Source organism: Schistosoma mansoni, chromosome 1, assembly GCF_000237925.1.
Source record: "Schistosoma mansoni strain Puerto Rico chromosome 1, complete genome".
NCBI lineage: Eukaryota > Metazoa > Platyhelminthes > Trematoda > Strigeidida > Schistosomatidae > Schistosoma > Schistosoma mansoni.
In genome coordinates, this window is record NC_031495.1 from 60,686,645 (window position 1) to 60,830,823 (window position 144,179).

Here is a 144,179-nt window from a genome sequence, read left to right on the forward strand (position 1 = left end):
ATAGAAAACAGTCATCGATATTCAGACTTTCTAAAGACATAGTCAACCCTATCTGTTGTCCGATCTACCTTAGTGTACGAATGTTGAATGAGGCCAGTTTAAATGGTATACGTGGTTTCAGAAAGACTGTTTCAGTATTCGTAGTCGATGGTGGCATTCAACTTCCAACCAGTTAATGACTTGTGATTATCTTAGATAGAACAGGGTTTCCACCATAGATGAGCTGCTGTATAAGTTAAAAAATAAAAAACGCGATATGAGAATAAAGAGGAATACATATGTATAGTATAAAAGAAATAAAAACGAGTGTTATCAAATGATTGTGAGTGGGATTTGTCTGAATGTAAGTTGAAGCAAGCATAATTTTTCCAACAGTAATCATCATTTGGTTTGTGTAACGTCTTTAATGCTTCCCGGGTGCCCAAACCAAAGTGGCCTTTCTGCAAATGAATATGACGGTAGTTCACTGATCCAAATCTCCACATTTCCGAACCGTGATGAAAAAAAGAGTTTTACAAAAATATCTCTACCCCATATGGTTCCAACTGTGGTGCATATGTATCTGGTGCCCCTTTGTACCAATATGTATGTGTTTAAATAAATAAATAAATAAACAGTTCCAACTCACTGTCGACTTTCATGAAACCATTCTTGTTTTAACTACATATAATTTTCGAAATTTGAAGACTGCAAATTATTTTTGAATTCGTTACATCAAGGCATTTACATTGCAGGATCGACACAAGGTAACGTTTTGATATTCCCTCTCCTTGAGGCTGAGGAGTCCCATACTAGGACGAAACGGTCGTCAAGTGCTTCCAGGTTTTCAGTGGTGGTCTAGCATTCATCGATTCATGATCTCAATCAAAATTCGAATTCGTCCGTTAATCATAAGTGACTGGTCGTTTTGTTTAATATTAATTGATAAGGCTTCCTCTACTTTGAATCCAATGTCAACCAAAGTTAAACAGCTTATTAAGACGATCAAACGAGTTACTATCCTCAGACATCCTTGTTTTTAAATGTTCATCCTCATCGAGAAATTCATCTTAAATCTAGCTGGCAGGCTGACATGCGTAATACACGTCTACACCATCTCAGACGATAAATATCCACAATCTTATCAAACGATCTGTTATTTTTGCTCAGTGCCTTAAGTCTAATTTCAACATTGCTCAATCGGTGGTTTGAAGACACTTGTGACCAAATAATAGTAAGCTGAAAAATATCCTTTATTTTTAATGGTCATGTTTCACATCCAGAAAGTAAAACAGGGCAAACTACTGGACAATATACGCGATCATTGTTTGGTGGTCAGACATTTGCCTACTCCACAAGTGACGGAAGTTAGTGTAAGCCAACCGAGCTTTCTGAATCTGTTCTAAGATTCCACCAGACACCAACCCACCGGGGTTCACGAAACTTCCAAGATAAATGAAGTAATAATTATAAATAATGAGCCTTATAATAACTTAATATGATCATATTTTATTAAATCTTTTCTGTAAGCGTAAAGTTAATTATGTACACCCGTTTTTAAAATCAATATCATTATCCTAAGCTATCAGTAGCTAAAGGGAGTTCATGAAATATTTAAATCCATGCAATCGTACTGCAGTTTGGTTTTTTTGTTAATTTATAGTGGAGAAAATTTTTATCCCCTTCATTTAACACTATCAGAACAGTGTTTTTTCATTTGAAATTTTGTCTGGAATTTGAGACTGTTTCACTACGTTCTTAGTTCGGTTGACTCACTTCTGCATGTTATCAAATATACCGAGTTGTTATAACAGTTGTAAATATGAAATTTTTCAGTTTTCGACGCACTTGTTTCATATTGATTGAGGTGTGTTATTTCTCAGCTGTTGTATATTGGAATCACTGATTCAGTTTCATTTAATGGGTTATTTACCTGAACTGACTATGAAAATTCATCTATATAGCTCTTGAACACTATCAGAAACTGCTCATTGACTATCATTAGCACTGCTAAACCCAGTGCTACAACGTTCGGTAAAAAATCTCAAACTTTGTCAAGTTCTAATTTTCTGAAATAATTTCCTACCGGCTTGGTTTTTTAATATAATTCTAATGAATAAACTCCTACTACTATTAATAATCCCTCAAAATTCTTACATTTTCAAGCCATAATGCTTTTAGCCTTTGCTTTCTCTACGTGTAAGTCAATAGCACATTGTCTACCAACCTACGTGACCCTTGATCATTCTCTCCCATCCTTAGAATTTGTTGTCCCGCAGAGATTAACCGATTCGAAATCTTTAATCTATGTAATCTTCAAGCCTTAATATTTACAGGGTGGTTTAGTTTGGCTTTGTCTACAGAGTGAATAGTTTGATCCATTTAGTAACAGCTAGGTTAACAAATACGATTATATGTGAAGGGGATAACCATTAACACCCCCCTAACTGAACTATTTTCCTATTGGCTCTTGTAGATCTCATCCATCTCTCTTTCACTCGTATAAATTTAGGCCATTCCTAACTAGACTAAATCTCTCGAAGTATTAAGTGATGTTTATTCCATTTTAGTTTTCTGGTTTTGTCTGTCACTCATACAAACTGATCCATAAAAGTTTTACACGGTTTTCAGATGATGTTACCTGTCTAGGCGTAATCACTTCTATGATGTAAAGAAACTTATGAGTTGTTAATATTCCAGGTTGAATGTGACCTGAATATTCTTATCATACGTCAGCTAAATTTATTAAATACTTGCGTTTTAACGTACCCAGTAATATGTATGAATTAAAAATTCAGTTCAACCACTAACATTTCGTTTATTTCCAAATCATTGTATGTGGATCACTTTTATAATCTATATTATGTATATTTCCTGTAGAATGCGATTCTTTATAATGTCTGTATTTTCACTAGAGTTGATATTTAATGCTCAATCTTATAAAAATCCACTGTTCATTAAGCATCTGAAATGAACATTTCCCTTAGTAAACTGTAGTTGGTACTAAATCTGAAAACCGGTGTTTTTATAATTGGATTTTTTACACTTGTGTCTCGGTGATCGTATTTCCACCGCTTCGATTGTTGGATTGTCTTTTTAAACACGACGTACAGTTCTAGACAGTTTATACATGCATTTTTCTATGAATCCAACTGTTCTTGGCCCCGTTTTGTCATCTGACCTCAAAAATGGAACTATGTACTAGAGTCGAAATTGTAACACCTTTCTGCTTTGGTTTGGGCACCCAGGCGGTATCACAGCCATCACACAAATCAATGATAACTGCTACTGGTCTCATTGTTATTGTGTGGCGCATATGTATTTGGTGCTCCATCGTACCAATGTTTATGTGTTCAAATAAATAAATATAACACCTGACTTTTAGTAACATTCTCCCATACTATATTAATATAAAAAATATTTACGTCTTCGGATCCCAATATCACTTGGCTCAATTGATTAATTTCTTCACATATCCTGTCATCGCTTTTAAAAAACACTAGTTATGGAATATGTTTGGCCATCTGCTTTATATATTGTAAACGATATCAATTTCGTCTGGAAACTATCTTAGTGATTAAAGCTTCTGAGTTTCAATCATCAGATAGTAGGCCCATACCTATCACCCTACTTCGGTTCGGAAGGCTGGTTAATTACACTAACCCTCATACACGAAATTGTTGTTCAAAGCTTTGTATATAAACACTGTACTCGGTAATTAGTTTCCTTAAAAATAAATTAACCAAGCATTAAAATTTCTCTTTATGCCTTCTAAATTAAACGTTTAAGTGTTGGAACTATTACATCAAGTATTTATTTTTCCAAACAAATACTCGTTCCCTTTGCTTTGTATGTTTATATTTGTCTGTATACCCTGCAAGTTATATTAAAAATTTTAATTATTTAAAAACCTTTCTCTTAAATGGGAAATAACGCTTTACAAATCTTTATACCAAATCATCTTGAATGCAGTTTGAACCAAATAATTACATCATCTTTTAGTTTACATATCTATTCAGTTTTTTAATGTTTGCTATTTTAGATACTGCTATGGTGGAATGCGTAAGAAGACAGAAATCCAACCACCCTACCTACCTGATCTCACCAATGAAGCTCTTGGTATTAACTCTCAAAATATATCTGGAAGATCTGTTGGTTCACCTGGAAGTAGTTCTGGTGGAAGCTTCGAAGCTGGATCTCAAAGACATATGTCATCAAACAGTCCACTAATTCGTCTTTTAAAATCCAATGGATCTGATGCCGATACTAGCAGTTGGGCTGATGATCCATCTGTGCGGGCTGTTCTAGGAATTCGTGGTTCCGTCGTTGCAGACGTGGCTCATATTCTCCTGGAATATGGTCACCAAGTTTTTGGCATACATTTCAAGTCGCTCTTTCAGCTTGCCCAATATCTTGTTGCTAACCGTTATGTTAATTCCAGGTCCAAACATGCTTTTGCTTTGATCGCTCATGCTGCTAATCCTCCGAGCTCCTTTTCACCACCACCCTCTACAGCCCTTGCTGAAATGCTTCAAAAAGGTTCGTTAATCTATTTATTAACTCAAATGTTTAAGTTCTCATCAAGCAGGGGACCCATGAATTTATCATATATTTGTTGTAACATATTTACATCTATCAGAAAATCTACACAAAGTCCCTCTCGTCCTTCAGTCGCATGAAATCTGTCTGGCTTATTCAATCCACTAAGATACTGCAAATGGAGTGGCATCGTTTAGCTAGCATGGCTTATAGTATTGGCTGAAAACAGTGGACTCTGATTCTAGTTTCTACTGTGTTCTGCTCGGCTATTCGTTTTTCTATTTTTACCTTTATAGCTTCAACTTATGGTCCACATTCATGATACATCTCAACAATTATTTTGTAATCGTGCAACTTTATTTTAAACATAAAGGTCACATTTATTCGTTTTATTATTTTCACAACACTGCGTTCACACCTGTCTGATTTACATAGATAATCAAATAGCTGAATGTATTTAGTCTTTTTTGTTCGGTTTTGTGACATATCCACTCGGTTTGATAACCTGATACGTCTAAATATTCTAATTTATATGCAAGAACCATTCTCTTTGCATAAGTAAATAGTTCACATAATGATGATATATCAACTGGTTAATTGGCAATTCAATTTGTGAAACACGACGAATATATGTTTGTACGCAACTTTTAAAGTTAGAGTATCGTAAAATCACTTGTCAGATAAACTAAGTATTATTCGACATAGCGCTTTCTTCCTCTATTGTCGCTTGATTCACTATTGTGATTTTTCCCATTCAGTTCACCTGTTTCACCACTCAATCGTTTTGTATTGAGCTGAATTTTTCAGTGTTTTGTTGTAATACGTTGTAAACTGAAGTTATAATACACCTGTTACTCAATGTTCATTACCATTAAGTTTCAGCATATAGAGCTCACCAGTCTATAGCATTACCCATTATCTTCCAATTTGAACATCTAGATAGTTTCATCTTTACACTAAAAAGATCAGTTTCCCTATACACGACTAATCAGTTCCTAATGCAATTTTTATGATGTTCGGTCATTTATTTTTGTTCATTAGAGATTTTATCAAGTTAAAACAATAGTTGGACAATTTTCAAAACTATGTTTACATTTTGTTAAATGGTTCAATTTTCTTTATAATTCAGGCTCTGTTAAATCAGCATTCGGTAAAATACAAAACAAACGTCAGAATTCGTCTACAAGTGATTTATCATCCTGTAAATCGGAATGTACTAAAAATGAAAGTAGGTTATCTAGTTTTAATATTTTAACTACTGAGATTTTAAATACGACTATCAAACCTAAATACCTTTTCTAAATGATTGAATTTTTAGGTCAATTGTTAAGTGGGTTGTATTTAATTCTTATTTTCTGCTACGTCGCATATTAAGTACTAATTTAATGTTTTAATTAAATGATGGGTATTCTCATGCATTTCTGATGTTCTGTCGTAGATATGACCGACCGATATGATTTCATAATTTTTAATAATTTAAGAGATTTCCTGAAAGGTTATTTTACATTTGATCTCTTTTAAAATAGATATACTTGTTTACCCATAACCTCATTGTCACAACTTAGATCGGTGATCAACAAAATGATATGTTTTGATCGTCCATTAAACACCTTGATTTACGTTTGTTTATTATTCTTGTTTATATTGAAACGATCCTTTAGATTCTAGCATTCTAATCAATTGATCTTAGTGTATCACAAACATTAAAAGAATGATTATGTCAATCTACGTACCATGAGTTTTTTTTTTGGGAATTTATTGAGCTATTCAATCAATTACCTTTTTAATTTTAGTTATAATTGTACTGCTTAAAGAGCTAAAATTACAAAGTAAAAATATCCACATTGCTTCTCTGTAATTTATTTACAAATTTCTATAATTTTTGTACTTCAACACATGACAATTATTAATCATTTTACATTTATAGGTTTTCATGCACCTTCAACAAACAATGTTGACTCCCCAGTCACTAATGTTCCTCGGTCGACTATACCAGATAATAGACATTTAAATCTTCCTATTCCTAACCTGAATCATAATTTAAATAATCATGGATCATCATCTGTTCCACCTTTCATTGCTTCTGGCGATAACCCTGCTATGCAGATGCCTCATTGCAGTACTCCTCAACGTGGTAACTGTTACAAGCCATATGAACTACAGACTTCTTTACCACAAACTAGTGGGGTTGGTGCATATACAGCTGCTGCTCTAGCATCTCCGTCTGCATTACAGTCTTCCAATCAGCAATTGTCTAATAACCCGTTCAATTTTACTCAGGTATTCTACCTTTATAGGTTATATAGTTCATATAGATTATTAAAGTTTCTTTCCTCCCTTAGTGAGTGAATCTACCTAGGCGGGTCGGGGAACCCTGATTCCATACCAAATGGTGCACATGGGCACCAGTAACTTGAGGGAACAAATGGCATATGAACCAATCGTTGGTCACCGGCTACCATGGGTCTGCATCTCACGATGCTCCACTGCCTTGTGGGTCAGACCTTTAGGTCAAAGGCTCCGCGTGTGGCTCCCTAAGAAAACCACCTGCTTCGGTCTGGGCAACCGGGAAGTATCATAGCTCTCACACAAAATGAAATGACAATGTTTGTGTGACATATATATATGGTGCCCCCCTTAGTTTATTGATATATATTCTCAGTTTAGACACATCATATATATATCAATTACTAACTGCTCTTTTTTTAGAACTTTCGAAATAACGCTATCAATCATCCATATTCCCATAGTGGTGCACCTGGGTTAACGCATCCATCTACGGCAATGGCTTTAGCTGCTGCAGCTGCTGTTGCAGCGCATCAAAAACAGCAGTCTGGTGTGTCGAGCTTTCCTTCATGTGTTTTGGGGTCTAATTTCTCTTCAGCACTTGGTCCAATTCCCGGTCCTGTATCACCATCCATTGATTCACGACACATTACCGCAAACACTAACACATCTACCCCTCCTATTGCTCACAGCGAAAAACATACCAGGTATGATTATCATTCCGCATATGTGTTCTAGAATTGTAAAATTAATATCATATGAAGCTCCTTTTGCTGTTACATATGTGTTTTTAATAATCTGTGTATATCATTGTGCTAAAAATAGTAGTATTTTATTCCATACGTGTTGCTGCTATATTTGTTTTATAGCATTTTGGAATCATCCACACCAACGTCTCAACGTGATTCAGCGTATACAAACTTGGGTGGTTATCATTCTCCGATAACAAATAGCTCAATGTATCCAGCCCATCAAATTACATCTCCATATCCTAGATCCCAACAACCGCCTGCCCCACTCCCCCCCGGTGTAGGTGCACGCAGCCCTTATGCCCAAGTGTCGCATCTATCTGCAACGAATACAGACTGTAATCAAGTAGGGTTTAAGCGAGCTGTCCTACCACATCCTGGAGAAGCCCCAGGTGCATACGAGCCATCGGTATGTTTTACAATCATAAATATGTATGGCTTAAGGTGATTACTTATCTTATTACTTTGAGCCTTGTATTCTTATTGAACTTTATTTCCAAGTAGCATTACAACCAGTTGATTTATATCTGGCGTTTAGCACACGGGAGTCGTACTAAAGTTAGAGGTAAAGATCATACTGTTGCTATAAATTTTGTGAATAAACAAAATTCCCGAAATCATTGATGATGCTAACTCTACCTGTGTATCTGCTTTGAGCAGTTGTTTATCGTAATTTCTCAAAGTACTTCTGGAGAATTTTGGCCGTGAGAATAATATGCCCCTGTTTGTTGAAACTTTGTTACCGACCTTCCTTATTGACATAGTCCAGTTTTATGTGGTTATCATTATTTTTATATAAATGCCTACAGTTTTGACTTTTAGCTCTAAATTCTTTTGAAATATTTTCTATCGTAATCCACGATGCGTAATATTGTCAAATATTAATGCTGATCATTCGGTCTATTTTGATTCGAATGTTTCGATTTCTACTATATTAATCGCCCGCAATACTCCTTGTACAGTTTATTTATTTCTGTACTGAGGAAGTATGCTCTCCAGAGCATAAATGATTATGTATCACGTTCTTTAAATACCGTTATATGAAGTGAACTCTAGCTGTCACTATGTTCTCTGCTTCCTAGTACTGTTATTTGAGTTTGTTATTAAACTTTTGTCTTCTAATTTACTTGTAGCCACGATTTCACCTAGGCGGTCAAAGTCCCAATAAACGTGCTCGTTATTTATCTACAGCCTCTGGATCGAGTTCTAATTCGTTATCAACAGATGGTCCACCACTCAGTGGTGGTAGTTTTCCAGATGGTAATGAACGGTATTCTGAACAAGTAGCACCAGTCATTACTCACAACACCTCTTTAGCCGTCCCTTCACCTGCAAGCACTGGAAGCAGTTCATCTAATCCCCCTCAAATTCCTACCAACCCTACGGGATATTCTGGATCATGTGGTACTTCACGGCAGTACAGCGTAAACACTCTTGATCAGTCACCATCTATGCCTTCTCCTTATTATCCTGGTCGCTATGAAGGACTTGAAATGCATAGCCCTGCACCACCATCACATGGACTTCTGAGATCTCATCATGTACAAAACAATACCGGCTCGTCGAATTCGTCTTGGAATGTGAGTTTTTTTTTTAATAAAAATCGTTTGAAGGTCCTTATCTCAGTCATTTTTGCTCAACGTCTGATGGTTATTAAAATAAAAAGTTTTACTTTATCCAGTTCATTATCTACACACTAGATAAAATGCAAGTGTCAGGTTTTCTCACACTTTTATCTCTTATGTTTTCAACCAAAGTGTTTTTACTCTGATGGAAGTAAAAATCAGTACAAAAATGAGAAAGATAGAAGACACATCAAATAATAGTAACTGTTAGAAATGAAATTTATTCAAATGAAGTTTTTTGTAGCATGTTGTTAGTTTAACAACCTTCCTACAGACTATTTTAACTTGAAATAGTCAAATATTTACTTTAACATAAGTAAAACATACAGTAAAGGATTTTATCTGATATTCGTCATAGTTTGTTGCTTTTTTCCGAATAGACTAAACACATCAAATATTGATGAAAAGTCTAAAAACGAAGATTGCTGTTTTATGAAACATTTCTATAAAAATGATCCAATTTTGAGAAAAGAATCATTAAATACCTACATCCTTTTTATTCCTTTTTCATACTGTTTAAATAAATTTAAAATGTGTAACCAATTGTTTTATTCTTCAGATTCCTGGTCCATTACCATCTAAGACTAATCTGTTTGACCAGCAGCCATCTGATTATATAGTGAATTCTAGAAGTCAAAGTTATAACCCCAATCTTTCTGTTTCAACCTCTGAACGTACAAATGTCGCTACAGTGTTTCGTCCCCCAATTACTCCGTTCACTCTGGAGCTGGAAAGTGAAGACGATGGAGATAACTTGCCTAGGTTAGGCACTTCTCCAGGACCACAAATACCTCCTAGTTCACCTACAGAGTTTTTGCCGTTTTACTCTGAAGCTGCTAATAAATCTGCTCAAGCTCAACTACGACAGAAACATTTTACTGAACTTACTCCAAGAATTCATAATACACCAGACAGTGACGATCGTGGAACCAATTCTGATAATAGTTCTCCGTGTATGACGCTTGTAAATCGAGAGCGATCAGATATTCGAAATAATTGTCATATTAAATCTAATGATTTTGCAACTACTTCAATGACCAATCCTGTTTCACATTCTGACGAGGTTTTGTCCCCATGTTCATCAGATTCAAACGACCGTACTTTAACTATTCTTGACAATTTAGGGGAGGTAAACACGCCACCAATGCCAGATGGTTTGGCTAATGCACCTTCTCCAAGCGAAGTAATAAAAACTAGTTCTATGGTGCGGAAGCGTAAGTTTTCATGAATTTGTTAGTTATAATGATATTTCGTTGTTTAATTTTTCAATGTTGGTTCAGTTCAACAATCAAGTACAAATCAACTGATTTCTTATTCATATCATTTTGCTAATAAATAACATTCAAGTGTTTTACATGGAACCATACATAGCATTTAGTTTACTCTTATTAATTGGTTTATCTGATTCCCCTTGACTTGTTGTTTTATGTTATTCCAAGTCGGTGAATTTCGCACACATGACGTTATTAGAAACAAAGCGGATTTCACTGCATTTTCAATAGTTTGTCATGTCATTTCATTTTTCTTGTAACTTGTCTTCACGTTGTACTGCTGTCATCACCAAGAATAATAACCAAATGAGCTTTCGACAAGAAAAATAATACAGATTATTGATCGTACATAATAAAATAAGTCCTTAGTTTATTCTCGTTTCTTGCATTGGTAATCAGTTGTATGAAATAAAAATGCTTCGTTATTGCTTACATACTTGTTAACGTGTATGCATGATAATAACGAACTATACTTGTGTACATAAGTAATATATATCTAGTTACTTATCCTCATATAGTTAGTATGATTGTCATGTCCAGAATTGTCACTTTTGAGACAATATCGTGATAGTTTTAAGAGACTTAGGTTCTGTAATGTGTTATATTTAACCCTGCAATTCCATGTTCAGTTTGTAAGCTGTTCAAATCTCAATAAGCTGGCCTAACATTCTAAGACTAAGTAAATTCTTGATGATGATTTTACTGTTGCAAGCAACTGATAAAAAAGTCAACCAAAGCTGCAGTATCCGTTCAACAGGAAATATCAGTCCTAAGTTATGATAAAAATGGTTAATTTATAAATTATTTATGTTTGTAATTACTGATTCATGTTTCAATCTCATCCGTATCGTGTAGGTGAAGAATTACAGCATGAATTGAGCACTCCTGGTCCAGCTGATGGAAGCAGATCCCCTTCCTGTCCCAGTAACGTAAGTTCTCTTAGTTTTGTTTGACTACATAGTTTTGTAATCTCCATATTTTACATGTTCTGTGCTATAATTATATTACTAAATAGATAAGGCTGTATCATTTCTGAATGGTTTAGCTCTTCCTCTTTCATTTTTTTAGTTGTTTTGTATAAGAACTAGAAGTGCTTGCTTTTCTTGTTAACATGCCAAAAATAAATCACATTTTTCGTTCATACGTATCATTTCCCATCTTACTAATCTTTCACACTCTTCTGTTCGTATGAATCCGTTTTTTGAGAGCGTCAACCAACATCTCATGTAATTGACAGGATGTGTTGGGTTTATCTGACTCTAACCACGGCATAGAACACTTCAAAATTCAACGGTGTTTTGGAAAGTTCCTAAAATTTTGCAATAACTAAATAATTAATAATAATAAGTGTCAGTCAGTATGTGACCCTATATCTAGACTTCGTGACAATTAGCCATCATTAGCACAACATACCTACGATCTCGTGGAATCCATATCCAAGTCACTTTCAGATATTATCATCGGCCGATAAAGATTACAATTGACTTTCCACGGTTAAAATATTTACATTGACAACCGACTAGTATCCAGTGCCATCCTGGTTGAGACCTTATGGTTAACCGAACTCCATCCATCAAATATCACTACAGAAACTGATCTAAGTATCTTGACATCACGTGCAGTATGTTTCGATATCGACTGTTTGAATGCAATCGACAGATTGGTAATAAAACCGACTCTATTCACTATGTGTTTAATGTAATACGAGATCCTGAGCTTACGGAAAGCTTTGGTAAAGTTGTATCCATTCAATCTTACTGATAAGTGGTGTAGGTACTCAACCTTCAGTTCATGCCGTTAAGTGTTGTCTCGTCCTAATTTTGTCTTTAGAAAACGCTATTGTGACGGTTGACATGCATAATCAACACAGAACCTGGCGCAGATTCATCCTGGCTCAAGTTACCATACCAGATTAACACGACGACGAGACAAGAATAACAAAACAAATCGAAATAATGTAGCAACAGTGATACAAAAGAAGACTGAATCTTGGAAATATGGTTTGAAAAGGCAGAGTGGAAAGGTATATGTCGAGAAATATTGAGACTCAAGGTTTACAGGGTTATACAGCGTGAATGAATTTTTGCTACTGTGACTGATTCCAAGACATCACCCGGTCTCCAACCACTGGTAACGATTATAGTGCGGACTACAACTAAGTAGTTTGCACTTACAGTTGATAACTTCATGGACTGATGCCACATTTTAGTTTGGTCGTTCCTAGCTTTCTTACTTCTGCTATAAAAAGCGCCTCTCGTCTAGGCGGGTGTGGACAGTCATAGGTAACAAGTTTTGGCCACATCAGTCGTTCTTAATATAACCTACTCCAACTTCAACATTACCTCCTTATTCATCGCATGAAAAATAAACAGTCTTTCAGAAACCTTCATAGAGCACATTTTAAATCGACAAAGTAAAAGTAAGCGTACTCCTGAAGGTTTTTGTAGCTGTTGTATTGGTACTTTCTAGGAAAAACGTTTGACAACTAAACAGTAGACCAGACTTTTGGTTTCTCTTTGTAAGCTAAGCTTTTTGTTTATATAAAACTCGCCAGTATTTTCTATCTTTTTTAGTCAGGCTCAGTTCAGTGTTCAAGTTCAGCAGATGTGAGTATCACAGCGTTTTGAATTTCGTGTGTTCGTTTCACTACGAATATATCGTCCGCATTTACTTATTTTCAATTCAGTGTGTTGTTATTGAGAAAGTATTCCATGGATGAACACGCTTAGTTCATTTTTTAAATCGTTCGTCTCGTGATAATTCTGGACAATAAACAAATACACAAAATGACAAACTCTCTAGATTCTTTTTGACTTAGCAAACGCTATTCTACCTCCAAAAGGTTTTGATAGGCATTACTTTATTTTTCGAACGTTAGAATCGGTACAGCTTTTCACATTTCACCTTATTTTTTTAAATACGCTTTTGATATGTACATTTTTATATAACGGTTGTTTTTCTGTATCTGTTTGTGTTTGGTGCATTCCTCTTTTATAAACTATTTTTTCACTTGGTTTATGAAAACAACCAAAGAGTCTTTTACATTTATATCCTATCAGTTATATAATTTAATCAGATTCTCAGCTTCCGCTGTTGTATACTTTGGATAGTTTTCCTACAATCCATAAGATAAATTACAGTGAAGTTGTAGTTATAAATTTTCCCATTTTTACTGTTTCTGCATATACCAAAGTTTTGTAGTTTCATATTTGACCAACTGAAAAGCCTGTAAAGTTTTTTCTCTGTTTTGGCTCAAATACCAGTCATCTTGAGTGTGTGAAATTAAATGCATTTTATTCAATCAAATTGGCTTATATTTAGGTTCCTTTGAATGGTAATTATAAATTAAAAAAATAAACTACATTTCTAATAACAAGTTAGCTTATTGTTTCATGATGTATCTGTATTGGAGAACAGACAGTCATTGGAGACCTTGAATTATCTCGCTGATATTGCTGCACAAATGGTCCTCAAGATATTTTATTAATAGTTGCTGTAACGTATAGTTTATCGAAGATTCGTACGACAACATGCCATGTATGTAGGTTACTATTGTACATAGAAATTGACCGACGGTATTTGACTGTCCCTGAGTTCAGTTCGAGGTTCATGTTCCTTAATGACACCAATACGTCACAATCATATGTCTTGTGTCACGTGTTGATTTTTTGGACAGATAACTGTACGTCTCCAAACATTGGAGCTATCCATTTGAGAAGTTCCTATACTACTCCAAATGGCTTATGAAATGCCCAAATTCTAAGTGTTGAGGGTCATCTCTTGGCTTAATGAACATAATACCGCGACTTGATGGATATAAGTCCGGAGGGTTGGAGTGATTATCCCTATTTTAGGTGTCACGATCCCCACCATAAGTGTTTTTGAGTCCTCGGCCGTTGCTGCTACTTTGACGTGGTGGTCAGGCTCGCCTATCGTGATGAACTAATCGAGCTATACTGGATGGAAAAATCGTTCCTCAAGGTCCTTCCATGCCAGACAGGTCGGTTGAAGAGCGGTAATACTAAAAGCAGAAAACCCGAGGTCCGAAGGCGAAGCCGTACTGCTGACTGTATAGAGGTGTGACAGCAGTAAGGTGTTTCCTTTAGACAACCAGCATAGCAGTGATGCTGCCTTCCCACAAGGAGGGGTGGGGTTAGAAAAGGTCGACCCTAAAAATGCACACCTCGCCTCATCCCACGGATATCCGTCTCCGGTGGTAAGGTCCCAACAAGTACGGAGCTAACACAAAAAGGTCGTGTGTGACCGACCTCAAGCAGTTGTCCGTTGGGCACTGCGGTCACGCTCTCAGGTCATTAAGACCACTTCTAGCCCAATTTCCTATTTAGGTACCTCTTGAACAACCCTTCCATGGTGTGGGCGACCGGGAAGTGATAACAGCACTTAAGATCACCGTATTTATAATCAATGTCCTTCAATTCATCCTACCTCGACTTTCAACACTAAACTTCCTATTTCGGTTTCCTCCTCAAGTGTCACCATGGCCAACAGTTCTAGTACGGGAAACGCTGTCCCAGGTCTACTAAAACCTCGCTCCAAACTACACATTGGAGCTATCAACGTTCGTACCCTAATTCAAATCGGTCAACAGGCCTCCTTGCCTAAAACCCTAGATTCTCGTACGATTGATGTATGCTGTGTCTCCGAAACACTCATACAGGATCCCAGTGTGGTCATTCACTTGACCTCACCTTACCAAAATGGACAGCCAACGAAATACACCCTCCGTGTATCTGGCGACCCCATGACTAATTCTGGTGGACTTTCATGTGTAGGCATAGCACTTAGTACGAGAGCGAAACAAGCACTACTACTATGCATCCCCGTTAACAGTCGTATGTGTGCTGTCCGGATAAATGGCTTCGTAAGAACTCGAAAGGACAGGGACACACGTTGGTTTTTCGTCATTTCTGCCTACGCTCCCACTGACTGCATCCCGGGTGAAGTGAAAGATGACTTTTACAGAAAGCTTTCTGAACTTTTTCAGATAGCTAAGCGCTCAGACATAGTAGTCGTAGCGGGTGACTTTAATGCCCAACTAGGCAGCTTAAATCAAACAGAAAGACATTTAGGTTGCTATTTTAGTATTCCGGCTCAACAAACCGATAATGATGATCACCTGTTGTCGCTCGTACTGGAATACATGTTTAAACTCTGATCACCCCTTAATACGAGCACGCAATTGTCTGCGCGTCACTGGACACAGGAAAACTACACTAAGAAGACCCATTAGGATTGAACTGGAGGACGAGAAATCCAAATGTAAACTTCAGGAACAACTGAGTTCACATCTAGGCAGTTCTGTAGACGAGACTAACCCAGATGCTGCTTTGAAAGACATACGAACAGCTGTGGAAACAGCAGTCACATCTATTAGTAATTTTAACCATAGGCTTCCAAAAAACCAATGGATTTCTTCCAAGTCTATTTCACTGATGGGTTCGTGTAAATTCATCCCATCAGGCTCTGAACACGACGAAGAGCGTAAACGAATCAGATCTAGGTTAACTAAAAGTCTAAGGAACGATCGTGAGCAGTGGTGGGCAACGGAAGCAAAAGAGAGGGAAAAGGCAGCGGCTGTAGGCAACACCAGGCAACTCTTCAGACTAATAAAAATTAATAATGCAAGTGTAAGTGAAACGATCTCGGAAAAAGACGGAACCCTTATCAGCTCTCAGCCCAGATGTTTAGAACGATGGGCGGAACATTTTAAGGAGCTCTACAGTTACCCACCATTCCCAGACAGTCTGAATGGAACATTGAAGTAGGTCCCCCGACCCTAGCTGAAGTTCAAAAGGCTATAACTAATCTGAAACGAGGAAGAGAAGCCGGTCCAGATGGATTGACTCCAGAAGTCTTTAAATATGGTGGTCCAACTTTAACGACTAGGTTGACTAATATTTTGGCTAAAATCTGGGAGACGGACGTAATCCTATCCGATTGGTCACAATCTCTGATTGTCCCAATATATAAGAAGGGGCCAAAATCATCCTGTGATAACCATAGAGGGATTAGTCTGACTAACATAGTATCTAAAATACTAGCCTCAATAATTATCGGGCGCCTAACTAAGACTCGTGAACTGCAAACACGAGAAAATCAGGCTGGCTTCAGACCTGGTCGTGGCTGTATCGACCACATATTCACCATTCGTCAAGTTTTAGAACACAGACATGATTATCAGCGTCTGAGAATGATAGTTTTTCTTGATTTAAAAGCAGCATTTGACTCTGTAGATCGAGAGGTTCTGTGGCAGTGTCTGTCATTGAAAGGTGTACCTGAGAAGTACATAAACCTTGTGAAGTCTCTTTGCTCCAAAAACAATACCAGTCGAGTGAGAGCTTATGGCGAACTGTCATCTGATTTTACAACCTCAAGTTGTGTCTGGCATGGTTGTTCACTATTTCTATTTCTGTCTAATTTCATCATACACCTACAGTTGGAAATAACACTCATCGACTGAATTTTCAGGAATTGGTCTCATACCAGGAGGTCCACTAAGCGACTTAGAATACTCAGATGACATAGTCCTGTTTGGTGAAAACGTTGATAAAATGCAGAATCTTCTGTTAGAATTGAGTAATAATGCCAGGATTCTTGGGATGCATTTCTCCCCATCTAAATGTAAATTTTTACTCCAGGACTGGCCTGCGTCAACACTGAACTAAGGATAGGGAGTGAAGCAGTCAAACGCGTCGACAGCTTCACTTATCTTGGGAGTCTGATTAGCCATAATGGGTTGATGTCTGACGAAATCTCAGCACGGATTCGGAAAGCTCGTTTGGCTTTTGCCAACTTAAGTCACCACCCATGGCGAAGGCGATATATCCGTCTATCAATTAAGGGACGAGTATAGTGCGCAGCAGTTCGCTCTGTTCTACGTTACGGCTGCGAAACGTGGCCATCAAGAGTAGAAGATACTCGTAAGTTACTAGTATTTCATCACAGATGCCTTGGAAATATTGCTCGCATCTGCTGGGATCACCGGGTAAGTAATAGTGAGGTTAGACACAGAGTATCAGGAAATGATGGCAAATCAGTTGGTGAGGTTGTGGATCTTCATCGACTGAGGTGGTTAGGCCACGTGTTACGTATACCTTAACACTGATTACCAAGACGCGCTATGCTGACTAGTGTAGGGGATGGTTGGAAGAGAGTTAGGGGCGGCCAAACCAAAAGTGGCATCAGTGCTTGAAGTCACTAATTTCTAGTCTGAGCCATGTTGGCAGATGCAGACTACTTGGTTGGGGTCCGTGTGACTATCGTAACCAGTGGTTAGAGACTCTGTGTGACATGGCTCAGAATCGATCACAATGGCGTAGGTGTATACACTCTGTATCTTCCCTTAAACCTTAAGATTAAAATTGCTTCATAACGTTCTTCCTTCCTATACTATATCCTTATATACAACCTATCTTTTATATACTACCACCACTAAATCAACTATTTCTATGAATTCGGTGATCATCTTGTTGTGCTAACGAGGTATGTCAACTTGAACTGATGCTTATGTGTGCTTGGTCCTACATTGTAGCTGACTGACTGACTGACGTAATGATGGTCTTTATATTCTGTTACATCTGCTTTTCTGTCAAGAGAGATTTTAATCACTTGTGGTTTCAAAGACAGTAAACGGTGTAACTGATGGGCCGTACATATTCAGATATATGCAGGTGTTCACATTTCATTTGAAGCAAAAAATCAAAACTCGTCTATGTAATCAGTCGGTGCCTAGCCTATATCGAGCTATGAACCGATGACAACTACTTTCAAAATCTTCTGGTATGGTTTGTCGGTCACCACACCTATTTGTGTCTTTGACAGACTGATATTGGACCAAAATTGTGCAGAAATAGTTAGGATTCGTGATGCTTTTTCGAAAACTTGACAATTTCTGCTGATCAATAAGATAGGTTGTGGTTCAGAGTGCACTTAGTCGATATTGGTTTAGAGTTGTTGATTACATAACTGGAAAAAAATAACCCGCAAGCAAGTGTTGACGGCTTTCGTGTTCGGAAATTTACAAAGTTCTCGTGAATGCTGTCTACTGACAATTTTGATTTCAAGTTGACTGATGTAACATTTCAGAACCCTACTTTTTATCATCCCTACTACATCTGAGTCTCAATCATAAATATCTGCTGTCCTGTTAATAAAAAGATTAGTTGTTTTTCAGTTTCAGTTTGGAAAGGACAGGGGGCTTGATGGCCTGTGTTAGTCCTGGCAATGATGGTCTCTCAGCTGATCCAACTTTCTTTTGAAGGAGTCGACGGATGGAGCCTCAACCACGTGCTGAGGTAATGAATTCCACTCGTTGATTATTCGGTGGGAAAGTCGGTAGTCAGCTGACAAGTAATTCGTTCTGGGCTTGTGAACTTTTTTGGAGTGTCCTCGTAGATTTTCTGTTTTGGAAGGCAAGAAAAATGAGGGCATATCAAGTGCAAATTTGTCATTAAGCAATTTGAAAACTGTAATCAAGTCGCCTCTGATTCTTCTATATGACAGCGGGAATAGGTTTAGCTTGGTCAGTCTAGTACCATACGGGAGCTTCGCTATTCCGGGAATCAGCCTAGTTGCTGTTCTCTGAACCCTTTCCAGGAGTTCACTGTCTTTTTTTAGGCAGGGGCTAGCTGCTTGTATGCAGTACTCAAGTTTAGGGCGTACGAACACTGTATACAAAGTCAGAAACGTTTTAGCGTCAAGATGACTAAAAGCCCTGCGTATGGACCATAAATTTCTTAAACCTTTGGCGGCTATTGCACGGCAGTGTGCAGTAGTCTTTAAGTCTTGACTAACGATGACGCCTAAGTCATTGTGTGCCTGAACAATAGGTAACTCAGTGTTATTCATCGTGTATTTATCTGTACCCTGGTGGCCAATATGCATCACAATACACTTGGAAGTGTTTATCGGCAATTTCCAGGTTTGGGACCATTCAGATAATCTCTCCAGGTCATTTTGCTGTTCTAAACTATCACCCTTACTTCGTATCGCTCTCCATATCTTGACATCGTCAGCATATAGCAAGACCGATGATGATAGTAGACAAGGAAGGTCATTTACATACAAGAGGAATAACACTGTCTCCAAAACTGTACCCTGTGGGGCTCCACTAAGCACAGTTTCCCAGCTAGACAACTTGGAGTTCACCCTTACTCTTTGTTGACGCCCAAATAGGAAGTCTTTTATCCACATCAATAGATTGCCTTCAATCCCGACATTCCTTAGCTTATATAGCAGTCAGTTGTGTGGAACTTTGTCGAAAGCCTTGCTGAAATCGATATAGGCTACGCTTATAGGTAACTTTTTGTCCTTAAGAGCGCACCAGCTTTCACGAGCGACTAATAAGTTTGTGAGACAAGAGTAACCTGTTCTAAAACCATGCTGCTTTTCCGAAAGGATCCGGTTTTCATCGAGATACTTTAACAGCTCTTTCCGAATAATCTTTTCTAAGATTTTGACAACCACACTAGTTAGGCTAATTGGTCGGTAATTCTCAGGCTTATGTTTTGTACCTGTTTTGAAGACAGGACTTACTATGGCGTTATTCCAGTCTTTTGGTAGACGACCCTGGGTTACGGATAGATTAAAACATACACTTAAAGGGTTTGCAACAAAGTTCCCAAATTCCTTTAGTAACCTAGGATGCAGTTCATCGGGTCCAGCGGATTTGCCCATGTCAAGCCTATTTAGCAGACCAAAGACATCGAGTTCTTTAATGGTCACGCTGTCCAGTGTTTGTGTGGGGGGATTTTCACAGACTGGTGAGAAGGGTGTTTCTGTGGTGTATACATTGCTAAAGTATTTAGAGAATACTTGAGCTTTGCCAAAGTCGTCCTCCACTAGTGATGAGGTAGTACTGTCTCCCCATAGTGAAGGAACATTTCTTCTTTTTGTCCTTTGGTTTATATACGAATACAAGCGTTTAGGGCATTCTATGGATCACTTGACGACTTTCTCTTCATACAGCTTTCTGGCCTTACGGAGGGTCGAGGCACAGGTATTTCGAGCCTTTTGATACTGAGATTTTGCCTCATCAGCCCCCAGTAACCTAGATCTATCCCACATTTTCCCTCTTTTACGGAGAAGGATGCGAACCTCCCTACTGAACCACGGTGAGGAGTTTTTCGGCCCCTTAGGTGTAGTCCAAGGGATGTGGGGGGCGGTAAGTTTTAAGTATAAATTCCGGGATACGTCTCAAGCCGTTTCGATCGATGACTCTGGGTCTATTTTCCAATCTACTGATGATGCTGATTTCATGATGTCTGGTATGTTGGCTTTCCAGACATTAGGTCTGGATTGGGCTGAAGCGTGCTCATGATCGACAGTTATATGGAAGTCAAAGCTTAAAACTGCATGATCACTTTTGCCCAAGGGTGGCATGTAATCCAGGTTTGCAACGTCATCCTCATAGTGAGTCAATATAAGATCTAATAAGGATGATGCAGAACCTGGGTCGTACCTAGTTGTTTCCTTCACGTGTTGCACTAGGGCACATGTGATTACCGCATCAACTAGTTCCTGTTCGAAGGAATTTGCTGATGATTCAGTCCGCAGATTTCCCCAGTCCACCATGGGTGCATTAAAGTCCCCTAGGATTAGACATGAATTACTTCGTGACAAAGTGTTGAGACTGCTTAGCAGGACCTCGTTTACCTCACAGCTTGGACTGCGATAGATCAAACTAAGCAGTAACTCTTGTCCCTTGCATTTTAGGCGGCAGCTAACTAATTCATACCTCCCACTCTCATGGGATACACTGTCGATAATGGTGAATGGAATAGCATTCCTAATGAATAGAGCTACTCCCCCTCCTTTACGCGTTTGTATTCTATCGGCCCTTACTAAAGTAAAACCCTCGAAATCAAGCTCCCTACTATCTATAGATGGCGTCAGCCATGTTTCTGTGACTGCGATTATGTCTGGCCTAGTTGAGTCAATCTGTACACCTAGTTCCCATAGCTTATTGAGCAAGCTCCGGGCATTGGTATAACAGATCCTAAACCCATTTAAGTGGCCTCGTGCTTCACCCAGAGTGGCTTCGGCATCATCCTCTGTCGAAGTCTCACAACCCGAAAATTTACAATTTTCAGGTCTTTTTCGCCAGCGTCTAATATGAGCTGTAGTTCTTTTCCGGCTTCCCGTCTTTTTACACGGTCCGCCAACGGTAAGTCCTTACGGAGAAAAACTCCTGAACCCTTTAATTTGTGTCCATTTTCTAAGATTAAGTCGTATTCGTTTGGGGATTTGAAAACTATATTGAGTAGTCTAGACTGATTTGGCTTCAGATGCGCCAGGTTTCCCAGTTTATACAACTTTAGCAAGGTGACTCTGGAGATGTTTTGGGGCATGACTCGGTTGAGTAGTTGTTTTATCAACACAATGTCGTGCTCAAAACGAACTTTTGGTTCCGAGCTTTCACTCTCCTTGACTCTATGGAGAATGACTGATCTGTCGCTGTGATAAGGCGTCGGCTTTTCGACCTTTTCGGTGGGGGTAGGATTTCTTTTAACGTCATTTTGTCGTTTTTTCCTACGACCTATACCCAATCGTCGACGTACTTTGGAGTAGTAACCACAGTTGCGTCAGGCGTACTATGGGATCCCGGAGGGTTGAGGACGACTTGGGAGGTTGGGTCATCTTTCGCGCTGGAAGCTGACCGAGCCTTGTGGTTTCGGCTTCCGAAAGTTCCCTTCTGGGTCTCATTTTGGATACGGGAGACAAAAGAGACTTTTTTCTCGAGTTTCTGGTTGAGACAGACCTCTTTGGAGGCTGTCCTTCCTCCTTCGGACGATGTGAGTCAGCATCTTTTGGACTCACTTGTGCCTGTCTTACATCAATCTGCGTGTCGACAGATCGAGTTCTGACCGACGTGTCCCGACCGCGCTTGCCAAGACACTTCTTCGCAGCATTGGTCATTGAGATGGTCTCGGTCAACAGGCTATTTGGGTCCAGATAGCACTGTCGTAATTACATTGAGCCATATTGGTTGAACCCGTATCTTCCCTCAACAAACGAATTTCTGCGTGCTCCTGAAGTGTCGATAGACTGTTCTGGTGCCTTTTACGGTAGGTATATTAGCTTTAGGTATTCTAGTAAGCAAAAGCAACACTATAATAGGAGGAAGATAAACAGTAGATACTTAGTGGTGAACATTGTTGCGTCTGCTACCGAAACGGTTGATGCTATCGTCCCATCATGCTTCTATAAACTGGACCAAGAGAGGAGACGTGAGTTGTGAGTTTCATTTGAAGATTGGACTACGCTTAAAAAATGTGGGTATTGGTGGCGTCATTTACGGACTTCGACTTGTAGGGAGCTTTTAGACTTTAAAAAATATAGCAAAACATAGGTCAATATCCAATCAAGATGAACACGTGATCCTTCACTTTCTAGATGTTTGTACACAGCTTCAATTCGACACCGATTAGATAAAACTTTCTGTTCCTTTAGAGACTTGTAGGTATTATTACGAGGCCGCAAATATTTTTTGATGTAAACCTAATAAACATTGAGTCTAGGGTAGCACAGTAATTTCTGTTCTAAAAGTACGTGAAATAGGGAGACTTACATTAGTCATTGAGGATTTCCAGAAAATCAGTGAAGTTGAACTCAGGACACCTATTTAAGACCTGACGTTTCAGAAGTGAGATTACCTCAACGTAAGATTTTATAGATTTGGAAATCATATTACAGCAGGTCCAAAATGTTGAATTAGATCTATTTTTATATTAGCACATGTTACTGCACGGATACCGATCAAGATTCAAATCCCAGTGCGAACTTCGTCATTTACCAAAATGTTTTGGTGCACGTTGACCGTTCTATCAGATCAAAAGTTTTCAAAATCCCTAGGGCTAACTATAAGCCTGACTACATTAGTCTTTATTAGCCATTCTCGTACGGCAGAAAACCATTATCAACACCGGCAACATAAAGTTTATTCAAGCTACAGAAATCAGTCATCCTCCATAATAGCTGAAACTGATTATTGTTCAAATACACAAATATAAGTAGCAACATGATGATTTAGAATGGATGTACCAAAACGTGCTCGATAGATAGTACGGTCTTGCAGATACACCTTGACATTAAACCCCAGGTATTCCGAAAGCGGTTGTTTTCATTTTAAGGAGAGAGTATATCTACCTCTGTTTGTCACAGGGTCTGTTAACAGATGACGGTTACCAAGACCTCTCTGGTTAACTTAACAGCATATTTAGGCTGAGGACACTGACAAGCAATGTAGATCACGACCAAGTCGAAGACAAGACATATAGAATTCATTCCGAACGAATGTTTATGGTTGAAGACTTAAAAAGCTGTGAGCTGAAAGCTACGAGAATGTAGTAACATATATTTCCAAGTCATAGAAATAATTAGCACGAAGCTTGTGAAGAGTATTATCAATTTCGGATCAAACTGACTTTGGGATATAAGTCAAAATTTAAAAACCTCTAGAGGTCTTAAGCGATTTTTCACGGGCCTCCTATAAATAATATTTGCTGTAGCTATATAGCAATGAGTAGCCTATGTTTTGTGCTAATACATATAGATCTTGACAGCACACAACACAGAATGTTTCATTTACTTACTAGCTCTCCTGTACTTACAGGAACATTCTGAAACACGAAAGTAAATGACAACTTTAAACCTGATATTAATGAATCATCTCAAAACTGCTTCCTGATATATTTTGTTTTAACGAACAACATGGTTTTCTGTGTTTAACTCTGTAGAAATATGGTCTAGTTATGTATGAGTAGATCAATACTTGTTACTATTATGATAGACCTAATCCTAAAATTGTGAATTTGTCATTACGTGACTGCCTAATCTACAAGATCTTACGTTACAGTGGCAATATTATCCGTACTGACTTCTCTTATCGTAACAACCAGCAATATGATGTTTAGCACTTTTGAAGAACACATTTCGGCTGGGGATAAAATGATATATTTAAGTGTGAATGGGGAGTTGCTGAAAGGGTGACAATGCCTGGAAGGATGAGTCATGACATACCCATCAACTAATCCCACCTTCACTATTCCTGACCTTCTAGAACTGTTGCAAAGTAAATATGAATATTCTCAGTTAACTCATGTTCAACTTCAAGAATTGTGAGACCAGAACTAATACCATGAGGACTCGACCATAAAAAACCTGACTGAAAAAACATTCTAAAGTTATTACTCCTATGTACAAGAAAATTCCTTACTTGAATTTCAAGTACATGAGTATAATTGGACCTAAAGTTACTGCCGGTTCCAAGCCCGGGTAAAGGAAGAGGGTTGTGTACGGGGTTAGCGACCCCATCCCGTAGAAAAATATCTTTATAAAAAACGCTAACCAGAAAAATAATTCAAACCATTTAAACTCTGCCCTACGAGTTCAAGGAAGAATTATGACCCCTCATGATGAAAACCGGGATTCTTCGGAAGTCACGAGGACAACCAGAGTAACACTCTTTATAGGTACATAGAACGTCCGAACAGTGTGGGAGACCTGAAGGAGCGGTCAAATAGCAATGGAAATGAGGCGATACAATTGGCAGTACTTGGAATCAGTGAAACCCATTGGACCCAAGCTGGACAGCAAAGGCTAGATACGGGAGAGATGCTACTGTACTCCGGTCATGTAGAGGAAAATATTCCACACATTCAGGGAGTTGCTCTGATGTTGTCCGAAGAGGCACGAAATGCACTTATAGGATGGGAATCTCACAGATCCAAGATCATCGAAGCAACCTTCGAAATAAAGAAGGAGGGAATCATCCTGAATGTTATCCACCAATGATAGCAACAACGACAATAAGGATCAGTTCCAGGTGAGGCTGTGATCAACCATAGCGAAGTTTCCAAGAAAGGATTTAACCATCCTTATGGGAGACCTAAACGCCAAAGTCGAAATGGACAACACAGGATATGAAAATATAATGGGACAACATGAACTGGTATAGAGAAATGAAAATGGGGAGAAATTCGCAAACCTATGTTCATTCAACAAATTGGTTATAGGTGGCACAATATTCCCACACAAACACATACACAAAGCTACATGGATCTCACCGGACCACACAACAGAGAACCAGATAGATCATATTTGTATCAACGAAAAATTCAGAAGGACAATGGAAGATGTGAGAATAAGGAGAGGAACTGATGTAGTTTCGGATCACCATCTGGTTGTAGCCGAGATGAAACTGAAGCTAAAGAAGCACAGGACAACTGGGGAAATAGCAGTGCAAAGATTCAATTCAGCTTTCCTTCCAGATACTAACAAACTCAACCAATTCAAGGTAACCCTCAACAACAGGTTTCAAGCCTTTCAGGATCTACAGAAAGAAGAAACTACTTTGGAGGACAACTGGAAAGGGATCAAAGAAGTACTAACTTCAACGTGTCAGGAGGTTCTGGGCTGCAAGAAGCATCATCGTAAGGAATGGATCTCTACGAAAACCCTGGACAAAATTGAAGAAAGGAAGAACAAAATGACAGCAACTAACAACAGTCGAACACGAGCGGAAAAAGTCAAGACACAAGCTGAATACACTGAAGCAAACAAAGAAGTGAAGAAGAGCATTAAATCCGACAAGCAGAAATACATGGGAGAACTAGCAACGACGGCAAAAAAAGCCGCAAGAGAAGGGAATATGAGACAACTATATGATGCAACGAAGAAACTAGCAGGGAGATATAGTAAACCAGAGAGACCCGTCAAGAACAAAGAAGGAAAGACAATCACTGAGATTCAGAAACAGAGGGACAGATGGGTAGAATACTTCGAGGAACTTCTGAATAGACCAGCCGCATTGAATCCACTGAAAACCGAGGCAGCACACACTGACCTTCCCATAGATGTCACTCCACCAACGATCGAAGAAATCAAGATGGCCATCAGACAAATCAAAAGTGGGAAGGCGGCAGGACCTGACAATATACCAGATGAAGCGCTGAAGTCAGACATTGAAGTAACTGCAAACATGCTTCACGTCCTATTGAGGAAGATTTGGAAGAAGTTCCAATGGATTGGGAAGAAGGATACCTCATCAAGATACCAAAGACAGGAGGTCTGAGCAAATGTGAGAATTACAGAGGCATCACACCGTAGTCTGCACCAGGAAACGTTTTCAACAGAGTGTTGTTGAACCGGATGAATGACACAGTAGGCGCTTAGTTTCAAGATCAACAGGCTGGATTCCGCTAGGATCAGTCGTACACAGACCAAATCGCGACACTACGGATGATCGTCGAACAATCAGTTGAGTGTAACTCGTCACTATACGTCAACTTAATTGACTATGAGAAGGCGTTTAACAGTATGGACAGGAGAGCACGGAAGAACCTTTTCCGACACAATGGTGTGGGTAGCTGAGGAAATCGTCAACATCATGCAGAATTCATACGACGGACTACATTGCAAAGTTGGGCATGTAGGACAGCTGATAAGTGCATTTCCAGTAAGGTTCAGAGTCAGACAAGGCTGTCTACTCTCCGAAGACAACGAATGTAGCAGTAGCCTCTATACCAGTAGGCCTCAAACATACGCAAGAGTAAAAGCAAGATCCTCAAATACAACACGGAAAGCTCAGACCCAACCACACTCGATGGAGAAGCTCTGGAAAATGTGGAATCTTTCACGTACCTGAAAATCATAATTGTTGAACAAGGGGGATTAGATGCAGATGTAAAGGCGAGTATTGGTAAAACAAGGGACGCATTCTTAAAATTGAAAAACGTATGGGACTCAAAACAACTATCAACCAATATCAAAGTGAGAATCTTCAATGCAAACGTCCAGACAAATCTACTGTACGGAGCTGAAACGTGTAGAACTACTACAACCATCATCAAGAAGGTACAAGGATTTATAAACAGTTCTTTATGCGAAATACTCAACATTCACTGGCGGGATATCATCAGCAATAACCTACTTTGGGAGAGAACAAACCAGCTTCCAGATGAAGAAGAAATTAGGAAAACACGTTGGGAGTGGATCGGACATATATTAAGGAAATCATCAAACTGCATCACGAGGCAAGCCCTAACTTGGAATATTGATGGGAAACGGAAAAAAGGAAGGCCAAAGAACACACTGCGTCGGGAATGGGAAGCAGATATGAAAAGGATGAATAACAACTGGAAAGAACTTGGAAGGATTGCCCAAGACAGTGCTGAATGGAGAATGCTGGTGGTCTATGTTGGTCTATGCTCCTCCACGAACGTTATCAGGCAGAAGTAAGTACTTGCTATTATCAGTGAGTCCAGTGAGTGTGCTCTCACAAATCTCAGTTGTCTTCTCCTCTGTGTCTTATGATCCTGATCCATTTGTAGTGGCAAATAATTCCGCAAATTAAATGATTTTCAAGTTTTTATCGCCGATATCGTCCTTACAAGTTCTACTAGGCACAATCTTAATTGAAGTAGGTTGGTTAATATTCCGCACCCTATTATGTTTGCGTATGGATTGCTGGGCATCTCTTACATCAACTAGGCAGCTTAGATGATATAAGCTTAAGTGCATCGACCACTACTGAAACGCATATTTTTATCTCTTCGTTTCAAACTTCCAAATTAGTTGATTTTGGAACTTCCGTATAAAAATAGGTTTGGATAGTTGCGTTTCCATACATTGTGTATCCGTGACAACTTCAAACAGGACCGTTAAGTTCTTTCGTTTCTGGGACACCAGAACCAATTGGATTTTTAAGCCGTTCTAATGCCTTTGTAGATTTATTCTTGTTAATGATGTGGAAATATATGTGGCTCGTAAGCGTGTTATATTGTTAGTTCTGATCACTGTATTATTCATGTTCTGCTTAAGTTACGTTATAACCTTAAAATAGGCAGACTTTTATATCGGAGTTTGAAAGTCGAATATGGAAACAACTTGTAGTGCCAGTGAAATCTCACCGAGCCCTAGTCAAATCATCCGGCAGCTGGGTCACTGAACGTCGGACAGCTCATCGGTCCTCGCCAAGGTCAAGGACGAACAAGGTAGTAGAGATGGCGAGTGAGTCAAGTCAATTGATCAAACGTTACTTGATATTTATGTTCAGACAAAAATAAATTACTGACACGCAATGAGTGGGGCAAACAGTCAACGCACATACGATTATATAAAAAGTCAGAAATATTAGGTCTATAAACATAAGAACTCTCGTCTAAATTAGAGCGAATAGTTTCACAGTATTTGAGCGCCAAGTTGATGTAAGACATTAAACAGGAATAATATATTTGTAAAATCTCAGCAAATGAATTTGAAGAACCGTGTACCTATTTATATTCGATAATTTTGATGTTTGATTATAATTCCTTGAAAAAGCATGGACCAGATTGCCAGGCGAAACGTTGGATTTACTACAAATTCATTCGATGAGATTTTACAAATATATTATTCCTATTTAATTAGGTCTATAAGCCGTAAGGTCAAAATTCGACTTGAGGAAATAGAATAAATTGGTCTGTCCAGAAACGAGAATAGCCTATATGGGCTTGAAATAGTACCAGCCTCTACAAAATTTGTTTCTTTATTATATTGGTAAATGAAGAACATCACTAGTTATTATTACTGATACGTCTGCATTATATTTTTCGATGGATTTTAGCATTACACTCCTTATCACAAGAAAAAGCTTGTTTAATAATCCATATGAAATGCTGTCTGTATTCCTGCTGGGACTCTTTAGCTAGAAATCTTTGTAGAATGACTTTCGTTCAGAAGCATGTATTGTGCAACACAAAAGAACATAGGTTCTGGTCATAATGTGCCGTATTCAATATCTAAACCAACATATCGTCAACCTATCTATAGACAAGTACAGCTGTCAACTGATGTGAAGATGAGCTTTGCATCAACGGTTTGTTACAGTACCTGAACCGAAATAAATTGAGGGTTATCAGCGTTTAGTTTTATTGTTATATCGTTACCAACTCATATAAGTTTTGCCAGTGTTGATATGACAATTCGGGAGAAAAACTTTGGCACAGACACATGACAATGTATCTCGAAATGCTCACTAACAAATGTGACAACAACGTCTTCTGCATTAATTCTTCCTGATGATAAATCTATCTAACACTTCGTTCACTTTTGACGACATTCCAGACGATAACGAAATTTAGTCACCGTGACTTAGCTCATTGCATTGTTAATCTACGTCACTGTCGCTTTATTTACCTATTTTGCTTTGTTTTCGTTTGTTTTGGTCGTTCATCAGCCAGGTCTTGGTTTCAACATGAAAATGATATTCAAAAACGGTTTCAACGACACGAAGACAAGATGCTAAGTGATCCTACATCCTCAGAAATTTCAGAGACATAAACCAAGTTGTTTAGGCCTGCCGTCTTGTTACGACGCAGTCGTAAATACTTTAATTTACTTAATAAAGTGTAGTAGCAGGACACTTTACGATACGTTCAATCCTTGGTTAGTTAATAATAAGGGTAAAAACCAGTTGGAAATAACTATAATAGCTTGATCTCCGATCCTTACGAATAGAAATTGAAGTTGCCACAGGTATTCGGAGTTTGACAACGCCTTAACCGGTAACAACTATTATGAATCGTACAAAGCAACTGAAATCAAAAATCAGAAGCCAGGATGTTCGAAGATATATTTGATAGGTTGTCAGTATATCGTGGATCAACTGTTCTAATCTGGAGGTTGTTGAGCACAGCGTTCCCACTCGTAATCTGGTGCTGATGCATGGCCGAGAGCCTTTAGCTATGCGAGTCCATTAAAACTTATGTGATCGGTATCCAATTTTGAAGACTTACATCGCTATTTATTTTGGGGATTTATTTACTGCTACAAGACTGAGGAAATCGTTTGGTATTCTTCGGTATGTTTTTAAGTCCTTTACCTTTTTAGTATGATTGTGCAAAAAACTGATAGTCCACTGTTTTTGTACACATTGGTTCGCTAAGTAAAAAGTTTTTTTATTTCCTCGATAATCATTTGTCCACTCAAATGTTTATTGTTATATTGGACGTGGCACGTCCTTCAATGACCTTGTCTGTATATGCATACATTACGAAATAAGTGGGAAGTTGTTTTGTTCGGTGATGGCTTATGCAATGAAGTCTCTTCAGAATTTCGATGCTTTTGCAAAACCACTCAAAGATTTTCGTATCAAAACACTGTCAGGGGCTTTGGGTATTTTGTCTACATTTTTGGTCTAGCCCATTCCACCGTTTTTAGTTTCAATAATAAGTAGTCTAATCATCGGAATTTTGTTCACATCAGAACTTCTTTCGTTTACGCACACACAGAATAAACAGGAGATTATTGTGGATGTCAATCGTGGAGAAAAGATGTCTATCTACATGGATATAACGCTAAACTTTATCCCGTGCAGATGTAAGTCAAGTTTGTGCGCTTTGGATGCAAACTGTAGTTTTAAGCCTAGATACAATGGACACAACAGGTGCGCAGCAGCTGAATGTTATGCACGAGGTTTATAAGACTAGTGTTTCAGTTGATGGCACTCCTGTATCGGATAGTGTTCGCCATGGTAAGCTCATACTCATCAATATTTCTCCCAGCTGTTAATGATGCTTCGGCTCTCACAACGACGAGAGACCCCAATTATTGTGGCTCCTGTTATGGAGCAGAGTCTCCTTCAAGGAAGTAGGTCATAAAACACTGGGTTCTTTGATCAGTGTATATATTATTTGTAAGTTAAAGATTCCAAAGGAACGATCAGCTCACTTTATCATTCACTATACCTGCACCAGTTATTCGCGTCAGACTAAGTAAGGTCTATTTGACTGCACATAGTATCAGCGAAAAGGAAAGTTCACCTGTCGCTTTGAAGTCTATTTTCCCTGGGAAATATTGATACGCTCATGAATCGTCGTATAAATGTCTTTTCGGTGAGGCTATACTTTATTGGTGTCCTTTGATTCACGTCAGTGTAACCTCGAGAAGATACCTACTTTATGGGGTCACAGGGGTTTCGAATTGGGATTAGAAGTTAGGGTTAAAAATTATAAGGGTTTTTATCGCTAATGGACACCAGCTATAATATCGAAATACTGTTTAACCATATAGGTAAATGGACTTAGCGCTAGAATCCGATGCTTGCTATCGTTAATATCACTGATTCTCCCGTTAATTGTGGCATTGTTGTCCTTTCTAGTTCTGAGAAGCAGTGGTGTGTTTCTAACTAAAGCAAAAGAATTATGCACACTTGTTTTTTCGAAATTTCTTAAACATTTTGCTACACTAAACTCTGAGGACATTGTAATGTCGTCTCTTCATGTTTCTTGAGTTGGTCTAGACTATTTTAAGTTTCTCATCATACAACAAGCTAGATAAAATTGTATTGTTTCGGCATTTACCGTGTATCCTTATGTTGTTCAGTTCGTCATAAATAGTCTGCACATTGTTTCCCCGGTAACAAGCATTCTCCCTAGCGCACGTTATTCAATTCCGTGTCACACGTTTTAGCTACGCAATGGATGCACTTCCGATTTGGATTACTACTAAGGTGAAACGCCTCATAGATCAGATGCTGGGACAAGTGCTGTATGATAAAGATTATTGACAACTTTCAGAATCCCTGTTTTTGTTTTACATATACTATTGGCTACAGGTGGTAAAGTTAGTGATAACAGTGATGAATACATATATATATGGAGGATCAACTAAAATAACTTTTACAACACTAAGTAAAAGTTATGCACCATGTACTTTAGGAATCTGGCAATGTGACAACAGCTTAAAAGATGTACGTAGCAAGGTACATGATAGTGAACGATAATCAATATAGTATACTTTCTGAAGGAAGTTAACAGATCGATTTGAATAGCAGTTTGAAGTCGGCAAGAAGAATTGTACAAGTGGGATGCTATGAAAAGTATGAGTGATCATAAAAATTTCATGAAAGTCCAAGTTAAATATGTATATATGTCGCTTGAAATGAGTCGGACCATTTTCAGGGATACTGAGCTTCTATTGAACGTCTTGGATTATTGGTCTGCACTCAGTAAATGACATTGTTATAATACAGCGGATTTAAAAGTGGATACTCTTCACCCTTCATCATTTTGATGCCCTCTTACTAAGCCATCTACGGATGCTTGATAAATCAATCAGATGTTTAAAATGGAAACGTTAAATAATCGTTCTTTGTGCTAGGGTATCACTTCTAGTTCTCACGATGATTTCTCAGTCCATTCAGTCAGTCATAACGTAGGATCTGCTACGTATGTACATTGGTTCAATTTGCCATACCCCATTAGAACAGAGAGATGAAATTTTCAGGCCAAATCTCACAATAGTAGAGCTAGTAAGAGTATCATTGGTAATAGGATAAATTAGCAAAAGATACGTATGAAGGAATATTTGGATCTAAGTTCCTAATGAAGTTAAAGAGTGAATAGATCTGCGCCATTGTGATCGGTTCTGATCCATGATACTCATCGTCTTCAACCACGCTGATCGTGGTTTTCACATAAACCATAACTGCTAGGTAGTCCAACCGTCAATCATTTCGTTAACCCATATGCAGGTTTCTTATAATCGAATCTGATTCAAGCTGGCATTGCATGTTTTTAGTGTACGGTGTTTGAATTTATATAATGCATGTCTCACCCGGTCACTCAATTTTGTGAAGATTCACACCCTCATCAACCGACCCCCCATCTCTTTATTTGGTACTATATTTGTTACTTTATCATTGGTCACTAAGATATCTTATGACATTCGAGCAATTTTTCGAAGATACCCGTGACCAAAAAGTTATATCCTAGGTATATCCTCCACTTTTATAGACAATTTCTCATGCCCGTATTGCAATACTAAGAGGTCTGCTGCACAGTATCAACGCCTTTTTACCGGCAGACGGTAATTTCCCTTATATCACAAGTGATCTAGGTTGGCAAACGCCAGCTGAGATTTCGCCGGACAGTAATCCAATAAGACTGATGTAACTCGCAAGATAAGTAAAGTTGTCAATGCATCCTATGAGCAGTCTAGGCGATGTAATTGGTCCTGAAACATTTTAGATTTATAAGGAGAGAAACTCCTTCCGAACCTGCTCGTCCAAGAGACTCCATTGGATCAATCCCTTCATCAAAGAGGACTGTGTCAGCATACTGTATGAGACTGTTTTCACATTCCCTGATTTTCATTCGGTCATTAATCGATGTATATACTACCATGACTATATTTTAAGATGCTGTAATACATGTGAGGAAGTTCAAATGGCGTATAACGAAATGCGATGGATATTTGTAAATATATCTGCATTTGAACAGTGCCGAAAGGAAAACTGGAACGAGATTAAACAAAAGATAGGCAATGAAGGATGCAGAATTCATGGGAATTTAACAGTCAATCGAGTTGGTGGGGCGTTTCATATTGCTCCTGGTCATAGTTACACTGAAAACCATGCACACTTTCATAGCTTTCAAAGTCTCGGTCCCGTTCAGGTGAGTTGAAGTTTAATTCGAGGTTATGGCATTCAAAAAAGTTTCATCCACACTGCCTTTCGCTTATTTTATTATCTGTTTTTGTATTCTTAACGTAAGTATTTGATTGAGTAGCTTTCTCCGTACTTGATACGATACCCATCACAATAATATATTTTGAGGAATTTATATATCTTTTCACCTGACTAGCGTATAAGTCTAGAAGCATCATTTATATAAATACTTGAACTACTATGTGGTATTTTATTGAGGATTTTGGCATGTCAGTTGTATTGGTCAGAATTCAAATCATACATAATTATATTTTCTGTGCGTGTTAGATGTAATTTGATTCAATTCTTCTACCTTGCCACACTGATGTCGAGATTTAGACTTAAATTTATAAGAGAAAGGTCAACCGCAGAATTTTTACTAGGCGAGTACAACACAAGCTGCAGATATTGTCTTTAACAACAGGTTCTTTTATGCTCTCGGATTTTTATTTGACAACTGGTCACTTTAATTAACATTTAAAGGAGGTAAATAACCAGACATTTGGTCCAAAACTTCATGTAAACGTACTGATGAATGCAAAGAAGAAATAAGATCTGCAAGTGTTCTCTCCATTTGATGTCAGTAGTCAAAAGGAGTGCATGGAGTAGTAGATTCACAACAGGTGCCTTATTTTATTGATGACGTTGATTTGTTACAAACTGTTGCTGCTTTTCATATATCCATTTGTTAATCGTTTCAGTATGCTTTTATGTATTCAATACTCAATAATGAATTTATTTGGTCGTTAAAATCTGACAATGGTTACTATCGCCTTTATTTGTTTATCTTGATTAACCTACATCCCCCAAAACAGGAAATCTTTTCTCTTAATAACACCGGTTTAAAGGATGTTCTGAAATAACGCTTAATTATGTAATTATGACAAATAAAGTATTTGTAATTTTTCAATGAGTAGAAAAATTAGATTTTCTGACGTTTCGTGACTCAGTGTAAGCCACTTCTTCAGAGAATGAATAACTGAATTTCCTGAATTGGCTATCATTTGAGCGATTTGTTCATATGAATTTTATTTAAATATTTGATGGGTGATTTTTATCTTCAATTTATTATAATCATTCTCTATAATATTTCTTTACAAGGTATTTCCATTATAATTGTAATGTACTAATTATGCCCCAATGTCTTAACCTAGTTCAATGTGTCTCATTCAATCGGGGAGCTTCGTTTCGGTGAATCATATCCTGGTCAAGTTAATCCACTAGATGGAACAAAACTGGCTGTACAAACACGTAAGTATTATCTGTATTTATTTAGAATGTCCTATCTTCGCCTTGATAACTTAAAAATAAACACTCGTTCACTTCCTTGATGACATATATAGCACTCCTAATGTTCAGAGACACCGTCGACTAAGTAGTAGAAATATTAGAGATGAAAATTCCTATGGGAGGTAAATCTTTTGATGAAGTCGCTACATTTTATTTGTCAAAATATCCGACGACATGCGTTGCATATACCTAGCAGTCACCTCCCATGTATCATATCGATTTATTCATGGTAGTGAAACCCTAAGAGTAGGGCTATTTCACGAGTGGTTACAGACTTACAAGGTTCCAAAAGTATTGGAAATCGATAGTGAGTCAGTCAGTCAGCTACAACGCAGGACCAGGCACACATATGCATCGGTCCAAGTTGACATACCTCGTTAGCACAACAAGATGATCACCGAATTCATAGAAATAGTTGATTTAGTGGTGGTAGTATATAAAAGATAGGTTGTATATAAGGATATAGTATAGGAAGGAAGACAGATATGAAGCAATTTTAATCTCAAGGTTTAAGGGAAGATACAGAGTGTATACACCTACGCCATTGTGATCGATTCTGAGCCATGTCACACAGAGTCTCTAACCACTGGTTACGATAGTCACACGGACCCCAACCAAGTAGTCTGCATCTGCCAACATGGCTCAGACTAGAAATTAGTGACTTCAAGCACTGATGCCACTTTTGGTTTGGCCGCCCCTAACTCTCTTCCAACCATCCCCTACACTAGTCAGCATAGCGCGTCTTGGTAATCAGTGTTAAGGTATACGTAACACGTGGCCCAACCACCTCAGTCGATGAAGATCCACAACCTCACCAACTGATTTGCCATCATTTCCTAATACTCTGTGTCTAACCTCACTATTACTTACCCGGTGATCCCAGCAGATGCGAGCAATATTTCTAAGGCATCTGTGGTGAAATACTAGTAACTTACGAGTATCTTCTACTCTTAATGGCCATTGGAAATCGATAATGAGTAGTCAGTTTCCTGGCCATAGTTGGTACATTGAATCAGTAGTCATACTTGTCCATTTCAATGGCTAGAATAAAGTACATCAACTGAAACACTTTCGTTGAGGTTTTTTCAGATCGCACAAGCTGGTTAAAGACTGTTGGGACTAAAAGCAACTAGTTTCAAATCTGAGGATGAAATCATACTGCCAGCCATGTTTGGGGCTTGTCCGCAGTAATCTATTCTCCATGGTTAACCGAAATCTTCAGCTATGCTCCCTTCTTACAGGTGTAAAAATGAGAGAAAAGGTCGCCCCTAAAAACACTACGCCTCTTGGACCATGGATAACCAACATCAAGCTTGAGTTCCGAAAGTAGAGGACAAAAATCTCATCTACCAATCCATTTTACTCTGAGGTCTCAACAGAAAAAACATTTTTCCACAATGTGGAGAACCAAGAAGTACTAACTATCTACACAATTTGTACTCGAATTCCTCTGTTTTATTGAATAATTATTAAATAATGAGAGCCGTAGTCATAAAGAGACTAGTCTTTAAACTGTGTACATTTGTACAAAAATCATGTGGTCATAAGTAATAAGTACTCTATTTGCGTTTTATTCGTTGGGGTGCATAATATAACGCTGAGATTCTTTTGAAGACAACTAATAACCTACCTTGAACTTCGCTTACTACATTGAGTATACTCCTGCCTCCTTAAATATATTGAATGATTTTTTCTGGTTAGCGTTTTTTTAGCGAGTTGATTTTCCTTAAATATATTACCTTGGTTTGCTCAACAATTTCCAGTGAAAAAGGATCATTCAGTCATTCTTTTCATAATCAATCTCTTGAAAAATTTCATTAACACCTAACCCATCCTAGTAGTTACACTTTAATTTTCTAACTATTAAAAAAGAAAACAAACATAACTCAGGAAAGAAAATGTTTCTTCGATGATGACTTCATTTACTAAAGCTGTACAGTTGTACCTATTATTATTAAGTAAATATGGTAGTCTGCTTAAAAATAAAAAGAGATTACATCATCAATTATGTGGAAATTTTAAGTGTTGCCCGAAAATTACACAATGATTTTAAGCGCTGAAAAATTCCCATCATATTAAAATACAATTATATGAACGAAGAATATTACCTGATGAGAAATTATTGGAAATGATTTTAAGGTTAAAAAAAAAGAATTATTAGACTGTAAATAGTTTGTCGTTCAAAAGTATGAGAGATAACTGTCCACTTGAGAGATTTTAAAGAAAAAAAAAGAAAATCCTGGGAGCGCTAATAACAACTGATTACTGAATAAAATTAAACTAGAAGAGGCGTTTTTTCCCTCTAAATTACCTTTATTTCTTTTTTAATACCATGATAGCTTATTCACTGATCAATTGATTTCAATCAGTATCACGGAACAGATAACAAGATTGTTTATAATTTGACAAATAATCATTGAACTCAGTAATTTTTGAATTGGATTTATTCATTATTACCATTACTATCACATAGTTAAAAGATTAACAAAATACATAGTAACCAATGAGAGGATTAGGAAAAACATTTCTGATAACCATTCAAATATTGTTAATAGTTACGCAAGAATAGAAAAACAACAAATGTTACAACTATCTAAGATCAGAAAAAGGAAAACAGATTTGGAAAAAGGTGGAGTAATAATTCTATTCTAACATACGTTTATGTTAATGGCCAATGTGGGGGGGGGAAGAAAGAGGTTGCAAGAATTTCAAATGAGAAAATATAATTTAAGTTCATTGATATGAATTCCGATCGCTTCGGCAATATGAAAACGATCCACACAGACTAGTTTAATTATTAACTCAACTGTTAGTAAAAAGTTTAGATAAAACGTTTATTGTATCCATGCTGGATACCGTAGTTAATAATCGTTCGATTGTACCAACCGGAAACAAAGACTTCACTTCATCCACGTGCTTTTTTATTTCTACTGCTCACATGGAGTTAGTCATATATGAGACACAAGTAAGTAAGTACATCATCCCCTTTTCGAAATTATTTATTTATTTGAACACAAATATTGGTACAAACGGGCACCAGATATATGTGCGCCGCACAAATCTCATTTGATCTGTGTGAGCACTGTGATACTGCCCAGGTGCCCAAACCGAAGCAGGTGGTTTTCTCAGGGGGCCACATTCGGAGCTTTTGACCTAAAGGTCTGATCCACAAGGCAGTGGAGCATCCTAAGGAGATGCAGTCCCATGGTAGCCGGTGACCAACAATAGATTCATACGCCATTCGTTCCTTCAGGATACTGGAGCCCATGTACACCATTGGTTTGGAATCAGGGTTTTCGAACTCCCCTAGGTGGATCCTCCACATCCACCAACCCGGTTAAAGCGCCGGACATTCGCTTTTCATCCTCTCACTTTCGTAAACAACACCCGATCACGAGAAGGCAGTGAGCAGGACTTCCCTGGCAGAGGCTGTATACGCATTGCCGTGTGAGAGCATTTCAAGAGGGAGAGCGGACTCTCCACCCTCGGCCATTAACATAAGCTATAGCAGAGTATGTTAGAATAAACTTTATATCCCACCTGTTTCCAAATCTGTTTTCCCTTTTTTGTTCCTATGTAGTCCTAACATTTGTTTTTCTACTCTTACGTAATTATTAATAATTTTTTAATTAGTTATCAAAAGTGTATTTCGTCTTAATTCCCTCGCTAGTTATTATGTAATCCTTCAACCATGTAACTACTCACTTTAGTTTATTTACAAACAATTACTATTTGTGTTGTTTCCGAATTTTCAGACTCCCAGATGGTTATTTACTACTTAAAACTGGTACCGACTATGTATATCAGCCTTCGTCGAAATGTATGTTGTAACTCATATGTGTGTTACACTTAAAATCATATTGGTGAAATTTCGTAAATCCTGTACACATTGTCCTTTTTTTGTTGGAATTTTTTTAGCTCTTCAACATGAAGTTGTTAAAACGAATCTTTCAAAAAAAATGATTCAACGAATAAAATTGTCTTTTCGACAGTGTCATTTCTTTAAGTTGTGCAATCGTATTTATCAGTAACTTTACTCATAGTATTCTGTTATAATATAGAAGAACAATTACATCGTTGAATAAATTTACCAACATTTATTCAAACCTCATGTCACATTACTGATAAATACTATTGTTTAGTTTAAAAAATGACATTGTAGAAAAGAAAATTCTCCTATTTAGAACGTCTCCATTCTTTTTAATGACTTGATAAGTTTTATTTGTTGTTTTAAAATATTATCAGAAGGGATTTTGTGGAGATTTTAGTAATTTTATAGTTGAATTCATAAGTCAATTGAAGCTAGACTGCCATGGAAAACCTGAAAGCACTGGACGGCCATTTCGTCCTATTATAGAACTCCTTAGCAGTGCGCATCCACGATCCCGCCTCGCGAGATTCGAACCCAGGACCTATCAGTCTTAGGAAGTGAAAGTTGGTACATATTCCCATAACTATCATAAATTTTAAACTGTCTCGTCCAATAGGATATTTAATTGGTTTTTGTTATATCAAAATCTTTACTCATAGAGTGTTCGCTACTATCTACACTGTTCAAACTAGCTGTTAGTAATTTCAAGGATTGGTGCTATGCCTTGGTTTGAACAATTCCAACCAAATCTTACTTTAGCTGACATTGCAAATGAGGATAATTAGTGGCATGTGTAACCCCTGAATCAGTCTCTTCAGTTAATACAGGTTTAGAACCTCATCAACTGGTCTACCACCCTTATCTAAAACTTCGATTTCATTCTCAACAATGCTTATCGGGTGGTTTTAGCGCAAAATTAATATTTCAAGAGAAACGCATGATTGAATAGATGTCATCACACAAGTCTTAACCTGTTAGTAACACGGAATGAGATCCCACTCAGTAGTTTGGAGTCACAAGTAATATATGGCCTGGTACAAAGGTACTACACTTCACATCAACACAGTGGGAGCAAACTAACAGTATACTCACTTTTTGATAGACAGTCGACTATCTCTGACAACATAGGTGATATTTGTTGACAAACGACAAAAGAACTATGACCATCACTACTAAGATTTTATCAGCGACTTAACCTCTAGACCTGACTCAATCATTCGAACTGTTTGCAGGTCCAACCATCTCACTTTATACCTTCCAATTGGATGGCGTTCCATATCAATTCTGGACCATTTTCTTAGCATTTAACTAACTTGAAATTCATCTTCAACTAATTTAAACAATCGAAATACAGAAATTAGTTGCAAATAAAAAAAGTTGGACAATGAAGGGTTAACATGAGTATCGTGAAATAATGTGGTTAGATCATGTTATCGATGTACATATGTACTAACTGGTTATCCATTCTGTGAGAAATTTACTGCCGTATATTTCATTATTATAATGTGAAACTTTCACAAAAATAAAACTATTATTAGTCTACCGATAATACGGGCGGCCTGCTTAAACATCTGGGCTACCTGTTCCTGTCATCTATATATTTCAACAAGTTATCTAATATTGTTTGTTTTAATACATCCTTATGGCTATTAAGCACACAACCTATTCCGGTGCGTTTCTGAAAACTGTACAACCTTTCGCTGTAAAGGTTACAAAAGGCCTAATCAGAGATGTCGTGTTTGCTGGGAACATGCAGCAAAAAGAACATACATTATTCATATGTCGATTGACTGAACTGCTGACATCCAACTGGCGATCACTGAATGTTTATCATCAGGAGCAACGAAAAATAAGAAACGTAAACATGTTGAAATACTTTATGCTGAGAATTCGATTTTGTACCAAATAATATAATATTGAATAAAGCTAATAATAATAATAATACATACATTAGCCTATCGTTAGCACAAGTTACCACAACGTCCAGTGTTCATTTTATATGTATATTTTTCTAAAACAATTAGTTTATGCTTGCTTCGTTAATTCTGATTTTCTCTGTGTGAATATATAGGAAAGCACCGTGATAACTAATCAATACTCTGCTACATGGCATTCCAAAGGTACGCCTCTAACTGGTGATGGTCAAGGATTACCTGGTGTATTTTTCAATTATGAAATAGCCCCTTTACTTGTTAAAATTACCGAAGAGAAAAAGTAAGCACTCTAATAAAATTACGTCGAAAATATTGTAATGTATATAAAAGATATTCACATGATAAATCTGTATCCTTTACTATGATTTAGTTCATACTTGATGAGATGAGTAAAATCAATGCTGATTGATAGATGATGTGCAATGATACAATGTGTCTGAGTGATGGCTGCATACAGAACTGAACTATTAACGTAAACTCTTTAGTTGAACGGATATGAGAAGATAATTAGCTTCTCTGTAGAATAAGTTTTTTTTATTTAATAGCATAACAATTGTTATAAACAGTCGGATAAAACTTATTTTATTAGTCACTCGTTCTCCAATCTTAACTATTAGACTTTCATATCATATACGCATTTTACTCAACCTCACATTTCTTAAGTGTAGTTCGTTATCCGCTATTATTGTTGTTGTTAATACAAATAACCACCGTCTTGCAATGACAAACTTGAATATTTCCCAACTAACTTTGTCATTACATTAGTTAACGTAAATCTCTTTATCGTATACTGGTTGGCTTTTAAACCTCACTTACTTGTGCCTGTTACCCCTCTTGGAGGAGCATAGGCCGCTTACCAGCATTCTCTATCGAACTCTGTCCCGGGAAATCCTCTCCAGTTACTACTCATTCTTTTCATGTCTGATTCCAATTCTCGGCACGGTGTGTCCTTTGGTTTTCGGCTTTTCGTTTTACCTTCAGCATTCAAAGTTAGCGCTTCCTTCTCGATGCAGTTTGGTGATTTCTTCAATGTATGTCCTATCCACATCCACTGTATTTTCCTAATTTCCTCTTCAACCCGAAGCTGGTTTGTTCTCTTCTACGGCAAACTGTTGCTGATGGTATCCGATTAACGGACATAGAGTATTTTGTGTAGACAATTGTTTATGCATACTTGTACCATTTTGATGATGATTATGGAAGTTCTGTAAGTTTCAGCTCTGTACAGCAGAACTGTCTTGACGTTCGTATTGAAGATTCTGACTTTGATGTTGACTGACAGACAGTTGTTTTGAGTTCCATATGTTCTTCAAATGTAGGAATACGTCCCTTGCTTTACCAATCATTGCCTTTAGATCTGTATCAAATCCGCCTTGTTCATCGATGATGATGCCCAATTTTAAATCTGTTTACTTTTTTTTCCAGGTCATTTATACATTTCTTGACAAATACATGTGCAATCATTGGAGGAGTATTTACAGGTGAGAATATTCTAGGCCTATTTTCGCTGTTAGCGTTCCTTTTTTACATTATGGTTTACAACAATTTCGTCAAAAATTTGCTTAGAATGTTTACCATTAGAAATAATATTGGTACATTGTTTGTTGAACGCTATACTTGGTAGATTCGGCAAATATTTTTAATAAGGTATTTTTGAAATCATTTTCAGTCTGAATTTATGTCAGTTAAAGAAGTATTGTGAACTAAAATAAAAAAAGTAATAGACAAAACTATTCAATTTTTGCTTAAGACTTGATATCAGATGGCTAGATAACATTGTATAGGTTGGAAATGATGACTGAATACATGTGATAATAAAGTTTATCAATGATGTCATAGACGTTCACTTCCTCTCTGTCTATATTTTTATATGTATTGTCAATCAGTTAGTTGTAATCAACATGGAGCTTCACCTACATATGCGTTATTCTAGGTTACCATATCGCATTAGCACGAGGCGATGGAATTAACATAAATAAAAATGTGGTAAGAATATTTGTTGTAGCGATGATGATGAGAAAAATGAAAGAATTAAAATACAGTGAGAAAATGGAATGAAAAGATTACATTTTTAGACATCGTTCTACATACATGATTTACCTGGGTTTATTTGCAGGTTTAAAACTTACTCAATAACCTAGTTTAATCACTCATTCGAGTTAAAAATGTGAAACATTGGATCTCGACTCAGTGCTCACCGTGAGACCTAAAGTCTTGAGTTTGACTCACAGTGTGGTCTTGAATGCACACTGCTAAAGCGTCCCATACTAGGATGAAACAGTTGTCGGTTATATTGCCACATTGTTATACCATGTTAGATTACAATTATTTTCTTATATACTTGATCTAATCTTTAGACAGAAGTTATAGACTGTAAATCAACAGCCACGTATATATACTTTTATTAATTATTGGAAACATTTCTCATGTAAGAATTAATCGCATTACTAAGTTAACCGAATCTTGTTAGAAGAAAGGGTAGTTTAACCTTCGACCCACGAGTGTTAGTTTACACGTTACATGTTCAATAGAATCTAAGTATACCATCAATTATCACGTGCGAAATATATTTTAAACTTCATTTGTTTATAACAAACAAAGTTTGTTACTGGTCTGCCAAATAAACAATCATGTAGTTGTAAACATTTGTAACTACTAATTACACGGCCTTTTCTTGATGACTTCGGTTTATCCAATCTTCACGATGTAATATGATTACGTAGATGACTGAACGAACTTCTGATCATTTTTTTTGTAATCATTTCATCTAATCAGTAGTTTGGTTTTTTTTCCAATTGATTTTAGTGGCAAGTTTTCTGGATGCATTCATTTATCAGTCTACATGTATACTACGTAACCGTCATCATAGAAACTAACATTATTAAATGTACAACTTTTTGTAATTTATTTGTTCTCTACTTCCTTATATTTATTCGTTTTTCGTTCTATTTTCTAACATATATTCTAATTTGCGCTTAATAAACTGGTTTGGTGTAAACACTGAGCAATCCCTCATGTCTTTCGATTCCCACTATTTGTTGCTTGTTTTTTCTTTATTTGTATACATCGGTATCAATATTAATGGATGTGAATTTTTTTTTGAAAATCCATTTACTATGAACCTGGCATTCTTTTTTGTGATAAATGGTTTCGTTGTCAAATGTACAAATAGAGTTATAGCAACCAATACATAATAAATGTTCATGTATTACTGCTTCCCTCAGGTGACATCATCATTCTGTAGCTTAATAGTAGATACCGTAAATATGATAACTGATATAAATAAATGATTAAATTGTTTTTACCTATTATAAGTAGACGGTAAACAACTGTCTCTCTTTACGCTCTAACCTCAACCAAAGTCACAATATTACTGGGGAGTCTTCCGCTTGCTTATATATATATAATTATGTTAGCTAATAAAGCGTAACCAATAAGGTCATCCGTACGTTATGTCTTACTTATATCTAGTCTATTTTAGAAAAGGGAAATCATACCATTTACTGATCTGAAGCTAAAAGCTAGCATAAATTGGAGGACAATAAAGGTGGATGATTTAGGGCCGCTTTCCTAGTATCACCGAGTAACGATTTACAGCTAATGGAAAGGGTAGGGACTCATTTTTTACTTGCCACCTACGTACTCTGAATAATTCCTAATACCATGATTGAAATGCGTCCTGGCCAAGGATTTATCTAAATATAGCAGGCAATGTAAGATTACAAAGAATTCACCTACGATAATTCATAGTTCTGAGTGTATTTTTTTGTATCGTCAATACAATGACTGAAGTAAGTATCGATAATAAAGGGATTGTGACGAGGATATTTTATATCCTAGCTTTCTGTATTAATGTATTTCCACCAAATATTTTGGACTCCATAAGAGTCGAACGGTTGATGTTGTAAAATTACTTGCCTCGATTTTTCGAAAATGAGTCTTCGTACGTTGTGGTAGACTTTCTATCGATGATAGAATCATTCACACTCAACTACTGAATAAGTACCACAAAGTGAGTAAGTTAATGATGTACGCTCCTATTAGTTCGATCGATTTTATTAGGAAAGTAAGGTGTGGAAAGATAACAGGTTCTAACTAATCGTTGAAAAATATTTTCATGGGCACTAGTGAAGAATTACTAGTTAAATTGACTTTGGTTGAAGTATAGTTCCGTGCAACTTATTTCCGAAGTTGTAGTTCATAAGATGTACTACCTGTCGAGGTTGTTATATTGCTAGGTTTACGTAAAACATCCCAACCACTTCAATCGAAAAATGTTTATTGTCATGAATGAAATCATCTGGCTAACAAGCTCTACCTGCTTAGGAACTTTATTTCTCAACGCGTTTTACCTCAAAACGCAATCTCTGTACACGGAACTTTTATGATGTAAACAAAGCAAAATGCAACTTGGATCCAAATTCTAAGTAAAAAATATATCTGCATGCAAAGTAACGTGACTAGATCTCTTAATGAGATTAAGGTCAGTGAAAAGCAGTGAGCTCATAAATCAATTTATTGAGTATCTAGATCATCGATTAAATCAGCGAATGTAAGATGCGGATCCCAACTAAGAAATATGCAGGGACAGTATATCTACTGATCTAATCTCTTTTAATTATTCTATGCACGTATCAATAATAGAGTAAATAAAACTTAGAATAATCTAATCAATCGTACGGATATCTCACAGGTGACAATATAATGTTTAGTATATAAAGTTGGTGTCCGTCCAATAACTATGGTCAGTAGCTGGAAACCTTGATTACCATGGTTTATGGTTGGTTGCATATAAACACGCTCTATATCTTCCTCTAGATTTTGAGTTCTAATATTCTTCCACAGATATTCTCCAATATATATTCCTTCTAACCATTATCGATACTATGGATGTTTCGACTCTCTTTATCTTGTTAATTCCCTCTCATTGTGCTGATTCGAAACGGTAATATGGGCTGATGCGCAACTATATCAGGTTCTAGGTTGATTGAGGTTGAATTTCAGTAGATACAGAAAAGCCGTTAAACTAGAACGTGGTTCAAATTTTTCGATGACTGGTAAATGTTGAAAGGAAGCAAGTAGGATTTCGAAGGAACTGAAAGATGTTTAGTCAGTTTTCTATGTATTGACAAGTCAGCTACCAAACCTAATCTGATCAAACAAAGCTAGGTGCTTAAAATAAGTACAGTCAAGTTCAGCGTTTCAGATAACTGTGTGGCGATCTCACTGAGATAGATTTACTGTAAGGGCCTTAATCATGTACTTTTTTGATACAATAATGATGGCAAATATGACAAGAAAAACAATCACTATAATTTTTTTTTGAACAAAACATGAGCATTAAATAACTAAAGCAAATGAACTAAAGCACTGCTGAGGAGTCCCATAATAGGACGAAACGGCCGTCCAGTGCTTCCAGGTTTTCGATGGTGGTCTAGCTTCAATTGACTCATGATTTCAACTTGAAAGATACTGAAATCTCCACAAATCCCCTTCTGACTATGGCTATTTATTAACTAATGTTTCTATATTTTAGACAGATAATTCACGAATTCGAAATTGTCGTTGATTCAGTTGAACTTTGACGACAGACAGACTTATGTGATCAAAATTAGAATACTCCCTTTTAAATGTAACAAATCTATGAAAATGAAAACCAAGTACAAAACAGTACAAAGATTTACTTAAAATAAATAGAATTATTTTCTTCAAATCTAAAAACCATTTGTGAAAAAGTACAATACTCTATGTAAACATGAACTAATCTTGTTGAAATGAAATCAGTAGACAACATAGTTAAAAAGGAAAAAAAAATAACTGCATAGTAAAATTGAATACAATCAAGTCTACTGTTTCATTAAATTTTATATTCTCTTGACTAAAACAGGAACAGGAGATGGACAATTAAAATAAGCATCACTCATAAATGAGATCTCATTTTTTTTTAAAAAAAATGATACCACGAGTCAAAACTGCATAAACTTAAAAGGTAGGTGTAGTGATCTTCCGTATTAAAAAAAATATGTTTTGCATTTTTTTTCAAAATAAAAGTATGCTAGGCAACAATAATGAGTGAACAACTGGGGAAAAAAACACTGAATGGTTTTAATGTTGCGTTTTTGCTTTTATCTTTAAATTGTTTCTCATTGTACAAAATATATTAAAAGCTGTTTAATATTTACGGCATAATTGACTTAAATGTGCTAAGGGCTTCTAAAAGGATAGAACGTCTTTGTTCTGGCCGCAATATAGGTAAACTAGTTGCAATTTGTGATAGTTTATCTAAAATATCTTTTTCTACATCATTTTCTGTCGTGTCACTCATCATTGTTGTTTCTGGTTGATTTTCTTTATTATCACCAACAGTATCGTCCTTTAATTCACTGTTCTTATTCATGATTTCTTCATTATTATTGATATCAGGTGGTAATGTCAAAGGTGTAATATTCCGTTCATCAATGGCTTCATTAGGACCAAGGAGACTAGTAGTTACTACATTTTTATCATTCGTGCTATTATTATCTGTTAAAATGGCAATCGTTTGGGAGCTTGAACTATTATCCTACATTTTGTAAAGCGAGTAAGGAAAAAAAACAAATTGGTGAAAAAGGATGTGAAAACCTTTAAAGAAAACATGTATTTAAAGTATTCAAATATGGCAAGGAAATAAATATTTTGCAACTAATAGTTATGTAATGTATCACACTAAGAAGAACAACATAATAATGAAAGTAGACATAATAAGGTATTATTGACAACAAATTTATGAGTTACAACGCATATCTTATTGGATAATAAAGGTGGATGATTTAAAGCCGCTTTCTTAATATCACTGAGTAACGATTTACAGCTAATGAAAAGAGTAGAACATACAAAAAAGTTTTCTAACTTATAATGACAAACTACATTAGCACACCAATGCGTTTAAATCATGGTCTTTTTAACATGGTAGGATTATTATACTATAGATTATTAATCTACTCGTATAATTACTCATTGTTTCTTGGCCACTTTTGAAAAGTATGTGATCATGACATTTTCAGTTAAGTTAGATAAATTAAAAAAAACGTTACATATTTACACCGTTGTTCAACTTTAATATTGTTAGAATTAAAATGAAATTAACTAGATGTACGTTCGAAATGTTTACAATTCTTTTCTTGGAACTCGAAGGAAATGACACATTCATGCAACAAAAAATCAAATACTCAAACCTATTGCGACAATTTACGATATTAAAGATTCCCATTGTGAAAATTAGAACAACATATGTAAGCGAACAATTGTTTTCAATTAGATCGTCATCAGGCTTTACTCTAATATACATGAATATTTATATGAAAATGTTAGACCAATCAAGGCTATTTGAGTCAATAATAATCACAATGAAATAGAATACGTTACCAAGCATAATAATAGTTAAAAGTACAAGTTGATAGTGGGAAGACAGGTGTACTGATAGTAGTAAGAATAGTAAATTACGATAACAAAAGTCTTATCAATAATTAAACATTGAGAATTAAGAGGTCAAATGTGGGTAAATAGACTGGAATAGTAATCACAAAACATTAAAATCGTTACGTAATAAGAAGTATGTAAGTAAATAGATAGTGAAGAATACAAACGGAAAGAGGTAGAAAATTACAAAAAAAAAATTGATAACCAAAATAAATTTTTTACAAATAATAATAATGTCATTTATTAAGTTATGTCCGGCCATGGAAGGGATAGGGGGGTTACGAATTTCTTCTGTACACATAAATTGGGATGGAATGTACGAATTCCTATGGCTTCTGCTATATGAAGTAGACGGGAGCGAACTCCGTTGGGAAACGATGGAGGTATACGATAGATCACTTGAAATGATTTCAATTTATCGACAATATGACCACTATCAATTAGATGTGCCAAGATAGAACTGCGTATTGTTTTTATTTGGCCCTTTCCAAACCATGCTGGTAGATGTTCACTCATTCGTTGGTTAAGTTGCCTAGTAGTACGCCCGATGTAGCTATCTCCACAGGAGCAGCTGAACTTATAAATGCACATGGAGGAGGCCAACTCAGGTAACTTATCCTTCGTTTGAGTAGACATGACTGGTCGACTCGAGAAAGTCAATGCAAGATAGGCTGCGTAGAAAGTTCTACTAATTACTTTTGTTAACCTATCTTTCAGAGTTTCACTAGCTACATCCCCGTTGAATGGTAATTTCATGTATAGAGGCTTCTTACGAACAGTTAAAATCTCCGATTTCTTCCTTGTATCATACATGTACTTTTTGATGAACGCCGCAGGGTAGCCGATCTCAGTCAGTGAGTTATAGATAAATTCCAGTTCCTGACTTAAAGTATCAACAGAACAGATCTTATTTGCTCTACTAGTGAGGCATCTAACCAAGTTTCTCTTATATTGGATAGGTGTAAAGCTATAGAAGTGAGTGTATTGGCAGGCAGAGGGTCTTTTTCTATACACGCTTCTACTTAACGAGCCATCACTTCGCCTGCTTAGTGTAACGTCAAGGAAATTCAGCTTCATGTCACACTCGCCATGGGCTCACCTCTAGGCCCGATTCTACACTGTTGAACTGTTCTAGTAGTTCATCCTTACTGGTGTTCTGATCCACGACTATGAATGTATCGTCGATGTAGCGGCAGTATAGATCGAGCTTCTTAATAGCCTCCTTAAGTGGGCCATTTTCTAGCTTAGCTAAGAAGAGATCAGCAAGAATCGGGCCTAGAGGTGAGCCCATGGCTGTTCCGTCTATTTGTCTATAATAGGAATTGTTGAAGACGAAATGAACATTCAGTGTACATCTTAAAAGCAGTTTTTTCAAACAACCTTCCGGCAGGCCAATGTTGATTTGTTTTTCAGTTATTTGCTCGCATGTGAACTCAATAGTCTCCATAAGTGGTACGTTAGTAAACAAGGATACTACATCTAGTGAGAACATATTTTTCATACTAACATTCATATTTTCCACTTTGGAAGTGAAGTCGAATACATCTTTTACACTCGTACTAACAATTGATTTGTGCAAGGGCTCTAAGATACGTACTAGCCAAGACATGCATCGAATCAAATCGATACATTAAAAATGAAAATCTATGACTTGGAAAGGAATCTCCTTCAAAGACAAGATTCCGTTGAAAACCTACCGTCTGAGCTTCAGTCAATGTTCATGGATTACGTTGAAAAAATTGCCAAGAATAGATTGGAGAAGACGATGACAAAACTGGTGAAAACTTTGGAAAACAAAAAACCAGATAAGGAATTTCCTTTCGACCCGAAACGGTACGTACACAATTTTTCCAATATCGAACTAGATGTAATACAGCTAGAAGCATTATCTTTGGGTCCTAAGTTCTGTGATAGTAGACATAAAATCAACCCATTAGATATTGATGTACAGTTTGAGAATCTATTTTCACAAACAAGTGACTTGATTCCCACCTCATCAGAGGACCTAGTCAGGTTTAAGACCACTTTAGTTGACAGCAGCCAACAATATAAGAATAGTAAAAGTACTACTAACCGCCTACTTACCAAGCTGCACCGAGACTGTTTAACTAAACTAAGAAAGGAGGAAACCTTGATTATAAGTAAACCTGATAAAGGAGGAGGCATAGTGCTGATGAATAAAAAGGACTACGTTGAAAAGATGGAAACAATGCTTAATGATCCCAGCAAATTTCAAAAAGTCACCAGTCATTCCGATATCAATAAAAAAGTGGAAAACCAGTTGACTAACTCTCTTAAGGATTTAAAGAATAAGGGAATAATTACAAAAGAGATTCTTGATTCTATCAAACCCTCTGGATCTTATACGCCACGACTGTATGGTTTACCCAAAGTTCATAAACCAGGTCTTCCACTGCGCCCAGTCCTAGATATGTTCAATTCCCCTTATCACAAAATTGCAAAGTGGCTAGTACGTATCTTAGAGCCCTTGCACAAATCAATTGTTAGTACGAGCGTAAAAGATGTATTCGACTTCACTTCCAAAGTGGAAAATATGAATGTTAGTATGAAAAATATGTTCTCACTAGATGTAGTATCCTTGTTTACTAACGTACCACTTATGGAGACTATTGAGTTCATATGCGAGCAAATAACTGAAAAGCAAATCAACATTGGCCTGCCGGAAGATTGTCTGAAAGAACTGCTTTTAAGATGTACACTGAATGTTCATTTCGTCTTCAACAATTCCTATTATAGACAAATAGACGGAATAGCCATGGGCTCACCTCTAGGCCCGATTCTTGCTGATCTCTTCTTAGCTAAGCTAGAAAATGGCCCACTTAAGGAGGCTATTAAGAAGCTCGATCTATACTGCCGCTACATCGACGATACATTCATAGTCGTGGATCAGAACACCAGTAAGGATGAACTACTTGAACAGTTCAACAGTGTACATCCAGCGATTAGCTTCACTGGTGAAGGCGAGTGTGAAATGAATCTGAATTTCCTTGACGTTACACTAAGCAGGCGAAGTGATGGCTCGTTAAGTAGAAGCGTGTATAGAAAAAGACCCTCTGCCTGCCAATACACTCACTTCTATAGCTTCACACCTATCCAATATAAGAGAAACTTGGTTAAATGCCTCACTAGTAGAGCAAATAAGATCTGTTCTGTTGATACTTTAAGTCAGGAACTGGAATTTATCTATAACTCACTGACTGAGATCGGCTACCCTGCTGCGTTCATCAAAAAGTACATGTATGATACAAGGAAGAAATCTGAGATTTTAACTGTTCGTAAGAAGCCTCTATACATGAAATTACCATTCAACGGGGATGTAGCTAGTGAAACTCTGAAAGATAGGTTAACAAAAGTAATTAGTAGAACTTTCTACGCAGCCTATCTTGCATTGACTTTCTCGAGTCGACCAGTGATGTCTACTCAAACGAAGGATAAGTTACCTGAGTTGGCCTCCTCCATGTGCATTTATAAGTTCAGCTGCTCCTGTGGAGATAGCTATATCGGGCGTACTACTAGGCAACTTAACCAACGAATGAGTGAACATCTACCAGCATGGTTTGGAAAGGGCAAAATAAAAGCAATACGCAGTTCTATCTTGGCACATCTAATTGATAGTGGTCATATTGTCGATAAATTGAAATCATTTCAAGTGATCTATCGTATACCTCCATCGTTTCCCAACGGAGTTCGCTCCCGTCTACTTCATATAGCAGAAGCCATAGGGATTCGTACATTCCATCCCAATTTATGTGTACAGAAGAAATTCGTAACCCCCCTATCCCTTCCATGGCCGGACATAACTTAATAATTGACATTATTATTATTTGTAGAAATTTTTATTTTGGTTATCATTTTTTTGTTTGTTTGTAATTTTCTACCTCTTTCCGTTTGTATTCTTCACTATCTATTTACTTACATACTTCTTATTACGTAATGATTTTAATGTTTTGTGATTACTATTCCAGTCTATTTACCCACGTTTGACCTCTTAATTCTTATGTTTAATTATTGATAAGACTTTTGTTATTGTAATTTACTATTCTTACTACTATCAGTACACCTGTCTTCCCACTATCAACTTGTACTTTTAACTATTATTATGCTTGGTAACGTATTCTATTTCATTGTGATTATTATTGACTCAAATAGCCTTGATTGGTCTAACATTTTCATATAAATTTACGATATGTTGCACTAAATAGTGATATAACAAATATGGAATTTGCAAGACAAGGAAAAAACTAAAAATCATTAAAAATTAAATTTTACCTTTGTACCATTATTTTTATCATTGTTTACTTCTGGACTCTCCTCTACATTGATAGGTGAGAAGTTATATTGATTTATTTGAACATTCGTTGGAGAAATCAACTGATCTTCGGTGTTATTGATCTGACTACCACCTTGACTCCCTTCTATCAATATACACTCATCATCAACATAACCATCAGTAGCAACAAATCCATCCTCTTGTGTTTGTTTAATAGAAGCAGAAGAATTATCAACAGTGTCATTTGTTTGAAGAGTACTTTCCTCTAACTGAGTATCTGCTATCAAGGTTGACTCACTGTCGATTACAAGGATATTTTCTTTTTTATTCATATGAAGTGATTCTGTTGATTCACTTGTCTTTGAATCATAGGAAATCACTTCTGTTTGATGAACAGGCTCCATGAATAACGGTCTACTTTTTGATGACTTTAAAAGTTGGTTAGAACTTTGATACTTAGATCCAGAGGAGGCCTTTTTTATCGGTAATTCCCGTCGTTGAGGAGAAGCTGATTTACGCCGATGATGTGGGCTTGATTCGAAACTATTATCTGATAGTGTGCTGGGAGTTGTTTCTTTATCAAATTCTGTAGTAATCGAGAATCTGTATTTTCATTGTGCACAGAAAAAAAGACAATTAATCTTAAGTTAAATACTTCTGAAATAGAAAATAAACAGGCAACTTAGAAAACACTGACGTTGAGGATTCATAAATGCAGCACATTATCATTGCAGAAAATATTTAGATTATGTTATATAAAAAAAATCAGTATGTGTTTAGATCAAAAATATGTAGACTCAGTAAGTCAGGCGGAAACAACATAGATCATGGAACGTTCGTCAACCAATTCAATATACCATACCATATCAGCTAAGAGAGATAAAACTATAAAGGCGAATCACAGAGTAGTGGATTAAAAAAATTATCAATATAGGTATAAAACATTCAGTATAGACGATATAATTCAACAGATAATTAAGAAACTTAAGATTCAGCGCCAGTTAATGAAATAATTAACTACCAGTTTGAGTTATGTTAGATGGTGCAGATTAACTAATTGACTTTCGTTCAATAAGAGCAATCAATAAAGTTAAATACGTTGAATGAAATACGGCTTAGATTTTTTCGCATATTGTACTCAATTTTATTTTCCTCTAGATCCTAAATGGTAACACACACAACGTTTCGAGCAGTATCGTTCAATGTGTATTCTTCATAACCATAATAAGTTGGCCTGACACAACATTAGTATCAGGCTTCAGGTTGACTTAGATTGGCTAACTGGTTAGAAAATAATTATCACTGAAGTAAACTTTGAGTGTTTGAGTTTCTTTCCATATAGACGACTTTCTTAGTAAACCACTACCAATCTTGAAATACAATATACAAATATATATTTAAAACATACACAGATTGTGATAAATCTTGTGAAGCATCTAGATCAACAGGTATCTGTTTCGATGTGACATGAACTTCAATTTTTGACATAGGTATTCCATTTATTCCAGTCTCTTCATTCTTTTTGTTGGATTCTTTCAATTTTTCGACATTAGTGTTAATAACTATTTCGTCAAGTTTATTTTCATTCAAATCATTAAATTCCTCATATTTATCACCATCATCTTCATTATTATTATTAAATAAGATTGTTTTTCTATTGGTACTGAAGTCAATTTGATTATCATGATCAGAATCTTCATCGGATTCTTGTTCCATAGAATGTGTCGATTCAATTGTATATACTACTGGTTGTTCAACAAACGATACACGCTGAGATTTTTTCTTTGACCATAAATTTCGTATAATTCCTTAATGAAACAAAAACAGATGAATCTTATCAGGAAAAAATTATACACTTTTTTCAGAAAAATTCAGGTTAAATTCAATGAAACTCAGTAGACAAGTACATATTTGAAAAATTTGTTTTAAGTCATAAGTGTCTTGGTATGAAGGCCGATGAAATTACTCGGTGGTTTAAATGAAAGTAGATAGAATTGAACCAGAATGTGCAATCAAATGTTTCGAAGAAAAGTTCCTTATCTTATTAATAACCATTATGATTAATAAAGAACCATTTAAAAATATGGAACCTGTTACAATGAAGTGACGACATGAGTTGTTTTTATTAAGAATACAATTATTCTACAGAACGAGTAGATAATACAGATGTTCTTCCCCTTCCCCAATTACCCAAGGCTATGAAACAGTATTTTCAAGGAGCCACTCGTATACAGTGTAATCACCAAGTGATTAATACTGAGGTTTAACGTATAACATTAACTAAAAATAAAGGATCGACTGATGTTTAGTGTCTGTTTTTGACTCCGTAAAGATCTATTGACAATGACATTAATGTAATATATATCTTATTTACTTCGTATATATTTTGTTGACTTAACACATGAACAACAACGGTAAATTAAAAACCAATTACGAGAGTGTTTATATATATATATCAGACATCCATTAAGGCGGAAAGATGACGGCGGATGCGAATTTCAGAAGCCAAACAGGCCAATTCAGTCTTTATAAAAGATCAATGATGTAAAAATTACCGATAATTAACTAGAGTATGGACGGCAGACACACAGAAAGCAAGCACATGTAAAAACTCACATTATATGATTAACAAAGTCACAGACAACAGATTATGTAGGAAAGAAATGAAGTCCTTGACCAACTTAGAATAGCCAGACAAAATCAGACTACCTAGGAGTGTGATAAGAGGTGCTATAAATGATGTAGTTAAAGACACAAAACCCTATGTTGAGTATTGCGCGAGTAGGTTTGGATAACACTAGATGGAAAAATAACGGAATTACTGAATACCGCTATGTTAATTTCCATTATTTTTAAAATGTCATGCAGCGTAGGAACTAGTAAGGTAGATTGTTGTTTCATCTCCTTTACAGACTACTTATAACTAAACAACCCAAGTTACTTTTAATTTCTATCCAATTCGGTTCACATTCACAGGACCTACTCTTTAAATCATAACTATTTAACACATTGATCATTAAATAATAAAAGCCCACTCCTAAGGGTTTTTACAATGCAGAAATAAGAGAAAAAAATAGCTACCAGATGGAGAATCTGCTACCGAAGGAGTGAATGTCAAACGAGATGGAGAAGCCAACAAATTTAACATTGATTTCCGTTCTGTCAGTGTAGGACTATTATCCAAGGACAGATTACCACTGTTATGATCTCCGGAAGACGACCTCTGACGTGCAGTCTGTTGTGCGGCTTTTTGTAAACCTAATACAAGCATCTTCTGAGCACGACTTGATCCTAAGTAACGAGAACGTTTTTTTAGAAAAAATTCTGGTAAGTTACAGAAAAAATCCTATATATATATATATATAAGAGAAAGGAAATTAGAAAACTTAGTTAATGAGACAACGCTTCACACATTATTTCTGAGATATTTTCTTTGGACGGTCTAATCTAATTTCTCACTGGTCTTAACTCTAATCAAGTAGATTATTGGTAAGTATTCATTAATTTAGCGAAGATCAATCTACGTACTATTATTTTTTAAACTACTCTTCGCATTAATTTAATTTGTAATGGTTTGGATTATCCTATTTTAGATAGTGATCAGTCTAATTTGACATTTGTGTAATCTGTGAGGATCGTCTCGATACAGACATTGGAAAAAAAAGAAACGCGTGTCCTGGATTTCACTGCAAGCCACATCCCATCTATTCGATATTTACACGTTTTATCATTCAGGTTAAATCTGAATACGATTAAGAATTGACAAGTTGCACTTCAATTAACTAAAAACAAATCCACCAAGAAAAGTTGGTTTTTCGAAATTAAACTGACTATCTGTTTGCAGTACACAAGCAACACAAGTATTTAGACTGATTTTCATTTATGCGGACTTAATAAGCGAAGATCATCCTAAGAGTTATATACATTAACGTTGTCGCATTCCAGTAGACTAGAAATCATCAATCATTATTTGAATATAGATACATTATTAGCCAAGTTTAACTGTTAAGTACACCATGCTACAACTTGAAGCTAACAATCACCATTTTGTACTAATAGCTAATATATACATCTGTTTATCTCTATGGCGAAATGAAGTTTGTTTGACCTTCCTTATTGTATGCTTTAGATATGCTTATAATTGTTAGCAGCGATGGATGGTGGCTAGCAGTGGAATTCAGGACTCAGGTTTCGTCCTATTTGGTACTTGTCAGATGGGTATGCCTTCATATAGTTGGTTTTTTAAGATCCCAATGATAAATTTAAATGATTTTGATTTGCTGTATGCTGATTACAAGATCTTTTGTTCTAGATGTGTTTTCTAATTTTATGTAATTGTTTACGTTAGCTGTTAATCACTTGTTGTTATAAGTTCTTTATAATTATCATGGACAATCGTTGTCCAGTTAGTGAGTTTACCAACAAACAATGCTACAGCTGAAAATTGATATTTTACCATTTACACTGAGTATGCAATTATAGAAACGTATTTTCATCACCCTAAGAATATCAATTAGAACGAATTTCAATTTAAAATTTTTAATTCATTGACTATGTCGTAACACTTCTCTGAGGTTCGTCGATAACTCGGTGTAATACCGGCAAGCATAACGTTCAGTTATTACGAGCTATGTAGAGAATTCAAGACATGTGATCATACATTATTTTAAAAAAGTAGGAAAAGGACTTAATCACTGAAAGACCAAGATTTATACTAACCTTTCTTTTATATATTACTACCACTAAATTAACTAATTCTATGAATTCGGTGTTCATTTTGTTGTGCTAAAGAGGTATGGCAACTTGGACCGATGCATATGTGTGCCTGGTGCTACGTTGTAGCTGACTGACTAACTGGATTCCACATGCCATATACAAAACGAAGATAATTAAAATAAGAAGTCTATGTAACTAAAACCGACAGTACGTTATATCTCTGTAAAACACCTGAATCATTTGTACTGAAAAAAATTATTGTTGATAATGTATATGTTTCATGACAAAATACGAACACTAACCTCTTATTAGTGGGCTAGATAATGTATGATTATTCGGACGAGAGGTTAAAATTGGTGGAATAGTTACAGCGATGGTTGGAGGTGAAACCTTCTCATTTTCATCTTTAGGAGACGGTTTAGGCAAAGTTTTTGAAGGTAAATTAAATGATTCACTCAACTGATTTGAGTTTGTTTCATCGGACAAATCTGAAAATATTCAAGGTAAAATTAATAAGATTGGAAGTCATTCACTGAGGTACTTAAAATTCAGTTTTAATAATAAAAAGAAATTGTTCAATTTGTCAGCAAATATTCATTAAATCTCACTGGATACGTAATGGAAACTACGCGACAATCAATTTTTTCCAATTCTTTGATTAAACTTCATTCTGTTTTGGAATTCATCACTTATATAGTTTCCAGTTTACTTACTCTATAGAATATTTTTGAGTTAACAGCAATTGCTATTTTGTACGATATAATGTTTCAAACGAATATACTTCCTCATACATTTTATATTCATCCATTTTGAAAGAAACTCCCTAGATTCTACCCTTTAATGTTATTAATCACTTTAACAGTATTAAGAATTGTAAACTGGACTAATGTTATTGGCATCATTGACGAGTCAGCGCGTATATCGCTCTGATGATAACCCGTTAAATTTACAGCATCTTTTCTTATAACCAGTACATAGGAATGTATGTACTTCCTTTGGTTGATAACATGGCAATTCAAACAATGTTATCTTCAAAAAATTCCAATATTCAACCATATTGAGGTACTAAAAACATTATTTGAGAAATCCAGATATATAATTCAAGCAAATGGAGAAACGTTTTTGGAAACGTGTTATCTGAGCTGGGTTGTTATTCGATTGTAAAGCTTTCATTCTCTTCCTAGACAACATCATCAGCATATACTTGAAAAATAAATGAGCTGCTAGAATTTCTCCACAAATGACTAACGATTTGTTTTTTTGACCTAAAATTTGATTATTTGCTGTCTGTAGTTGGAGAAAACATGATGTAGAGGGAAACAAATAAAGTGATGAAATTATGGTGAGTTTTGGAACTACTTATGATTTCAAAATCATGTTGAGAATTAATGATATATTAACATAAATTAGAAGTAGTCAACCATAACATTATTTTAACTTCATGAGTGAAAATTAGCTCGAAATCGTTCAAAATAAAACATTAAGTGGATTAGATGACTAACACTTGTAAGTTATTATACTATCTAACACACACTTTTAAGAAATATTTGGGTCAACACTATCCACTTATTATTTACATAGTGAATGAGGTCTCAAGACTCGATGGTAGCTGAGACTTCGGTTGTTTAAATGACCGACCAGAAAAGTATCAAGTTGGAGGAGTAATTAATCGAAAAGTAAAGTTATGCAAAAATTGAAGTTTTTACTCAACAAAACAAAAGAAAATACAGTACATAGCATTTGAGAATTTCAAATAATCATAAAAACATGTTTCACAAATTTATACACATTCACATTACCGGATGTATTCAGTTTAGGTGAGATTTCATCAACACAATCTAACTCGCATTCCGTATTAATTGTCTCAGTATCTTGAATTATTTCAAAGTCGTCCTTCAGATCCTGTAAGTTAGAAAATACAAATTAAACTTGCTAGTAATATATGAATAAAAAACTTATAAAGGAATCTGTTGTGAACTGTGACTACTTAGTATACGAAGAAAAACACGCCTACACCATAATCAGTATTATAAATCCTAATCTTAATACTAAAAGTTTGATTTTAATGTGGATTGTTTGTAATTGCTGGTTTATTACCGTATTTCTAATCGTTGAGTAGGACGTCGTGTGAGTTGTGCAGTTATGTATAACACAGATCTAGCACAGTGGTCTAATAATCACATGTCTAATGTATCGATTTAGTGCACAGATGGTATAACATTGTGGCAAAAGGAAGTTTTTTTATTTTCCATCACTACATTGGCCACAGTGGCCCTCAAACGGATCTACGTACTATTATTAACAATTTATGATTGTACAATTTTTGTTAGTCAAGAATGAATACTTGGGAAGAGTTACTAAGTCAACTGGAAACGATAAGTATTTCAAAAGAAAAACTTAACCTTAGTGATATGAACCACGGGCAAGATTTTAATGTATTTTTACTGCAGAACCTACAAAAGGTGAAAAAACGTAACACGTATAATATAATTTATGCTCATAAAAATCTTCAAGCGATTATTACAAGTTCTGTGTATACAAATGTGACACAATGCTTACAAATAATGTGTGAGTTATGTGTAGACAACGTAGACTGGTGAAGTCAAATTACTCATAACATTGCAGTATAAAGATCAAACATTGTTTTGTGGAAGAAGAACAATCATATGCTGGATGAAGAGGCAAAAGAGAAGTGACGTCAGAGTGCAGAATGTCAATTATTTCAAACGAAGCTAAATATGAAACCTTATATACAATCTTCGCGAAGCTAGTGTAGATTGTAAATGACTAGTAAACGAAGACAAACAAATCCACGCCATAATTTGTAGCATAACTCATTATCTCTACAGTAAAACTTTGAAATCAATGTGTGTGTGTCATTCCTCTTCAAAAAAACAAAAAGTCCGAAGGAGACCTTAATAAAGAAATCTTCATGACTTAACGGAATTTAGGTGAATATTTATATTTTGGTTAACCTTTCAAAGTTTAGGCAATTGGTTAAGTATGATCTGTAAGAAGTACAAGGAAAAAGATCAAATTTAATCTGGTGTAACGAACAGTAATTAGATATAACCAACTCACTCAACTATTCAAAAAAAAACAGTATCAGTAAATCCAAATCAACAACCAAGTTGATATTTGCGTACCCGAATCTGTACCACACTTTCATAAGTGAGGGGCTAGGCTAATGACAACAATCGACTGCTAAACTTGAAGTCAAAATGATTGAAAATAAGAGTTTTGATCATAACATTGTCAGCCTTGAAAGAACCATCAACTACATTGCAATGTTGTAGGTGAATAAAATTAGATATATTAGCAATGAAACTATTTATCGACAAATAAATTAACTGTAAAGAAATTCTTTAGTCAAGACAGAGTTATGTCTATTAGGAGCAACACTGAAGATCTAAAAATAGTGTGTGAATGTATGTATGGGTGAATACGAAATCCGATATAACTAAAATCAAGTACAAATCGAGCGAAAATATTCCTTTTCAATTAGTTTTTCATCATGGCTTTAGACTAATATATATGATTTGCAACAATGAAATAACACTCGATTAGTTGCGTTACGTAATAATTTTATGATGAAATATTGATTATAACCAAAATCACCAACATGAACTTACAGATTCTTTCTCAGAGGTGGGAGGATCAACCGATGGAGATAGAACAGTTCTAATTATTTTGAAAAAATCGAAAAAGGGAGAAATGTGAATTCTTACGACAAAAATCCGCATAAACATGAAATACTGATTTCACAGATAAATCATAATTCACTGAAAGCGAGTCGATATGTTTAACATTGAACAAACACAGAGTTCTGGATTACTGTTACCTAACTTCCAACCATAAAAAGTAACATATTATAGGCAATAATATTCGTTACAGAAGTACAATCAAAAGACAGATTATATGAATAATACCAGTTACGAATGTGAATACACGAGAAAATATACAGATTTATCATCAAAATGATTGAATTATAAATTATTTACGGCATTATACATATAAATTTTGAAGGGTTGTTACTTCCCTTTAAATTTTATATTATGCAATATGACTATTAGCAAGGATTAGAATCAACCCGTTATTGATAATCAAAACTGAACTTTGATCAGACTTTGTTGCCATATGCACATTAGTGTTTGAAGCGAAAGGTACTGGGTTTAATGTGTAAAATAGGAAATTTGACACTAGAATTCAGGTACAACTTCAGCTGCGAAGTCCAAAATAGGATGAAATAGGTAATCTGGACTTCATTGTAACTAGAATGTATCTATTCTATAAAACTTGTTCAAGATAATGTCCTTTTTTCTTAAACTAGTGAAGTTCCATCAAGTAACGTTTTATTACACATTATCATTCATAAACGTTTTTTTTAAACTAGAGAAAGACTAAGATAATTAACTGAAATCAATAACAAAGAGTATATAATCTATAGGTTTTCTGATTAGTTGTTTCTCAATGTTTCTTTGTTAATCCTAATAGTTTTCTGTTTTATTGACCGAAAACAAATAAGGAACAACTCTAAAAATTCAAAGTTTATAATAGAATAAAAGCAGAGAGAGAAATAAAACTATTCATTTAAAACGATAACAATAGATTATCTCTTTTAAATAATAAAATAAAGCAAACAATACCAACACGCAGGTAAACTGAAATTAAGTAGTAATATTTACGTTCAAATTCTAAACTTAGAAAAACTTTGAACAACAAAAATGAAACAATGGAGAATAAATAATTTAAATTTATGTGGTTTCGGCCCCCAAATGCCCTGGTATGGCCGAGAGTGGGGAGTCCCCGCTCTCCCTCTCGAAATGCTCTCACATGATCACGCGTATATAGCCTCTGTCAGAGAAGTCCTACTCACTGACTTCTCGTGGCACTACTGTTGTTTACGAAATTGAGAGGACGAAAAGCGAATGTCCGGCGCTTAAAACTGGTTGATGGACACGGAAAGTCGACCTAGGGGAGTTGGAAAACCACAATTCCAAACCAATAGTGCACATGGGCTCCAGTATTCTGCGGGAACAAATGACGTATGAGTCAATCGTTGGTCACCGGCTTCCATGGGACTGCATCTCCTTACGTTGTTCCATTGCCTTGTGGATCAATACTGTGAAACTATTCCGTCTAATTTAGACGAAAGTTCTTATAAATAATTAAGAAAACTAATAAAGGCTAAGTTTACTTGGTTGTCAATTAATGATAAGTAAAGTGGTACAATGGAAAATGTAAGTGTTTCAATAAAGTGAATAGACCCAAATTTTGAAAGTCAGGTAATGAAAATAAGATGGATTTGAGTTTTCAATCAAGATTTTTTCTAAAATCTAAAAAAATGGTGATTTCTTGCATTTCTTTATTTTTTTTTAAAAAAAGATTCGAATTGAATTTCATGGAAGTGAAGTATCAGTCAATATCAAGGAAACGTTCTGAACGTTTTGTAGAACTATTACCAGTAGGATAAGATTAGTTCTGATTCGTTATTAAATTTGCTATAAAAGGGCATTCCTGAAATGCTAATTTCATGTTTGATAAGTTCAATCACTTGAAGACACTCAACTTTTCCCTTGAATGTTAAATCAATACACATTTATAACTATTAGAAGCATAGTTTTAATCAGTCTTGAAAAATCTAAAAAAAGCGATTGAATTATTAGTAGTGCTATTGATCTATGAGTGTAACTCTACAGAAAGCAACAGCCAACTGTTCTGTTTGAGATTGGTCAAATATGGGCTACATATGGAGAAATAAATTCATTACTAGACATTAATTAATTAGCTATTAAAAAAATAGTGGTTCAAGAGGCTAATATGACTTAGTACATGAAACTTATTATACTGTGAACTAAACAAGAGTGTAACGTTGAACTGACGAAGATTTGGAGCTCAGGTGGACGTATTTGGTTCTTTGTTCTCGCCATTAAAAAGAAGCCTTGATGATGTTGTTCAAAACGAATGAAAGCTCCACTCTTAAACTATGGTGCACAAAGTACACAATACCTCAAAGGGTTTAGTTTTTTTTACTGCAAAAGAATATACTTACTTGGTAGGTATGCATTCGGATTCGATGCAAAGTGGACTAGTAGAAGTTTTAACACTAATATTTTCAGTCTGACTTGTTTCGTTGTTCACCTCCTCTTCTGTTGCATTCGGTTTTGCATTAGAATCAAGTGGTTCTGGTGTTTCAGAGACTTCTTGACAATCTTTGTTGACAGATGATTGAAGACTGAAGTCAAGTTGAGACTGAGATTCACTACCACCGCCCCCACCACTTATGGAAGACCATGATTGTTGACTAATATCTAATTCATTGTACATAGTAGGTATATATTCATTGCTAGTAAATAAAGTTTCCAGTAGGCAAAATATTAGACAGGTGAAAGAATGCTGACAATAACAAGAGTTACATTAAAATTTCATAGGAAGAAATTCAAGTTTTATAGTAAATTAAAATGAATCTTGGAAATAAAATTTTAAGTAATGAAACTGAATCTATGAATATAAATAAAAGCATTACATTTAATCCACTATATATATATATATACAACCGTAACATCGAATTTGCCACGGGTAAGGGGAGTTAGTCGCACAATATCGTGAATCGATTACGGTTGATCCTTAACACCGTTGATTCCAGGTGCAGTGGTTTAAAAGTTCGTCTTGGGTTCAATGTTTGGATGTGGGGTCATGGATCCCCATTGCTAACAAGTACCATACAGGGATGGAGTGGCAGTTTGGTGCTTCCAGGTTCTAACTGTTATGATCCATTCGAATATAATAATATAAGTTTGGTAAAAGTGATTTTAAGATGTATTCAATTTTACTATTAGCCAACAAATATTCGATTAGTATTAATAGGCCATATACACACAGTACAATCAAAGGCCGCTAGAATGAATAACAGCTCTGTTAATTTTGGAAAATAACATGCCATACAGTGTATCTTATTAACTTACGATGCCATACATATATAGTAAAATACCATTTAATATCTAAAGCAATTTACTTTCTACCAATAGATCACAGGTTTCAACCCTGCAACATCTTTGGCAGCAAGACAATGGAAACACTAGACCTCAGATATGATTAGCGCAACGATGAGGCTTAACATTCAAGTTCTATTTAATTGAAGAGTAAGTGACCTAAGAAACTGATTTCCTTAATCGTATATGATATTTATTCATATTGTTTTGTCAAAGAAGAAACGTACTTCTCTTGAATGGTTGTCTTGTCTTTTAATATCAGTTTCGTTTGAGGTATTACGTCAATAATTCGGTTTCATGAACAGCCAAAATTCGGCCACTTCATATCACTGCACATCATCTATCAATTGATCTCTTTTCCCATCATTTTAACAATCAAAAATCCATTCATAAAATCCTACTTCATAACAACTTGACACTAATCACTATTTTGTCCAGGTTTTGGAAAACTAGGTTACAAATAATAATAAGAGTAAGTTAAACTTACAGTTGCTCTTTGAAACGTTCCTTCTGATGAGTAGTTAAACAGCGACGTCGCTTCTTCAAACTTTCCGATTGAGGTGGGATGAAAATAAACTATAGGAGATAAATTTCGAGAAAGGTAAAAAATCAGCATAGAAGAAAGAATCGAGTTTGGGCAATATATTGTGAACAGTTTCTACACAGAAATCATTAGAAAACCATTTAAGAAATAAAATTACACAAAATTAATTAAAGCTGAGTATTTTTCGAGAGACCGAGATCAATTTCTTTAAATTAAGACTGAGTATATTTTTTCCACTAGGATGCGAATAAAAATCAACTTTTACTTGACTAAATCTAGTTAGTGATCACACCAAAACATATCCCTTGGAACAGCAAATTCAAAGTAAATAATACTAACTACCAAAGAAAAGCAATCCTTGTGGAAATTGCACAATTTTGTGAGAACCCCAATAAAATATCAACAGAAAAGAAACGAGATATTTCAATAATTACCTGACCTATCTACCTATGCAATAATAAAATAGATTTTGCGAATTGTGGGCACATTAATACTGAAATAAAAAGGATCGCGATAGCACCAGATTGACAAATTATTTTATTCAACTTACATCACAAGTATCTTCACAACAAGTTGAAATAGTTACAACCTTAGAAGAATTATTGGTATTTCGTTCCGAGTCAGAGAAATGTCGTTTCCTTGTTGGTTGTAATGACAACTGATTAGAATTGTTTAATTTGCTTTCTGTCACTGCCACTTCCTGTGGTCCACCGAATAAGCGGCGTTTAACCAATGGACGACTCGGAAGTGGGCCAGGAGATGTTGCTGTAGGAGACCAATTGTGAATATCGCTTTCATTATTTATAAGACTTGTACCAGGTGGGATTCCAAAAGCTTTAGCAATAATACCATTTGTAGGTGATGGTTTAGGAGAGGCAGGAAAAAGGTTAACACCTTTTCTACTACGACCACGCCTAGATGAGAAATTAGATGGTGCTGACTGAGTAATATTTTCTGTTTGTCCAACTAAATGAGGATAGAAATAAGATGATAATATTTGAGAATTTCAATAACGGTTTTAATTGCAGATTACCTATTTTAAACTAAAAATTGTCTGTAAAAAATAATTAGCTTTATAGTTCAGAGGCACTTTAGTCACTAGAAAATAAATAAACTTCTATTGGAGTTTACGCTTATAAGGAAATCCATAACTTTGTAATATCATATTGATGACTGGTTTATTAACGATAGGTAACAATAATTATGAATATGAATTACTTTAGTACAAACAAATGCTTAAGTTTTCCACAAAGACTAACCAAAGAACCAACCCATTGAGTACTTAAAAATTTCCTGATAAACAAAATGCTTTTCACTCTTCAAAAATATTCAACAGTTCTTGAAGTAAGTAAAGGGGTAAAAATGATCTTTAGTGATATTAAATAAGAGCTCTTGTTGTTAAGGTATTAAGAATATTCATATACTACACTCTACAATTTCTGTTTGTTAGCTAATCTGACGTGGAAATCGGAAATTAAAAAAAATCATGATGAAGTAATTGACAATACTTTTAATCGGATTTGTTGAAATCCTACGAATGAGTTCAATATTATTCTTGATGTAACACGGCGATGAACAGTAATTTTATGTTTAACAGTAGTTATAGAAAAAAATATTTTACATCATTTCGATTAATAATATAAACGTAAAAATAAACAAGCAGAAACCATTCACCACAGAACACACCTTATGTTTTAGTACCAAGATCTATTTCCGTTCAAAGAATTGTAGCTTTCAATTATGTAAAAGCAAAAGCATGAACTTACTCAGCTCGGTAGTAATAAACAAATAACACTTACATGATCGTCGAACAGGTGTAACTATTTTTTCAGTTGGACTATTACCGTTTACTAATGAAAGGCGCCTTCGACGTGATCGAATAGAAGGATTAAGTGAAAGTTTTTGCGGATTGTTTTTATTCTCTGAAACACGAGTATCAGAAAACAATTCACCGGCAACTGTATTTGATCTCCGGGACCTCTGAATGAAAAGTGCAACATAAAATCATTTTTTCTTTAGAAAATCTTCATAAATTACCAATTGTTAATGTGATGGACAAACACAACACACATAAATCATACTAAAGTAAGATGTTAAGACCTAAAATTGTTCAAAACACACATATCTTTTCATGTAATTCTAAACAAATTAGAAAAATGGTTAATTGTTATTAACATTAGTTCAATAAATTGATCGTTTCTACAAAACTTTTCAAGATTTCCAAAATTCTCCAACACTGTATTGTTTAATCTATGATACTTATTTAAAATGAATTAGTACAACCGATAAATATATTAGAGAATGATCAATTGCAGTCCTAAATATCAATGAGAAGATTCAAGCAACCAATACAAAAACGAATTAAACTTCAACCCATTACACAAGCTAGGGGCTATCAGGACTTAGTAGCTAAGTGGATAATGTGATGGCGTTTAAAGCGAACGGTACTGGGTTCGAGTCCCAGAGTGCACATCAACTCTGAGATACAGGTACATCCAGCTGACGAGTCCCAAATAGAACGAGACGCGCGTCCTGGATTCCACTGCTAGCCACCATCTATGTTTGCTTATAATGCTTGTGACGTAAGGCAATATTGAAGCAATCCGCACAGGATGCACATATGACAAGAACAGACTGATCATTTTCAGTCCTAAACACCAATGGAAAGATTCAAACAAACAATACAAAATGAATACTAGAAAATGAATGTATTTTTTTATAATAATTAATTTAATAAATTACCTCTGGTTTATATTTATCTTTGACAAGAGATAATCTTTTATCAGAACGTGAAGTGGTTACCAAAGAATCAATAGGAGAGTTCTCTTCTGTTTTCAACTTCAGATTATTAGAAATTGTTGGTGATTGGGAAGAAGAGGAGGCCAATTTTTTTGACAAACGAGACAGGCGTTTAGTTGGTTCCGATTTAGGCGTTTTGCGAGGAATAGATTTACGCCTGGAGGTATTTTTTTCATCAGGATCTAAGTCAGCCAATCGTTGGGTATTTGGATTTAATGTTCGCATAATAATTTTTTGAAATTCAGGTTCCAAATTAATTAAAAAGTTTCGAAAATTTAATAATTTTGATGAATTACTTTTAGTTTGTTTTACGCAATACTGATCGACTAAATAATTCCAAAAACCGATGAACCAATTCATGAAAGTAACAGACAATTGAAGTGCTGTAAAGGAAAAGAAAATATAAAGCACTCAATCATAAGTCCATAAAAACATCCCAGCTTCTATTGCAGAAAGAAGTTAATGAATTATAAATGAAGAGAATAATTTAAGTTATAACTAATACTATTGAAGTCTACACTAAATAATTGTTCTTAGTCCACATATAATATGCAGAAGCAAAAACTGAAAGTCTGAAGTTTATATAATAGATAATTTTGTGTATAAGCTTGGGAAAAATCAGATTGGTAGAGATATAAAAGCTGACGACTACGAAATCTAGGTATAGATTATTCTGTTCACAAACTAGTTTTAAGATAAAATGTGCTGTAATTTTGCGTTATTTTTAGCCTATCTTAATAATTACATTGCAATTTGATGGGCAAAACTCAACCTGGACTAAGGATTAGACACAGTAGCTCTCAGCATTTACTAATTATTTAGTAGAAGCCGAAAGAATACCTGACATATAAAGTTTCTTCGGTGAAGAAATGATAAGTTTTTGGTTCCAAAAAGATGAACAGTCATGTCGAAAAATCCCAACACAGTTTAGTACATACATAGTAAATGTATCCACATATGTAAGTTGACTCAAGAAGCTAACAGTTTCCAAGAGAATGTTTAAGTATTAGGAAGCCTATTTTCTATGAGTGACAAAAAGAAGAATCTAGTCAATCTTGCACAAATTGAAGCATTTATTCAAAATACTTTCAACTTGCGGACGAGACAGACTGTGTTTAATCTTAGGTAATGGAAGTATATAGGTTTCTTATACCGCTTAGATAGTAGATAGAGTTTGATTTTAAATGGCATTTTCTAAAGTCTTAGTATAAAGTGAAGTGTTTCCCCAGAATAACTTTGCTTCTGGTAGTTCTTAAGCATATTTCCAGATGACTTTGTAAGACATACTGAATTCTATGGCACCCAAAAGTTTGTCCAGCTTTCTGGTGGAACTGTCGGATTTAGAACAAAAACATTTCAGGAACATACTTAATTTCCCCCAAAGCACTAGATTAGAACGCAACTACTGTAAAATTTTCATAATCAAAATTACATATTCGTCGATAAACATAGGGGATACTTCCACTATAATATACAATGGTTGAATTCACGATCAAAGGACTCTGAAGTAAAAACCTAATACTTACGTAAATATTATGAGCGATGTGTCATCAGTCATGTACAAAACGAGTTTGGGAAGGAAAGTAAGATGAAACAAGCACATAGCGCTTCCTTTCTTTTAATTATTACTAAGTAGTGTCGGCTGATCGTAAAGTGAACTTCTTAACTAATTACTAGTAAAACTCAAGAACAAATGGATAAAAACGAGTGAATATATATATATATATATATATATATATATATATACTTACCACATTCACAAGATTCTTGGTTCGATTTCACACTGTAACCACATAGTGTGAATGATAAGCTGAGTATAGCTTCATATTGAGCAATTGAATGAATGGAATCAGATATTTCCGAATTAGATACGGGAGTGGTAGCCGGCGTATCGAGACCTTGGTTATTGGAAATTACATGCAACATGGACAGTGGATTATTGATAGATATATTGGGAGGAACAACTTTCATCTGCTTCCAAATGCATATGAATACTTCCTCCAGCTGAGAATATTAAGAAGCCCAATTAAAATGAAAATATATGTTCACACTTATATACAGTAACACAGTGAATTATTCAAGTATAAACCTACTGATTAAAAATGATATAAAGTTTATAAGATATTTTAAAAAGTATTCATTATGTTTTGAGCGATCGACTTTTAACCAACGATTTACATACCAATAAACCTACTGAGGTTTGGACAATTCAACAATATCAGATACATCTATGCAAGAATTGACGTGTGATGGACGATAGGAATCATTGTTACTTCTATCGTCATTTTTATTTTTAAATATAAAGACTATAACGTGTGACTAGAGTATACATTTGTTATTTTTAATCGGTTTGAATAAGTAAAGATATTGTTTTGATTGAACAGCAAGAAATTAGATTTTTGGTCATATACTAGATAAAAATAAAGGTCGCTAATGCTGACTTACTGCTAATTTAGCATGTTGTCTGTGTTGAGTAATTAAAAGTGGTTCATCTAAATCTGTTCCTGCTTCAATAACAGCTTTTTCAGCTTCTACACAACAGTGAACCAAACGAGTTAAACTCGATTCCAGTTTAGAAAACATTGACAAAACAGAATCTGTCCCATGAAGATGATTCTAAATTGTTAATAATAACAAAAATAACAACAGTTAAGATTAATATGAAATACAGTAAAACATTATTTTAGTTTACCAAAAACTCTTGATTGACATGGCTAAGTCTGATAAATTCAAACTTCAGTGTTCAAATGCTTTAATTTGGATATACGTAAAGAGTATTCTCCTCAGATTCCATCTGGCTAACCTATCAACAAGCATTTTCATTTGATAGAAGAAGAAACAGTTTTCATTTAGTCCAACTCAGTTGTTTCAGTGTACGGTTTGGACAACATTAGAATGGAGGTTGGAATTTCCTACTCTTCATTTAACTTCTTTATTGTTCGGTATTTATAGAAGGGGAGAAAATTCCTAATTTACACGAGACAAGAATATCATAAACTTATTTTTCAATTGTATAGTCAAATAAACATTCAAGGAGAAACGAAGTCCGCGAATTCCTTGATCGCTGGTACGAGCCATGTCAGTAGATTCACACCACCTAGTAAAAGTCCGCATGATAGTCGGAACCAGTGGTTTCAGACTAGGTGATATGTCTGAGAATCATCCATAATGTCTCAGATGCATTTACTCTTTCTCTTTTTATCGATCCTGAATTTCAGTATCCCTCCATTTATACCTTTCCACTCTGTCTTTTCAAACCATATTTCCAAGGTTCAGTCTTCCTTTAAAACACTGTTACTACAATATTTCAATCTCATTTGTTATTCTCGTTTCATCGTTCTGTTAGTCTAGTATGGTAACTTGGACCAACGCAAATCTGTACCCAGCTCCATGTTGATGATACCCGTTTATAAGTCATATAAAAATGACGGTTAATTTGTTTTAAATTATTTCTAACTGATAAATTGTTCAGGAAAATGAAGCTGTATATATATATATATATATATATATATATATATATATAACTTACATTAAGAAGGAATACAACTGTCTCTAAAGCATCAAGTAAACCATGAGAGACCTGATTGCTATTTGCAGATCGATTTATGGAATGAACACCATTTGCAGATTCCTCATTAATAGACTGATTTGTTCGAGTACCAATGGATACAACAGGAGGAGATGTCAACCACTGAGTAGTTGATTCCTGGGCACTTAGATGACAGGGAGGTGATTCATTATTCTGCAAATAAAAATGTATATTAATTTTAAATTCTGATAAGGTACAAATATTTCTATGTGGACTACAAATAGATTACTTTCTATCGTTACAAAATAAATATAAATGTATAAACTGAAAAGATTACTCATCGAGTAGTTGCGTTATGCAATAGTCATATGTCACAGTGATTAGAATTATATAATTATTACATAACGTAACTGCTCAATGAATATTATTTCATTGTTGTAAATCATACACATGCCAAGGTGAAAAACTAATCGAAAAGAAATGTCTTTGCTCTATTCCTTCATTTTACTAAATGTCAAAATGGGAACACTCAGTAAACTAAAACATTCCTTACTGTGGTATCACAAATCAGATGATAACAATATCAAGAATACATCAACAAATAATAAGGTATTGAAGATAAAAGATCGCGAAAAATCGCATAGACGATTAGGCATGAGTTAGTTATGACAGTGTAACAATACAGAAGACAATTGTGTATAAAAATATAAGCCATATCACAGTACACATTTCCTTGAAAATATATTTAAACATTGAGTATTTTTCATTACTACTCGAAAAAAAATTACTCATTAACAAGCTAAAGTACTTTTTGAAGGGTTGGCATTATTAAGGTGCGTTAAATACTGCACATTACTAAGCAGTCGATTATTCGATGATAGACAAAAAATGTTTCAGAACACACGTGCTACTCTTTTCTGATTAATGTACGAAAATATGGGGTGAGAAAATAGGTTACTAGTATATGTATGGTAAAAAATAAGAATAAGAGAACTATATTAGCTGCAATAACAAAACCTGTGTAGTATCAGATTTGGTCACACCAGAAATAATAAATCCAAAATTTCAATCTAAGATTTGAGCAATACAATGTGACTGAAAATCGCGATCCGTTGGCAGCTACAATCACAGACCGCATAACTAAAGTTCGCGGTATTACCAAAGATATAAATTACTGTACACAGTAGAAATATAAAGAACATCGGTATTTGGTAAAAATTTTGGTCAAATCATCAATGCAGTAATTGGCGAATTCGGAAAAAGTACCAAAGCGCAAACTGGTTTCAAATCATAGACCTCAGGTCTGTTTCTCTGATATTATGACAAATATGTAACCAGAGACTTGAGTACAACAACAGTTAACTGAAACCTCACTTATAATCAACAGTCTTCTAGTAGACCATACATCTGATAATTTGTACATTACCGATGAACCTCGGATGTTAGGTGTAGCAATGTGGGTTTAAACACACTCGTTCTGTACAAATGACTGACTGAAAAACTGCAATAATATTGGGATTCAGAAGTCAGCCAGTCAGTCAACATTAAAGTAGAATTTGGTACAAATGTGCGTCAATAAATACAACAGAAGTCAGGTGTCAGCAATTATGCTTATGTTCTAAAATCTGACCAAGAGTGAGTATATATTTGACCAATACCTGTCTTCTTATTCTTCAGAAAATCAGTGACACAATCAATTATTTACTTACTTCAGTTTGTGTCGGAGGGTGAAGCCATGGTATATATAACAACAATGAATTAAGCAAGCTAACTAATCCAGTAAGTTGACCAAGTGGTTGATCATCAATTTTTGCTGAAGCAAATGTATAGTGAGTATCTGAAATAAGTTCAATAGTAAAACGTTACAGGATCATGAACTAAAGTGAGATAAATACACAAAATGAGAAAATGGAAATCACAATTTATCTTGAACGTACCTTTCTGATTTCCCTTTTCTTCATAAATTTCTGCACTTTGAGCTAGACAATGCACAAAACGGCTAATTAAATGCAAATTGACATTTTCGAAAACCTATGGAAGGAAGTTATAGAAAAATATATTAAATCTCGAAAACTCTGAAGTAATGTAATATTATTAGTTAAAAGCATAGTTTTAACAATTTACGGAACTATTAATCAGAATTATTATAATCTGAATGAAACAACAATAATCCTTACGATGTTTAATTGAAGATCGAAAGGTATGTTACTGAGAAATAAACACTTAGAACAAAAGAATTATTGTTTAAAAATCCCTATCATATAAAAAATTCATGAGCGAAAAGTATTCTTTTCAATAAATTCTCTTCTGATCCTATTATTATACATCCAAATTAATTGTCTAAAAGATGATCACGTTTAGAGTAAAATACACTGATCATAGAGCCAGTATAAGTCAATCTATCTCAATAATTTATCGGTTAATTAATATTTTGCCAAAGTCGGTCCGACTCAAGATCCTGCAAACTCCACAACCAGTAGTCATTCAGAGTAAAATAAAACCGGAACTATGCGCACAAAACAAATATGTTCAATCTATTCTCTTATCAACCTCAGGACCAATAATAAATCAACAGCAATCTTAACTACAGAGTGATCTAATTTAATTAATGCACATATAACCTCTCTTAGTCAAATATTATTGCTTATGTTATTTTTACTATCATACCCATAAATTATTAGTATTGCTATTATCAGAAGGGGGTTTTGTGATTTTAGTAATTTTATATGGTTGAAATCATGAGCCAATTGAAGCTAGACCACCATGGAAAACCTGGAAGCACTAGACGGCCGTTTCGTCCTACTGTAGGACACTTCAGCAGTGCTATTAGTTTACGATTACTATTAATCTTCCGAACACATGATTAATTATTTAATAAATCCGTTGAACTTCATATACTACTTAGTCTCTCAGTACGTATTTGATTGGATTTGTAATTGAATTAATATTTCACTCACTTGATTTTATCAATACTTAAATTGATCTTTCATCTTCCAGTTTCATTTAATTTATAAGCTTATTGAAGTTAGTAGTATATATTAGTCAGCTCAGCATTAGCAGTTTTATTTTACATAACAAACAATCTTAAATTCATGTACTATAATTTAAAACGGTATCTTTTGCCTTAAATCTGGTTACTTTTTAGATTTAGAATTATAGAACCGGAAAATAAAATTCTTCCTTCATACATTGCTGGTTTAATATTTAAATAAACTAACTAGTTCATATCTCTTTTGAGTAATATATGTTACTTAAATAGTGTAATGAGAAGACGAAATGTCAATAAATTGAACAGAGATTTTTATATGTCATCAATAATATTGTTCCTGATAAGTCTTGCTGATTGAACGCTATACTCGGATCCTAAGCTAGTCTCGTAACCCCCAAGCTATAACTAGACAGCGACTCGAACACGAGAGAAAAGGCGCAAAATATACGAGAAGCACTTTACTCCAAAGGTTCATTAATGTACAGAAAATATAGGGGTTTTATAGTATTTTATAAGTCTTTGGGTTTTCCTGAAAATTCTGGAATGCTACTAAACTGAAATTAAGCTCATAGAGTAAGTTTATGAAGTCATCTATTATTCTGTAAAATGTTGACGAACTGAGTTTAAGAATATTACAATATTTTTGCACTTACCCCGAATTACAAATCAACACTTGGTGTTGTAATAAAAATCATAGTAACCTATATGTAAAACGTACCTTGGGTGCATAACTTAAAATAAGTGTGGATAGTTTGACAGATAGCTGATTAATCCAAGCATTTGTAGGAACTGTTGTTAATAAACAACATTCCTGATGAAATGCTGAAAATAAATTAGACTGACGCACTGATATAGCCAAACTATCTTTAAATGAGAGGTACTAGATAAAATATGAAGAAAAAAATGAGATGATAATACATGTCAGAAAAAAAATTTCAGATTCAAATATTCAATTCCAAATTAAAATGTGATACAAAGAACGCATTCATCATTAATTAACAGGACCAAAGAACCAAGTCCTGTGACCAAACTACTGTCGAACACAGGCTAGATTTTTGTATTCAAAATTCCTTAACAGTGAGCACGGAAAATGTGTGGGACCAAATTATTTCTAATTAAAACATAAAAACGTAATGTAGCTAAGCGAATGATGAATATTCTTATTGAACGAATGTAACATTTTCAGTGCTGTTATAATTTCCCTTATTACGACCCAGCTATTCCTATTGCTTAGTATTCTTGGACACCGATTCACTCGACAAGTCCCCAAATCAGAACATGACTGAACAGGAGAGAGATCATATTCCGAATAACAAGGGTAGATGGAAATAAAAAGCACAATAAGGAAAACGTTAGTATATTTATAGTTTTTACATGAGAAGATTCTAGAGTGTTCTCCAAGGATCGACTAGCGCTGATTACATAAGAGGTAGCCAGTCAGCACGCACCAACGCAATCGTGCATGGAACTTGCCCCAATCCAATATATGTCCCGCTAACAACTGCTATTTCAATTTCATTGTATAGCCTTTACATCTAAATGGGCTTTCCGTCTAATCATTAACATTATTAGTTATAGAAAGGTCGTTCTAATGGATGAAACACAGATTGGGAACTCACTTCAGTTAAATCGATTTGCTAAACTAATTAGTGTTATTAGCAGTTTGAATAAAGAAATATGACAAAAAATCTTTATTCGATGAATAAGTTACGTTATTTTATCTATTTAACTAAACTTTATCTCATAGATTGAGGATAATGAGTACGATCTTTTTAGTCTTTTAGCAAACTTAATATTTTTTGTTACACAATATAGATCGGCAAACTCAAATAAATTAAATCATTATGACGACAATATTGCACAGAAGAAACAAAGTGATTTTATGAAGAGCAAGAATTGTTTGAACAACAACTACAAGTATAGACATTTAATTTTGCATAAATTTCCGCACAATTAATCCGAATAATCGTATAATATTTAAAATGAAAATGATTTCTAACAAACTGATTCAATGTCTAACAACTGTTGTAAATTAAATCTTTTCAAATACGTTTTCTATCTTAATGATATACGTCAATGAATATATAGATCAAAAGCTTCAGGCGCTTACATTGACCTATGACATGTAAAAGAAATTCTAGCTATAATTAACCACTGATATACACAGCCCATTACATCACATAACAATAATGAACGATGTTTACAGAATGTGGTTAGATAATTATCAGCTGTTTCCTGATTAGCAGTATTTATTCAATTGATATCAAGTTATTATTAAGCTTATCTCCAAATGGAATACTAATCCTGAAAAGATACTAAAACGTTATTGCACCTATTAAATCATTGTTTAAATATCAACCCAACGCAGAACATTGAAAATAAAACAGCAATATACCTGGAAAGTATCAGATGAACTATCGTGATTACCATCCATTGTGCTTGGATGAGAAGCCCCAGCCAACCAGAATGGCATTAGCAGTGCAGATTCAACAGTACTCAAATCAATATCTGTGGTTGACTGATTCTCAGACACTCGGTGTTCATCTAAGATGAACAGAGTTAATCGATCAATCAACACCGACCATACACGTAGAGCATCAGGAGAAAAACGAACTGGTGGACCTAATATTAGAAATAAATAAAAAGAGGTTTAAGGAATTATATTACTTAAAAATTTGTCAGTAGTAGGTTTGAATCAGATACACAATCCCACTGAATGAGTATAGAAAAATAACCTGCATTACGAGAATCGAAATCAAAACATAGTAGATTTGTAATGTCCCAATGGGTATAGAAAGGAATTTTTGAAGTTTTACGATTTAGTGTAAATAATTTTACATCTAACATATAACCTTATATAAGCTAATATAAGTTTGTGAATGTAATCGCTTGTATACTAAAATGAAATTCCTTTTTTATTATCAACAACTCATATAAATTCGAAAATAATTGTTATATGTGTTATATATATTCCCCTATCCTTATTATACATTGACTGTTATTGATCGACTGTTCCTTGTTGTTGGATTGTGTCGGATTTTGGAGTGGAAATATATTGACGTTATAGTCAGGCTAGTCTCGTGTTCTTGATCTGAGTTGTGTTGAAGTCCTGTAGAATAGACACTGGGTGAGAATCTAGTGTAGATATTCGACAAAGGTAAATTAACGTCCCACATACGTGTAAACAGTGAAAGGACTGTTATAACAAGAAACCCTGGAGTTATAACAAACATCCTACGTTTATAACAATAATATTATTGTATAACAACACATTGTTATATCTAACTGGTATCAAACAAAACTGCTTAAACTTCGTCAGAAACTAAGTTACTAAATCTAAGGAAATTAAAACAAAAAACACTTAATTAGTAAATGAACAGTGAAAAACAAATTACAATTTTGAAGTGAAAGTTGAGTTGAATCATCGTAAAAACTTGACTGTGAATATATATTGCTTGATATGAATTCTACAAAATCTGGTAATATTCCAATTAAAATTAAGCGGATCAAATTGAGAAAATTTTGTTCTCCAGTTAAACGTAAAATGTGCATCGTAATTGATTTATTAGACAAGTTTAAACGAGGTTCCATATCAATTAGACGAATAATTTGAGTACCCCAACGATGAAAATCATCTCTGAAATTTTAATAAAAACTTATAATTTGAACCATAAAATGTGTCAAAATAAAATAGAGACACTTTATGAGATTTGATGCTTTAGTATGCAGCATCCATGATATACATAGATTACAAATTTACAGTTTAATGTAGAGGGAATCAGATATATGATAACAGTTATAAACAAGTCGAAAATATGTAAGTACATGTGCCTAGATGAACTTAAAGTTTATCAAAATTCGAGGGTATTCACATAACCCTTTCTTTTTTTGTTTTTTTGTTTTTTTTTGGTAAAAAACTTGTTGAAATAACTCGTGCTGAGAATTCTATATTGTACCAGATCATAATATTGAATAAAGCCATTAATAATAAATAAATAAATAATAAATAAATAACCTCCATCAATTTAAAGTTTGATTAACTGGCATCATTAACTATGAGTTTTTACTACTTTATATATAATATATGACTTGGAACCAGTAGTAAAACATTACGGTTGATCACTAACATGAGCCTTACATCAGTTAACAAGACGTATAAAAATTAAGAGGTGAATTTCACACACGCTTTGACCGTTGCATATAATCTATCCTGACAAGCTTATGGTTTGATCTGTTTGGAACTCTACGATTGTTTCTCTTTCAAAACTCTACGTTCGAACGATAAACTACAAAGAACCGCTGGTCATTGATGGTAATGATTACTAAAAACGACAAGATAAAATTGCAAAAACAAATACATCAGTAAAGTAAAAATAAAACTAACTGGGAGACACAAAAAGTTTTACGCATCGAATTTTCCTTTATCCAAAAGCCACCAAGTTCCGCAGATTTTACACATAGAGAAGATATCAAATCAATCTGAAAATGTACAAAAACGGAGAGTGCATGCACAAAATGACATTTAGAAGCCCTAATACATTTATTTTGGACTTGCGATTTCGAACAAATAAAATTTAACAAATATAAATCATAAAATGAGTTTACTATGATATAGTTCAACTATTAATACACGCTCGCAATCACTAACTGACCTAAACATAAGACAAAACAAATTATGAAGCTAAGACATTTAATGGTGAAAGAAAATACATAAAGATAATGTGTACTTGTAGGTAGACAGACTGATAGAGAGGGGACATATGACCTGTGACCTTGGCTAATTGAATAGTCCAAGAGGATTTCATTAACTGGACTGTTAGAATATAAAATTTCATCAACCAATCTTTTCTCTATTGAAGAATAGTGTATACGCGTAAGAGGAAACGAAAGAAATTCAGTTCATTAATTTACCTATACACTTGTAGAGCAAAATATATCGCATTCGAGTTTAGCGTAGCTGTTTCTAATAGCTAAATAGTCTGTATATGTGGCGTAACAGGAATGAAGAAACGTCAGACGACATCCTAATCAGATATTGATTTAAAGGATAAATAATTCATTGAGTGCTTATGATCGTCATAAACAGCCACTTATTATTTCATTCACATAAACACTCAGTGAAAGGAACCTGTAAGATTCCACAATCAAGTCGAAAAAGGTAGGCATCATCTTTCAAATTGAAAAATTTTGATACTACACTTCTGTCTCAGGTTCGCGCTAGTGATTTTATGCAGAAGATTATTGAGAGCTTCACGACTAGACCATCCAGCTCAGAGAACGAAACTTCACCAAGAACACTAACTACTATTGTAGTAGACAGACTGGCCAGGAGAATCGAAAGGTTAACAAAGTTAGAAATATTTAAACAACTATATTGTTGTAAGCTATCATTGCCGAACACGAGTTGAAATAGTCGGCTTTGAGTTGCACTTTTTGCAGGAGAGTTAGTGATATTATATAGTTGTGTAAAAAAAATGCATAGAGTGAGACGTGAGACTGCAACATATTGATTAAAGGTCATGTGTCTTAATAGACTAAAAGATAACTTCATAGTGAACTAAACACGGATGCAGACTACTTGGTTGGGGTCCGCACAACTATCGTAACCAGTGGTTGGAGACTATGGGTGACATGGCTCAGAATCGATCACAATGGCATAAGTGTATACACTCATTGTCATCCTTTAAACAGTGATATTGAAATCGCTTTAGATCTTTCTTTCTACGAACAAATCCTTTCTTTCTGTATTATATCCTTATACACAACCTTTCTTTTACATAATACTACCACTGAAGTAACTACTTCTATGGATTAGGTGTTCATTTTGTCGTGCTAATGAGGTGTGGCAACTTGGACCGATGCATATATGTGCCTGGTCCTACGTTGTAGCTGACTGACTGACTAGCATTTTCACGATTTTTTCTAAAAATATCAAGAAATTAACATAAAACAATCCTGACTAACAAAATTACTTATTAGTAACTAAATAAAACTAGTGAATACATGATAACCGAATTCATAAAAATATGAAGACCATTTATAATTTTAGTTGTATGACACTAACAGGCAAAAGCTCACCTTTTCCTTATCTGGAAGTTTAAATTCTTCTAGCAACTGAATAAAGTTCTGAATAATGTTCTGCGAAACACAAACAAAACAGACATGTTAAGAACTATCAAATTAATGAGACAATTATTAGGAGTGATATTAAAGCACCTAGTCATACATGGTGACACAATGAGAACAAAAGTGATTAAATTCGTAAGAAGCAAATTGGATGGAAGCACTGGTGATTATTTGAGCAGTAAGTAATTAGTATATTGTAATAGTAAGCAAATCCAAAACGTCCAGTCATGAGACGACTACTGGTTATCACATTTAAGGAGACCCTATTTATTCCTCTGTTATGTCCCGATAACAATAGCGAATGGTAACTTTGAGATCTATTTATGAATCAACGCTATGTGTATATTTCTATTGTATAATTGTTAAATAACTAAACCATTCATATTCGCGTCCCTCTTATTATAAGCTTTATTTTGACATATAGACTATTATTATACGACTTACCCTTCTTGAGTTATCCCTAGTCTATTAATTACTGTTCCTCCTATTCACAGCCACATTTGGCTAAATCTTGTACAAATGTTATTTTCTATTTTATTGGTACAGTTTGGTACATAAACTCAGTATGTTTGAAATATAATGATTCATATCTCAAAGGCTGTTCTGGACTTAACTGGCTGGGCTAGGCAGAAAGCAGGACCGACAAGTACTCTAGACTGCGCGTACGGGTTTCGCGTGTCACTGGTCCGATCGATAAATCACTGCTCTCCGATTGACGGTCTTATCACGTTGAACATTAACAGGGCATCCACGAGGCGGTCCGCAAGCTATGACATCCTCTTTCTCAAAATACCGAAGGATAAATAAATGGACTACTGAATACAAATCAGTCTACGTTACACATTATTTTTCCGTTTGATTTTAGGTAATTAGTTTTTCAGTTCTTAACATTTATCATCGTAAAAGATTTTAAATGGTCCTCCTGACTTTTTTTGTGATCTGCTGATGTAAAGTGTGACAAAACGAATTTTTGAACGTTTACACAACAAATACAGTTAAAAGCCTGAAACCAATAAGTGTCCATGTGTACAGAGTTATATTGAATTAAGTTAATTTCCATTTAAAAACTTAATCAAGAAAGTCCTTAGTCGAAACGAGCACCTAGGATTTCCCTACTTCACATGATAACTAAGCTTACCTATCGTACATACTCAACTAAAATACCATGGATAAAACAATTGTTCGTTTGTGGTACAATGACAAATAGGTCATTTGATAAGACCGAACTAGTACACGGAACTATGGACCATACCGATGTACAACAGTAGTAAAATATTTCATATGGAAAACTAGCATTACCAGAAATGTCGCCTTTCTATGATTAGAAGCAGATTTTAGAAAATATAAATCGTAGATGTGACCCAGCTACTATTTTGTTTATCCGATTTGCGATGGTAGAGTTTGAAGATTACGAATTCAACAACCCAGACTGAAAACAAGCACTCAATGAAAAGGTTACGTTTTATCGAGCTTGGAAAGTCTTAATTCTAGATTTAGAGCCATCATTTCAAGTCAACGAGACTATCGACATTATTCCGGTATATTTAGAAATTCCTCGAGAAAAAATAATTTCCCATAATTTTGATATGCAAAACAGCCACTGAGGAAGAAGGACTGTTCAATTTAAGGAAAACTTTTAGTTAGGAAGGAATCTGAATGTCAAGCAATTAAAAGTAAACGGAGTAAGGTAAATAGTTCTGGTTACCTAAACCGTTTAGAGTTGTGAAAAATGCATTTTAAAAAATATTTTACGAACCAAGCTTTCCGATGGAGATGGGCAATATTGCATTGTGTCCAGATCAGATGTGATTAAATGGGGTGGTTGGATTAATTCACAAGTTACAGTTACAATATGTTGCCAAACGGTTAAAATAGCTGAGCTCGAATTTGAAACACGCACAGATAGGGACGGAGATTGAAATGGAGTAACCTTCATATGAAATACAAATGGTAATTGTTATTAGAACAATGACCATAAAAACAAATAGTAATGCGAAATGACACACACAGCAAACGTCTATCCTACAAGATAACTTTTCTAGAATTATTACGCTCATGATTATATTTATGGATAAATTGATCAATCCAATTTTTAGATAATGTAGATCACAGAAACCAATTAAAATGAAATTAAAAAAGTTTGCTTGATATTACGAAGGCCCACATATACATATATACTAGGCCATGGTTATTTTCAAATATTTATATCAGTTTATACCAGTTTGGGCACCTGGTCAGTATCACAGCCCTCACACAAATCAAATGAGATTTGTGTGGCGCATATATATCTGGTGCACCTTTGTACCAATATTTATGTGTTTAAATAAATAAAGAAATAAATGTTTAATTTGCTCATTCTGAGAATACTTTGCAGGGTAAAGTATATGTATGCTTGAATGAATGGTTCCTAATGTTTTCAATGGCCATCATATAATTTGAGAAAATATTCAAAATTCTGAATGCATTCCATGTTATACTGGTTGAGACTGCTTATTTTTAAATCAAAATGATCTAAATATTGAGATTCTGGAGAACGAAACTGCCTCAATCTCTAAGATAATGTGTTTATTACAAAAAAGAATGACGCTACAACTCAACATATATATATATATATATATATATATATATATCAGAATACAAAAAAATATACCTTCTTATATGTTAGCGACTCTTGAATTGATTTGGATATTTTCAGTAAATAATTTACACAACCACACCAAATTATATCAACACTTTGAGAAGGTAAACAGTGAGTATGCATTTTCAACTCATCCTGAGACAATGAGGAACGATATTTACAAACACTACGTATCCAGTATAAGAGGCCGACCAATAGTGGATAACTGTTTTGAGTCAATAGTTGATTACTGACAGATAAACGAGGAACTAAATAAATAAAAATAATAAACCATATCAAGATATCAACTGAGAATAACATAGTACATCGTAAAATCAACTTAACTATATCAAAAACCACTCAAACACCTGTTATAGAAAAATGATAAATATACTCAATCTATGATGTTTGACATCAACTGTGAAGAATTAACTTTCGTTTTGCACTCTGTGTTTGCTTGATTCTCTTCGATAAACTTAAAGATCAATGTTAACGCCATAATTACTAAACATTGAAATAAAACTTCAATTAGTAAGACTTTTCTTGCGTTAGTAATTTAATTAATACGATTGCATTAGTCTTCCTATACATATACTCTGAGTTATTCATCGATTGATCTGTTTAGGAATACTGTAGGTTTCTCATGATTAAGTGAGCCTTCGTAACTCTATTTAAATCCTCCTGTAGCCCCTCCAAGGGCTACTGCTGGTCACAAGTACGGATAAATGAGGAGGGTTGGGCATAAGGGTTAGCGACCTCATCCCATAGAAAAATAACTCACTAAAAAACGCTAACCAGAAAAAATAATTCAAACTCTGCCCTGGGAGTTGAAGAAAGAATTATGACGTCTCATGGTGAAAGCCAAGTTCCTTAGGAAGCCACGAGGGCGCTGCCCCTTCTGACAACCAGAGCGACAATTTTTATAGGTACATGGAACGTCCGGACAATGTGGGAAACCGGGAGAGTCTTCCAACTTGCTGCAGAAATGAGGAAATATAACCTGGAGGTGCTTCGGATCAGTGAAGTACATTGGACGCAGGTTGGACAACAACAACTAGCTTCAGGGAAGCTTCTGTTATACTCCGGACATGAAGAAGAAAGTGTCCCACATACACAAGGAGTTGCATTGATGCTTTCCAAACAAGCACAAAATGCACTTATAGGATGGGAATCTCATGGATCAAGGATCATCAAAACCTCCTTCAAAAAAAGAGAGAGAGGGCATTACAATGAACGTCATCCAATGCTATGCCCCTACCAACGACTACAATGAAGACGTTGAAGATCAATCCTACGATAGGCTGCAGTCGATCGTCGAGAAGTGCTCAACAAACGACCTGACAATTCTGATGGGAGATTTAAATGCCAATGTTGGAATGGACAACACCGGACATGAAGACATCATGGGATGACATGGAATGACTGGAAGAAAGGAACGAAAATGGTGAGAAATTTGCAAACCTATATGCCTTCAATAAACTGGTCATAGGTGGCACTATATTCCCACACAAACGCATACACTGAGCCAAATAGACTTCAGTGGATCACACAACACAGAACCAAATCGACCATGTCTGCATCAACAAAAAGTTCAGGAGGACGATGGAAGATGTGAGAACCAGGAGGGGAGCTGATATGGCATCAGATCATCACTTGCTGGTCGTCAAGGTGAAATTAAAACTGAAGCAGCACTGGACAACGGGGCGGACAACATCACAAAAGTTTAATACAGCTTGTCTTAGGGATACTGACAAACTCAACTAATTTAAGATAGCCCTCAACAATAGGTTCCAGTCCTTTCACGAAAAGTCTTCAACAGGGTATTGTTAAACAGAATGAGAGGCTCAGTAGACGCCAAACTTCGAGACCAACAGGTTGTATTCTGTAAGGATCGGTCGTGTACAGACCAAATCGCAACTCTACGGATCATTGTGGAACAATCAATTGAATGGAATTCATCATTCCACATTAACTTCATTGACTGAGAGAAAGCATTTGATAGTGTGGACAGGACAACACTAAGGAGGCATCTTCGACAATACGGTGTGTCTGAGAAGATAGTCAATATCATACGGAATTCCTAAAATGGATTAATCTGCAAAATCGTACATGGAGGACAGTTGACAGACTCGTTCGAGGTAAAGACCAGTGTCAGACAAGGTTGTTTACTCTCACCATTTCTCTTTCTCCTGGTGATCGACTGGATCATGAAGACGTCAACATCTGGAGGGAAGCACGGGATACAATTTATTATTTATTTATTTATTTAAACACATATATATTGGTACAAAAGGGCACCAGGTACATATGCGCCACACAAAATAATGAAAGTAGGAAGAGAAGGGATGAAAAGATAAGGCGGACTGAAATTTACAACCAGAAGACTCTTTCAGTTAGGAAAGTTAGAACCATTCTTTATGTAGAAAGTAAAAGAAGGTTGCAGCAGGATCGCCACTGGCTTCTATTCTGAGCCATATCTGATAACGTCTCTAGCCACTGTGTTGCACCATCTCTCGGACCCCAACCAAGGAGTCGTGAAGGACCAACAGAAGCTAGCCCTTTGCAGCTCTCTTTCATGCCACGACACCATGTCATACACTGACCTCCACGGGATACAATGGACAACTAGGATGCAGTTGGACGATTTAGACTTCGCAGATGATCTGGCTCTTTTATCTCACACGCAACAACAAATGAAGGAGAAGACGACCAGTGTAGCGGCAGCTTCAGCAGCAGTAGATCTCAATGTACACAAAGGGAAAAGCAAGACTCTCCGATACACTACAGCATGCACCAATCAAATCACACTTGACAGAGAAGCGTTTGAGGATGTAAAATCCATTACATATCTGGGCAGCATCATTGATGAACACGGTGGATCTGATACAAATTTGAAGGTGCGGATCGACAAAGCAAGAGCAGCATATTTACAACTGAAGAACATCTGAAACTCAAAACAATTGTCAACCAACACCAAGATCAGAATTTTCAATACAAATATCAAGACAGTTCTACTGTATGGAGCTGAAACTTGGCGAACTACGAAAGCCATCATCCAGAAGATACAGGTGTTGATTAACAGTTGTCTACGCAAGATACTTCGGATCCGTTGGTCAAACACTATCAGCAACAACCTACTGTGGGAGAGAACAAACCAGATTCCAGCAGAGGAAGAAATCAGGAAGAAGCGCTGTAAGTGGATAGGACACACATTGAGGAAAGCACCCAACCGAGTCACAAGGCAAGCCCTCACATGGAGTCCTGAAGGCCAAAGGAAAAGAGGAAGACAAAAGAACACATTAGGCCAAGAAATGGAGACAGACATGAGAAGAATGAACGAAAATTGGATAGAACTAGAAAGGAAGTGGCAGGACAGAGTGGGTTTTAGAATGCTGGTTGGCGGTCTATGCTCCATTGGGAGTAACAGGCGTAAGTACGTAAGTAGTAACTCTACTTAGCATCACCAGAGGGTTCTATGCAATTAACTGAAAACAGAGTACTACATATAAATTGAAATATGTACTGCACCAAGAACTCGACAAAACAATCAGCCCATTCGAAACAAGACAAAAACACCACCTACAAGAAGTCAAACAGAAAACTGACTACACTTATTTGGACAATATGAAAACTTATTAGCCCCATGCGTAGGATTACAGATGACAACAGACTTACCATTTAACTGATGAAATTTAACTGAAGATTCACTGAAAAAGCAGCTATATACATGTTGAACAAGTTCAAGGGCTTTTAGATTTCCTTCATATACATTTCCTTGACTAAGTTTGTATGGGTGAAGCTGAGCTAAATGAATAAAGTTAGAAAATATGTACACTTGGTAAGAGAAAGGAAATAACTGCATCAAACAAACAGAATGAATTAATAAACTGAGAGAAATAAATGCATAAATGATGTGATCATTTACAAGCTGTGGATCAACCCTATAAGATAAAATAATATGAAATTTTGCATAACAGTGTGTTAGCTCAAATCTTCATTCCTCCCAGAAAGAAAACATGCAGCAGTTATTGACTTTCTAATAAAATAGGACAAAATAGACAAACCAAGTGAGAAATAGCAATTAGAATGGTAAATATAATAGATAACCTAAAGACCAATAGTTACGTATATTTGATTATCAACAACTGGTATGCCAAGGACTAGATCATTGCATAACTAAGATGAATGTGTTTTTATGGATTGTTGAAATCGTCCAATACCTTTTTAACATTATTTATTCATTTATTTATTTGAACACAAATATTAGTACAAACAGGCACCAGATATATGTGCGCCGCACAAATCTCATTTGATTTGTGTGAGGGCTGTGATACTGCCCAGGTGCCCAAACCGAAACAGGTGGTTTTCTCAGGGGGCCACATTCGGAGCCTTTGACCTAAAGGTCTGATCCACAAGGCAATGGAACAACGTAAGGAGATGCAGTCCCATGGTTGCTGGTGACCAACGATTGATTCATACGCCATTTGTTCCATCAGGATACTGGAACCCATGCGCACCATTGGTTTGTAATCAGGGTTTTCCAACTCCCCTAGATGGATTCTTCATAACCACCAACACTGTTAAAGCTCAGGGCATTCGCTTTTCGTCCTCTCAATTTCGTAAACAACACCCCCACCACGAGAAGACAATGAGTAGGACTTCCCTAGCAGAGGCTGTATACGTGTGGCCGTGTGAGAGCATTTCGAGGAGAGCGGACCCTCCACACCCTCGGCTGTACCAGGGTATTTAGGGGCCTTTTAACATACATAAATTACATGTAACTTAGTAATCGGAAACAGGTTTATATACGTATCTTTAGGCTAAACTTCGCTTCATGTGAAGGCTATTTTTTGGCTTACCACTAAGGTACCTAATTCCGAGTAGATAGAGTAAGGATGAAATCTATAGTCTAGTGATCAAACGTTGAACATTTTGACCTCTATGATTTGTTACCAACGTGAAACATTATGATGCAATGATTACAGTAAAAAGTGAAAATATTGGGTTTCAAATTGATGGGAACACAACATTACCATTGAAGGTGAGAAAAATATTTTGTAATCTTTCCCTAGTTTAGATTATGTAGGACGGATAAATGATTGTAGAAACAGTGGAAACTATTTAAAGACGGTTTAATAAAAACACTACTTTGGATCTGAGCAGAAAACCAACATCACTGGTTTTTAGTTACTAAGACGTAAGTTTAAACGTTACTCTACTACATCTAGTTTGAGTAACCATGTAGTGTCACTAGTTTTCATACAAGTATAGCCCAAGGCCCCAATGATAATAACCTGTACTTAATCACTGAATTACATCCTGAAAGTTATTATCAAAAAGAAATCACACAGCAACAATGTCCTTTGAGAAAAATTACTATTCCATACACTAAATATAAACATCTCTGACAATTAGGGTTAACAACGACTAAACAAATAAAAAGAAGCTCAAATACAAATGAACAGTTTACTATTCAATAAAAGTTTTGATTTTGCTTAATAAAAGTAAATATCGATGGCATTTGTATCGTAAAACTTACGATCTCCTTGAGGAGTACTAATGCTCAAGTACCGTCCCAAAAGGTTTGCCAGGAAGGGAGATAAAAACTATAAAACAAAGCATTGCAGAAGATAAGATTATCTTTCCACGGAAGATTGATTACATGTATGAGTAAACAAACACTAACGGGTGATCATAGCAACTGAACAAAAAGGTGAGGTAAACGTTGATTAGATAAAAAAGAAATACTCTGACTTAATAAATAATCCAACTAACTAGTTTACTGCCGATGATTCTCGGAAAAGCCTCACTAATATCTTCAATTACTGAAGGCTTCGAATCAGTCAGTTGCGAGACTATGTACATTGAAAACTGTAACACATAAATCTCATTCATATTCAGACTTTTAGGTCTCTGTTGATAAAAGAATTGACTAAAACAATCATTATCATTCCTCCATCGATTTTGAATATTACTTTAGTTGTAGGAGAAAAAGAAAGGGATCAGCTAACAATCTAAACAATAGCTAGACATCGTTATGTATCACGGCTAGAATACGAAATGTTATAAAAAGGTGAAGAATCAAAAAAATTTCATCTTGTCTTACATAGTCCTCAATTAAATCACGTACAACACAGAATCACGAGCTATTCACAAGTAAAGTCCAACTAAAGTTAAGATGTATAACAGTATTGATACGTCACTATACTTGAGAAAATGACATAAGTTAATGACCGCATACGGATTTTAATATAAAAACTAAGTCAAACCTAATGCCAAGTAATCAGTGGAGTACGTCAACTATACGATCTCTTTCTGTAAACTAAAGCCGGATCCCACTTATCACACTTTGAAAAAAAACTTAATTATTACAAGTCTATGTACTGACCAATAAACAAGTAACAGTTATGAAATATGTCACGATTACAAGCAATAATAAGACGACTAACCATATAAATAAACTAACAATCAATTTGTAACTTACCTTCCTAAAACCATCAATAAGTAAATCTGAATTTAAGCAGCAAATGAAATGCCACCATGCAAACAGGCGAGCTTCTGAATGAGCTAATGTAGTTGGAAAAGCTCTAAGTAGATCGAAAAGTTGGAGTAATAGTCTAGGGAGATCTGTTAAAATAAACAAAATCAGAAAAAGAAATCAAATTTCAACATATCTATTTCTAACATTTAAATATACCATAAACATCAAAACAAGAAACTAATAATTCAAAATAAAACGATTTAAAAGCGTCAGACCAACTTTATCCAGTATTTTTAATATGACTAAATGTATCAACAACAAGAGTAAACACTAAGTAATTTTGTTTGCATGAATGAAAATCCATACCATTAAACTTTGAACCATAGCGAGATAAAGTTGTAACCAGTTTAATGAAGATGTCTAGGGATAAAACAGCTGGCTCTTTTGATATTTCTTCGGAATCTTTTGTTTCGTCATTTATGTTACCTGTATCTTGAGAAGGCGTACGGATTGCACACATTAGAATTTCGATTATTTTCACTAGAGACGATTCATCCATTATGAACTGAAAAGGATGGTGAAAAAGACAGTAGAAATAAACTGATTCAGGTGGATAATTTACTTGAAATTTTAAACAAAATTTTTTTTGGAAATTTTGCCTTACAGTCGTGATAGAAAACACAAAAGCTTGATATATTTTGCTCTCAAAACTAATATGAATCCGATCAGAATCATATATTGAGTACAACGTATATTTATTTTCCTTTACTGGTTTCTGAAAACTTTACATTGCAGTTAATAAACGGTTGTGCTACATAGTGTCAGTCAGTCACAACGTAAAATTTCGTACGTACGTACATCAGTTCCAGTTGCCATACCACATTAGCACACAGATGCAGTTGTCCATTCAAATCCTATAGTGGTAGAAGTAGTAAGAGTATAAGCAGTAATCCGAATGATTAGGGTTTGAAGATGTTATTGAAGGAGTATAATAAAGCGAAATAAATTTGGAAAGAGGAAAAAGATGGAGACAAGAAGGATTCAGAAGATTAGAATTAGACAGAACACAAAGAGTGGATGCACCTTCGAAATTGCAAACGATTTTGAGCCATGTCATTCAAGGTCTCTAACCATCGATTGCTATCATCCCGCAAATCCCAACCAGGTAGTATACACCTACCAGCATGGTTCAGTCCAATTGTCAGTGACTTCATGGATTTGTGCCACGTTCTGGTCTGGCCGCCCCTAGCTTTCTTCCAACCTACTCCTACACCATAAAACATTGCACGTAGGGGCAGTCGGTGGTTGGGCATACGTAACACGTGTCCCAGCCATCTCAACTGATGAAGTTTCACTACTTCATCAATCGATTTGCCATCCTTACCTAGTACCTGTTTCCTAACAACTGCATTACTTACTCGGTGGTCCCAGGATATACGAGCAATGTTTCGAAGACACCTATGGTCGAATACTAGTAGCCTACGAATATCCTCTACTCTTATCGGCCATGTTTCACTGCCATAAAGTAGGACTGAACGAACTGTTGCACAGTAAACTCGTGCTTTGGTTGCTAGACGGATATCCCACCTCCGCCATAAATGACGCAAGTTGGCGAAAGCTAGACGAGCCTTCTGTATCCGTGCTGAGATTTTGTCACATACCAGACCACAAGGGCTGATGAGAATCCCAAGATAAGCAAAGCGGTCGACACGCTCAACTACTTCACTCCCTATCACTAGTTCAGATGCTGATGCAACCCAATCCTGAAGTAACAATTTGCATTTCGAGGGGGAGAATCGCATCTCGAACATGCGTGCATTGTTGCTTATAGTGGTCAGAAGACTCTGCATTTTGTCAGTGTCTTCACCAAATGGAACTATGTCATCGGTGTATTCTAAGTCAACAAGTGAGTCTCCTGGTAAAAGTTCGACTCCTCTAAATTTGGATGAGGAAAGTGTTATTTCTAAAAGCACGTCTACGATAAAGTTAAACAAGAATGGAGAGAGTGGACAGCCCTGACGAACACTACTTGAAGTAATCAATTCTGATGACAGTTCGCCATAAGCTCTAACTCGACCAGTTGTGTTCGAGTAGAGAGCCTTCACAAGGTTTATGTAATTTCTTTGGTACTCCTTTCAGTGATAAACACTGCCATAGAACCTCACGATCAACAGAGTCAAATGCCGCCTTAAGGTCGAGAAATACTACTATTATGGGACGTCTGAATGTGTGTCTATGTTCTAGGACCTGACGTCCATGTCGAAAACCAGCCTGGTTTTCTCTAGTCTGTTCTTCACGAGCTTTGGTTAGGCGTCCAAGTATTATTGAGGCTAGTATTTTAGACACTATATCAGTCAAACTCATTCATCTGTGATTGTCACAAGAGGGCTTTTTTCTTTTCTTATAGATTGGCACAATCGGTGATTGGAGCTAGTCAGATGGAACTACGTCCAGTTCTCAGATTCTATATAAGACCTCAGGTAATCTCGCTGTTAGTACTGGACCGCCATCCTTAAAAATCTCAGGGGTAAACTTGTCAGGGCCTGCTGCTCTCTCTCGTTTTAGATTTCCTAAAGCTTTTTGAACCACGTAAAGAGTTGGCGGACTTGCATTAACTTGCCGTTAAGGTCGACTGGGGATCGAGGCAAACCAGAGTGTAGCTGAAGGCCAGTTGAACTGATCCCTAAAGTGTTCTGCCCATTGATCCAGTCTCCTGGATTGAGAATGAATAATATGTCCATCTTTATCCAAGATAGTTTTGCTGACAGTTTGGTTCCTAATACCGGTTTCTTTAATAGGTCTGAACATTTGTTTGCGGTTGCCTATTGCTACTGCCTTTTCCATCTCTCTTGCTTTCGCTACCCACCACTGTTCACGATCATTGCGTTGGCTTCTTGTTAACCTGTGCTTAAGTAGACTCCGCTCTTCGTTATGTTCAGAGCCGGATGAGATGAATTTTCGAGCATCTATCAGTGCGGTAGATGCTGCTGAGATCCAGTGTTTCTCTCTAACCTTATGGTTCACCGTACTAGCAGATATCACTGCTGTTTCCACAGCTTTTCGGATGTCATTCCAAGCTGCCTCGGGGTGGACACAACTTATATGGCTGCCTAACTGTTTTTCTAGTTGTTTCGTGTGCTGTTACGGATATGAGGGCTAATATCACTACCCGGCTGCCCACACCGTGTTAATGCACACAGAGCTCTATTACTAAGATTAATGTTAGTATGTAAGTAATACTACTGTTTACCCAAGAATATTACGGTAACTTGTGTACATCATCTATAGAGTAGATATAAAAGTCAACGCAGAAATTCAAAAGAATCCTCATGTGTTAAGGTTGCTACATCTTACATCTATCGAAGAGAAATACAAAAAATAGGGATATTAAACCATACAGAAATGTATTTCAAGAGAGAAAATCGTTGGCAACAAAATGCTCAAACACAAACTGGTTTCAGCGGCCCAAATACAATCTTTTTATCTCCTCCAGGATCCCGGGTTTCAATATTGTCATATAATTCTTATTTAGCGAAGTAATTTCTACTTCACCAAACCGTATTCTTTCATAACAATTTCTCTTGCTATCACTAATAATACGAAACCAACGACGACCATAGTATTCATATTATTAATTTCCTTCGCTGTGTTGTGTGGCAACATAAGCTGATATACATTTGTGCCAGGTCCTATGTTACTGATCACTGGTTGACTCGTGACTTCGAAAATATATTAGCACTATCGCAAGAAAATAGCAATGCCACCTACGGCCTTCAACTATTTGTCCTTACCATACCAAAGACCCCACCGAACCTTCCTACGCAAATCACCATCAGTCACCTTATTAATTACTTTGGGAACTCATTGCTATTTCGCAGCATATTACTAATTCACATAACACAAAACCTCAGGACAATGATTTCGACTACATTACATATGATTTAACAACCATAGTCGGCGCACATTCAGTAGTATCAACCGACTTACCTTCCAGGTCCTGGAACTCAAGGCTGCTCGATTGCTAGTAGTCCATCCAAAAAACTTAGGATCCAGACCACAACTAACTAGTAACGCTAGACAGCTCATTTAGTCAGACTTCCCAATGGGACCATAGAAGTGGACTGGCTTTTAGCCATAACTCCTAGGATAAAGAACAAAACTATCTTATCTTAATACAAGTAACTCAGGACTTACGGCAGGAAACATGGATACAAGTTGCTTGAGGATAACCAGAACTGGGCCAGGTTTCTGTAACAAAATATCGGCTATCATTGAGAGCATTTTCTGAAAATAAAAGCATGCCATTTAAAGTCACTGAATAACATGAGTAAGATTAGATATTGTTATACTATTGCTATATCCAGAATAACAATATAAATTTATCAACGCTATTCAGATCCTAATAAATGTAAAGGTTAAGCAGATGTGTTGTACAATTACGGATATTAACGCGTGACACAAAACACGTATTTTTTACGTACTGTACCTTTTTATAAGTTTAAATTTAGAAAAACAGGCTCAGAATTAAAAATTGCATTTGGAAGATAACATCAATTCATGACGACAAAATACTCATTTCAGTTGAAGCAACTATAAAGGTATGATCAAATATAAATTCGTATTTATTCTCTTAATAGTATCTTGAGTACCCACATAATATCTGCAGTTAGTACACAGCATGACAATCTGGCGTAGTAGTAGAAGAAAAATTAACAGTGTTAGTAATTTCGTTAATTCCCACATGTTTGATAAACATTGATAGATCTCACGATTATAGTACCAAAAGAAAGTTGTTGGGATATCAGAGCAACTTTACTGAGACTTCATTTCCTAGTCATAATCGTTAATAGGCTAAAACCGTCTAATAAATCTTAATCGAAAAACAAACATCATCAACATAGAGCTTGGCACAGATGTGCGCTGGTCCAAGTTACTATTTATTAATTTATTTGAATACAAATATTAGTACCAACGGGCACCGAATACATATGCTCCACACAAGTCACTTGATCTGTGTGAGGGCTGTGATACCCCACCACCACGAGAAGGCAGCGAGTAGGACTTCCTTGCAGAGGTTGTATACGCATGGCCGTGTGAGAGCATTTCGAGAGGGAGAGCGAACCCTCCACACCCTCGGTCGTATCAGGGCATTTGGGAGTCCAAGTTACTATACCAGATTAACACGACGAGACAAGAATAACAAAACAGCTCGAAATGATGTAGTAACAGTGATATAAAAGAAAACTGAATCTTGGAAATATGGTTTGAAAAGGCAGAGTAGAAAAGTATATATGGAGAAATATTGAGACTCAATGTTTATAGGCATATAAAGCGTGAATAGACCTGTGCTATCGTGACTGATTTCAAGACATCACCCAGTCTCCAACCACTGGTCACGATTATAATGAGGACCACAACTAGGTAATCTGAACTTACGAAATCACTCAAACTGACAGTCAATGACTTCACGGACTGATGCAACACTAGTTCGGTCGTTTCTAGCTTTCTTCCTACCTACCTTTGTAATAGAAAGCACCATTCGTCGAAGTAGGTGGTTATGCATATGTAATCCATAGCCTAGCCACCTCAGTCAATGAGGTTAACTTTGTTATGGTTTGCAGTAAACAGTAAGTCTTTGGGAGCTTAAACTAGCGCAATAGTACATCAATATCATCAGGATTAAACAAATAAAACGCATGTCAAGTTCACTATGTAAAAAAGATGATAGAACTTTTACACCGATAAATTACGAAAATCCCGTAAACGAAAAATACCTTTAGAACTAGATAACACTAAAAAGAACACAACCAGATGATCTGAGTAGGCTCACCATGGGAGATAAGTCGACAACTTCTCGCAAGCCGAAAAAGTGGGCCTTTGGTACCAAACCGCTATTCTGTAGCTTCCTTTCAACATCGATCAGTTTGCCAGACAAACTGCTTAACTTCTGCATATACTTCTCCGGAACAAGCTTTGCCAGAGCCATGCCAAAAGCCAGGATTTGGACCACAGAATGTAAAGCTGATAAAGTAGGTTGGCGCAAAAACAGAACAACTTGAAACTCCCACAGCCTGTAAATAAACGGTAATTTTGTTACTTTACGTGTGATAGGAAAACTACCCAGGATGGCCTGGTCGATTTTTGAAAACATGAACCTGGATCAGACAAACTTCCACATCGAAAAAAACTCCGCTTACTTCTTTTTACCCACACAATTACAGATAAGTTACTTAGAACTACAGATACAATAATTCAGGCTCATTAAACATGAAGTGGGATATGCCTACAAAGAAAACATCAGTTCATCATATCCTCCCCTAAACCAAACGAAAACACGAAAATATGTTTAAATAGCTACAGGGACACATTGCATAAAAGTGAGGTAGTCTAATTTTTTTAATTTGTCACATAAACATTAAAACCAAATGAAGATATGAGTGAAGACCACTAATTGAGAAAAATATCTTAAGTGATACGAATAGGTGTCCGAAAGAATATAAAGAATAGATGGTCCACTGTTATAGTGAACGATATTTCAGTTTTATCTAGGATCCTAAGTCAATAATCTCCAGCATTTTGAAGACCTCATCTAACAACACATACTGCCTAGAATGAAACAAGTTAATTGACCGATGAGATAATCCAAAATGATGATTTTTCAGTTTCCGGTCTTATAAATTATTCAGATTGCAGATTAGACACTAAGTTTCATCCTCAATCCAAATAATTGCTAATTGGGATCTTATATATGCGTGCTATAGCCACCACAATAATCTAGTGACATTTAGACGATGTGTACAAGATAATGAGACACATTTACAACTAAGATGTCACATGACTGGTAAACGACCTAACACTAGGGGTAGACATGTGTTCGACATCGATAATATCATCAGGGTAGATGTGAGGTAGTTTCCTATAAGTTGGAAAGAACATTGGATCCGTACACTTTAAGTTGAGACTCACAAAACATAGTTACGAACATTTGATACAATTAGATATCGAAAAGCGAAACGACATTCGTGGACAGTTTTATCACGTGCTCAAAGGCATAAACATATAGGTCACGTCACCAGTTAGTTCACAATCATAATCAGAATACTAAGACAAGACACTCAACCTACTTATAGAAAGCGGTGGCCGCTTGCTCCAAAACCTCAGAGCTTTTTGTGGCAACAGTATTTATCTGCAGAAAGAAATCGCATGTCATATCAGACTGAAATATAAGTTAGTATTTAGCAGTACTAGAATTTTAGAAGAACCAATGGCCTCCGAAAAATCTTCGTTTGCCAGCAATGAAAGACAGCTGATCCAAAGTTTTTCTTTCCTGCTGTTTTTCGTAACACTTAAAACCGCGGACACAAGATGGTCCTTTCGTTTAAGATTCAAAAGTTTAGTTGGTCTGCTTCGTCAGAAAATATTATGAAGTCAAACCTACAATACTCCGAACTTTACAAGCATTGAAATAAATTCAACTGCATATTCGCTTTTCTGAGTGGAGGATTCGCAAAATCTGATAAGCCCGTCAGGACCGAACACCAACTTCTCTAAATTTGCATACGAAATTCCAGGAAAATTGTTAGTTGATAGAAGACTAAAAATGATACGGCAAATATATCTCGTACTTTTGGGTTTCGTCAATAATTTTAGTTGGGTCTCCTCCAGAACGCATACATTTCACAAAACTATCAACTGCATTGGCCATTTAGCAACAAAAACACTTCACGCGCTGCTCACTTATACCTTCAATCTCGGCATATTAAAACTCATTTCAGTGGACGAACACATAATTATCTTTATGAGTCAGATTTCTCTCCTGGAAGATTGGTGAAATGGCTCATGTTAATTACTTGCAATTACTGTATTGTATTCTTCTAAATAAACTCAAATGGTTTTGGACGGAATAGAAGAAGCTTCCACTTGACGAGCTTCCGTATCCTGTAGCAGTGGATCACCGATGCTTCCAGGTGGGAACTTAGGTGTATCTGAAGACAAAAGAGGATAGACATTAGTAGATCATGATGAGATAATGTCTTTAGTCCTAAAGAACATGTCAAGTCTCCTCTTAGAGAGCTCCTGTGGAGTCTCTTGAACTAGCTCAGATGGCAGAGGATTCCAAAATTTGGCTAAACATAAAGCTTAAAAGGTATGTCTACAGAATGTTCTGCCATGTTTCGTCTCCAATTTCTGGATGTTGCCTCTAAAATTTGTGCCTAGAATGAGCTTAAGTAGATATTTAAGGAGATGCTCAGGAGTGTTTAGGAACGTCACCTCTAGGACGCATATACTTTTCTGAGTAAAGGCTCAGTGACTTGGGAAGCTCTACGTAGTGCTTGAATTTGAGTCCCTAAATTGCTTTCGTTACTAGCCATTGAATACGTTTCAAGTATTCTTATCCTTATGGAGTGAGTGGGCAACCACCGTATTTTCATACTCTTAATCGGGTCAGATAAAGTTGTCGGAGATTGGGTGGAAAGTTCTTCCATCGAACTGTAAGTGCAACCCTTACTTGAAACGCGTTTTTGTCTGAGTTAGCGCAAGACAACATATCACAGGGTACCGACACTCCTAGATCTTTCTCAACATGGGATACCTCTGGAGCAGAGTGTGTTATTTGTACATATTAATGACTCCTTAGTACTTGATTTCATGTTGATGATTAATAACAAATATAATACGTCCATTAGTGCTCATCAAGTTCTATCTGCCCCAAATTGTGCTATTTCTAGAACACAGTTATCGGAATGAGGATTTATGGAGATTATTGTAGTTTAACAGTTGAATTCACCAGACATTCTAAGCTAGACCACCATCAAAAACCTTGAAGCATTGGACGTCTGTTTCGTCCTAGTATGTATCAGATAGAACACTTCACAACTTGAAGTGTTAAAAGTAAGTCCGTTGCCACCCTCCCAACTTTGAAGTCGAATCGGACACTCCTGAAACACCAGCTTATCATCTTGGTTGCAAACTTCCATCCGCGGTTTTACATCGTCGTTGAAAAGCAATAAATCAGACTACATTTACTGAGGAGAGTCATCTATATAGACTAAGAATAGAAGAGGTCCTAATATTAAGCACTGAGGGACCCCACTACAGCACTTCATAGTCTGAGAAGAGTGAAGTTTACCCTGATCTTCAAATGTCGATTATTTAGATACGAAGTAAGCCAATCAAATAACGTTGACGTGATACCTAACCGCTTGAGACTATCGATAAGACATAAACGATTGAACTTTTCGAAAGCTTCCGAGAAGTTAAGTTATATGACATCAGCTTTCACCTACAATCAAGAATGGTTGTCCACGTGTCTACCGCGGTCAGCAAGTTGTTCATACAAGAGTGGTCTTTCATGAAACCGTATCGTTAGGGTGAGAAGGAATTTTGAGTTTTGGTGGAAATAATTTTAAACTCATGTTCACATATCTTTTGTTCAACTTTACTGATTGAAAACTAGTCCTGCATACTCTAAGTTCTCCAGTGTAGTTTCATCCCCTTCCTATTGTTTTGGAAATGCTTTACTCCATTTCCTCATTTTAACGCTTGTACAATCGGCATTAGAGGAACTTCCTGAGTGTGTAGAATATTTTCCTCTTCGTGACCATACTACATCAGCATCTCTCCCTTTACTTACTTTTGCTGTCCAGCTTGGGTTCAATGCGTTTTGCTGATTCCGAGTACTACCAAGTTGTATCTCCTCATTTCTGTTGCTGTTTGACTGGACCTCCATGTTTCTCACATTGTGCAGACGTTCTATGTAGTTGTTTTCCCAGGTTGTTAGAAGGGGCACCAGCTTCATAATTTCCGAAAAATCCCAGCTTTCATTGTGGGGCGTCATAATTCTTCCTTCAACTCCCAAGGCAGAGTTTAAATGGTTCAATTTGTCTATTCTGATTGACGTTTTTAGCAAGGTTGTTTTCTACGGGATGAGGATGCTAACTCCATATCCAATCATCCTCCTTCACTCGAGTTTTAGACCGGCAGTAGCTCTGGAAGAGCTACAGGATGAGTTTCGCTTCTGATAGGTAACTTCTAAATATGCCTTTTTTTCGTACGGCACTTTCAGCACCGTTGAAGTCCGGGAAGTCACCCTGTTTATCGACCACAAACCTCCAAGCTACTACCTTAACTCCTCCTCAAGCAGGTACTCACTTAGAGAATTCCGACAACCGGATTACATCTAGCGATATACTTCTACACATTGCTCAAACCTTTGCAACCTGCAACCAGCAACCTCATGGTAGAATGGCTTAGTCGGCCTTGCATGAATAAAAACGTGAGAGTGCGGGCACCATCCTGAGTAAACTGCCGGAAATCCATGGTGATTAGACACAGTACCTTTTACTTAAGCTTTTATGCAACCCCTAGAAATCATCTTAATCACACTCATTTTAGTTTGATGGAATATCTTTCAGGTTATAAGGGTGTTCTTGTTCTTCAACATGTGTACACTGTCTCAGACGGTGGTCTGTCAGAAACATTACTACTGAAACAGTGTCCCGCTCCTTTGTCAAACTATGGGTAACAAACTTTGACTGCCCTTTGGCAATTAAGACTGACCATGGACTTTTCTGTTGTTTCACTGGGCTCCTAATGATTACACGATTTCGAACGACAACCTATTACCCACATGCTAACGGTTTGGTGAAACTTTTCTGACTTCCGTAAACTTCACTACCGGTTGGAAGAATATCGCAATAGACTGACTATTTTTAACTGGTGTTACTCGGTATTCACAATGCAGTGAAAACTGACGTTGAAATCGTTTACAGTACGACAATCCAACTTCAACAAGAGTCCGAGGATCCTTCATCTCCTTTAATAAACATGGGCCTGAGCCACTCCATAAGGAGACTAACAAAAGCTATGCGTCCAATTAAATTCGCTTCCACTGAACCACAGTCAACTGATTTCAACGGCCAATATGTCTAGGGACTTAGCGCACGCGTTTTCGTACGTTGTGACCCATTCCGCCAACCCATCGAATCTGCATACAAAGGACCTTGTAAGGTTTCTCGTCACGAACCAAATTTCTATTCTGTCGATAAGACAACATCACCATTTATCGGCTTAAAGCTTCCTGCTTTGGAGGCAACTCCTTCTCTGTTGACTTTTTTCACCAGACAATCGGGCTACATAATTCCTACGACTATTACGAAGTATCCAATCACTAGTGACTGCGGCAAAACCTCGTTGTTATCCAATGACTGATCTGATATGAGGCACTCATGAAGAACTGTAAGTTTCCCAGAACACTTTAAGGACCATTGCATTTAGAACCCTCGCTCATCTTACTCCTTTCTACCTCGCTTCGCGTGATCTACAGATTTTTCGTTGCATTTTAAATTTTATCATGTCGAAAACGAAAAGGATTTTGACTTTATAAGTGTTTATATACACATATATTTTACAACAAAACATATCAAGGCATTTTCAATACGTTAAAGATGTCATAAGTATTCAAAGTTTGATGATGCCTTAACCAGTGACACCTTCTTTGATCGAAGTATGCCAACACAGTCACACTTGAAGTCAGAGGAGTAGACGTTCGAAGATATATATGATAGGCTATCGATATATCGAGGTGATTAACCTAAGCTGGTTAGCGGTTGTAGGAAATGTGTAGCAGGGTGTAAACACTCGTGATCTGGCGCAAATGCGTGACCGAGCGCCTTCAGCTAGGTGAGTCCGGTAAAACGAATGCGGTCAGCATCAAATGTCAAGGACTTACCGAACTATTGATTCTGCGAATTTATTTACCTCTACAACGCTTAGATATACGCATTATCAAGAGCTGAATGGCGTGGAATTTTCTAGTTACTCTAGTACATACAGATATGAAATATCGAAGTAATGAATCAGAACCTTATTTGGAGACCAATAAAGGCAAACCCACTTTAATCATCTTCAAATTCCTTAAATCCAGTACTGACCGTTTAGTTTTACCTACTAATAGCTCACAAGTCATGTATGAAGAGTTTTCGTCTCTTATAAACAATATTAAGCATCCTCGTGTCGGCAGCTTTCGCTTCATAATCATATGATGACTAGAAGTACTTAAGTTAATGTACTAATAAGAAATTTCCGAAATATTGCGATTTGAGCCAGATAGAACTAAGTGAACACAGTATACTTGTTGGTAGAACATGCTAACGAAGTGCTATTCCCCACCCCAATGGGCAGTTGACTGGAGGTCTGTATCTTACACTTGTAGGTAGAAATAATATATATATATATTATATATAATATATATATACATATATTATATTATTATATATCATATATATTATATTAGGAATTCAAAATCAGCGGACAATCAAGTACAAAAGAATTCTTAGTTCGTGCAAATACCACAACCGTCACTGTTCAAATCGGAGTCTAAATTTCTGTAATCGTTTGCACTGCCTCTTAGGTTCATCGTGTGTCTATCAGACTGGGTATTGGATGTAGACCCTGTATGCTCAAGAATGTACTCATCAATATTAGGAATTAAAACCAAAATTGGAGCAGACTCATCTAGTTCCTGGAATTGTATTTGATCAACATGTCGGTTTTGTATAAATAAATCATTGATATCTAGAATTCGAACCATTGATTTTCCAATATTCTTCACCACAATCCTTATTGCTGATCGAAGATCATTTCCACGATAATATGTAACTTCTGCAAACTGTAAACACCTCATATTCGAACCAAAAATCCTCCCTTTTAGTAGCTTTAATGAAGTTTCTTTCGTTACGGAATGTTTAGCATTTCTATATTGCAGAAGAAATGTACCTACTCCGCTCTTCAGTTCATCAAATGTTGAAGCAGCAACGGAATCAACAGTTAACAATGTCCTGACAACATTTTCATCCTGACCATTAGACGAAGGGTACCTGGGAGCAGTGAACAGTTGTCTACACACTGTACCATTCAACCAGGTAGTGATTGAGTCCGCAGAAAAATAAGAGTCATAATCAGTCACTAATACCCGCGTAAGTATATGATCTCTCATGAATTTGCAGGACAATTTGTGACCATAAGAATCACCTTTCTCATTAGGATTTGAGTAACTGGACTTAGTATTATTAGTAGTGAAATGAGGAGCTATTATTATTATTATTATTATTATTATTATTATTATTCACAAACATATTATGGGTACATAAGTGTTGTGAAGAAACCATTTCGGATTTCTTCAAAAATGCAATAATGCACAAGTCTTAATAATGTTAGCATTATATTAGCCATACTTGAAAAAGAGAGAAAAAAGGAAATATTAATAATAGAATAATAATAATAAATCAGGTTCTGTGTAATTGAGAAGAATAATGAATCGATTTTAAAGAAGGGAAGGAAGAAACTAAGGAAATACACATCGACTTTATATGTCCAATTTTGCCACACATAAAATATTCTGATAATGAAGCACACGTGAGTTCCGTAAATGAGGTTTACCTCACGATAAACATTTAACAAACTTTTGCTCACTTTTGTGTACTTCACTGAGGTTCTTTGATAAGTCATTTCCAATGTTTCCACCAGAACAGGAATTATCTTCACTTGAAGCAGTGCATCGGAATTCTTTGTATCCTGGAAATCAGTTTTATGTACTCCCTCAAAATTATTACATGTAGTTCTAGCATCATGAAAGGAGCATTTTGGGATTTGTATATGCTCTTTTTCCAAATATGGTATGTTTATTCCTGCACTTAATCGATTGCGCAACTGCACATGAAATCGATCACCCAATTTGCATTTGGTGGCTTATTTTTGCAATTTCAGAATGAATTATTTAACCTTCTGGTTATCCTGACGAATAGTCTTGTGAAATTTCTCTCTCTTATGGCACTCGAAATACGTATACCTAACACGACTTAGTAGTATTTCTTTAAGAGTTTCACAGGGAAATGAAATCGGTTTATCTGAAAACTCCAATTTTCGGGTAAATTGTAAGCATATTTTCAGCTGAATGCTAGGAAATGAGCGACAATTTTATCTTCTTTAACATCTTTCCTATTCATACATCAGAATTCGAATCTTTCCATGTACTCAAAGGCTTTGGCGTTTGAATGAATGTCCAATAGCCCAATCTCAGGTTTTATCACAACCTAAGTATATTATCTGGAAATGTTCAAATTTATATGTTAATTAGGAACCATTAGAAATGCTCAGTCTATATCAGATAGAGCTTAGTGAGCGAAACTAGACTTATTGTATTTAGGATTCGTAATAGACTCATAATAATAAAGTTCAAAGGAATTATTAATCAGCACAAACACTACACTTTGATCATGCAAAGACTCTAAGCTTGACAGCCTAGGGACGTTTTCTAGAAAATTCATCCGCATATAATTAAGTTGGACAGTAGGTTTAATTCTCACTTGGTAAATCAACACAGGTAGAGTTACACCTATCTGGCATGTATATTCGAGAACACTTTGTCGAGATTTGACAGTTACTTAACTGTTTAAGCTATTTTTGGCTCGTCTGTAACGTAGTTATCTTTATTTCATATACACCGTTTGTAATGATTAGTTTCGTTATTTTTAAGTTGTATGAAGCTGATAGGTAACCACAAATTAAAACGAATCCAAGTTATGCTGCTTCGTTCGTTGTTCTTTCTTCAGCCGTATTTTATATGTGTTCGGAAAATTAACTAAACTCTTGACTCATGTACACGATCTTTGTTTGCTGTATTGATTCAACAGTCACACACTTCCAATTTGGAATAGTCTGGTGTTGTGTCCCATTGAACGCTCTCTTTCAAGCTAGGCTGGTTGTCAGGGAGATACTTTCTTATAAACATATACAACCGACTCTTGACTTTAAAGCATCGTGTTCAGTCATAAAAGCGTCAAAGCCATTAAAGATTGCGAGATAGTATAGCATGGCAGCCTTTGCAATAATCCCAAAACTTATAGGCTCATCTCTAACAGCTCAAAAAGGACAGTGTTTGGTAAGTGAAATACATAATATATATAATGTAGGATAGATATAATATAAAGCACACATGTAGTCTACTTATGTATAAATAAAGATTACTAGTAAAGTATAATCATAAATACTTATATATATTAATCCTGTGAATTTAGAAAACATTGGGTAAAACAACATATGCACAAAAAATAGATAAATCAAAAACTGAGGTAAAATTAAGGTAACCATTTGACCGTATTATAAGCTTTATTAACCTCAAAAAGAGAAAATGTTATGGCCAATTAAAATGGCATAACAAACTTTAAAATCCGTAAGAACTTTCACAATAACATTGGGTTAAAGCTATTTGTAACCATTAAAGAAGGATAACATTAATTTACTCTTGAACAAACCAAATAATTTAAGAGCAAGATAGTAGACGAAAGTAACAGTGTTGCAGGACTCTTTATTTGAATATGTCTAATAGTGAAGCTTTAAACATAACAAAAGATAACATTGAAGTTATCTAGTGATTTAATTATAGGCCTGGAGTAGACAACAAAAAAATTATGACTCAAAGACATACAAAAGAAGTCCATTTTAAGAAAAAATAACTTTTATCTTAACAAGTAGTGGTATAAATTTAATTCGATTATGTAAAGTGTAATTCATGTGAAACAATTACCCTTATTTATACGAGTATTCGTCAAGGTTAGAACGAATAGTTTGACAATAATTGGGCGCCGAGTATAGAGAAGTCATTATATGTGAAAAATTATATTTGAAATAGTCTCAGAGATTGAAATTTAAATAATTCCAACGTTTCGTCCAGCTAACTTGTCTGGACTTCTTCAGGGAAATAATCAAAATCAAAATCATCAAAGAAATATTTAGTTTTTTAACAATCATATCAAAATCTCTACTACTTTAATTCAATCATATTTAGATGTTGAATTTTTGCAAACAGGATAATATGAGTCAGTTGAATAAGAAACAAGTGAAAAGTTCAAACGGTGTGAATTAAAGGAGACCCTTATTGTCATCAAATGTAAACGGTAAGTGTCAAAATTACAATCCAACCAAATTACATTATATTTCTGTTAATTATTAAAGTGGTTATATTCAAAACATCTGATTTAGACTAACGAATTATATTTGTTTGTCAAAAATCAAGTACATAAGGCTGACGAAAAGAAATTACTCAGCTCACACGTTCTAACTCAATTTTAGTTGCATAAATTACTATCAGACAACCGGATCCGTAATGTAACTCATCTTGAACTAATCAACGATCTATGGTTGATTAATTTTGATGAATTATTTTGAATTTTACCACTCATTACGAAGAGCATCATTGAATTGTTATAACCATGATTAGTGTTCGCTCCAAGTAAAATCAAAGTACTAAAAATGTCATTGATGACTAGTCACAAAAAATAAAGTCAATGTACATTGGTGGTACTATCGTATATTATTTCCCAAGACTGTTTTAGTCACTAGTTAACATAAGCTGTTAAACTACTACAAACCAATAGACACTAGAATTTAGAGCCAAGGATGTATCTTCATATGAGATTGTGGAATCATAACGACTAGACGCTATTAAGTGTAGTGAAATAACTATTCAGAGCTCCTTTATTTGTATATGTTTCTAGCTTTCTTGGCATATCATCAGCCTCTATAGTCAATACGAAAATATCCTATGAGAAATAGCCTTAATTGGTCCAACATTTTCGTATAAATATTCATGTATATTAGAGTAAAACCTGATGACGATCTAATTGAAAACAATTGTTCGCTTACATGTGTTGTTCTAATTTTCAGAAATATCATCACCAAGGAAAGTGACTAGTAGTAGAATCCAAGACATAGATTTCATCCGATTCGGCGTTCGTTTGTTTGATGTTCGTGCCTCCGACTGTTATCCACAAATTGAACATCAAAAAGTTATCAAATAGGCTGCTGGTTTACTATGTCTAACAATTAGCTAATAGTCATCTCCAAATGCCGAGTATCATATAAAATGAAGTATGTCCTAAATTCCTCTCGATTCTACTATCAAAATATACAGTCAACATGTGTGAACCTGTTGAGATCGAAACAGTTTAGAGAATCCATATGGAAGAATGGAATGAGTAACTCTATCCTAAATATAAAGAATTCGAAATAGCAGACCTTTATGGAAAAAATGGCAATAAATTTGAAAATGTGGTCATGACAAAATATCTCATGCTCGTTAGTCCAATTAACTGTCAAGCTTTTGCACTAAACGACTAAGTTAAAAATTATTCGGAAATGTTGTGATCCGAATCAAAGTGTTCCTTAGTTGAATAAACCATAAACCGCCCAAATGTAGTATCAACATGCAATTAATACCATAAGTTGTAACGGTAAGCTGAAGAAATATACTACTAAGTCACACAAGAAGTCACCGAACTAACTAGTCTCATGCAAGCTTAACTGTTTTCCATGTTTAAAGTATTTTCAATGGTCCAGAAAAAATTTCAGATATCAGTGGATTGTGTTCAACTATTTGAATCTTTAGGCAGAATGAGCTCTATAACCCCATTCGAACCTAAATAATTTCCATAACTTAAGTCATTTCAAAGACAAAATTAGACATGTGATTCAAACTCTTAGAAATCACAATTACAAATTTGAGATAACTATATCTACGTGAATATTACAAATACTGCTTTATTTAAGTGTCTTAGAGTTTACCTATGCTTTGTTATTTCCAGGGTCCAGAATCCCAAGAATATTCTCGAATAATGAAAACCATTTATACACTACTAATGATTGAATTCAGGAGAAAACATATAGGCCTTGGTCAAGTTGGAACTAGTAAAATTCAAATTATTGTTTGGGGACTCAGTAGATTGGGTTAAACTGTATAGACGTACATGCTAATTGCATTTTAAATTGAATTTACATTGAGGTGAAACATTTGTCTTTTTTTCTACTTTTGTTTCATTACTACAGTAAAACGAATAGATGAATAAATTCATTTAGTATTGTTTGTTTGAATATTCCCATCGATGTTTTAGGACTTCAACTGGTCAGTCTTTAATTGGCATATGTGTATACTGTGCGTATTGCCTCAATATAGCCTTAATTCACAAGCATGGTAAGCAGAGATGGATGGTGGCTAGCAGTGGAATCCAGGACGCGCGTTTCGTCCTATTTGGGACTCGTCAGCTGGATATACCTGCATCTCAGAGTTGATGTCCACTCTGGGACTCGAACTCAGTACCGTTCGCTTCAAACGCCATTGCGTTATTCACTCGGACACTGAGTCCTGATAGCCACTTGCTTGTGCGATGGGGTAAATAAATTTAAGTTCGAGTCCCAGAGTGAACATCAACTCTGAGATGCAGGTATATCCAGATGACGAAACGCACATTCTGGATTCCACTGTTAGCTACTATTCGTCTCTGCTTACCATGAATAGATGAATACTTCATAATTTTTTTTATTTATACATAGTATTTGTAATAATTATGTTTACTCAGATTTTCGGCTAATAATGAGTTGTATTCAATCAGTAACATACTACTGAGTGTTGTTACATAAAATGTTGAAAGTATACGCTGAACATTGAAAAGTTATTTTCATTTCTATTAACTTTGATTATGGTTACATAATTGGTTATGTTAATCATTTATCTTTTAATAATTTATTGTCATTTCATTAAGTCGGAAGCAATAAGTTATGTATTTGGAACAGTACTTAGTCGTACGTGATATCGACCATTTTCAAAATGACAAAAAGAAGTATTCACTATCGATCTCAATAAATTAAATCAATATATTTATGATTACACTGTTTGGTGGAATGATTTACACTCTTCAAATATCAATAGTATTTCTCTGATACGTACTGATACTTATGAAAACTTAGTTAAGCAGTGGTTTCTAGGTTTGATCATCAACCATTCTCCATAAAATAAAATACACATTGACAATTTTAAATATTTAAATGGTAAATTTTCGTTAATTCTAGGAATTAGATGTCATAATATCATTCATAATAAGAACATTTTCGCGTTTTAAAAAGAAATATTTCTAGTAACCATGATACAACTTAATTAGTGAAGTCATTAAAATATCTTTACAGTGAAGTAACTGTAATCTGATTAATGGGTCAGTTTTGTAGTTTATTTAGTAAATCTTTCAGCTAGTAACCTAGAAATATCTAGAGATTTGGATTGTTATTCGACTTGGGTTAAACTACCTATTTATATCATAAAGCTTGTCATCCGAAGTTAATCCTAAATACTGTCAACATGACATTGAAATGAGTTGAAGTTAACAAGAGTGTGGATAAAATTATCAAATATTTGGAAAAAGATTGAAAGGAATATATGAAAGTATATTGATGATAAATCATCAACGAAGCAAAGAGTAAAATTTGAGAGCGAACATTATTTGACTTTCCATCAAGTTATTGTGTATTGATAATCGTATTAAAGACGACTGTAAACTATTTGACACGTATTGATAATTACGGATAAGCAGAGAGCGTTGTACACAATCATGACATTTTAATCTATGAGCAGTACCTAAATAACTAAGATTTTTCTTTACTTTTTAAACCGTGTGAACGTTTCAGAAGGGGTTTTGTGGAGATTTCAGTATTTTTCAAAGTTCAAATCATGGGTCGTTCTGAACGTTTACCAATTTCTGAAAAATTTGACATTATTTCATGATTCTTTAAGAAGAATAGTCTATTTGAATACCTAGATTTCTAATAAAACTAAATGTTTAAGGATCTATTGTTATTATTATTATTATTAATGGCCGTATTCAATATTATATTTTTAGTACAATATATAATTCTCACCACAAAGTATTTCAACAGGTTTCATTTACAAAACAAACAAAAAAGACCGATAGCTACATACAGGTATTCATGAATCAAGTAAATAAACTACCTGGAATGAAATGTTTTCAATAAGAGAAGAATTTCTACAACTTTTTATCAGAAACATGTTTAAGAATACAGGCTATTCACTAGGTAAGCTTCTACGAACTGTTCTTCACATTGTGTACTTACTGGATAAGGTATTGACGAGTTTTTATATCTTTGCTTGAGTGCATGGATTTTGATGTATTGACGTCGCGTTCTTTCAGAAGGTATACAAGGAGAAAGATGTGGATGAAGTAGATGTTTATTTTGTGATAAGATGACACTAGCCAGGAGTTTGCAAGATTACTAATGACTTTAAAAGATTCAGCACACACTCTACTAACTGTCTTCAGTACTCTTAACAACACAGCAAAATCTCTCCTCAAAAGCCAGGGAAAGAATAATGGGGAACAGTAGAAAATAGTAGGTAATATGAAAGAATTTACAAGTCGTAAAAGTAAATGAGGAGTAATTCCAAAAGTGTGTAGCCTCTTTATCTAATAAGTCAGACGGAAAAATTTCTTCGATAACAACAAAACATGTAAAGACCAAGAGAGATCAGAGGAAAAACTTAAACCAAGATGGATGATCCTCGACACTTTTACAGGATACAGTAGTACATCAAATTACTTAGACTAAATTTGGAGTTTAATATTAGTGAGATTTTGAATTTCAGATATTTCATATTTTAGGTTTATCAGATTCATGTATCTACTTATTCCTGTTTCCAATAAAATTCAAATCCAGTACTTTTGCTTCGAACTTCGTAATCAGTTTAATGATTTAAGTTAGCTACTCATTAGACAAAGTGGAATGAGTGATACAAAACCACGACCCCTTATCATATCAAAGCATCATTCAGTAGAAAAAATCATACATAAGGTACGACAGTACAGGAACTACAGAAAACTACAAACTCCAACAGTGAAGTATCTGTCTTCAAAAACCTGTCTAGTAAGGATTTAGAGTTCACTTCTATTAGTAACTTATCATTTTGCCCACCTAAACCAAACTAACCTGAAATACCCAGCAAAGTATTTGACGAAAATACTAGCTATGTTTGATCCTGGTGACTAGTTGAATAAACTAAACGAGATTAACTTTGATGAATTGTGGAAATTCCCCAATTGGATATAAACAGATAGAATGGATAACAATGGCGAAGATAGAGGAAGATACAGTCGACGAAGAAAAAGCCTGATTATTTTGAGGTGAAATGTTACACAAAGTTGTTTTGCCCAGCTTAATATCTTCCAACATTTTATTACTTCTGGTCTTCGAGTACTGTATGATAGTGTTATTAGAGCAATTTTTCCAACCAGGATCTGAATACATATTAACGACCTGCTTACACTGGGGCGCAAATCAATGTTTAGATATCTTTTTAGAGGTAAAACTAAGTTTTTAGCCTGCACGAACCCCAAAATTTGTAAAACTGAAGTTACTGCACTTAATATGTCCGAGCTGATTAAAAACCAGTTTTAGGGCAGAACCCGTCTCGCGTCCCAATTTTGTGACTTGTAAAAGATACTTTTTATCGATGGGTCAAAAAGAAACACATTATTCTCGATATGATGACATGCATTGTTATTACCACCACAAGATGGACACAACGATGGGTTCAACTCTGAAAAAACTTTACTCTAGAAACAAGGTACGGAAAAATACGAAGACTATGATAGACTTCGCTTCAGTGTCTTTGGGGTAGAGGCAATGGTGTTTGCATTAACATAACCTATCAGGCCACCCAAAATCAAATTCGATAAATAATGGAAAACACGTGACCAATGACTAAGCTGATGACAAAGGTAAATTTATACAATAAGCCAATTATAGCAAAGCGAGGAGTGACTAATAAGTAAACAGCTAAGCATGCTAAAATATGATTGGCTATTTCTAGTTGTCTGTACTAAATGACTATCGGTCTGAACATGCACAACAACACTGAATTACTGTTTAGGTTGGCATTGTTCGAATGAGTCTGTAGCGGCAACCATTCGGTTTGGTTAGGCTGCATAGATTTGAAGGTAAGATACTGTGTGGATTAATAACTCATGCACTTCTGTTCTGAACTGATGTATTTGTTAGAATTGTGTCTCTTCATTATTCCGATAACTGGCCTCGGGGATAAATTTAAGTCACCTTGTTAGGTAATGTGGCCCAGTTAGGTAAATCAAACCAGTGAATTATACTTCTGCACAGGTAGGTGATGAAGTCACAGATGATTGAGAAAGCCATTGCAACTGTATTGTCTGTTAATAACGACAGTAACAGAAAATATACTAGTTTGTACAATGGTTGTCGTTCATGCAATTCCGTCTCTACCCAGTTGTAGGCGGTATGCTTTTATTCCACATTTCTGGAAAGATTCTGCCAGAAAGGGGTGTCAGTCACACGTGATTCTTTTAAGAAAAAGACTACTCCATTGATGCTAGCATGATTGTTAGTCTTCGTGACATAACATATCCTAGATTTTTTATCTTAAAACAAGATAAACTATCAATACTATTTTCATTTCTGTCAGACTCCTAGGAAAGAGAAAATTATATTATTTCAGTCAGGGATTTTAAGTAACACATTGTAACTAATAACCTACCTTTATGTCCGGACTTTTCAAACAACCGATTGTTGTTGTCAAGGCCTAACATCGGCGTTGCTCAGTGACTCAACTGTATGTGCAAAGTATTTCGCAAATTCTCGTGACTTATTGCTTGTAAGCTACCCTTGTCTTCTAGATTCATAGGTCATGTTTGACATACTGTTCTAACGCCTTACCCTGCACTGTTTTAGCAGTCAGTCGCAACGTAGAACCTGGTAAGTATATACATCGGTTCAAGTTTCTATACCCAGTTAGCACAGAGATGAGATTGTCGGGTCAAGTATCAGAGTAGTAGATGCAGTAACAGTATCAGTGGTGTTAGTGAAGATTAGTCATCAAGGATGCAATTCGGCACGAAAACGCAAGTTGGTGAGATAAAATTTTTTTGAAGGATTCATAAGCTTAAAATTTGAGGAAAGGCAAAGAATAGATGTACCTGTGCCACTCCAAACAATTTAAAGCCGTGCCATCCAAAATTTAACCACTAGTCACGGAAATCACGCGAACCTCAACCAGTTAGTCTATACCTATTAACACGGCTCGCTCTAATGGTCTATGACTCTAATCATGCTCTATTACGAGCACGCATTTGCTTGCGCCTCACTGGACGCAAAAAAACTACACCTAGAAGACCCATTGGAATTTAACTGAGGGACGAGAAAGTCAAAAGTAAGCTCCAGTGTTATAAGTTCTCTTATTACGACCCAGCTATTCCTGTTGCTTAGTATTCTTGGATAGCAAATCAGAACATGGTTGAACAGGAAATACATTATATTCCGAATATCAAGGGGTAGATGAAGTAAGAAGCACAATAAGGAATACATTAGTATATCTATAGTTTTTACATGAGAAGATTCTAAAGTGTTCTCCAAGGATCGACTAGCGCTGATTAGATAAGAGTTAGCCAAACAGCACGCACCAACGCAATCGTGCATGGAACTTGCCCTAATCCAATCTATGTCCCGCTAACATCCGGGAACAATTGAGTTCACATCTAGGCAGTTCTGTAAACGAGGCTCACCCAGATGTCGCTTGGAAAGACAGCTGTGAAAACGACAGTAACATCTATTAGTAATTTAAACCAAAGGGTTACGAAAAGCAATGGATTTCTTCTAAGTCTATTGCACTGATGGATTCTCGTAAACTCATCCCATCAGGCTCTAAACACGATGAAGAGCGAAAGCAAATCAGATCTAAGTTAACCAAAAGTCTACGGAACGATCGTGAGCAATGGTGGGCAACGAAAGCAAAAGAAATGGAAAAGGCAGCGGCTGTAGGCAACACCAGACAGCTCTTCAGACTAAAAAAAGTAACCGGAATTAAGAAGTCAATTATAATCGAAACAATCTCGGAAAAAGACGAGACTCTTATCTGCTCTCAGCCCAGACGTTTAGAACGATGGGTGGAACACTTTAGAGAGCAGTTTATCTGGCCTTCAGCTACTCTACAGTTACCCACCATTCTCAGACGGTCTGAATAGTCCTCCGACCCCAGCTGAAGTTCAAAAGGCTATAACTAGTCTGAAATGAGGAAGAGCAGCTGGTCCAAATGGATTGGCTCCAGAGGTCTTTAAATATGGTGTTCCAATTTTAGCGATTAGGATGATTAATATTTTAGCTAAAATCTGGGAGTTGGACGTAATCCCATCTGACTGGTCACAGCCTCTGATTGTCCCAATATATAGGAAGAGGTCAAAATCATCCTGTGATAACCATATAAGGATTAGTCCGTCTATCAATGAAGGGACGAGTATACTGCGCAGCAGTTCGCTCTGTTCTACTTTATGGCTGTGAAACATGGCCATTAAGAGTAGAAGATAATCGTAAGTTACTAGCATTTGACCACAGATGTCTTGGAAATATTGCTCGCATCTGCTGGGATCACCGGGTAAGTAATAGTGAGGTTAGACACAGGGTATTAGGGAATGATGGTAAATCGGTTGATGAGGTGATGAATCTTCATCGACTGAGATGGTTAGGACACGTGTTACGTATACCTCAACACCGATTACCACGACGCGCTATGCTGACTAGTGTAGGGGATGGTTGGAAGAAAGCTAGGGGCGGCCAAACCAAAAGTGGCATCAGTGCTTGAAGTCACTAACTTCTAGTTTGAGCCATGTTGGTAGATGCAGACTACTTGGTTGGGGTCCGCGTGACTATCGTAACCAGCGGTTAGAGACTCTGTGTGACGACTCAGAATCGATCACAATGGCGTCGGTGTATACACTATTTGTCTTCCCTTAAATTATGAGATTAAAATTGCTTCATATCTATCTTTCTTTCTGTACTATATCCTTATATACAGCCTTTCTTTTATATAATACCACCATTGAAGTAACTACTATGAATTCGGTGTGCTAACGAGGTATGGCAACTTGGACCGATGCATAAATGTACCTGGTCCTACGTTGTCGCTGACTGACTGAATATGACTTCATTGTTTAATGACAGGTTTTATTTTGGCCGCCCTTAGTTTTCTTCCAACCTATTCCTACAAAGAACATCGTTGTAGGCGGTGGTTAGGCATGAGTAACACATGTCCTAATCGCTTCGGTTAATAAAGATTTACTACCTCACCAATCAATTTTTCGTCCTAACATACTATGCATCTAACCTTGATGGTCCTGAAATATACGAACAGTGCTTCTAAGATACCTATGATCAGACATTAGCAATCTACGAATGTCCTCAAGTTTCAAATGGGATGTTCACAGCTATGATATACAACAGAATGAACTGCTGTGCAACGTACTCATCGTTTACTTGGCAAACGGATGTCTGACTTATTTTTTTTATTTATTTAAACATAAATATTGGTACAAGGAAGCACCAGATAAATATGCGCCTCACAAATCTCATTCGATTTGTGTGAGGGCTGTGATACTGCCCAGACTGAAGCAGGTGGTTTTCTTAGGGGGCCACACCCAGAGCCTTTGACCTAGAAGTCTAGTCCACAAGGCAGTGGAGCATCGTTAGGAGATGCAGTCCCATGGTAGCCGGTGACCAACAATTGGTTCATACGCCATTCGTTCCATCAGGATACTGGAGCCCATGTGAACCATTGGTTTGGAATCAGGGTTTTCCAACTCCCCTAGGTGGACTTTTCGTGTCCACCAACCTGGTTAAAGCGCCGGACATTCGCTTTTCGTCCTCTCACTTTCGTAAACAACACTCCCGCCACGAGAAGGCAGTGAGTAGGACTTCCCTGTCAGAGGCTATATATTCGCGTGGCGATGTGAGAGCATTTCGAGAGGGAGAGCAGACTCTCCCCACTCTCGGCCGTATAAGGGCATTTGGGGGCTAAATGGAAATGTCTGACTTACGCCACAAGTGATGTTAGTTGACGTAAGCCAACTGGGATTTCTGAGTACATGTCGAGGTTTCTCAAGATACCAGCCCATCAGGACTTATGAGAATCTTAATTGAATCGGTTGATGTACTCAACTGCTTCACTCCCTATCATTTATTCAGGCGCTACTGCAGGTTAGTTTTAAAGTAATATATTTTGGAGACAGATGAAAAAATGTTAGTGGCGGCCAAAGCAAAACGTGAAATCAGCCCATAAAGTTATTAACTTCTGGCCTGAGCCATGCTGGTAGACGCAAACTACTTGGTTGGAGACTAGTTGACATGGCTCAGGATCGGTCACAATAACGTAGGTGTATACACTCTTTTTCATCCCTTAAACCATAAGATTGAAATTACTTTATATCTTTCTATGAACTAATTCTTTCTTCCTGTATCATATATTTGTGTGAATTTTTTTACTACCGTTTGAGTAACTACTTCTATAAATTCGGTGTTTATCTTATTGTGCTGTTGAAGTTTGGCATCTTGTATCGATGCATATATGTGGCTGGTCCTACGTTGTAGTGAAGTAATATTTTACATTTGGAGGGAGAAAATCTCATTTTAAACATGCTATTTCTAAACCAAGACAGGGAGAAATTGTTTAAAGTGGCAACTTACAAGTCAACAATGGACAAGTAAAAGCCATAACAACTCAGTTGAAGCAAATGTTTAAAAGACTGCCATTGTAGGGTTACATAGACTGAAACCACTTCTAGGTTTAAGCCCATATTTGTTTATATATTGCAAGACTCAGAATAATAACAAGGAAACCACTGATTTCTGATAAAATATAGCAATATAAAGACCACTTAAGTAACATTTTGGCTTACTAAGGGAGCATGAGGTAGGTGTTCATCCTGAGCTAACCTGATATTTGGAACATGTCGTGAAACCAACAGTCAATTTTGTCATGATCATGTTCAAAGTTGCAAACGGTGTCTCACTCATAGTTTAGCAATTTATAATATTCAAATTCTGCCCTTCAAGCTAGAAGACGATATAAGCTCTTTCATAACTTTTAGTTTACGGTCAAAATTTTATAGGATGTGATTTCTTTTGGGTAACACTATGCGGTCTTTTATTGTTTTCTTGACTTTTCAGGAATATAGGATTGATTTATAATCCTAGCAGTCAGTTATTTTAAAGGATAAAATAATGCTTTATTGAGTTCCTTTATCTTACCAGATGAGCCATTGTCCTGTAGAATATTCAAATCCTAATTCCCAGAATACTATATCTTATATTACCTCAGATTCTGTGATTAGTGTCTCATTCGCAGATTGTCAGTCGTCTAGTCCTTCATACCACTCTCTGTCATCAAGTACAGCCCTTCCTGGTGTTGGCTCTTTCTTAGATAAATCAAATCACCTTCCCCACTATTCTCCTAATAAATATTATGATACAGAACCTACTGCAATTCCGGGACACTCTTATGTTGAAAACACTGACGTTTTCGACAACAATCTTCCTTATCCAATAAAATCGGAGGCCATTCATGAAACAGTATCTGGGACGTTTATTACTCCAGATGCACACAACGAATCATGTTTTACATCTCCTTTACAACCTCTAAAATCATTAAACCCAAGTCTTCCTGTCCAATCTAGTGAATCTTTGTTAAGTGGTTTCACTCATCCACTTTCTATGGACCATACCGTTTTAGAAGACGGTGGATTAGATTTGGATCGAGTGTTTGTCGCTATTATTAATGATCGAAATTCTGAACATGATATCTTTAATGACAATGATGTTAATTGTGATAGTGAACGCTGCAAAAAACAGTTACTTAATAATAGTATTCAGTCATCCGTTAATCAAAGTATGCTGACAGATGATTCAGAGGACAAAAGTTTATTACAGTACTATTCTGTAATAGATTCTGAGAAGACAACTCAACATCAAACCCATCCAAGTAAGTTGTTTTTGTTGATTGACTCATTATAGGAAGAAAATATATTTTTCTTGTGCACTCATCTTAGAGCTTTTATCTTCCAAATATTTCCGTATACGATCATAGATTTTGTATAATAAGGGCTGTTCAATACAAAGGAGATTCAAGTATGAATATTTAGTAGATTTTAAGTTTGTAAATAAGTGACAACGCAATTACGTACTCCTGGATTGGTGGTTCGGTACTTAAATGTTTATCTTTACCAAGTCTCGTATTGTACCATGTTGTAGGTAATCACATGTATGACTTTAAATAATGTGAAAATGTATGGATGTAAATAATTGATCAGCCGATGTAGCGCTATATTTTGTAATATTGAATATGCTTCATTACTCTGTTTCCAAATATATGACTGAGTTTTTCGAATCAATACGCCAAGTTTATCGTTTTACAAACGCAATCATCTGTTTTCATTCGTGTGATGAGAACTTGGTAGTTAGTTGGAAATATACAGAATGTAAAAATCTCCTGTTGTTTATGTCGTGTTAACTATTGAACGGCTTTTAGTTGTATTTAAAATCCAAATACTAGTTTTAGTTTAGTTTATGTAACTAGGTGAGCAAGTAGTATTTCACTCACTGTATGACACGCAATGTATACAAGTCTATGGTACTACCCAACTGCTCAAACCGAAATTGATAAAGTCGATTGCAAAGCTGCAACCCGGTGGTTAAAAGCTTTAACTACTGAATTACTGATCACCCGTCAGCCTGTTCATATTCGAGATATTTTAGTTCATTATTTTCTTCGAAAGATGGTGGATAACTTTTCAAAACGCCTCATAATGTAAGGCTTATTTTATTTCGCTAGCACTACTATAGATTTGTTGTTGAGAAGCTACTAAGGATATCTCCTGGCAGTGGGACTATGATAAATGTCTTGGCAACTTTCAGTTGTTGGAATTGAAACTTGATTTCAACCACTAATGCAGAAAATGTGGTGTAAGCCTGCTACCTCAACCAAGCGGAATGTTGATTTCACGTGTATATTGAATTTTTATCAGACATAAGAACTTGTGGTTCTAGACAATGGAGAATAAGTTAATAGATTTTAGCAAAGGTTTGTCGTATGCAGTACAGTCCACTGTAATAATCAGTCTGATTAACAAGGCAAGATTTGTTGTGACATTGACAAAATTCTACTACATGACGTATCTGATGGTTGGACGTTTTCGAATCATAACAGGTTCGCATTACTGGATCAACCTTATGGGATAAGTTTTTTCCGAAAAAATACTACGATTTTAAGTATTTTATCAATGTTTTTGAAGAGAAGGAAGTGCAACAACTAGGGTTAAAATATTCTCACAAGACGTGCAACTATAGATCTCCTACCCGAAGTTTTTTGCTGGTGATGTTCAGAAGAACGAAGGACCACTAAGGTCCACATCAAACTTGCTCACTGAAGTCTAAAGTGAATCCAGATATCTATGTATGATAGAGGTCAACTTTTAAACATCGGTATTGATTATCTAAGTGATTCTTAGCACATCTGACTACTATTGAAGTCATAGTCGGAAACGTTTGGTTTTCCATATTTAATTATCTGAGTTAACTAAACATCTTCACAGGAAAGTAATATTTGAGTTCTTGGTAGCTGGTTATCTTGTTCTTTTATTGACCCGTAGCTTATCAGTTCAAGCATTCGAGTTTTGGCAGGTAGTTGGTATCACTAATTTTCACACAGGTTTTGCCTATAACCCACTATGCGAATATTTACGAGGTTGACTAGTTAGTTCCCATTTACATCTCCTTACAGAAACATCCCCCATTTCAGAAGTTGAACAAACACACAAATCATCTGGATCATCTGAAGTTTCAACCCGAATGTGCGTAGTTTGTGGTGACAAAGCTTCAGGATTCCATTACGGTGTCTCTACATGCGAGGGTTGTAAGGTATGCTAACTACTATGTTTATTTTTCAATGCATTGAATACTCGAGTTTCATTTGATTATAAAAGCATCCAGTATTAGATTTACTTGAATAGCGCACCCGAAGATAGTCGAATTCGAACTATTCTCATAATTTCTCGAAGTGATTAATGTTGAGGATATATCATACTCATATCTTCTGCAACAAGTATTAATTAGTTTCAATTACAGCATACTTTCAAAAAATAAAACCGTTCATAGTGGTAGGCACGTAGCATAAACAAATAGTTAAATAATTAGTTTCATATGGTTGGACGAATTCTAATCACAGCCAATAAAAGTAAGAGAATCGTGTGCTGATTTGTCATTCATGAATGACGTAAAATAAATCTAGTACCCTTTATCGTGTTTCGGATCATACTGATATAAATAGATGTGAATACAAGGCTCCATAGCTGATAAACAAATTTGCCTAAATATGTATATAGTGACAGACAACTGACAAGTTATACAAAAATTCTTCTGTCTTTTGATCTCGTTGAGTATATTTTTGCCAGTGCAGTGTGATTGAAAGAGATAAGTCGTTAATAATATCCCATTTATCTACGGACTTGTCTCAAAGGGACTGTTTCATGTATTCTACACTTTTCTTCTGGGTACAGATGCTTAGATATCACATCACAAGCTTATCTTACGGATTGTCTTAAAGTTCTCCTTCACTACGTAAATATGCTTTGATGAAAACTAACTTATTTTGCTGTCAGTCCGATGTTGTATAAATAAACTAATAATCAGATGGGTGATTTCTTCTCACTAGCGTTCTTTACCAAGGTTCTTATTTACGGGATGGGTTTGTTAACCCCATAATAAATCCTTCCCTTTTACCTGGGATTGTGTTCGGTATTAATCCTGAAAGGGCTCCAGGTAGAGTTACTCAGATAACGGTGTTTATTCCGTTTTCAGTCTAATGTAAATTACGGCTTCTATTACATAATTTAAAATGAATTCTGGGTGATAATAGGGCTATATTCAATGACGTCACTCAAGGATGTAGTACTGAGAAAGTATGGCAAATCGGTTGGTAGAATTGTGGATCTTCATCAAATAAAATAATAATGCTTGTTGTAAATGTTGGATAGAAGAAAGTTAAGGGCGCCCAAACCCATGACTTGCTATCAGTTCATGAATTTATCGATTGTTAAACTGGGCCATCATGGTAGATTCATATTGTCCCGTCGGAATCCCCATTATTATCGTAACCATTGGTTGCAGACTGTTGTATCCCGAAGAGAATTATGAATGGTGACTTTTGAGAATCATTTATGGACCAATATTATGCATATATTTTTTATCGTATAATTGCTAAATAACAACTCTTCATATTCCCCTTATCATGAGCTTTATTTTGAACTATAAACTATTATTATACGATTTACCATTCATGAATTACACCCAGTCTACTAATTACTGTTCCCCCTATTCACATCCACATTTGGCTAAATCTTGTGCATATGTTATTTTCTATTTTATGGTACGATGTGGTCAGTTTGATTGGTATATAAACTCAATATGTTTAAAATATAATGATTCATACCGCAGAGGCTGTTACAAGTACTCTAGACTGCTGATATGGTTTTCGTCTATCACTGTCCCAATCGATAATTCGCTGCTCTCTGATTGGCGGTCTTATCACGTCATAGGTTAACAAGGCATCCACTCGGCCACAAGTTATAACAGGGACGTTAGATGAAATGGTTCACAATCAATAGCAATGATTCTAGATTCATATCTGAGCTTCATAATTCTTTTACATATTCTGTCCCGTGAATTCTTTTCTGGAATCCCGTTATCTCCCTAATTTTTTTAGTGTCACTGATACTACTATATTCGTTTTCATCTTCTTAATTCTATCATAGTGTGTTGATGTGATGTATCAGCTTGGACCAATGTATATATGTGTTGTATGTGTATTAGGTCGTCGTTAACTGACTGAGTAATACCTTGTACTTGCAAAAATTGTACCTGTTATGCATGATCCGACGCCAAATTTCCTTTTCATTTGGACTAACAATCAACACTGATCGAGGAAATTTGGTTACAAAAGTAACGGTTCACTTCAATTCAGATAATGATGAGGTTTCACTTATAAATTTATAAATACATTTGACACATTTAGGTTTCTATAAGCTATTATTAAAAAAATGTAGTAAAACAGTAATTCATTGGGAATCAAACGTTTACAAACGACTGATCATAGAGTAGTGACCAATGCTATGTTAATCGAGTCCTTAATTCTGATGGAATTCTATCGATCAGGTTTTTATGTAGCCACTGGTCTAAGTGACTCGATCGATGGAATTCGATTGGCACTGAGAGACTTGACAAATATAACATTGCTCCCTGCTCAGTGATTAATCAATTGTTAATGCATCCTAGTCCTACCCGACATCATTCACAGACTGAATAGCTCAATGGTAATGTCTCTGACTGTAAAGTTGGTTGACATGGAATCGAATCCTTCAGGAACCATCATTTTCTTCAAGATTACGGATAAACTTTACTGACGAATTCCAAATAGCATGAAAACTAGGTCCAGGGTTTCCTGTCAACTGCCTTCAACGGCTTGATGAATTAAAAACATCCCTAAAACCTTTCCAAACATTATTTTTGGCATTATTACAAACTGTTTGGATGGTTTAAAAATGGGATCTTTCCTAACATATTTTTCGTGTTTTAATCCACTTTTTAATCTAAGGTTATGTGAATAAATTTGTGATTGTTTTTAGTAAATATGGTACTTTTATAACCTATTTACGAAACACCATTAAAACGTTTATTCAGGGTTTCTTCCGGCGTGCTATACAACGTGACCAATCATATACTTGTGCTAAAAATGGTACATGCGAGATAAATAAAACGCTTCGTAATAAATGTCAACAATGTCGACTCCTCAAGTGTATTGCTGTGGGAATGTCGAGAGACGGTAAGCTCGTTTATTTATCGTTATTTGTTCATCTACATTATTTTATGCTTTCTTTTACCGTTTTTTCATTCAATGTATTTTTTATTGTTGTTTTCTTGCATCTGTTTCGTTCGATTCTACAAATCTGAACTACACTCGATAAAATTAACTGATCATCTTTCAGAATAGTTTAATTTGATGTAAAGTCCTCTGTAGGATGAGTTGGGTTGGTCACCCTATAAAAGGTTGCCAATTCCTCTAAGTGGCATACGAACACTTGCCAATTAGAGAATATCAACAAATCCTAAAATATTCATATATCATTTTGAGATTCAAACTTGTTATACCATGTCTTTTGTTATTGATCTAGTTGTCGAGAGACTAATTTCTTACGAATTCGTATTATTTCTGTCGTCTGACAACCGATTCACTCACTTTTTAAAATACTGTTTAGTTGGATAAACTGTGTTATACTAAATTTTATTTTTCAAATTGATAAATTTTATTAGTTTGACTCCATTTATTTATTTTTGACATTTTGGTTAATCTAGATTCACTAATAAAATGTTTCGGCGAAGGCATATTTTACAGCATGTAAGAAAATCAACCATTATGTATAAATAGGGTATACGTTATTAAGTTTTGGAATTTGGTTATAAGATTTTAAAATATTGTGCTCGACCTGTACCTTAGTACTCGTAAATTTGGTTCTGAATGAGGTGGAATTTTCGAAGATTCTCAGTTTTCAATGGATTGATACCAATATGTTAAAGTCAATCGAGAATAACCTATGATTTAAAACACTAATATTATTAGTTAAGTGTATTCTGAGTGGATAAGCATCGCAACACATTCATCTGAGAATATTTTATTGTTAAATCCTATAAGACTTACGATTGCATTTTGTCTAAGGACTTTCAAGCTCCTGACTGACTTTTCTTATCTTATTCTAATTGTATCCCAGTCTTCATTTGTATCAGTCAGACCAAAAGTGGTATCACTCTATGAAGTTATAGACCGTTGATATAAGTCATGTTTGGAGGTCCATACTTCGCGTACGGACTCCGCAAAATAGAGTCACATTGTGTTTAGGTGGAAATTTAAAACCGGTTGCAATTAAACGACCATTTTCATATTTTTATCTTCCTCTAAATTTTTAGGACTAATCTTAACCACTTCCAGATTTTATTGACTCTTTTTAAACTTTATTTTCCATTACTGTCAGTCATATTATTTCAATTCCTTTAATATTCGCTTTGTTGCAGATTTTATGAGTAACGGAATTCTCATTATCTAACTGTATATTTTCTCAATTATTTGCTTTTCCTTGTAAAGAATAAATTCTGTGTTGTTCAATAGATTAATATTATCATTTATGTATGATAGAGAAACACGTGCTTATATTGCCATTTCCATTTAGATTTGATTATTATCGTAATCACTAATCTGTCTTTCTATCCACTTTTAGATTTTCCGATTTAATTTTCCTAATCCCCATTATTGTGTAGTATCATTAATGGATGACTAATATATATATATAATTCTAGTCAGCGTTTTTTTAGCAAGGTTGTTTTCTACGGGATGACCCCGCGCCCAACCCTCCTTTACCCGGGCTTGGGACCGGCAATAGCCCTAGGAGAACCACAGGCGGTATTATATATATATATACATATAACTTGATACCATTTCAAACTTTAAAATGAGATAATTGTGAAATAAATATTTATGCAAATGTAAATCGTATTCTTGAATTTAAAGGGAAATATGATTGTATGCTTTGAACTAATAGTGATTAGTGTAAATTATATTTTCTATGAGAATGAAAAATGCTCAATTATCATAGAATATATCCATATGTATTCATCAAATGAGGTTTAATTCGTTGCCTTGTTTATTACTGAACAGAAAACTATTAAAATTTATGACTCATCTTTTGAATTATTATAAATGGTTTGATTTTTATGTGCCTATTTCTTTAAACTAGGGGTTTGTCATTCAGTATTTCTAATATAAAAAAAACTATTTTAGCATAATCTTAGTAATTATGATTGAATAGCTCTCAGTACTTCATTCGATTATCTAATTTGAGCTTCTTCAAGAAATTATCGGAATAATAAAAATACTTGATTTTGATCGTTGGAAATTTTAAAAATTGTATAAATGAAGCTTACTGTTTGCGCGTTACTTAGTTTGTTCGTTCAAGTTTAGGAGAAAATTCGCATAGATATGTTGTTTCTTTAAGAAAGTTCAGTGTTTTGAATGTACATTTTGCTGTACCTAACATCTCAGATATGTTCTCCTACAAGAAAAGTAATGAAATCTTGGTGTGTGGATTATTTTCAATATGTGATGACATGCTGTCTACTTAAATCGCACTTAATTTGTTCGTGGTTGAATTGTGAAGTACTTTAAGACTGATAGAAACCGGGATATTCACTCAATGCCGATGACTAGTATTTAGAAATAGTCAAGAACTTTGTGTTTTTTAGTAGTTATGTTAATCCTTATGGCAAAAACCTTAGGTGACTGAATATTTGAGTCAATTTTTGACATGATATTACGTTAGTTTGGCCATAAAGTATTTTGTGCATAACACTGTAGTGCTCTATACTTTTGAAGCACGATCTCTCCAAGTTAAAGATATCCAAAAATGCTCAATTTGTACGCTGTTGTCGAAGACAGATTTCCCACGGTTAATGACAATACTGTGTGTGAAATGCCAATGTTAATTAACTTGTTTCTAGACATATGTCATTTTAAAATACCTGCTTCAGCAACTTGAACATGTACTGTGTTAATCTAGCAGTTTCCATAGTGAGCATTGATTAGTGACATTGAAACTAAGTGGTAAATGTGAACAAGTAGGAAGTTTATAATATGCCGCCTTGATGACAATTTGTGTGATTTTAGCCATTACTCTTTGTTAATCTGTGAAATTTTTCTATCTACATCAGATGCTTAATAAACCAGAAGCTTCGTATTCATTAAAACTGTTCAGAAAGTCCCAGGGTGATTAAGCTGTAGCATGCCTTATACTCATGAAATCGTTAACATTATTGTAGTTTTGTCGAAAAGAAACACTCGTAGTCATGGAACAATCAACGTGACATGTAATAAATATATTAGGTACCCTCAAGCTATTTAGTAAACTTTATCTATACAAAGTATAATTAAGTCAGAATTTCGTTTTCTACATATTTAACTTTCTTAAGTATAGTTAACCGTTTTTGTCAGTTTTCATTCTTTGTTCTAGCTTAGTTCTTATCATTTTTAGTACGTAGAAACAAATATTTTCTATTGATCAACAGTATTTCCATCATTTTTACTTACAGCTGTTCGTAAAAGACGTCAAGGCAAAAAACGGGAACAGTCTTCTTGTGAATCAGTTACCTTGCCTAGTTCAGATTCCTCAAACAAATATGAAGGATCAGCATACTCATCATGTTCTGCAGATGTAGTTTTGACTCCATCTAAAGCACATCTAAATGAAACTACACCTGATCCTCATGAAATGCCAATAAAATCAATTAATTTTCAACCATCATCTTCAATACCATCTTCTACTAATATTTCTTTAACCTTATGTAATAATAATAATAATAGCAATAATAGTAACAATTTGACTAAAGAAGATCAACAAACTCTAGACAAATTTGATCGTTTTTTAAACTATTGTAAAGATCAAGCGATCAAATATCAGGCAAATAATTGGAATATTTCTAAATCTGATTACTACCACTTATCAGGATCTTTATCAAGACATTTATCTCCCATAAAGGTATTTTTAATGGGTGATTTTTTTAAAAACCTTATCTTAAATACTTTCGTAATGATAGATTACCAACGAATGATGACAAAATAAAAGTAATGAGCACGACGTTAAGTGGATAACCAATGAATCTTGGATGACTTACTTGATTATCAAACGTATTTATAATAGTTTACAAATTACTAATTGGAATAGATTTGTCTTGTTACTACCCCATATATTCATATTTCATTTCCATTGTGGTTATTCGTTCTTATAAGAAAAATAGCCCTATTCATAGTTTTAGATTTCATCACATAATTTGAACATACAGATCACAAGTGATAAATTCATTTGTAAATTAATTTAGACCTTTGTAGTTTTAGTTATCTTTACTGCGAGTACTCTACCAATATCTGTCCTACCACCAGTTTCTATAACTATATGGGTATAATGTGTCTGAAGCATTCAATATCAGACTATGGACAAACATGTAAACACGATAGAATAAATATTCAGATATGTATTTTTCTCAGTTGGTGTACTAAATATCATAATGGTGAAGATAAATTAAGACAAAAGGTAAAAAGACAAACAGTCGAACTTCTAAAGTTAACGATATTTAAAATTGGAACAATGATATATTGTTAAGAAAACAACTATGAAAGGAATAGAATAATACAAAACCTATGTGAAGAAGAATATAATAAATGAATCCATCCAAGTCACTACGACCAAATTCAAGCCATATTTTCTAAAATTTCCAAACAATAGAATATGATTATCTCATAAATCCTAACCATGAACAATAGTAGCAGTAATATAAATAAATAGTTAAGGTCTGTGCTTCAGTTTGGGCACCTGGGCAGTATCACAGCCCTCACACAAATCAAATGAGATGTGTGCGACGCATATATATTTGGTGCCCCCGTGTACCAATATTTATGTGTTTAAATAAATAAATAACCTGCGAAAAACGGATGTTACATGATTTATTTATTATTGAGTATGTTTAATCATGATTTATCTGCTTGAACTTCTGTTTAATTTCTGTTCGTGCATCTCATTCACAAGGAATTTAACAATTTTTCTAATTTGTATATCTATTATTCGTATCAATACAATGAGATAAATTCATAATAATGTTGAATATTATTGATACATATTAATTAGATAGTATCTTTCCTTGCCACAACATCTGCGCTATGTGTGATTGGACATAATTCATAGTTCCAACATTTCGCATTCTTATGTAGTATGTATCATTTATATCTATGATTATTGTGTGAACAGCTTTTTTTTGTTTCTATGTAAAATAATTTTATTATTATAAGCATTTTAATACCCTTATTCTTGTTTTGTTTTTTTAAAGCATACTCCCCATGAATTGGGTGAATCATTAAAACTTCTTACAGTAGATGAAATATTTTGTCCTGCTCAACTTAAATTTACACATGAATTCGCCTGTCATTTAGAACAGTTCATACGACTTTCTCAGCATGATCAAGCTATCCTATTAAGAGATTGTTTGCCTGAACTTGCTGTAAGCATGTTTTTTATTTATGTTATTTTCATGGATAACTCTTTTCTAATTCATAATTTCAATTCTTTTCATCTTTACTCAATTAAAATACTTTAAATATAGTTAGTAAATTTACATTCATTGACTGATCATAACAAATAATTGTTGAATAAAGTATTTCTGCCCCCAAATGCCCTGGTACGGTCGAGAGTGAGGAGAGTCCGCTCTCCCTCTCTAAATGCTCTCACATGGTCACGTGTATACAGCCACTGCCAGGGAAGTCCTACTCACTGCCTTGTCGTGGCGGGGGTGTTGTTTACAAAATTGAAAGGACGAAAAGCGAATGTTTGGAGCTTTAACCGTGTTGGTGGACACTGTGAGTCCACCCAGGGGAGTTGGAAAACCCTGATTCCAAACCAATGGTGCACATGGGCTCCAGTATCTTGATGGAACAAATGGCGTATGAATCCATTGTTGTTCATCGGCTACCATTGGACTGCATCTCCTCACGATGCTCCACTGCCTTGTGGATCAGACCTTTAGGTCAAAGGCTCGGAGTGTGGCCCCCTGAGAAAACCACCTGCTTCAGTTCGGGCACCTGGGCAATATCCCAGCCCTCACACAAATCTCATTTGATTTGTGTGGCGCATATGTATCTAGTGCGCCTTTGTACCAATATTTATGTGTTTAAATAAAATAAAATAAACTAACAAAGTAACATGAATATGCTTAAGAAGCACTTAAATTATTCATAATGGTAAGTATTTATTCCTTTGAGGTATTGCTATCCCAGTAATGTTGGTTAAAAAGCGGTAAAATAAAAACAAAATCCTAATCTTGGGGTCAATAAGGTAATTAATTCCTTTCATAGCTTCAATTTTCTTAATTTACGAAATAAATAATTTAAATCTAGTGTTTGGAATTCCTTTCTAGTTGTTTGCGATGATCTGGAATTTATGAGAGCCTTTTAAAGTCTAAATTTTTCAAAATCCGATATTTTTTCCTAGTAGATTTCTCAGTTAACTTAATGTGTGCCGTCTGACTGATCAAAATGGAGAGAGCGACTTCGAGGTCATTCCGGGAAGGATTTAGGATTACCTTTCCATCATGAACTGACATCAGCTATGATACAAATTTTGTAATATTCATACTTTAGTTCTTAGTCTAAGCATATTAGCTCATTAATTTGTTTGTGTTGTTTCCTGTTAGGCTAGAATTGTTAGGATCACCAATGCATTGGATAGTTTACCAACATTCAGGTTTATTTTACTTTTATCTTGATTTTGGTATTTTTCACTTGTTAGATATTAATGTTGTGTCGCGAAAATCGGAACAAGACTCATATGAACTCTTCATCTACATCAATAAATTATCAGTTGAATTGTTTATTTAGTCCATGGTTTCCGAATGCAGTAGTTACAGATTCCTCTTTGGATTGTCTACATATGACTTGTGATAGTATAACTGCTCAAAGTATTTTTCAATTTGCTTCAAGACTTCAACGATTGCATTTGACAAACATGGAATTTGGACCACTTATTGGTGTGATACTTTTTACTCCAGGTAATCGGCTGCTATATTAAGTATATTATATATATAATATTTCATGTCAAGGACACATCTGTTTACAAATAGTTGAAGATTATAAATATTAATGAGTATATATATATATATAGGGGTACGATTAAAGAAGCTGTTTTTACATGATTTGCAAAAGGGGATTTTCACATGTTTAATGGCCAGTGTTTTATTCTTGATCTATATTTTAACTTAAAATTGTAGTTTTATAACAATAGTGTGTCGATACAATCCATGAAACAGAACGTATTTTCGTCCTTTCATGTTGTCTATGTTCAAGTCAGTCAGCTACAATGTAGATCCAGATGTTTGTGTGCATCTCTTCAAGTTACCATACCCCATTAGCAAAGCGAGATGTTGTTGGAGCAAATCCCAGAGTAGTAGAGGTAGTAATAGCATCAGTGCTAATTGTGAAGATTAGGCATCAAAGATACGATTCGGGAAGAAAATATAAATTACTGGAAGTATAAAAATTTCTAGAGGATTCAGAAGCTTAGGATCTGAGCGAAGATCAAGAATTACGTAAATGAATGTTTTTTTTACTGTCGTAAAAAGGTGCATATGTTTATGGCTCTAAATTGTTCTTCAGGAAATGTCTTCTTACTAAAATTTAGTATTATGGGACACTTATGTTTATAGTTTCCATATACAATAATGTATTGTGAAATAGATGGATGTTCCGTCACTGAATGTGTATCCCAATTAAAAAGGATTTACGTAATAATCTAAAGTGTAATAAAAAATAAGGTGGAAATACTTCATAGATAAAAAAAGTATGATGCTTTATGGTTCACTTGGCTAACGAATGTAAAAGTGCTAGAAATGCAAATAAGTAACATTAGCAAATAATTTTTTACTGTACAATCGAAATGTTTAGCGTAATATTAAAATAAGAGACTAGATAGACACATGTTGCTGTTAAACAGTGAGTTCAAACTCAAAGCTACACACTTGTTGTTGGTAAATTAGTTACATTGAAACTGAATGACTGCATTCAGTGTATACATGTAGGATTTATTGTGGTGTCCTCACTCTTGTTTTCAACTAATATTGTTACAAATGTAGTTATAGAAAACCCTTATTTAAATTTAAACCATCGATAGAGTTGCCAGTATAATAAATTTATAACCCAAAGACAAGATTTGTGTAAAAGCACCGTACCATTATGGAATATAAATAAACACTGATAATTTACGAACATCAAGTTGTAATGTGTTCGGGTCTCTGTTCCAACCACTAAGTGTGTCCTTAAAACAAATAAATAGAAATTAAGACTCAAGCTTTAAATCAGAAAATAATACTTGGATATATATGGCTTCAATATTAACAACTAACAGCAATATATAAAAGTCTATTTTTCGAAAGTAAAGAGACTGTTTAGACAAAGTGAGAAATTACTCAAACATTTAGTTACGAGTAAAAATATTTGGCAACCCATAAACCGATTACAAACCTGTGTATTTTTTTTTAGCCATACCCAAAGTGAATTGGCTAGTGATACTATGTGGTTGCCCAAACTGAACTGAATAGAGCAGGGTTTAAATCTACCACTTAGTAGCTAAAAGTTGAACACCTTGATCGCTAAGTCAGCCATTCCCCACAATAACTATCTAAATAGTATATAAGAGAATATATTGAACATAATATGTTTGCAATTGGAAATAGTTTAATTAAATGAAAATAGTATTTTTTTTACTTAATGTTTGGTAAGTCTTTTTTATTTACAAATGTTACTATGGGATCTAATCATTACCAAATTCTTTTTTTTATTTTTTTCCAACACATCTATATATATATTTAGAACGTTCTGATCTATTAGATATTGACTTTGTTAATCGTACACAAAATTTATGGGCTGAATTATTACGTCGTTATTGTGAAAGTAATGGATCACAAACACGTTGTGCTCATTTAATTATGGTTTTATCTACATTACGTGAACTTGCTTCTAAAATAACGCATAATTTAAATGCATGGTATAAATTATCTAATACTCCAATGTCAAATTGTCTTAAAGAATTTCTTTATTCTTCCAGTTTTAATTCAATGGATGATTGTTTTTAATGACTGTGTAATTTCTCTTATAATTTTTCTTGTTGAATAATAGTGAGAGACTCCTCTTGCCCTTTTTTTTTTTAAAAAAAAACAAAAAACAAAATGGGATTGCATACTACATATCTTTTTGTACTTGTGTTTAATTTTGCTCTGTTATTATTTTATAAATATATTTGTAATTATCTAGATGATCAAATATACGCACACACACACGTACAAGTCACCTGGTTACTAAATGGTTATAAATTTTATAAATATTTTTTTTGTAAAAAAAAACAAGACTTTATCTTAATGTTCATACGCACAATGATAATCTCATTACTTTAACAACTTACAGGTTATCAATACTATTTTAGTGTTTCATTTGATTAAATTAGGGAATGGTCATGGGAGAAGGATGAGAAGTGATTATGTGTAAAGTCAAAGGATTTCTATTTGGTTGTCTTTTTACTGCTTATCATGACGAATTTTTTTTTCATTTTCCTTCTGTCTCATAATTTTTACCAATTTTGTTGATGCAATTTACAAGGATCTCTTATTTTCTAAAGCAAATATTCACGCACAATTATTATTATTATTACTATCTATATGAATAATAATATTATTAATAACCCAGTGATTTCGACTTACCATGACTATTAGTACGACTTAAAACTATTATGCGCCTCATTATTTTGTTTACAATTATATTCTGATGTGGAAAGTTGATAAATATAAACTTATTTTCATCTTTTCCTCTGCCTTTCTGTCTCTTTGTAATGTACATTATGTTTACGAGTTGATATTCCTGTAAACAAATACGCTCACGCATATCTCTTGTTTTTATAAATTGTAATACTGTGTACTTTTGTGTGTTTCTTGTCTTTGATTTTTTATCTATTAGTAGTGATATAATTCTTGTGTTCCGTCTTCCGATTTATTACATGATAAAAAATCATCTGAAAGAAGTGTAATTTCAGGACATTTTGTCAATACATATTGTTGTTTATTCGTAAGTCTTATGGAACTATTGCTGTAGTATGCTCGGAAAACACCTCGATCAGCCTAACTGAAATCGTCCTTCAGTCAATCCCTTGATAGGGTGCGAATGGATTTTCAACTTGATAATCATCCAACTAACGATAACCGCATGTGTTGATTTAACCCATTAGTCATTTTTCCAAGTCAAAAGTTCTCTCTAGATTACCGTTACCTTTAGGTAACGTTGGCTTATTTACCACTTTAATTCACTCATGGCACAATTAGTTATTTTAGAAGTTTTGGGAAACAATCTCCAGCCATTTGATTTTCTGTGTTTATTGCACAATATTGAATCGCTCCCTTAATATATTACTTACGCCTGTTACCCCTCGTGGAGGAGCGTAGGCCGCCCACCAACATTTCCCATTGAACTCTGCCCTGGACACTCCTTTACAGTTGCTATTCATCCATTTGATGTCTGCTTCCAATTCCTTGCGCGGTGTGTTCTTTGAACTAAATATATTAGGTAATAATAAGTGATCAACACTTATTCTTTAAATAGTTGGTACGCCCTAGAACTGAATTACTCAAGGGATACTAGTTAAATGATGTTAGTGATTATTTCGGTGAACAGCAAAGACGTGATCAATATACTAGCAGTCTGTATGAAATCCAGCTTGCTGATTCCTAGTCAATCACAGCCCATAGAGTTTGACGAGGCCAGCAGTATGGAAGCAAAATTCAGATTTATATCTTGATACTTTTTACATAGGGCTTTTCTAAAGATGAGATTAACGGCTGCGTCATCTCAAGATTATGGGATACTTTCCCAAACAGCCCAGTCACGTTTTTTCCCATCCTTGAGAAAGGCCAGATGTGGGTTACTTAGACCTAGTAAAGTATGACACTACTGAACTCTGTTTCGTTTGACGGATCGGTAGTCAGTGCTCTAGGAAGTCTTATTGACGTCATGGTAACAGACCAGTTGGATTTTCCCCCAAAATACTCAGTTCAGAGTTCATGATACCTTTTGGTACACTGAGTCTTTTCGAATAAGGTGTTTCCTTGCAACGGAAGGTCCAAGTAACTCTTTGTATCGATCCTTCTAGAACGATAGGTCTGTAAGTCACTAAAACGTAAAATCAGCCTAAATCACACGAGATCATAACTAGGATCTACATAGATGCTCCAGAAGGGTGGTATTTTCACTTTATTGGTGATCATTTTAGGTAGCTACTAGTCAGATGTTGGCATGAACAAAATTAGAGAAGCGATCTCCCTTTATCCAATTAATACATTCAGGCTCCCGAATACCACCAAAGTGACAGTTGCATATGCATCGTTGAGGACAATTTAAATTGACGTCAGAGCACGTCCTTTTTGGATTTGGGTTTCAACCGTTCGAAAATTAGTAGCAGATTACTAAAATATATCACTTTACACTCCAATTTCTCGCTTCCTAACTAACATCGACTCCGCCTGTTGCCCCTCCGGCGGCTACTGCTAGCCCCAAGTCCGGATGAGGGTTGGGCATGTGGTTAGCGACCCCATCTAGTAGAAAACTAACCAGAAGAAATAATTTAAACTCTGCCCTGAGAGTTAGAAGGTCTTCATTTAAAGAGTTATGACGCCTCATGATGAAAGCCGAGTTCCTTCGGAAGCAACAACCATTTATCTAGGTACATGGGATGCTCGTACAATGTGGGAAACCGGGAGAGTCTTCCAACTTGCTGCAGAAATGAGGAAATATAACCTGGAGGTGCTTCGGATCAGTGAAGTACATTGGACGCAGGTTGGACAACAACAACTAGCTTCAGGGAAGCTTCTGTTATACTCCGGACATGAAGAAGAAAGTGTCCCACATACACAAGGAGTTGCATTGATGCTTTCCAAACAAGCACAAAATGCACTTATAGGATGGGAATCTCATGGATCAAGGATCATCAAAACCTCCTTCAAAAAAAGAGAGAGAGGGCATTACAATGAACGTCATCCAATGCTATACCCCTACCAACGACTACAATGAAGACGTTGAAGATCAATCCTACGATAGGCTGCAGTCGATCGTCGAGAAGTGCTCAACAAACGACCTGACCATTGTGATAGGAGATTTAAATGCCAATGTTGGAATGGACAACACCGGACATGAAGACATCATGGGATGACATGGAATGACTGGAAGAAAGGAACGAAAATGGTGAGAAATTTGCAAACCTATATGCCTTCAATAAACTGGTCATAGGTGGCACTATATTCCCACACAAACGCATACACTGAGCCAAATGGACTTCAGTGGATCACACAACACAGAACCAAATCGACCATGTCTGCATCAACAAAAAGTTCAGGAGGACGATGGAGGATGTGAGAACCAGGAGGGGAGCTGATATGGCATCAGATCATCACTTGCTGGTCGTCAAGGTGAAATTAAAACTGAAGCAGCACTGGACAACGGGGCGGACAACATCACAAAAGTTTAATACAGCTTGTCTTAGGGATACTGACAAACTCAACTAATTTAAGATAGCCCTCAACAATAGGTTCCAGGCCTTTCATAATCTACTCAACGGAGAGGGAACTATTATGTAAAGCAACTGGATGGGGATAAAAGAGGCAATCACTTCAACATGTCATGAGGTTCTGGGCGACAAGAAAAACCACCACAAGGAATGGATCACTGTTGATAAACTGGATAAGATTCAAGAAGGCAGTAATCAAGATCATCCGAACAAGAACAGAGAAAGCCAAGGCACAAGCTGAATACACAGAAGTAAACATGCAAGTGAAGAGGAGCATCAGAACCGACAAACTTAAATATGTGGAAGATTTGGCAATGACAGTGGAAAGGGCTGCAAGAGAAGGAAACATGAGACAACTGTATGGTACAACAAAGAAACTCGCTGAAAATTACCGTAAACTAGAAAGACCAGTTAAAAGCGAGGAAGACAAGGTAATCACCAACATTGAAGAACAACGAAACAGGTGGGTAGAACACTTCAAAGAAATCTTGAATCGACCAGCTTCACTGAACTCACTCAACACTGAATTAGCACCCACGGACCTCCCAATCGATGTTGGCCCACCAACAATTGAAGATATCAGTATGGCCACCAGACAAATCCAGAGCGGAAAAGTAACAGGACCAGACAACATTCTGGCAGAGGCACTGAAAGCAGATGTAGGAGCAACTGCAAAGATACTCCATATTCTTTTCAGTAAGATTTGGGATGAAGAACAAGTACGAACAGACTGGAAAGAAGGACTTCTGATCAAAATACCAAAGAAAGGCGATCTCAACAAGTGTGATAATTACAGGGGCATCACTTTTCTGTCGATACCAAGAAAAGTCTTCAACAGGGTATTGTTAAACAGAATGAGAGGCTCAGTAGACGCCAAACTTCGAGACCAACAGGTTGTATTCTGTAAGGATCGGTCGTGTACAGACCAAATCGCAACTCTACGTATCATTGTGGAACAATCAATTGAATGGAATTCATCATTCCACATTAACTTCATTGACTGAGAGAAAGCATTTGATAGTGTGGACAGGACAACACTAAGGAGGCATCTTCGACAATACGGTGTGTCTGAGAAGATAGTCAATATCATACGGAATTCCTAAAATGGATTAATCTGCAAAATCGTACATGGAGGACAGTTGACAGACTCGTTCGAGGTAAAGACCGGTGTCAGACAAGGTTGTTTACTCTCACCATTTCTCTTTCTCCTGGTGATCGACTGGATCATGAAGACGTCAACATCTGGAGGGAAGCACGGGATACAATGGACAACTAGGATGCAGTTGGACGATTTAGACTTCGCAGATGATCTGGCTCTTTTATCTCACACGCAACAACAAATGAAGGAGAAGACGACCAGTGTAGCGGCAGCTTCAGCAGCAGTAGGTCTCAATATAAACAAAGGGAAAAACAAGACTCTCCGATACACTACAACATGCACCAATCAAATCACACTTGACAGAGAAGCGTTTGAGGATGTAAAATCCATTACATATCTGGGCAGCATCATTGATGAACACGTGGATCTGATGCAGATATGAATGCACGGATCGGAAAAGCAAGAGCAGCATATTTACAATTGAAGAACATCTGAAACTCAAAACAATTGTCAACCAACACCAAGATCAGAATTTTCAATACAAATGTCAAGACAGTTCTATTGTATGGGGCGGAGACGTGGAGAACTACGAAAGCCATCATCCAGAAGATACAGGTGTTGAATAGCAGTTGTCTACGCAAGATACTTCGGATCCGTTGGTCAGATACTATCAGCAACATTCTACTGTGGGAGAGAACAAATCAGATTCCAGCAGAGGAAGAAATCAGGAAGAAGCACTGGAAGTAGATAGGACACACTTTGAGGAAAGCACCTAACTGAGTCACAATGCAAGCCCTCACATGGAATCCAGAAGGCCAAAGGAAAAGAGGAAGACAAAAGAACACATTAGGCCGAGAAATGGATACAGATATGGGAAGAATGAACAAGTGTTGGATAGAACTAGAAAGGAAGTGGCAGGACAGAGTGGGTTTTAGAATGCTGGTTGGTGGTCTATGCTCCATTGGGAGTAACAGGCGTAAGTACGTAATATGATTCGAAAATATGTGTGGAAGTATATTGGAACTCAAAATCTAAGAGAAGATATAGAGCGTATTTATATGCAACGAATCATAAATCATGGTATTCAACGTCTCTAGCTACTGACCATAGTTATTAGATGGACACCAACTTGAGATACTAAACATTATGTTGTCACCTATCAGATATCCGTACTATTGATTCGATTATTCTAAGTCTTATTTACTCTATTATTGATACGTGCATAGAATAATTAGATTAGATCAGTAACAGGCGTAATTAAGTAAGTAACTTAACTTCACATCAATGATTGTTAACGAAGACCCCATCGAAAATAAATATCAGTGAAGAGGCTGCCAACCGGTGAGTTTCGAGAGTATTTAGGGCGTTAACTATTCAGTATTATAATGATGTCAGCATTGGAAGCTGTCGGTACTTCTTCGGAAAATTTTCCAGAAGTCATTTAAAACTGGAACTACTTCAACCAATCAATACCTCTGGAAATATTCAAGAAGAATCTAGGAAATTATTCCTTCCTTGTTCTAAATGTATAATATACCGAATTTGTTCCCAATTTTAACATGTTTATCATGATTTAAAATTCAAGGTTACATAATTGTCTTCCGAGTTAGTTGTTTTAATTGCTCGTGCTAAAATTTACTGTATATTATCTATTTTTATGAAGTTACTATAAAATCGTTCATAGCGGACAGAGGGTGCTCAATGATGTATGGAAAATGTAAGGAGTTATCAAAAGAAATATGAGATGACTTAGGTAATTATAAGATTTTTGATCTCCCAAAGAATTTGTAACATAAAGAGCTATCTAATTGTAGGTTTTTGATTTTGATGATGAAGATTAGTCCTGGTTGCCAGCAAAGTTTCACTGTCACACTAACAACTCTAAGTTAACTAGTTAATAGAATTCAGTTTATGTAGTTTTAATAGGAAAGTACGAAATGAATCTAGTCAGTGTCGAAGAATAATAAACTGTCGCTATTAGAGCACCGATTCTTTGATGATGTATCCCAAACTTAACCGACAGAATATTGGTTGAATAATTCGTGTTTTAAAAACAAAGATTATTTAAGGGAAGAAATTTTTTCGACGATATCATTTATGAGAGCTGTACAATTACATTGATACTGATTCGACATACATAGTGGTTCGTTAGAGTATAGACTGAGATTACGTCACAGATGGTTTAGAAATATTAAAAAGTTACGTAATGATCTAAAAGATGATAAAAATGTTAAGAGTTAATTATACACTTGAGTAATTGAGTGATGTAACAACAGATAATTGATTAATAATTATTGAAATTACGAATAAGAGTGAAGATCATGGCAATAACAATAGACTGAATATAATACCAAGTGGTCGGAGGTAGAAAGTTGGAAACTCTACACATAGGTTTCTTACTAGTTTTTACTGATCAGTAAGGGGTATATGGAATATTGAGGCAACTGATGTTCTTCGGTGAGCTCAAGAACAGTTTCACAGTCTGGGATGTTATCTCCCACTCGATATCGAATCACTTACACTGGTGTTCACATTCCAATTTGATAGATAGGGTTCAGTATACATCAGGAACCATACGCATTTAACACTGTCCACTAATCACTTTGAACATGATGCATTTATTTAGATTTGTATCAGTGAACTGAAAGATTTTAACGTCATGAAGAAACTAAATTACAAGTTAATGTAGTTCATAATCATATAGTACATTTATGTTCATCCGGTAGCCGATACATACTCATCAGGAATTTAATCAGGTTACAAAATAAAATATCTCGGTTAGCGACAGTCGACCTCCAATAGTATAATTCATAAGAAATAAGTATGATATATCTATATGTGAACAATTGAGAAGACATCGATACTTCGACGTATATGATAGTGCTATTTTCAACCTAATACTTTCTTAAGTAACTATAATTCAATTAATAAAGTGCTTGTTTCATCCAAAGGATTGTAGTCATGATTTGTTGGATTTTCATGTTACATTATCGCCAAATGCCGTTTTTACGTTGTTTCATTTAAAGACTTTAAAGTCACCATATATGTAGAAGTAGTTTCCGCATGTGTACTTGGTGATCCAAACTTTCAATTATGTTTGGTTATACACGAGAGATAGAGGATTAACAATATCTGGTGAGGATATTGTAGAAAAACAACTAACAAATCAACCTTGCTGTAAATCAGAATTTTAATAAAACAGAACTTCAGTATTGTATCTTTTCTTATTGTAACTGATATACGTCGAATCATAGTTATAGGAATTTTGATTGATTGCTCCGTGATTTTAAAGCAATAATGATGTTTTGTGAAACAGGAGTAACTACTGATTTAAGTGCTAGTAGTATAACACCAGTTTCCGTTTACAGTTCATCTCTAGCTGATACACACAGTCAAAAAACCAAAAGTCTGTCACCAAAACTTGTTCTATCTAATTCTTCTAATTGATCATCTTTTGGCTCGATTTTTAAAAGGTTTCTGACAATTCGATCTTGAACTAATTCCTAACGTGAATAGTATTATTTTCGATTAAATCTTCATCAGGCTTAACTCTAATATGATCAGATTGGGGGTTTGTGAATATTGTTATGATTTTTTAGTAGTTGAATTCATAAGTCAATTAAAGCTACACCATCATGGAAGGCCTGAAAGCACTGGACGGTCGTTTCGTCCCAGCATAGGACTCCCCAACAGTGCTCATTCAAGGTATACAACATACTTACGTGCATATGTGAAAATATTAGATCAATCGAAGTAGTTTATGAGTCGGTGATAACAGTGGAATAGGTTACATAACTAAAGATAATAAGTAGAAAGTACATATTGATAATGTTATGACAAGTGTACTGGATGCGATAAGGATGATAAAGGCTTGAATCAATGTTTCATAATAAAAAGTAGGTGAAGGACTCGAAGAAAATAAATATTGAAACAATATTCATTACAAGGTATTAAAGTTACGTAATAAGAAGTGTCCAGACGATTGGGTAGTGAGGTGCATATTTGAAAAAACGAAGTGGAGGAAAATAGATGAACAAATGGTATAGAAAACAATAATACATAAAGTCGTATCAATTGCATCACCATATTTATTCAACGTTCGTAGGTCCTCAGGGAATTATTACTTGAAGCTCATATGTATACGATTGTACAGCTCATTAATAAATTAATTGAAAAGAGGTTCCTTCACTGAACTTCGTATTTCTAGTGTTCAAATTGGAATTATTTGTCTATTGCAAAAAATTCAGGGAACCTATGACAATGAAATAACTCAGAGGATTTTAAAATTCTACCATCAAACTTGAGCTAGTGAAAATTGAAATTAGTTTTTTTTAGAAAGCTGTAATGGAATTAATGAGTACTATGGGGCAATTATAATTATCCTAATGTTAAAGCACTTAAACGTCGCATACTTAATTGTATCTATGTTATCAAATCCCGACTGGTTGAACAAGAAGGTAGCATATCTCTGGGAAATCATCAAATATATAATTATCGTTAGATGGACGTAAACAATTTGAATTATTTGTCACAAGAAAACAATCACACAAGCTAGATTCAAGTATTTAAGAACAATGAGTTTCAGAAAAATATATACTCAGTCACACTTTCTCACATTAATCAATCCAAATGAAGGCTTTATCACCGGGGCTCAAATTCTATAATAACACCTCAAAAATCAACAGACTTCACACTCAAATACAATTACAAGGTCTGGGAAATCAAATCAATATCTCATTACAAGATCATGATCAGAATTTCAGCATTTTAGATCCTTTGTACTTGATTGCTGTCATAAATACATCAACACAATATGTGGTGGAGATATTGGTAATTTTATAGTTGAATTCATGATTCAATTAAAGCTGGACCACTATGGAATACCTGGAAGCACTAGGCGGCCGTTTCGTCTTAGTATGGGGCTCCTCAGCGATGAGCATCCACGATTACGCCCGTGACCAGAGAAGTTCAACCAGGTCTGTTGTGAGATATTAACTCACTGAAAACAATGGTAGACGGTTGCTCAATTTCATGGATTGGTTGAAGTTAGACATTAACACGGTTGGATGCCGACTCAGTGGTCTAGTGGTTAAGCGCTCGCGCGCGAGACTAGTAGGTCCTGGATTCGAATCTCGTGAGGCGGGATCGTGGATGCGCACTACCGAGGAGTCCCACAATATGACGAAACGGCCGTCCAGTGCTTCCAGGTTTTCCATGGTGGTCTAGCTTTAATTGACTAATGAATTCAACTATAAAATTGCAAAACTTCTTAACAATAAATTACCAAATAAATATAATATTGAATAGCTGACTCTTCTGAAAAGAAATAAGGACTGAGTCCTAAATAAAGCTGACAAAGGATATGTTGTGATGGACCTTGATCTCCAGAATTACTTGAACAAGTTGCTATTGATTCTAAAGGAGTGTATTATATTTTTCAAACCTATTAGAGAAGCAAATAAAACATTACAATAATAAGTAGAATCATTTGTTGACGTTAATTCAGCCAAGGAAGAGATAATATTGTTATAAATTTCTGATACACGAGTGCCTTGCACATATTTTCTTGCGCTAAAGCAAATAAATTCACACTCCAAGACAAAACATAAACAATGATATGCTTGAATTCGCTTTGTGTTGTTTTATAGCAGCTCACGTACAACTGAGTTTGTTCACACTTAATTTGGTTAGGCCCTTTTGTTAGCTTATTTAACGGACAAAGTATTCGTACAACAACAACGTATTAATACTATTGTACCTGTATTATTGTTGCACTTGTATGAATATGTATCCTTGATCATTGTTTACTACCTACTCATATATTCATTCTGCTAGTCTTAATATTAGTAGCTTAATTGATTCGATGATTCACTAATTTCACCATGTATATATATGTACATCTTAATCCTGTTCATTGACTCGTCGACTCGCACACGCGTTAATTGACTCGGTCACTCGCTCGCTCATTCGACTCATACGCTCACTCGCTAGCTTTTTGGTACTACTCTTTTATGCCTGCTTAACGTGCCTGTAATTTTGGCAATTTGTATGTGGTTCAATAATAAAAGCAATCAACACTTAGTATTCGCCTTCTGATTTATACACCGTTGGGGAGTTATCTAATAACAGTTATCAGGATGAACAATATACAAAGTTTAAGGATAATAACGAATACCGACCACCACAGTTTGTTTTAATCTTTCCATTGATGTTTAGGACTGTAATTGAGCACTCTCTTATTGGTATATATGCATCCTGCGAGAATTGCCTCGATATTGCCTTCAGTCAGAAGGATTATGAGCGAACGGTACTGGATTCGAGTCCAGGAGTGAATATCAACTCTGGGATCCAAGTACATCTTACTGACTAATCTTGAGTAGAATGAAATGTGAGTCCTGGATTCTACTGCTAGCCACCATCCATCTTTGCTTATGATGAAATGTTTGTTTGTAAACTTTACTTTATTGCGAGAAAGACAAAAGATATTTGTTCATATTAACCTAAATAGCTCTCGTAACTAACTGAACAACGTCAATGGATAAAGTAATGAAAACCTGGAAGTATTCTATAGTTGTTCAGTAGCTTAACCATTAATACTATGCACATTTGATTTCTTCTTTTCTTCTTGATAAGTGAGCTGGTCAATAATAGATTACTGTAAAAATTTCTAAAAGTAATCTTCAAAATAATAGATCTTTGATGAACTGTCAAAATAATGTGCTTAAGGTTGTATATCATAAATATTTTATAATTCATTATCTATGAAAATGATCAAAATTAGAAATAAAGATTTCTGTAAGTAATGCTGCATGAATTACTGTTAACTCAATGATCAATAGACGTCGTGATACCTGAAAGTCCTTCGTTTCCCTAATAATGAATTCCGACGAGTATGAAACAGATTATCTAGTGATTTTTTTAGAGTTAAAATGATTGCCTAATCAATATCCTACTTACTTACTTACGCCTGTTACTCCCAATGGAGCATAGACCGCCAACCAGCATTCTAAAACCCACTCTGTCCTGCCACTTCCTTTCTAGTTCTATCCAACACTTGTTCATTCTTCCCATATCTGTATCCATTTCTCGGCCTAATGTGTTCTTTTGTCTTCCTCTTTTCCTTTGGCCTTCTGGATTCCATGTGAGGGCTTGCATTGTGACTCAGTTAGGTGCTTTCCTCAAAGTGTGTCCTATCTACTTCCAGTGCTTCTTCCTGATTTCTTCCTCTGCTGGAATCTGATTTGTTCTCTCCCACAGTAGAATGTTGCTGATAGTATCTGACCAACGGATCCGAAGTATCTTGCGTAGACAACTGCTATTCAACACCTGTATCTTCTGGATGATGGCTTTCGTAGTTCTCCACGTCTCCGCCCCATACAATAGAACTGTCTTGATATTTGTATTGAAAATTCTGATCTTGTTGTTGGTTGACAATTGTTTTGAGTTTCAGATGTTCTTCAATTGTAAATATGCTGCTCTTGCTTTTCCGATCCGTGCATTCATATCTGCATCAGATCCACGTGTTCATCAATGATGCTGCCCAGATATGTAATGGATTTTACATCCTCAAACGCTTCTCTGTCAAGTGTGATTTGATTGGTGCATGTTGTAGTGTATCGGAGAGTCTTGCTTTTCCCTTTGTTTATATTGAGACCTACTAATCGATATCAGGTTTCAATAAAAACCAGTTTTTCATTCACAAATTCTTCATATAACACTCAATTCATCAATAAATTAAACAAGTAATTTATTAGTACACATTAAAGTAAAAAAAAACAGAACAAACTACACAAGTGTTTATTAAAAAAATCGTTGACATATATGCCACGTGCATCTAAGCAAAAAAAGAGAAAGTGACAAGTAAACAATCCATAGTATAACCAAACATGTATAATTCATTCTTTGTTTATTAATCTTCTAATTACCGACTAATTTGTGATAAATAAATAAATAAATAGATAATTAGTTATATATTCAGCATACATATCTAAAGTTGTTTTTTTTCTTTTTTCGTATCTTAAGTGATGTCATTTATACTGAAATTTTTTTTTATAATGTAAGGTGTAAAAATACACACTATTAGTATGCATTTTTTATTGCATTATTATCAGTATATAGAAAAAGAATGGTAACCCCCTTTCATTATGTCACAGAATTTTATGTGTTTTTTTTATTTTTGAAGCATTACACATTGACAATACCACTTGACATAATGATCAGATAGAATTTTGGATATGTGTAAGATAAACAAATATTTGTTTGCTTTTTTATATTTTTTGACATAAATTTATTGTTATTGTGTAATCATTTGCATAATATCAAACCATATTATTATTATTATTATTATGCGAAATGGTGATTACATTATATTAACTCACAGGATTTCTGAAACTTTACTCAAAATTAATAATAATAATAATGCTTAGTTTGGAGGAAATAAATAGTTAACTAAGCAAAGATGGATAGTGGCTAGCAGTGGGATCCAGGACGCGCGTCTCATCCTATTTGGGACTCGTCAGCTGGATGTACATGCATCTTAGAGTTGATGTGCGTTCTGAGACTCGAACCCAGTACCTTTC

At 35.4% G+C, this 144,179-nt stretch overlaps 5 protein-coding genes and 1 non-coding gene across 6 annotated transcripts in view; 4 read left to right on the forward strand and 2 right to left on the reverse strand.

Moving 5' to 3' along the window:
* Window positions 1-11,779, forward strand: part of Smp_040350 (putative rfx5) — a gene marked incomplete at both ends in the record, with an annotated part of 17,090 nt that extends 5,311 nt beyond the window's left edge. Inside the window, 9 exons of the mRNA XM_018795078.1 lie at window positions 4,022-4,518; window positions 5,648-5,746; window positions 6,446-6,798; window positions 7,228-7,511; window positions 7,674-7,962; window positions 8,687-9,133; window positions 9,738-10,392; window positions 11,305-11,378; window positions 11,687-11,779. Of these exons, the coding sequence (XP_018649426.1) occupies window positions 4,022-4,518; window positions 5,648-5,746; window positions 6,446-6,798; window positions 7,228-7,511; window positions 7,674-7,962; window positions 8,687-9,133; window positions 9,738-10,392; window positions 11,305-11,378; window positions 11,687-11,779 (2,791 nt within the window). The remainder of the gene's footprint in view (window positions 1-4,021; window positions 4,519-5,647; window positions 5,747-6,445; window positions 6,799-7,227; window positions 7,512-7,673; window positions 7,963-8,686; window positions 9,134-9,737; window positions 10,393-11,304; window positions 11,379-11,686) is intronic.
* Window positions 11,780-30,533: 18,754 nt separating this feature from the next.
* Window positions 30,534-41,316, forward strand: Smp_040360 (serologically defined breast cancer antigen ny-br-84-related; the record flags this gene model as incomplete). The annotated part of the gene is made up of 8 exons (XM_018795079.1): window positions 30,534-30,624; window positions 30,670-30,828; window positions 30,866-30,982; window positions 31,014-31,098; window positions 33,650-33,905; window positions 35,092-35,188; window positions 38,983-39,047; window positions 41,170-41,316. 8 exons carry the CDS (start codon window positions 30,534-30,536, stop codon window positions 41,314-41,316), a joined length of 1,017 nt encoding a protein of 338 aa, XP_018649427.1.
* A 5,894-nt stretch (window positions 41,317-47,210) lies between these two features.
* Smp_144160 (hypothetical protein) lies at window positions 47,211-96,715 on the reverse strand (the record flags this gene model as incomplete). Its single annotated transcript, XM_018795080.1, has 25 exons — window positions 96,699-96,715; window positions 95,405-95,645; window positions 93,769-93,858; window positions 89,941-90,139; window positions 89,578-89,720; window positions 80,429-80,488; window positions 78,735-78,829; window positions 77,746-77,987; window positions 76,746-76,972; window positions 75,069-75,230; window positions 73,299-73,392; window positions 73,071-73,198; window positions 71,362-71,574; window positions 70,274-70,448; window positions 67,776-68,215; window positions 66,833-67,013; window positions 65,584-65,999; window positions 64,977-65,065; window positions 63,550-63,843; window positions 61,130-61,178; window positions 59,297-59,399; window positions 57,800-57,985; window positions 55,863-56,072; window positions 54,192-54,589; window positions 47,211-47,594 (listed from the first exon to the last, which is right to left on the reverse strand). The coding sequence occupies exons 2-25, from the start codon at window positions 95,558-95,560 to the stop codon at window positions 47,211-47,213; spliced, it is 4,734 nt and encodes a 1,577-aa protein (XP_018649428.1). The 5' UTR covers window positions 95,561-95,645; window positions 96,699-96,715.
* On the reverse strand, window positions 52,763-53,185 carry Smp_178050 (hypothetical protein; the record flags this gene model as incomplete). Its single annotated transcript, XM_018795081.1, has 1 exon — window positions 52,763-53,185. One exon carries the CDS (start codon window positions 53,183-53,185, stop codon window positions 52,763-52,765), a length of 423 nt encoding a protein of 140 aa, XP_018649429.1.
* On the forward strand, window positions 67,433-67,503 carry Smp_tRNA_01336_Pseudo_TTA.1.1. The gene has a single exon. It is a non-coding gene (tRNA).
* A 19,805-nt stretch (window positions 96,716-116,520) lies between the features above and the next one.
* On the forward strand, window positions 116,521-129,044 carry Smp_144170 (RAR-like nuclear receptor; the record flags this gene model as incomplete). Its single annotated transcript, XM_018795082.1, has 7 exons — window positions 116,521-117,247; window positions 119,045-119,181; window positions 121,999-122,140; window positions 125,452-125,897; window positions 127,240-127,410; window positions 128,694-128,952; window positions 129,004-129,044. The coding sequence occupies 7 exons, from the start codon at window positions 116,521-116,523 to the stop codon at window positions 129,042-129,044; spliced, it is 1,923 nt and encodes a 640-aa protein (XP_018649430.1).
* Window positions 129,045-144,179: the final 15,135 nt, after the last annotated feature.